At 34.3% G+C, this 103,074-nt stretch overlaps 6 protein-coding genes and 2 pseudogenes across 6 annotated transcripts; 5 read left to right on the forward strand and 3 right to left on the reverse strand.

Moving 5' to 3' along the window:
• The first annotated feature begins 7,510 nt into the window (after positions 1 to 7,510).
• LOC115987604 (protein transport protein SEC31 homolog B) lies at positions 7,511 to 23,723 on the forward strand. The gene is made up of 22 exons (XM_031111189.1): positions 7,511 to 8,198; positions 9,495 to 9,549; positions 9,662 to 9,784; positions 12,055 to 12,151; positions 12,232 to 12,268; positions 12,358 to 12,463; positions 12,589 to 12,646; positions 13,576 to 13,673; positions 13,814 to 13,933; positions 15,230 to 15,272; positions 17,210 to 17,331; positions 17,412 to 17,539; positions 17,641 to 18,193; positions 18,345 to 18,437; positions 19,162 to 19,347; positions 19,431 to 19,644; positions 20,425 to 20,534; positions 20,675 to 20,827; positions 21,232 to 21,354; positions 21,473 to 21,755; positions 22,807 to 23,045; positions 23,138 to 23,723. The coding sequence occupies exons 1-22, from the start codon at positions 7,882 to 7,884 to the stop codon at positions 23,231 to 23,233; spliced, it is 3,354 nt and encodes a 1,117-aa protein (XP_030967049.1). The 5' UTR covers positions 7,511 to 7,881; the 3' UTR covers positions 23,234 to 23,723.
• Positions 23,724 to 31,111: 7,388 nt separating this feature from the next.
• Positions 31,112 to 33,132, reverse strand: LOC115987459 (serine/threonine-protein kinase-like protein At3g51990). Its single transcript, XM_031111001.1, has one exon. The coding sequence runs from the start codon at positions 32,883 to 32,885 to the stop codon at positions 31,458 to 31,460; it is 1,428 nt and encodes a 475-aa protein (XP_030966861.1). The 5' UTR covers positions 32,886 to 33,132; the 3' UTR covers positions 31,112 to 31,457.
• A 6,147-nt stretch (positions 33,133 to 39,279) lies between these two features.
• On the forward strand, positions 39,280 to 41,901 carry LOC115983884 (succinate dehydrogenase assembly factor 1, mitochondrial-like). The gene is made up of 2 exons (XM_031106738.1): positions 39,280 to 39,485; positions 41,483 to 41,901. Exon 2 carries the CDS (start codon positions 41,520 to 41,522, stop codon positions 41,814 to 41,816), a length of 297 nt encoding a protein of 98 aa, XP_030962598.1. The 5' UTR covers positions 39,280 to 39,485; positions 41,483 to 41,519; the 3' UTR covers positions 41,817 to 41,901.
• A 1,898-nt stretch (positions 41,902 to 43,799) lies between these two features.
• On the forward strand, positions 43,800 to 45,253 carry LOC115983835 (acyl-CoA--sterol O-acyltransferase 1-like). Its single transcript, XM_031106662.1, has one exon. It carries the CDS (start codon positions 43,945 to 43,947, stop codon positions 45,130 to 45,132), a length of 1,188 nt encoding a protein of 395 aa, XP_030962522.1. The 5' UTR covers positions 43,800 to 43,944; the 3' UTR covers positions 45,133 to 45,253.
• A 1,459-nt stretch (positions 45,254 to 46,712) lies between these two features.
• On the forward strand, positions 46,713 to 47,895 carry LOC115984574 (annotated as a pseudogene).
• A 6,278-nt stretch (positions 47,896 to 54,173) lies between these two features.
• On the forward strand, positions 54,174 to 55,951 carry LOC115984575 (annotated as a pseudogene).
• A 6,366-nt stretch (positions 55,952 to 62,317) lies between these two features.
• On the reverse strand, positions 62,318 to 67,408 carry LOC115984221 (structure-specific endonuclease subunit slx1). Its single transcript, XM_031107195.1, has 3 exons — positions 67,130 to 67,408; positions 64,142 to 64,248; positions 62,318 to 62,893 (listed from the first exon to the last, which is right to left on the reverse strand). Exons 1-3 carry the CDS (start codon positions 67,339 to 67,341, stop codon positions 62,700 to 62,702), a joined length of 513 nt encoding a protein of 170 aa, XP_030963055.1. The 5' UTR covers positions 67,342 to 67,408; the 3' UTR covers positions 62,318 to 62,699.
• Positions 67,409 to 68,226: 818 nt separating this feature from the next.
• LOC115986975 (pheophytinase, chloroplastic) lies at positions 68,227 to 73,953 on the reverse strand. Its single transcript, XM_031110408.1, has 6 exons — positions 73,808 to 73,953; positions 72,322 to 73,089; positions 70,431 to 70,657; positions 69,873 to 70,064; positions 69,623 to 69,779; positions 68,227 to 68,587 (listed from the first exon to the last, which is right to left on the reverse strand). Exons 2-6 carry the CDS (start codon positions 73,072 to 73,074, stop codon positions 68,348 to 68,350), a joined length of 1,569 nt encoding a protein of 522 aa, XP_030966268.1. The 5' UTR covers positions 73,075 to 73,089; positions 73,808 to 73,953; the 3' UTR covers positions 68,227 to 68,347.
• Between the last annotated feature and the right edge of the window lie 29,121 nt (positions 73,954 to 103,074).

The raw sequence follows: 103,074 nt of genomic DNA on the forward strand, positions 1-103,074 counted from the left end.
TTGATTATTTTAACATGAGTTACTTGATTAACTTACTATTTTTATTTACTGTTTTTCTATATATAATGAGTAATGTTATTACAATTTAAATTTATTCTCTTCACCAATTTATATTAATAATTAATAAAATATATATAGTTAAAATGATATTATTTCTAGATAGTATTAATTTTGTTAAGAACTTATATAAATTAGATTCATCAATATTCTATTGACAATACTACAAATGTATTATTTATATTCCAAAATTTACAACTAATAATTTGGATATCTTACAAACTTATTAATAAACTTAGAGTATTCAATCTTAATTCAATATTTGTATATTTTATATATATATATATATATATATAATATTACATGTGCTCAAATTGAGCTCACAATCAAGAACTTGTACATATTATGTTTAAATTAGGCTCACTTAATAATTGATTTTTATCACAACATACCCTTACCGTGATAGTCATTCAACTGTCTATAGGCCCCAAGCCTTTCAAAGCAACTCAAACAATAAAGTGGCCCCTAAATGAGGGGTGTGGGTACCTAAGGCATGCTTAGGCATGCTTGGCAACGTCCTAGGCATGCTTGCAACGTCCTCGGCCGTCCTCGGCATGCCTTGCAACGTCCTCGGCATGCCTTGCAACGTCCTAGGCATGCTTGGCAACGTCCTTGGCCGACCTAGGCATGCTTGACAACGTCCTAGGTGTCCCACATCGAAGGAAAACCCCCCCCACTTTCTGCCTTATAAGCTGTGAAGCAAAGGGAGTAGTGTACCACCAAGTCTCTTGTGATCACAGAGATGCTTGGTGGTACACTACTCCCTTTGCTTCACAGCTTATAAGGCAGAAAGTGGGGGGGTTTTCCTTCGATGTGGGACGCCTAGGACGTTGTCAAGCATGCCTAGGTCGGCCAAGGACGTTGCCAAGCATGCCTAGGATGTTGCAAGGCATGCCGAGGACGGCCGAGGACGTTGCAAGCATGCCTAGGACGTTGCCAAGCATGCCTAAGCATGCCTTAGGTACCCACAATAAAAGGATCACAAGAGACTTGGTGGTACACTACTCCCTTTGCTTCACAGCTTATAAGGCAGAAAGTGGGGGGGTTTTCCTTCGATGTGGGACGCCTAGGACGTTGTCAAGCATGCCTAGGTCGGCCAAGGACGTTGTCAAGCATGCCTAGGACGTTGTTAAGCATGCCTAGGACGTTGCAAGGCATGCCGAGGACGGCCGAGGACGTTGCAAGCATGCCTAGGACGTTGCCAAGCATGCCTAAGCATGCCTTAGGTACCCACAAGGGGCATTTTAGTCATTCAACATAAACAATACTTACCCGAAAAAAAGACGAAAAAAAAAAAATACACAACACTTCGCTCTTCTGATGATTCACAAATTCCTCCTCACAGAGTCCCAATCCTCTACAACCCACTCATCTTCTTCCCCTACACTCTCCTTCAAAAACCGTACGAAAATTCCAATTTTACCACAAAGTACAACCTAGCTCAGTGAATCCAACAAAATAAAAACGTATTCAGTTACACACGGTAACACACATGAACATTACCCAAACCCTCGCAAAAAATAAAAATTAGAGAGAGAGAGAGAGAAAAAAAAAAATGAAAGAGAAAGTGATAAATGTATCCCTCTCTTATTACACACACATTTCTCACTCAGATCAAATCTTAAAAAAAATTTCACAAACCCAAAAAAAAAAAAAAAAAACCCTAAATCTCAAAACATTTTCTCTCCAATTTTCCTTCTTTCCAATCAGACCCCAAATTCTTCTTCCTACAATATTGGATTATATATATATATATATATATGTAGAGAGAGAGAGAGAGAGAGAGAGAGAGAGAGAGAGAGAGAGAGAGAGAGAGAGAGAGAGAGAGACGATTTTGTTATTAGGTAGGTAGAAAGTTAGACCCCGTGGTGAGGAGTATGATGCATTTTTTGAATTTTTTTCTATTTACACTTTTATCTCAACAAATATTGCATTTATATCAAAGCGTTATTCATTAAATTAGTTATATTAATTATTTATAATTTTGCATTAATTATTTATATTAAAAGAATTTATATGATTATTTTTATAAATTTTATATAATAAATTATTTTTATTTGTAATTTACTAAAATTAGTCTTAACCATTTAAATTTTCTATATATGTGCATTTATATGAATTATTTGTAAGTTAAAAGTTTCTACTTATTTTTATAAGATTTATATGAAAACAATTGATTTGAAATATAGTATTATTGCCCAATTTAGTTACTTTTGCAATAGTTGAAACAAAATCCAACAAAATAATAAATTAATAATAATAATAAAGCACGATAAAAAATGTAAAAATAAAAATAAATGAATGATATTTTTATTTTTATTTTATCAAAATGATATTTGCATTTTTTAGTAGGCAATGAAAGATGTGTTTATTTATATCAATCAATATATCATGCAATTTCATATATTTATAAAGTATAATCAAATCACTCACCACTCTTTTTGTCTTTATATTTTGTTTAGAAAATAGAACACTAATCATATATTGTGTTGTTCTATTAAAAAACAAAAATAAAAAGGAAGACAAAAAAACGACATACAAAATCATATAGATATATATATATATATATATATATATAATCTAATGTTACTTTCAATTTTAAATTATGTGAGCCACTACTCAGAGGGATAACTAATCACCAAGTGGTATTCTTTAAGCCATAGAACATGAGACGTTCTTTTAAGCTTGCATTTTATGAGTCATATGAAGCCAACATTAAGTGGTTCCTAGTTGTTGGTACATATTTGTAAAGACTAAGTCGTGAGTTTTGTCCAACTGATTTGTGCTAGCTCTAATTTTTGAAAAAAATTTCTCCAATTTATGAAAATAAATTTTCTTTGAAAATTTTAAAATTTTTATTTGAAATAAAAAAAAGTTAACAACCTTTTATATACATTTTTGCCCATTGTCCCCTAATTTCTTAATAGGCAATTACTAAAACCTAATAATCAACCTTAACTTCCACACCTTGTATTGTGAGAATTTGAGCTTTGCAATGGACAACAATGGTGAAAAACTATAACAAAAAAAGGTGTAGAGAGAAAAGAGAAGAAGAGAGAACTATATTGAATAATGAATCAGAAAAAATATTTTTACAAGCTCAAGAAAATACATTACACAGAACACCACTTATATAGCACAAACAAGTAGATACAATCTTGAATCTTCTAGAAGATCCTATCATAACTGAATCCTAACAGCTCTGCAACAACTTCCGGATTTTAAGGGAGGATGGTTATCATCTGGGCTCTATTATCAATCTCTGTAACAAGCTTGAGCAATTGTGGAGAACAGAGCAAGTCCTGAGAATCAGAATAGAAGAAGATCAAAACGGTATCGTTCCTGTTACTTAGAAACGGTGACATTTCTTCAACTTCACTTAAACTCAGTTTCACTCAAGTCACACAACACCGTTGGACAGAACTAGTCGTTACTCTGAAAAGCCTTGTTCCTCTACTTTTAACTTCAAACCACAATGCTCTTCAGGTCTCGAGTCCTCACTTACTTTATCATGTATTAGCTTGAATTTGTGGTTTTGTCACTTAGAGCATATCTAACACCCCTCTTTAAATTAGACCTCATTTAATGGAAATCACTCCTATCTTATGTGAGCAGAATGTTGTATGCAATACTTATACATATAATTTGAGTCTTGATTTAAACAAGCCATAGATGGTTCATTTTTAATGTGAACATATACGTCCTATGTTTTCTCTCAATGGTTATCTATTGTACCAATGTTTCCATTTTTTCGCCTATTGGTTTTCCATTTCTTTGATTCTTGTTCATGTATTAATCGTGGTGATTTAATTGCGTTAGTGTGAAAACATGGAAGAAATGGAGTAAAAATTGAAGGACCTTAACATAAAGTACAAAAAGAGGACAATGGAAGATGTAGAAAATTGGACAAAAATTGATCAACTTTTCTTCAATGACCCTAATGGGTTCATGATCGAGATATGTAATTGTGAGAATCTCAAGCTTGTTCCAACAGGTTCATTAGGCAAAATAAAGCTTCCAGTTGATAGACACAATCCACCTGTTGAAATGGAAAATGGTGATGATACAAAATAAAGCTTGCATCTGATCAGAGAGAGATAGAGGCATGTAAGTTATGAAATATTGGCTCTCTTACTTTGAAGGGAGCTGGAAAGTAATTGTGTGCCACATATTTTCCAATTATTGTGTTCAATGACATGTTTTTCAAGTTGTCTTAGTAAAAAGTTACTATATATGAGCCACCCTTCGCTACTCCACCAAGACACCAACCCAAAAAGATAAAAGGTTTGATCAACTATCCCCTAACTAGATTAAAATGTATACATGCTAATACTATATTAAAGTAAGTCGTAGTGTCTCATGCTAGGACTTCACCTTCAACATGTAAGAAGAACAATAAAAATTTGCCAAATAATAGCCATTCTCATAATTTGAATAATGAGGTTTTGATATTTGTAGTGCTAATTGAAATATGCAATTGAGGGATTCATTCAAATAGAGATACATTACTCTGTTTCTTAATGTGTTCTATACACTACCTATAAGACCTACCCCTAAAAAAAATGTGATCCCGCGATTCTACTATAAATTTTTTTTTATAGAAGAAAATGTAAATAAGTTTTGGGATGATCAAGTACAAAATGATTGGCAAGAAGAAGACATGATAATATGAGTTTTGAAAAAAAATAAATCCAAGACATTTTTTACCCAACAAAAAAAAAAGAGAAAAAATTCATAAGCAAAAATAGACTCCACAATTAATTTACGTTGAAGGATAAATGATAGAAATGTGTGGGTTCTAGTCTTGATTGTGAAATTATCTTGTCGCTGAATAAATGATATGAATTCAAATTACGCTTATATAAAATTAGAGATTTTACGTGATGCTAAAGAGTAATAATGTAAATAGCATAGATTTAAATCCTAGCACCAATACTTCATTCGAACATTAATGTGCTTTGTAGCTTTGGTGAATATGTCTAGACTTTTGTCCCTAATTTGAATTCGACTCTGGCTTATACAAGGTAGTCTATAGTTTTAAAATCGATAATGGGTATTGATAGTTTTAGTATTTATTTGAAAACAACTTATCTAGTTTTTTGTTGAATGAAAGTGTGCTAGTGTAAACTGTAACTTGAAAAAATTTGAAAAGTGAGAAAATGTGGAAAAAAAATGATGTTTTTAAAAATTGTACATAAAAACTAGAAACTAAAAATTAAAAACTAAGCTTATAAGCTGATGCTAAACCGACACTTAAAAATTGATAATGGGTTTTAAAAACCAAACTGTTCAACCATTCCCCTTATCTTATTTAAACTTTCTATCTTGTCCCTTTTGCCTCACCCCCCACTCTAAGGGTCATCAAATAGCTCATGGCCCACGACTCGACTCAGAAACCCAGCAGTCCATTGGGCTAATGGGTGGCCCAGCCTGTTGTTATTGAGGTCCATGGGTAGCCTACTAGCTCAGCGGGTTAGGCTGCGGGCTAGTGTTTATGTCCATGGGCACTCGATGGGCTAGCCTAGTAACCTAGCCTGTTGGCCCAACCTGATGCCCAGTCCAATAACTTAGAATTTATAACAAAAATATATAGGAGGTGTATGAAGGATTAATCTTGAGATATTGAAGAGGAATTTCTTAAGAGAACTCTTCCAACCATTAAGATACTTATAGTAATTGTGCTAAACTTAGTTTACTAAATATGTATTTTGGGTAAAATAGATATTTGGTCCCTATCCTATACATCATATTTCAATTTGGTCTCTAACCTTTCAGTATCGTGTCAATTTAGTCCTTATTATTATTTTTTGGATGAAAATTAATAACGTGTTTAATGGTCAAAATAAAAAATTAGCTTTCGTTGATGTGACAATATACTAAAATTTTATTTTGACTATTTAACATATCATCAATTTTCATTCAAGATATAACAACAGGGACTAAATTGACATGATACTAAAAGGTTAGAGACTAAATTGATACAATTGAAAGGTTAGGGACCAAATTGAAATATGTTATAAAAGATAGGGACTAAATATGTAGTTTATCCATATATTTTTCTAGTAATCTAGCAAATTTGAACTAACCATTTGATATATATATTTTTATTAAAGATAAAATAAAAAACTATTTGAAGCCTTAATAAAAAAAATTAAATAAGTTTCCATTAACAAAAGAAAAAATTAAATAGATTTGACTTAAAAAAAATTGTAATTAAGTATTAAATTATTTTATTCTTTCCTTTAAAAAAAATAGATTGATTATTCCCTTATAAAAAATTGGTTCTTTCTTTATAAAAATAATAAAATAATATGTTAACACAATCCCATGGGTAGCCCATTAGGTCCAACCCAGTAGCCAAGCCCATTAAAAGACAAAATAGGCATTGCTTATGGGCAGGGTCGTGGGCTAGGGTTTTATCTTTCGGCCCAACCCGACTTGGCCTGTTAATTAGTTAATAGCCCATTATGCCCCTAGGCTAAGTAAAAATGGGCCGGGCCAGCCCGACCTGACCCATTGACGACCCTTACCCCACTCTAAAATTTTCCCTTTCCCTTTCCCCTTTGTCTTTCTCCCCTCCCCCTCCCTCAACACCAAAAAAAATCCTCATTCTTAGACTACTTAATTTTACTTTTGATTATTTCAACATGAGTCACTTGATTAAATTACTATTTTTCTATATATAATGAGTGATGTTATTACAAGTTAAATTTATTCCCTTCACCAATTTATATTAATAATTAATAAAATATATATAGTTAAAATGATATTATATCTAGATAGAATTAATTTTGTTAATAACTTATATAAATTAGATCCACCAATATTATATTGACAATACTACAAAATGTATTATTTATATTCTCAAAATTTACAACCAATAATTTGGACAGCTTATAAACTTATTAATAAACTTAAGAGTATCCAATTTCAATTTAATATTTGTATATTATATATGTATACACATAAATATATAATAATATTATGTATACTCAAATCAAGCTCATAATCAAGAGCTTAAACATGCGCATAAATATTATATTTGGATGGCTTATATTTGAATATTATATTTTACAAGATAACTCTGAATTTTATCATAACAATTCAACTACCTATAAGGCCCCAAGCCTTTCAAGCAACTCAAGCAATAAAGTAGCCCCTAAATGAGGGGCATTTTAGTCATTCAACGTTAAAAGTAATATACTTACCCAAAAAACACAGAAAATTATAAAAAAAACGTACTCAACACACATGTCAACCTCTAATTCGCTTTTCTGACGATTAACAAATTCCTCTCCTAAAGTCCCAATCCTCTACAACTCACCCATCCTATTCCCCCTACACTCTCCTTCAAAAACAGTACAAAACTTCCAATTTTACCCCAAAGTACAACCCAAATCGAATCCAACAAAATAAAAACGTTTTCAGTTACAAATTGTCACACACAGGAACATTACCCAAACCCCGCAAAAAACTAAAATCACACAGAGAGAGAAAAAACGAAAGAGAAAGTGTGAAATGTATCACTCTCTTATGACACACATATTACTCTCTCAGATCAGATCCTAAAAATTTTTCACACAAACCCAAAACCAAAAAAAAAAAAAAAAAAAACCCTAAATCTCAAAACATTTTCTCTCCAATTTTCCTTCTCTCCAATCAGATCCCAAATTCTTCTCCCTATACAATTGGATCATATATATATATATATATATAGAGAGAGAGAGAGAGAGAGAGAGAGAGAGAGAGAGAGTGATATAGATAGATACGATTTTGTTGTTATATATACATATTTTGTTGTGAATTTAGGGTTTGGAGGTGGGAATGGCGAGCATAAAGGGGGTGAGTAGATCGGCGTCGGTGGCGTTGGCGCCGGACGCGCCTTACATGGCGGCGGGGACGATGGCGGGGGCGGTGGATCTGTCGTTCAGCTCGTCGGCGAGCCTTGAGTTGTTCAAGCTCGATTTCCAGTCCGACGATCACGAGATGCCGCTCGTCGGAGAGACGCCGAGCTCCGAGCGGTTCAACAGGATTACGTGGGGGAAGCCTATCGCCAGTGCGGAAAAGTTCTCGCTCGGTCTCGTTGCCGGTGGTTTGGTCGATGGGACTATTGATATCTGGAACCCTCTCGCTCTGATCCGGTAATTTTTGGTCTGGTTTGGTGAATTGAATTGAGCTGAGCTGGTTGCATTGTTTGGGCATTTGTGAAATTTTGGTTGATTGCATGAGGTGAAACGAGAGGAATTCTTTGGGTTTTGGATTTGTGGAGGGGATTTGGTTTGATATATTTTCTTTGTTCAGGTTTTGATTTGAAGCTGAATTGTTGTAATTTGTAGGCGTTGTTTGGAAATTTGTGAAATTTAGTAAATTGCATTGTATTAAATAAGAGGGAATCGAGGGGATTTGGATTTTCAGTGAATTGGAATGTGGGTTTTTATAAGTATTTATAAGTTTGATTTGATTTGACTTGACGAATGGTCGAATTGAATTGAGCTGGATGGAATTGGGTGGCATTGTTTGTAAGAAATCTGTGAGATTTAGTTAATTGCATTTGGTGAAATGAGAGGGAATCAAGGAAAGATTTGGATTTTCAGTGAATTGGAATGTGGGTTTTTAGATTTATGTTTTCATTTGATTAGATTTTGGAATTGAAGCTGCATTTGTATTTCCTTCATGTTGTCTTTTATAATTTTGATTTGATTTGGCGAGTGGTTGAATTGAATTGAGTTGGATGGAGTAGGCTGGCATTGTTTGGAAGAAATCTGTGAGATTTAGTTAATTTTGTTTGGTGAAATGAGAGGGAATTTAGTGTTGGGTACGATTGGATTGTTGGAGGGGATCTAGTTTTTGAGTGAATTGGAATTTGGGTTTTTAATTTTCTTCTTGTTGTTTAGGTTTTGCAATTGAGGTGGATTTTGTATATCGCAGGCATTGTTTTTGTTTGGATTTTGTTTCTCTATGATCACAATTTATAAGATTTGATTACCGGAACACCAGACACATGGTAGGCAATTTATAAGTCTGGCCAGCTCATGTGGGTTGTTTTTTATTTTATTTTGAATATGGCAGTTGGTTTCTGGGGATTATGATGTGTTTATAAATTGTTGTTGGGAATTCACTTTTTGTTGTGGGATTGGATAATTGGTTGGTTTGCTACCTGGGAAATTGGTTGAGAGAATGAGATTTTGGAATTTGTCATTTTTAGTATTGAAATGGATTCTGATGTAGTGAGATGAGTGTTTCTTGTGAATTTTTATTGCTATATTTGGTAGCTTTGAAAGCTGTGAGAAAGAGAGTGAAATATTGGGTTTAAGCCTTGATGGGCCCCCCTCCCCCTCCTACTTTTTTCTCTGTGACTTATTGTATGAATCTAGTAATTTTGCTGTTTTGGATTTTTTTGGCTTCTCTTTTCATTATGGTCTTGTTTTTGTTCTTAGGGCTGAAGCAAGTGAAAATGCTCTCGTTGGGCATCTTTCAAGGCATAAAGGGCCAGTGAGTTTACTACTTTTGCAATATGTTAACCTCCTCTTAGTTGTTCCTTTGCCCCTTTGATGTTTGATGATAACAAATCATTCTTTATAAAGCATTTTTTAATCAATTTCAGGTACGTGGTCTTGAATTTAACGCCATTTCACCAAACTTACTTGCATCTGGTGCTGATGATGGTGAAATCTGTATTTGGGATTTGGCCAACCCTGCAGAACCTTCTCATTTTCCACCGCTCAGGGTAGGTAGTCCTTACTTGTCACTCATGTATCTGAAGCCTTAGGTTTCTTTAATAGATGTGCTAACTCCATCTCAATTCCCCCCCTTCCCCCTTCTGATCATGCCCATGGTCTTATTTAGTTGTATTTTTTTTTTTTTTTTGGGGAGGGGGGGAATCTATATACATCGCTATAATTTGTCCTTAAACATGGCATTTGAAAAAGCTTGGAGGGGTCTATAATGTGGTTCTGCCTTTGTGTAATGTGCAGAAGCTTATTTTAATTTGTAAATTTGTGTAATAATGCATATATATTTTAAATTTTCTATAATTTATAAGTAAATTATGGCACTGTGGGCAACAGGAAGGGAAGATTCAAACTACCTACCTCCGCTTCACAAGCCGTGATTTCTGCAGATTTTGCTACCCCTTGGGGCTATATCTGATGATATCTCTAGTAGAAATATATATTTTTGATAAATTAGTAAAATTTATTGATCAAAAAGAGATGACAACCAGTATACAGGAAGTGTACTGGTAGCATACCAGAATTACACAAAAGTACAGAAATCTAAAAATTCTAGCAAACTAGAGAAGGAATGAGTAATAACCTGCTTCACCACCAGCATAGCCTGTTCAGTGTCTTCAATTGTCCTGCCATTCCTTTCCTTCCATATTATACAAAGAGGGATTGCACTCCAAAGATCTCCATTATGATGTGTAGCAAGCCACCCCTTCCAACAAGCCAATAGATCCGTCACCCTCTTAGGCCCAGTGTACCCCAAATAAAGAAAGAGCTAGCGCCCAAAGTTCTCTGTCCATAGAGCAATGCAACAGTAAATGATCAACATATTCTCTATCTTGCTTACACATACAACACCAATTTACTAGAATAAGACCTTGCCGTCATAGATTTTTAATTGTGAGAATCTTCCCTAATGCAGCTGACCAGAAAAAAAGCTACTTTGAGATGACCTTTGACCTTCCAAATACTCTTCCATGGAAAATCAACAACACCCTTACCATGCAGCACTCTATAGAACGATTTAACTTCAAAAAGTTTGCTCCATGTTGGCTTCCAACAGATTCTATCTTCTTCTTCCCTTCGAATGCATAAATATAAATAAGAGAATGGAGGCCTGTCATCATTCCTTGCTATCAGTCATGCAAAGCACTATAAAAGGAAATCTCTCATACAATCTGATCTGCCCTCCAACTCAGTAAATCTGCTACTGCAGCGTCCTTCCTTTTAGCAAGAGTATAGAGCCTGGGAATGTCTCTTTAAGAGCCCCATCCCTGCACCATTTATCATGCCAAAACCGAACATTTGTACTTCAACCTCAAAACTAATAGATCCAGAAAATTGATTCCAGCCCCTCTGAATATTTTTTTTTTTTGATAAGTAATAAGGATTTATTGATAACGAAAAGAGAGAGACACCCAAGTACACAGGAAGTATACAGGGGTGTACATATCAAATACAGAAATTACATAAATCAGGAAAATCCAAAAAAGAAGAAAAATGATGGTTTCTCCATACTGAGAACCAGTCCAGTAAGGTTTTGAAAAAAAGAAGCTTGAAATCAGGCATAGAGCGCTCATTGTCTTCAAAACACCTACTATTTCTTTCCTTCCAAATACACCACATCAAACAATGAGGGACAACTCCAAAGGCGAACTCCATGAGGTCCAACCACTAAGCACCAGCCACCCCACTCAACACAATACTTGATCACAACAACTCTTCTCCAAAGGGCATCCTTTTCTGTGGCAAAACCCCAAAGCCATATACCCAGTAAGGCTTGATTGAAAGAGTGCAAATGGAGAATGACTAGCCCCCCCGGCCGAACAGATTCGCAAATCTGATTCCAATTTACAAGATAAAACTTAAATTCATCAGACAATCCAACCCACAGAAAATATCTCTGTAACTTTTCAATTTGAGCCACTACAATAGAAGGAAGAGGAAATAATATGGAGGCAAACTAGATAAAGTACTTTTACTAGAGTTAGCCTACCTCCCTTCCACAAATAAAGCATCTTCCACCCTGCCAATCTTTGTTTTATTTTTTCAAGGACCAGTTTCCAAATTTCCTTGACTTTAAATCTGGTACACATCGGCAGTCCTATCTCAACTGGTCGGCATCACCTTGTCTTGCCCCCCTTTTGATCTCCTAGTTTCTTTTTGAACATATTTAGATGATGAAAAAGTAGAATTCAGCCCAACTCTCCACATTGTACTCTTTCTCTTATCTTGTAGTTTAGCCATAGTGTACTAAATGTGCCCAATGCAGGGTAGCGGTTCTGCTGCTCAGGGTGAAATTTCATTCTTATCTTGGAATAGCAAGGTTCAACATATATTGGCATCCACCTCATATAATGGAACAACGGGTGAGGATAAAAACGGAATTTTCAAGTTATTGGTTTTCTATTTATTATTGTTTGTAATGTATTCTATTTTTTTTTTCCAGTGGTTTGGGACCTAAAGAAGCAAAAACCAGTAATAAGGTAATTTTTTTTGCTACTAATATGAAGTCTTCTTTTTTGAACTCCTGGTATGATCTTTAAATATCTCATGTGGCCTCTGTCAATTGCAGCTTTTCAGATTCAGTTAGAAGGCGGAGCTCTGTTTTGCAGTGGAATCCTGATATTGCAACTCAGCTTGTTGTTGCATCAGATGAAGATAGTTCACCTTCTGTGAGGGTATTGACTTTGAGAAAGATGTTGCTTTACTTGAGTGCAAAATATGATTTTGAGGTTATGTAATTAGGAAAAAGAAAAAAAAAAGGTCTTCTGTTCATTAATTTATAGCAATTTTATGCAAGCAGTTATGGGATATGCGGAATATAATGACACCGGTTAAAGAGTTCACGGGGCATACTAAAGGTAATGATACTTTGTAACATGATATTCCATTTTAACTGTATTATTGTTTTTATCAGTTTATGTTTATATGATTGCTGTTTTGGGATACCATTAGCCATGCATGACTTTTTGAATTTTTTTCCCTATCCCTCTCTTGTGCTTCCATATGTCTAGAATAATTGAATTTGATTGCATGCCCAATTTGCAGTAGCTGCTTGAGGAGTATTATTTGTTGATTACTATTGTTGTCCTTCAAATAGAAAGTACTCATCATTAATTTATTTGATTGAAAGGAAATTATTTTGCCTTTTCTCATCATTTTTCCCTTATAAACTTCTCATGCTTTTCAAATTGAATATGAGTCACCTTTCCTTTATGAGGTCAGCTGTTTGGGCATGTTCTTTAGTTGTAGATTCATCCAATATTTTGTTGCCCTGTCTCCCCATTGTTTGTATAACATTGAATGAGTATGGTAGCTATTCTATATATGGTTTATTGGAAACCTATTTAGGAAATTGACTCCAATTTCATAGTGACTGAAGTTTATTCATGCCAAATTATGATCCTCATGATGCTTAAATGCGAATCCAGATGTACATAGTATTACAAATTGAATTATCTTTGAAGTTCAAATATTTTTTAATTGCTGCCTGATTATGTATATAATGGGTGTCATATTACTAGATTATAGAAGCTTTTGTTTTGTTTTGTGATTTGTTAAATGCATACAGAGATTTAGATGTGATTTGTTAAATGCATACAGAGATTTGGATTTCTATATGTTTTTCGAGTCACCAATGACTGGTGCAGTAGTATTTAATTAATGCCACATTAGTTGTCCTAGCAATGCAGTACATATACTTCCAATTTCCAATATACAATTATCAAAATTTTAGTTTTGTTGTGCATGATGTTGAATATTTTCCACCTTTCTGCATTTCTTACATCAGGTGTAATTGCGATGGCGTGGTGTCCCATTGACAGTTCTTATTTGATTACCTGTGCCAAAGATAGTCGAACTATTTGCTGGGATACCGTTTCTGGAGAGGTATGGAATTTGGCCTTCCTTATCATGTGTCTGTTATTTTTTTTGAAGATTGTCCTATTATGATTTTTCTTCTGGGTTGTTCTTCAGTATAGGATACTTTTTGCTATGGTAACACTTCTTTGTTTTTGATTTTGACTCAGATTGTTTCTGAACTGCCTACTGGTACCAACTGGAATTTTGATGTACACTGGTATCCAAAGATACCTGGGGTTATATCAGCATCTTCATTTGATGGAAAAATTGGAATTTATAACATTGAGGTATATACCAATTATATTTTTATAGATCTGTCTAAAAGGTTCTGCTTTCTTTTGAGCCTTATAACAAGTTGTAAGTTGGCAACAATTAAAATGGAAAATAATTGAGTAAAGTGATGGATCTTTTTATGCATATTATATGCCATTTTATCAATAACTGCAATTTAGCATGAGTGCTAAAGAGATGAGTGGGACAAAAGGGCGTAAGGGGATGGGTAGAGCAACACGGGAATATTGCATTCACAATTTTTGTGTCATATGGATTCCAATATTGATGAATGACAACATGAACAAAAATAGAATGGACAATGATTGCATTTGTGCGAATGTAGAGTTGGTGTTAATTGAGGATTAGATTAAGGGATGGTGTGGGAAGTGCAAAGAAATTTTATTTAAAATTTGGTCTTCTTTAATTTTGGAGTCAATTGAATATTTATTGGATAATTGCATTTTATTTTAGGTCTTAGTAGTTAATCAGTATCATTAGTAGCTTTATTTTATATCCTAGAGTCAGTGTTGTTTTGTAATTCAATAATTGAGATTTCTCAAGTCATTTAGAATTAGGTTTCCTTAGTCAATTAGAATTAGAATTAAGGTTTCCTATATTAGTTAGAATTAGGGTTTAGTAGTCTATATAAGCACAATAATATACTCCTTTGGAGAATTATTATTTTGATGATGAATAAAATGTCTCTTGAAAGAATGCTAACTCTAGCCAACCCTAGAAGCTAACTCCTAGAGGTTTTCTTTTGCTTGGTTTGACTCCAAGCAAGCCTAGGTGTTGACTTCTAGGTTATGTATCCCTTTATTTCTTGTTCTTTAATTTTGTTGTTGCATTGTTTTGGTTTGTCCTGCGTTAGGGAACTTGTCTAATATGGTTTGAAATGTGGAACAAAGTTTCTATGAAAACCTGATCTTGAAATTCAGAAAGTGCACTGCTAAATTACCCATGCTCTAGCCAACCCTAGAAGCTAACTCCTAGAGGTTTTCTTTTGCTTGGTTTGACTCCAAGCAAGCCTAGGTGTTGACTTCTAGGTTATGTATCCCTTTATTTCTTGTTCTTTAATTTTGTTGTTGCATTGTTTTGGTTTGTCCTGCGTTAGGGAACTTGTCTAATATGGTTTGAAATGTGGAACAAAGTTTCTATGAAAACCTGATCTTGAAATTCAGAAAGTGCACTGCTAAATTACCCATGCTCATGTGGGTTTTTCCAACCCTGGAAGAACAGGTTGATTCATTTGCAAAATGGCCTATGGTGGAACTTTCTTTTGTAATGGATTTCACTTAATTCTTATACAGGGTTGCAGTCGATATGGCGTTGGAGAGAATGAGTTTGGTGCAGGTAATTTTTTCTTATTAGCTCTCATAAATCATATCATCAAATTGCCTACAGTGGTTTGATATGCATACTGGCGTTTATTTTTACATGCATTGTCTTGGCCATGGTAGCTTGTTTCTTAAAAGATTTGGGGGAGAAATTAGCACTTATTGGTTTTGAAATAAGTGAGATTTGAGCTTGTCTTTTTGTTGTGTCTTGAACTAAACTATTGATTCATCTCTTGAAATGATAGGCTTTAGTTGGCAAGAAGTTAACATGATAGAGTAAATGATAGGCTTTGGTGTATTTCAAAGGATATTAAAAAGTCTTTTTTATGGGCAAGTTACATATGTACCAAATGCGTGCTGCCTGAGCTAGAGTTCATTGGTGATATAATAAAAAAGTATTTTTTGTTGACATTCATACACTGTGTGTGTATATGGAAATAAACAATCTTCTGTTTATCTGTTTATTATTTTTGGGTTGTGGGTCACTAGTAAGTCACTTCTAAAAGGAGTTGGTTGTTTTGAGGATTGGGTAATGGTGGCTAATATGGGTCTATATGATCAATCAACATACATCCTATCCTCTAAAGTGTATGGTGCAATCGACATACAACATTTGGTTTGGTCATGTTCAAGGAGAGTGATTAAGGCACTGGTAAGGAAGAGTGAGTTGATCCAAGTTGAGGGAACGAAAAAGGTGGAGGTAGACCAAAATAGCATGAGTACAAGTAATTAAAATGGACATGTCAATTAAGGAAGTAACCAAGAGTATGATTTCAGATAGAATAGAATGGAGAAGAAGAATACATGTGGTTGACCCTAACTAATCTGTTGAGGTTCCATAGCTGAGCCCAAATGTTTGAGACTAAGGTTTTGTTGTTGTAATTCTCTTCTGATTTGAAGTTAGTTGTCTGGTTTAATCCATCAATCAATGGAAAAAATTTAATCCTAAAATTTTTTAAATCAGTTGGCAGTGTTTTTCATGGTTATATAGGATGAAACACTTTCTGAACTTGTATGCTTATGACTTTGTTGCTGATCATGTCTTGGACATTTTTTTTCAAGTCTTCTTCTAAATTGATGGAACCTTTTGGGTAATTGATTCTTGTAGACACAATGCTATTCAATTGACATCCTGCAAGCTCAATTTTGATTTTGCCATTTTGAATTCACAAGCGTAACACTTTCTCTGCAGCATTGTTAATAGATTGGCCTTCGGGCTAAATGGCATCTCCACCTCTGTATATGACTGGGGGTGGCTGAGATGCTGCAGATTCCAGTCTTGCAGAGTGCAAGTTCAACAACAATGCCTTAGTCCAAAAACATGGTTGGAATGATTTGAGCCACACTTTGACAAAGATCATTGTTTTTATTATTTTGTTTCTTGAGTTTCTTGTAATAACATTATTTTTTGGGGGTTGGATCTAGTGTCCATTTGGGAACAGCTTATTTAGCTTTTTGTTGAAAGTGTGCTAAAGTGTATTTTTACCTTGAAAAAGTGAGAAAAAGTGGGGAAAAGTGAAAATAAGCGAGGTTTTAAAAAAGCTGTATATAAAAGTTAAAAGCTAAAAGCTAATACTAAAACCTGACGCCAAATTCAGCCCTATTATTCTTATTTTATATGATTATTAAATGTCAAAACGTCGTATTCATTATAGAATTTCCATTCTGTAGTTGTTTCACTGATTAACTTACATATGCAAGTCCTGAATTTCGTTGGGTAATTGCAAGCAAAATAAACAATTGTTTCTTTATAAAATGGATGAGTAGTGAGTTCATACAGGGAAGAGAAGATTGTACACTGTGAAGTAATTTAGGAATTGATGCATGCTAGTACTTATTCCTATTTCTCCTCCTTTCCCCCTCCTTTCATCCCACAATCATTTGTTGTTACTTTCTGTAATTGATTATATTTCCTGTGAAATTCAGTTTCATAGTAGTACCTTTTTTATGCAGCTCCTCTGAGAGCTCCAAAATGGTATAAACGTCCTGCTGGGGCATCTTTTGGCTTTGGTGGCAAGCTTGTAGGGTTTCGCCCTAGGCCCTCTGCTGCAGGTGTTCCAGCTGGTGCTTCAGAGGTATCTTTATTGGTCAATGTCTCTTTGTTCTCTTATTTTATGTTGTATTTGTTTGTTAATTTTTTTACCTCTTTGTCCAGGTTTATGTCCACACCTTAGTTACTGAAGACAGTTTGGTCAGTCGATCGTCTGAATTTGAAGCTGCAATTCAAAATGGGGAAAGGTCTTTGTTGAGAGTACTTTGTGAGAAAAAGTCACAAGAGACTGAGTATGTTATCTTTACTGGCGAACGAATATTTTTATCTTTTGCTATTAGAAGTTGCTCTATTACTTTCGCATCTCTTGATTCCTTTTGAGCTGTTTTAACAGATCTGAGGATGACCGAGAAACATGGAACTTCTTGAAGGTTATGTTTGAAGATGATGGGACAGCAAGGACAAAGCTGCTCTCCCACCTAGGTTTCAGTGTACCTACTAAAGAAAAAGATAGTGTCGAAGATCTTTCCCAGGAAGTAAAAGCACTTGAACTCGACGATACCGTAACTGAGAAGGTTGGATATGGGGGTGATAAAGAAGTTAACGTTTTCCCTACCGATAATGGGGAAGATTTCTTTAACAATCTTAGCCCAGCTGGAACACCTGTGTCTACCTCTCGTGGTGAAAACTTTGCTACTGGAGATACTGCCCCTGATTCAGAACAATTGCAACAAGAACCAGATGGATTTGAGGAGAGCATTGACCCAGCATTTGATGATGCTGTCCAAAGTGCTTTAATTGTTGGAGATTACAAGGGGGCAGTTGCACAGTGCATATCTGCAAATAAAATGGCTGATGCTTTAGTTATTGCTAATGTTGGTGGTGCATCCTTGTGGGAGAGCACACGGGATCAATACTTTAAGATTAGCCGATCACCATACCTAAAGGTAGTTTATTTATCTTGAATAGCCTCATTTTACTTTGATGAATGTATGAAGCTATGTAAAACGATTGGAGATAAATATTTTATATCTTATCAATTGATTATTAACAATGTATTTATAATGTCTCTTTCATACATGGGGGTTTCATTTTCAGGTTGTTTCTGCAATGGTGAACAATGATCTCTTGAGCCTTGTAAATACAAGGCCCCTGAAATTCTGGAAAGAAACACTAGCGCTTCTCTGTAGTGTAAGTTTTATTACTCCTGGCAAAGATAGAGTTCTTTTTTGTGACATTCCAGCACATTGTTTACGATTTAGATGCATGAACACTTCAATCAATTTTTTTATTGAATCCAAATAAATGGTATTTTGTTGCTGAATTTCTTTCCCTGTTTCATGTTTCTTCCATTAATATATATATATATATATATATATTTTCCCTCTTAGTTTGCTAAATGGTTTATTATGATCTTGAATGCTGTGGAATGGTTATCCGTTACCTGCATTTACATAGTATCTCTTCCTTTTCATGTTGATGTTAGCAAATGGTATACTCAACCTGTCTGATCTACCTCCTCATGCCCACAGCTGAATGTAGTTGCAGGAATTGCTAGAGATATTGTTTCTTTTATGAGGCATCTTTTTTCTAAATTATCCTTGCATTCAGACATCATTATTAGAAGTCAACAGTCTGCCTTTTGAAACTATGAATTGAATGAGTTTCTGTTTCTGGATTTATTGTGGAGGTAATGAACTCTTGACCTGATGATCTTATGTGCTATGGCCCAAGAGACAGACAAGTCAAATTAAACATATTTGTTTCTTACTTTGCAATGATGGCTATCCTGTAGTAGTTACTGTAAGAAATAGTTTCTTCTGCAATTAATTGCATTGATCATGAAGTTATTGTGTCTGCTAAATTCTTATTCCTTCTTTTTTCCCCAAAAAAAAAAAAAATCGTCATCAAACAGTTTGCACAGAGAGAGGAATGGACTATGCTCTGTGACACACTTGCTTCGAAACTCATGACCGCTGGTAACACGTTGGCTGCTACTCTTTGTTATATATGTGCGGGAAATATTGATAAAACAGTGGAAATTTGGTCAAGGAGTCTTAGAACTGAGCACGAAGGGAAATCCTATGTTGAGCTTCTTCAGGTTAATTTGGTACTTGTAGAGGTGTATTTTGACCTGTATAATCTGGCCACAATACTTATTTATTTTTTTAATCATTTTTTTAGGATTTGATGGAAAAGACTATTGTCCTTGCCTTGGCAACTGGGCAGAAGCAATTTAGTGCATCTTTGTGTAAGCTTGTTGAAAAATATGCTGAAATTTTAGCAAGTCAAGGGCTTTTAACAACAGCAATGGAGTACCTTAAACTTTTGGGCTCTGATGAATTGTCACCTGAACTTGTGATCTTAAGGGATCGAATTGCACTCGCTACAGAACCTGGTATGTGATTTTGGTAATATCTTTCGTGTAGTGTTAGAACCCTGGTGGTTGCTGGATGAAATTTGTGGTTCATTCTTTTCTCATATAATTTTGGCATGTTTTATTTTCCAGTTTTACTTTCAAAACACTATCATTCTTGCTTTTCTTATGCTGCTGTTTTTATGTAAGCAGTGGCTTCCAGTCACCTTTGTGGAACTGGAAAAAGAAAAGTGATTGGTAGGCAGCCTTATCAATCAAAAAAAGTGATTGGTAAAGAGCCTTACCCTCAATTGTTTTGGAGAGGCTAATTCCTGAACTCAAACCCAAAAAATGACATGAATGGAATAAGATGGTGAGTCAAAATTGAAATGTCTGGCCCCATGGCCTTTGCCTTAGCCAACTGGTGTGGGTTTTGACCAACTAGGAGCCCTCATGTGTGATCTTGTATCTCTCATGGAAAATTGTTTTTTAGTGTTTAATAGTTGTATTTCTGTTTCCAATCTGCCATGCATAATGATATCAAGAAATTGGTAGAATCTCATTTACATTGACATGGGATGAGCAACCATCATCTAAGAGACCTGGTTAGTTTCATTTATTATACTAGGAGATCTACTTCACTAGGTAATTAGAACAAATTAGTTTCCATCAAATCTTTTGAATATAGATGACTTTTAATAGCATAGAATTGGATGCTAAAATTGTTCTTTTGAATATGCTGATTTTAATGGGGCCAGCTCTATGATATAGCTTTTTTTTGCCTCTATATATTGTTTCAGTTGATGATTTTGTTTGTTGCAGAGAAAGAAGCCAGGGCTATGCCTCTTGAAAACTCTCAAACACAAAGTGCAGCAGTGTATGGTGCTGATCAATCCAATTATGGCTATGATACCTCTCAAACATATTATCAGGTGTTTATTGGTGACTCTCTTTTCTGTGTGATATAGTTGTCTCAGCTGCTGTTTAATTGCAAACGTTGTTGCATTTCTCCCAGTTATTCTAATGTGTATTTTTTTTTATCCTTTGAATTTCTTTAATGTGTATTGTTTAGGAAACTGCGCCGTCACAAATGCAGCCTAGTGTTCCCAGCAGTCCATATGGTGGAAATTATCAACCTCCCTCAAGTTCTCCTTATGGAGCATACGGAACTCCTGCTCCCTATCAGCCCCCAAATATATTCCTTCCATCACAGACACCTTCCCAGGTATTTTTTGTTATATGGTTCATCTAGTACTATTGGTTTTTATTTGGTGTTTAGTATATAAAATTTCTTAGCAATGCTATAGACCTGCTAAATTATGCTTATTTGTAGTTTGTATCATATTTATATGCTGCCCAACTATTACATGGACCAATTATATCCAGTCTGTCTGAACTGGTAGTAGTTCACTTATAAATCTTCTGAATCAAACTTAATCTCCCTTCCATCTGTGTTTTATAATCTATAAAGTTGTTCTGGGTTGTCATTTCTGGCATTTAACATAATGTTGGTCATGAAATTCTCACCATATTTTTTGTCTAGATTTTATTTTACAAATTTTTCCTGTCACTTGCTATAAATAATACTTTTAGACATGAGTTTTATGACCTTTTTTGTTACTCTTCTAGCCAAATTTTGCTGCACCTCCCGTTACTGCGCCTGTTGCAAGGCCCTTTATTCCCACAACTCCTGCTATGCTGAAAAATGCAGGGCAATATCAGCAGCCCACATTGGGTTCTCAGTTGTATCCTGTAAGTATATTCCCTTTTGATGCATGTGCGTGTGTGAGATTTGTAGTTTGATGTCAAAATGCAATATTGTAAGCAACTTGTGAGTGATATACCGAAAAATTCATTGTATATGTTTCAGGGAACCGCTAACCCTACTTATCAACCTGTACCATCTGGGAATGTTCCAGCTGCCCCTATTACATCACAACCAGGCTCAGTTCCTGGCCATACAATGCCACATGTTGTAGCTCCCACCCCATCCCTGAAGGGATTTATGCCAGTTAATTCAGCGGTTGTTCAAAGATCTGGTATGGGTTCAATGCAACCACACAGTCCCACTCAGGCAGCATCAGTGCAACCCACGATTACACCTGCCGCTCCACCACCTACCGTACAGACAGTTGATACTTCAAATGTACCAGGTATTTATTTTATATATTTATAAATTTTACTTGATTAATCCATTGATTCTTTGAATAATAAAATTTACCTTCACATAGCCCTGCTTATTCAAAAACTAATATAATGAAAATATAAAAAGAATAGCCGGCATTACACACTATCCTGGAGATTCTGATGGAATTAGATGTCAACTGTAGGAACTCTTAAGGTAATGAGTGGTGACAGGTAGCAGTGGCAATCTTTTTTCTGTCTCAAGGTTTTGTGTTTAAAAATTCAGACAGTCTGGATAGTAATACAAACTAGTTGTTTGTTAATTAATGGGATGCATGTCTCATCTTATCAATAGAGGTTTTTATGCATTTTTTAATTCTGCACATCTTTTGACATCTAAACAGATGTACCTGAGGGAAAAGTGGATCTTGGATCTTGATAAACCATGCATGCAAGCAGAAAAAAGGCTTTTTCATGTTCTCTATTTTTTTTGGTCCAAGCAAAATAGTGGTTTAGAAAAACAAAAGTTGGATTGGTCCTGTGTGGTCAGAATTTAATCCATTCTGGTTCAGCTTCTCCTAGTAATTTTGGAATTTTGGGTCTCGGTGTGTTGTACTGATGATTTGTTATGCTAGGTTAGCTGGGTTTTATTGATTTCATAAATTTTTTTTACAGAATAGTGTTCTCATACATGGAACCAATCTTGGAAGTAGGCCATTTTGGTTGAAATAATTGTTGGTAACCAGTTTTGACATTTTGTCTCATATCATGCAAAAAAGAAAATAGTAAGTGAATAACTAAAAAGAAGCTAAACAAGTATCTTATTACTCTTGCATGGTGTTTTGATTCTTTTGAAGCCCTTCCATGCTTCCACGCCTACTGACAATTGTTTAATATAATTTTTGGTTGAGTGGTCTATGGTTAACATCTTGAGTTAGTTTCAGCTAGGTAAATTTCTGAAAACTGAATATTTATCCTAATAAAAATTCGCTTCTGCTTTATTTGTTTTCCTCCTTCTATGCTCTTATCATTCACTTCGCTATTTAATGCTGATGTTTGTTATTGCTAAACTTGCCCCAGTGCACCAAAAATCTGTCATCGCAACATTGACAAGACTTTTCAACGAGACATCAGAAGCACTGGGAGGTTCACGTGCAAATCCAGCAAAGAAGCGTGAAATAGAAGACAATTCAAGGAAATTGGGTGCCTTGTTTGCAAAACTCAACAGTGGGGACATATCGAAAAATGCTTCCGATAAGCTTGTTCAGCTCTGCCAGGCTTTGGATGGTGGCGATTTCAGTACTGCTCTTCAAATCCAGGTACGTTTCTTTAACATTCACACACTTCATTTAGGTTGCAAAACTTGAAATATTAAATTCTATTTGTTTGCTTTTGTTTCTGCGTGGTTCAGGTACTACTTACGACTAGTGAGTGGGATGAGTGCAACTTCTGGCTAGCTACACTAAAGCGAATGATCAAGACAAGGCAGAATGTCAGAATAAATTAACGAAGGCACGGGGAATCGTTCTAAGATCTGTTTCCTGGATTGGAATTTTTTCACCTGTGTGGGTATCTTCTCGGAGAAATAATCTTTTCTTCAATGTACACAAGACTGGCTTCTATAGATTGCAGCTGCAGGAATTTGGTTCTTCACAATATATCGACTGGCTTTCAGTTAAAAGCTATTTTTGGAAGCTGTTGGTGGAGATAGTTTTCATGACATAATGGACTGTGGATGGTTGTTTTTTTTTTTTTTATTAATACTTGTAGTGTTGAGAAATAGTGTTTTTTTTTTTTCTCTTGAATTTTAAAGTTCATAGATGGTTTACTTTCCCTTTTTGGCTGTTCAAAAGTCTTAGTGAGCTGCTTTAAGCCATTTCTGTTGTCACATTACTTAAAATTTTTTTTTCCTTTTGGAACTTAGACTGTACCAGCCTTGTGATTTTATCATGAATATGAACGCAAATATTTGAATAATATAGCATGATTCGTTGAGATGAGTGGCGTTTGAATGCTATTTTTATGTTTAGTACCTGTTTTTTAATGGTTACAATGTACCGTCTAGCAAAGCCTTTTTGTTTTATATTTTAATCTACTTTGAGTTGAAGTTTTCTACTGTGGCCTGAGGCCATGAGAGATGCCTAGGAGCAGCCTCCAAGTTGGTGCTTATTTCATGGTAGGTTTGAACGTATCGAATATTGCAGACTTGTTTACCAGCATTCTCGAGTGGGAATGGGACTTACTGAGGAGTGATGTCATGTTTATTAAATTAAACACGATTAAGTAGTACGAGGTTTAGGGCAACACTTCAAGCGTCAGCTAATAACCGGTACAAAATGAAGGAGGATGGAATACATAAAAAGAGCTGTAACTAGGTGAAAATCCTTTCTAGGCAAAGATCTTCGCATTGACTTATTTCATGAAAGGCTTGTAATATGAGATCTAAGCATTACAAGAGTGAGATATATCAAACAAGCATCATGCGATGTAAAGATGGCAACATCAACTTTTGCATCTATTTCAATATAAGAGTTATTGAGCGTTGAGGTTGTTACTTGTTAGCTAGGATGAGGCCATCAAGAAGGCTCAAAGTTCAGCAGCCTTGGAAAGAGTGAGACCAAAAGAATTTTGAGGAAGCCTCCAGTCCAGAAGCCTCTACAGTTTCTAATGATCCCGCCAGCACTGACCTTAATTATCAGGACTAATTTTCGTGATAGAAGTGAAGGTGATTGCCGATACAAATCTATTATTTTGCGTTATCCTAGACAGAAAATGGTTGCTAGTTTAATGTAGAAATATGAAACTTGGTTGAGGGCCTTGTGGCTTGTTAACAAGACGTGATAGCATATAGGTGTTGGATGTGTTGTGTAAGCTATGTTGGCCAAACTTTGAGGTTGTATTGGCACAAGTCAAGCCCTCCGCATGGTGGTGCATGGACTGCTAAACATTTGCTTTGGCCGTCAATTGTGCATGGTTGGAACATTTATACAAGCACGGTTGTTACTGAGTAATTGCATTCATAGATAACCTATATGGGTGCGCTAGACATGGCAAGGCTCCAAAACACCGAGCTATTGTGTCCTAGAGCTAGTTCCAAGATTATGGCCATAACCACAAGTATAGGAGCATTTATTTTCCAAGTAACTATTCATTGACATTATTTCTTGCATGCTTACTTAAGCTGTTGGGGGCGTCAACGAGGTATGAATAAAGGGAAAACAGTCAAAACTCGAGTGTATTTTATGTTAAACATTGTAAACTCTTTGTTTGTAAGCTTCAGTGGCTGGTTTAGGTTAAGATAAGTTGTACATGAGAAAAAAGTCTTAGTGTCCTTTATACTTTGCAGGAAAGTAATAAAGGTTTACTAGTGTTTTGCTTTAATACGTGTGTTTGCTGTGTATGTAATACTCTATACGAAAATTCAGGAAAATACACTCATTCTGCAAAATCTTTTGGCTTCCTAATTTCAATTAGAATTTTGAGTGATGTAAATACAAGATTTTCAAACATATTTAAAAATATATTATATATTTTATACACTTGGAACAACATATAGATTACATCAACATCTTGCTTTGTTTCCTTTTCTTGTTTATGCTGAGGAAGGTGGGGGTTCATTTCAATCAAATTCAAATCATCACCAATAGTGTTTTTATCCAACGATAGAAATAGGTTAATAGATAGAAAATAATTATTTCCCATACCTAATTTTCATTAAGATAATATTAATAAAAACTATTTGAAGTGCATTATATTGATTTTGAGAGTGTGGCTTTTTTGGGGTCACGCTTCAGGCTATTAGTGGGAGTTAAAGTTGATGCCCAATTTCTTAATTGAGTTAAAATTATATATCTATGGCACAATAAATTATATTATTTAATTAAATTAAAAAATATGGTTGATTTGACCAAAGTTTATGTGTTTGAATTTAATTAAGGAATCTAATATAATTGTACCTAAGTTTTATCCTTTTCAATTTGTCATCATATCTTTAATTTGTATTATTTTTAGGGTCATTATGTCATTATGCTTTAGGTTATTTATAAAATATAAAGATATAAATATAAATATTTCTTTAAATAAGTATTATTCCTGCATATATAATGGATAAACATAACAATCGTTGACCATTTTTATTATTATTAAAAGCATTAACTAGTTTAGTTTATAAATAAAAACTTTTTCCACATATTTCTGGTAAGCCTTATTCCTATATTGACCCTTATCCATTCGAAGCTAATTTACTAGTTAGTTACACTTTACGGTTCCCAAACAATATTATTTAGACAATTACAAATAACCAAACAATATTCTTAAGACAATTACAAGTAACTGCTAGTAGCTTGTCTAAGTTCCCAAACAATATTGTTTAGACAATTACAAATAACCAAACAATATTCTTAAGACAATTACAAGCAACTGCTAGTAGCTTGTCTAAGTTTGTAAGTCTTAACAACCAATTGGAGGAAAATTAATCAGAACTAGCTAGTAGAGTTGTATATAAGGACTTGTAAATCTATTGTGACGCATCTATTTATTTTAATAAACGTAAATTCATTTCCCATTAAGTATGTACCAAATTGCGTTGCTATGCTAATAGGCATACCATCTCCCACTACGATATGATTAACATGTTAAGAATACTGCAACAAAAATAAGCTCTATCACTCGCATTCTTATGGAGAAATTTTAATTGAGAAAAGGAACGAAAAAATGATTTTTAATTTTTAAACTTACTTAAAACAAAATGAAATCTTCTCCCTATAAGTCGAGAAAAAAAAAAAGAAAAAAAGAAAAGAAAAAAAGAAGCTAAAATGCCTAGCCATTATCATCAAAGTTTAAAAAAAAAAAAAAATGTTTATCAACAACACAACTATGACACCATCAATTCATATTGTCTATAAACGTTCACAAATCTAGCTCTAGAGACAATGGCGAAAAAGAAGTGATTTGGAAGAGTGAGTGAGGCAGTTAGAGAGGGAAACAATGTGGAGAAAACACAATATACTTTGAGAGGCAAGGGATCGACTTGGTCAAATCTAGTTGAAATAGAAGGAGCTCGAGTATGGATGTGAGAGAGATAGAAGGAGAAGAAAAGATGACTGTGATCCTGAGAGTAGAAAATTTAGTTTTTACATTATTTCATTTCATTACGAATGAATTACTTATAAAATGCAGGAAAATGTGATAATGTTGAATGGAATTATACTTTTTTTTTTTTTTTTGGATTAGGAGGTAACACGAAAAATTTATGTTCTTTATTTTTTTAGTGAACATGAAAAATTTATGTTAATTTTCGTAATTTGAACATGAAGACAAGATAATTGATTGTCAATTTTGTCACATACATTTGTATATTACTGCTAACCAGGAGAAAAAAAATTTGTATTTTCCTTTACTTTCGAATTCTTGAAGACTTACTGCACTCATCACAACTTCCTTGGGTGTATTTCTAGAAAAGCTAAACTAGTACTAGTAGTATTTCATTTTAATACCCATTTTTAATAAACGAGCCATAAAAAGTTAAAAGTGTATCAACATATCAAAAAGATCCATTAACGTACAGACAAAATAGAACAGGCACTTGAGGGAATGAGTGACTTTGACATTTTTTCAGTCTTGGTGAAACCATCATCCTTCAGTAAAGGGAATGAGTGTCTAGGTGATGATGATCTTTCCCCTTCAAAAGTGGAACTTTTCATAATTAAGTTTGACCCAAGAAATAATGTAAGAAATTAATATTTGAAAAACATACTCCAACTCTTTGTCAAGAACTAAGAATTCCAATCCTTTGATCATAAAGTTTTATCCTATTTTCCAATTTGGTATCTAGACTTTCAAAGCTTGCATTCATATTCTTTAAGATATAAGGTGAAGTAATTTAATTTATTATTATTATTATTATTATTATGTTATATAATTAAAAAAAAAAAATCTTACTATATACATGTAATAATACAAATATTTACAATTACCTTATTTGTGTGAAATTAATCATAATAAATATAATATGTTTTTTTAAAAAAGATATGTTGGAGTTGGCTCATATTTGTTATTGGGTCACTTACATAGTAAAAAAGCTGTTGATGTGCATTATTGCTTTACAATTGATGGTGACAATACATATGGGTGAGACCTATTTAGTTGAGCAAAATTACAAGATTGCTATAGTAACTCTGTTTTCATAATTTGGAAATAAGGAAAAGATGTTCTCATTTTCAATCATTCTAACTCATTTTTTTGAATTATGAGTGATGGAAATTGAGGAAAAAAAAAAATCAAGCCAAACAACTTGAATGGATGTGGGCCTCACGAAAAGCGAGTTATGAGAAATTGAGTGATGAGTAATGAAAATCACTCTAACCAAACATGGTCTAAGTTGTGGCCTTACGGGAGTAGTGGAGTGGAGTGCAACAATCGGAATGGAACAGAGCAAAGCGCTTATATCTCATTTTCTCATGTAGTAGTTGCTTGCTTTTGTGGATGTTGATACATTGTTCTACTTCTATGTTGATTTCTCTTTCCTCTCTTCTTTAATTTTTGCATAAAGATATTATTTCACAACAAGATACATTTAAACTTGAACGTATGGCCTTTGAACACTCATTTATTCCATCTTAAAAAAAACACCACTTTAAGACATTTGAGGTTTCAGTACTTCGAAAAGAGAGGCACATGCAGTAGGAAAATGAGTGAGCTGTAAAGCCTTGATATTCGAAGAGGAATATAAGTCTTCCCCACCTACTGTTAATAGCTAAAGACACCATCTTTCTTCTAGTTTTTTGAGTTTGAAACAATTTTTGTGCCAGCTTCTCTTGACACCTTAAATTCCAATTTGTCTATAGTAAAGAGAAAACTTGGATGCTACTATAACTCTTAAGTGAATGGAGTTAACTTGGTGTCTCTGTGGTCCTTTTCTTGGATAACACAATTTTTATACCCGGAAAATGCGTTTAAAGGGCCATAATAATAGGATCATTAGTATAATATTCTATGTGTATAAATTTAATTTCAGGTCAATGATCACAGCAAATGAGCACAATTATAGAAGGGCATGTCCTTTGATGTCTTGGATTGGAAGTGAAATGTTTCACTTTATGTTTTCACTTTGCAAAGTGACATGAAGTGAACTCGTTTTGATTGTTTTGGTGTTTGAAAGACAATTCCACGTTCATCTAATAAAATAATTGCTGGAAAGACTATTTCACATCTAAAAGAGTACCAAAAAAATGAGCACTTAGAAATTTTTACATTTTTTTGACCAAAAACCAAACAAGAACATTTTGACAAGTCATTTGTGCGTTTGTGGTGATGTCTCCTACTCTTTCTTGTTCTTTTTTGTTGACTTCTTGTGAGCCATGACCTGTTTCAAGGGGTTGCGGGGGACTTAGAAACATTTCAAAAAACGGCAATTGAATGCATGCTCAAAATTGCTTGAGAATCCTGTGAGTTCCCATTTCAAATTTTTGGGTTGGTCTAAGATGATATCTGTAATTGGAAAGACTACATGTGACAATCTTATATACCTTCACAGGTTTTTTGCATTTGCAATAAATATCCCATGGGGAAATCTTGTCGAATGATAGTTGAGAAATGGAGTCAGATAAGGCTCCGAAAAATTTAAATTTTCATTTTTCTTTAATTAACTAGATGCACAACAATGCTATGATTGTACAAATGTGTGCTGAATCTTACGTTAGATATTTATTCGGTCAAACTAGGTTATATAAATGATTACGATTAACCTTAATTGTAAATAAGACTATATTGACTTGAGGAGTCCTATTGGGGTAGTGTAAATGGGCTAACATTTTTTTTTCCCGGATTGTGACAAATGATATTAGAGTTAACCTAATAACAGCATGTATCTTAAGAGCAATGCGGTATATAACGTGTGTTTTGATAAAAACATTAATTAGACTAGTACTTTTGAGATATAGTATGGCATCAAATGTGATGGGAAGCAACATTCCAATTTTTGACCCGCAGCATCAGTAACAACTTTATAGATACATAAAGATGCAAGGGACCAAAAAAGAAAAAAGAAAAAAAAGAAAAGCTAACATTAGTCCCTGGAGGCAGCAAGAAATCTGATCCATATAAGATAATAGCTTTTTCTTTTTCTTTTTCTTTTTGTTAAAAAAGAAGAAGAAGAAGAAGATATGATGAAATAATCTCTCAGTAATGATCCCAGTTAGGTGCTGATGTTAAATAAAAGAATAAATGGGTTGGCATATCGAAATGATGACAGATCTTGAGTCCAGCCTTAATATCAGAGTTACTCCCAGATGAACCTCAATGATCAGATTACAAAATTGAGTGATTGAAAATTCTTATATAATTAAGTTTGGTTTGAGAGTGCAATGATTTAGCCAACGAAGCACACCAATAAAAGACCATTGAGATTTAACAATTGAATGGTGATCGTTTAATACAAATATGGTGAATACTGTGTCAAACATTGGTTGCCAAACTCCCTAGTCAGCCATACTGAGATGATGAAAATGATATCAAGAATAAGAATTTAAAATCCAACAAAGAGTTACACTTGAATTTGAACTACCCTGCTATATGACATATGTAACAGATAACACCCAAAACAAATAAAAAGACATGGAACATTGTCATTATTATAAGGAGCGTATTTGGTAAGCTTTGTAAGAAGATGTTACATCTAAGGTACCAACATAATGTTAATTTAAGAAAATCATGCTCAAGTAAGATACAATGACAGAGCTGGAGATTGAAAGGAAAATAGCAACTCCACTGTTAAACTTTCCATTGTATGCCAATAATATTACATCTCAATTTGCTATCCAATCCATCACATTTTATGAGGCCACTAGGGATCAATCATAGAAATGTTGCTCTTAAGTCATCATTGATTTGTATTATTGTATACTTATCTTTGAGCAGATGGGTCAAAATCAACTAGATATTTTCTGAGAAGCACACCATGGATAACACATGGGTGCTCTCAGGCTTGGATTCCACCCAAAGTAATGCTCTCTATCTGTTGCTTGTGCTAAATGAACAGTGTTCAGTATCAGGATTATATAAGCACTGCTGTCATGTGCTAGACCTTGACACCTGACTGGAAGCATGCAGCGCAATTGTTTTTTCTCATGTCTATGATTAGCAAGTCAAAAAATTTAGACTTATCTTCAGGCTCCAGATTTTGGAACAAAGTAAAAGATTATCTATTCAAATTTAAAACATCTGTTGGGTACAGAGAATTGATGCAAGACTCAAGAGGCCATATTTGGCTGTTACTGTGACTCTTGAGGATTCTTGAAATATGGTAAACCAAAAAAAAAAAAAAAAAAATCATTTCGTTAAACAATTATGTTTACATGAAAAGAAGGATAAAATGCAAAATTAAAAATAACAAAGGTATCAGAACTACAGTTTGTATTAAAAGAGTACAAAAATCTGATTACTGCCCACTGATGGATCTTGATATGTATTCAGCAGCAACCCTTTTTTCATACATTTCATGAGAAAGAAGGATAAACAACCTATAAGGGGGACATCAGCAATGTACCCTTTATCCACAAATGTGAATAAAACAACACATAAACATTTGAATCAACATGGAATAGGTTGATTTTGTAAAATCCACAAATAATGAGCTACCAACAAATCTACATCAATGTAATCTGCAAACAAGAAAAGCTTACAAGACTGGGCTTTGCTCCATTGTCGAATTGCTCTGAGTGAATGTTTTGCAATTAATTAGATACACCCTCAGCTGCCTGAGAACTAAAATTCGAACGAGACATTACATCTTCTCTTGAAAATCTGTCTGAACCTTCCCCAGCTGATTGATTTTGCTTCAAATGGAGAACATCGCTTTCATTACCACAACTCCGGTGGAAATATCTTCCACTACCTAATTTAGCACTCCAATTCGCTGATTTAGAACCAGGCTCAACCTCATCACCCTCCCCATCATGACCAGCCATAAGTTCCATCAAGTTGCTCCTGAACCCCAAATCAGAATACACTCTCCGTGAATTCCTCATTGACAACCTACTAACTTTCCCATCTACAGCATCCAAATTTCCTCCTTGCACACTCTCCACTCTCGAATTCACATCTCTCACTCCCACCCCCACCGGAACCCCAACATTCTCTACCATCATACACGGATTATTAAGACCATTCCACGAGTGAAGTGGAACCAATTTACTCAACCCACTAAGCCACCCTACAACCTCCTTCATTGTCGGCCTCCTCTCCCTACATGACCTCACACACTTCCCAGCAATCACTACCAATTGCTTCCTCACAACCAAATCCTTAGGAAGTTCAATCCTTGGATCATAAACAGCAGAAAGTTTCCCTTTCTTTATAAGAGGAATTGCCCAATCCACAATTGAAGGCGGCGAATGCCCAACATCAATAGCCTTCCTTCCACTAATAATCTCCAACAACAAAATCCCAAAACTAAACACATCAGTCTTTGTGCTCAAATTATCTGGGGTCACATAGCCAGGGTCTAAATACCCCATAGTCCCAGCAGGGGGTGTAGACCTTAGTCTATAATCATCAACATGACACCTAAGTGCTAATCCAAAATCACCCAACCGAGCATTATGGTTTCTATCTATTAACACATTAGCAGACTTAATATCTCTATGAATTACAGGTGGGTTTGATGAATGCAAAATGTCAATGGCTTTAGCAGTATGCAAAGCTAATCTAATTCTTCGACCCCAACCAGGAGGTCGAGTTGTGGAATGAAGAATGTCATACAAAGTACCATTACTCATGAATTCAACCACCAAAAGCCTATTTTCAGAATCAGTGGTAAAACCAAGTAGATTTACCAGTCTTGGGCTGTGGATTTTGGACAAGATTTCAATCTCATTATCCACCTCACTGGCTGGCATATCTGGTCTGAGAGAAGGAGTTCGAGACGGTTTCTTGACAGCAACTTGGCGGCCATGAATGAGGGCCTTGTAGACATAGCCATGGCTGCCTTTTCCCAACAACTTTTGATCAGAGAAGTTGTTGGTGGCAGCTTCAAGATCACAGTAGTTAAAATGCTTGATCTTGATGGGTTTTTTGTGAGTGGTGCTGGGAAAATTTGAAGATGGGGTGTGGGAATTGGAGATGGAAATGGCTGATTCAGCTTTACAAGAAAGATAGCCCATTAAAGTTTTGGTTTTTTTAACTGGGTCTTTGAGGTTTTATGATGTCTGGTTCTAGTATGTGAATCTAAAAGGTGTTGTCTTTGGTTAACATAAGATGAAGAAGAAGAGGGAAAAGTGAAGACAGTTTTTGAGGTTTTTTGGGTTTTGGCAGTGCAGATGTTGTTGTTGGGATTGGAAAATAGACAACTGTTACATGTGTGGTTTCTGCATTTCTTTTGAGAGAGAGAGAGAGAGGGAGAGAGATTTGTAAGAAAATGAGTGGCGGATTGTTAGGGTGGTGGCTTTGGAGCCCACCAAATTGGAATCCCAATGGTGTAAAATGTAAATAATGCACTATAAAATATTGGGTTTATTTTTTGATAAGTTTATTTTTTATTATTTGATTTGATTAGAACTATAAAATATTGGTGATGCATATGCAATTATGCATGTGTTTAGAGGATAATATAACAAGAGAAGTATTAAGTTTACAAAATTTTTAGAATAATTTTATAGTTGTTATTGGTTTTAATTTGAATTTATTATTAGAAATGACTTTTTAATCTATTAATAATAATCAGTGACAACTTGCTATTTAGAATTTATTGTGTAATTATTCTATACATAACATTCCTCTAATATAATACATGTAATTGTTGGTATTTTCTAACTCCAAAGTCCCTTTTTTTGGAGTCAAAGTTTGACTTTGTTCTAATTAATGTAAAGTTTTATTTTTTAGAGTATTTTAATTTCTATATTTGATAGCGACATTAAAATGAGTTAGAAAATTATCTTTTAACTTTTTTATTTAGTTTTGTGTGAGATAAAATTATTTTTCTTATTTAGCTTCACACAAGATAAAGTTATCATTGTCTATCTCATGTCAAGCTAAATAAGGGAAATTAGGAGATAATTTTTCTTTTACCAATTTTTTTGAAACTAAAAAATACATGAAAATGTGGAAAACTATCTTTTTTTTTTTTGAGAGAGTTTCAACCTATGTCGTCCACTCCTGATAATAACTCTTTATCATCAGACCAAGACACTAATCAGTTTTTGGTGTAGGCGGAGATTGAACCCCAAATCTCTTATACAATCATTAGAGACTTTACCAGTTGAGCTAACTGGAACCCACATATGGAAAACTATCTTAATATAAGGTTTCCAAGTCTTTTTAGTTTAGTGAAATATTAGTATTATTTTTTTTATGAGTAAAATTAGAGTTTAAATCATCGCCCCTTATTATTATAACTATTGAAACATTTTAAATTATACAAATTTTTTTTTTGAGAAACTAAATTATACGTATTTATACGATATGAAAGTGTAGTATACTGGATGTATGAAACAATTTGACAATATAAGATAAGAGAAGAAGGATGTTAGTTTACAATAAATATAATTGTCATTTTATCTTCAAGAATTATTATATGTCAATGGAATTAACAACAAATAATTAATATATTGATACATTTATTTCTTACTTTCATTAGAATGCATCTCATTCTATGAGAGAACGGATGTTGAAACAAATTATGAAGGTAAAATAAAAACTCCTATTATGTATTATATTGGTACTAAGCACTAACCTTTTTTTCCCTCTCTCTCTCTCTCTAAAACCTCCAAACATGCCTTTTTATTTTTATTTTTTAAGTATACTTAACCCTAATAAGGCTAATATTATACGGTGATTTCAGGCTTTCTAGCCCTCTAAAAACCATATTCCTATTTCATTTTCAAAATAAGATTAATGTAGTTACTATAATATAATTGTTTTATTTACTTTTTTTTGGTGAAAATTGGAAATAAAGATCATTTTTTATTTATTTATGAGAATTGGAAATAAAGATCATAGTAAAAAGTTGTGTGAAGTCCTAATGATACTTACATTAGACACAATTGGAGAAAGAGAAAGAAAATGTTATTAAAGCATTGGTCAACTCTTTGGATCCTAATATCCTATGACTAATAGCTTCGTTAAGTCTTTGCATGCGTATGCTTAAGGCATATACTGTCAACACCGGCAGCTTCCGAGTCCTGTTAGGTGGTGAAGCACAAAGTCAATCGAAGGTTGAGTAAGAAACTAAAAAGTCGGTTGATATTTTGCTTTTTAATAATCTTAGATTAACATTTTTTTTTTTTTTTTTGCTGTTTGTTCAAACCGAATACGTTTTCCGACAGTGACCCGATTTTTGGAGTAACTATACTCTTTTTCCTTGAGATTTAGGGTGCGTTTGATTCGACTTCAAACCAATTTCAGAAATCAATTTCCGGAAAATTTTGCGTTTGGCTGTCACGGAAAACATTATTTTCCGGAAATTGATTTCCTGTTGACCGAAATTTGAAGCCTTGACCACGGAAATGAATTTCTGCCTTCATTTTCACTTCAATTCATTTCCGTGTCTTGCAAAACGCAGAGAGAGGGAGAGAAAAAACAGAAAACACAACACGAGAGCGAGAGAGAACGAGCGAGAGAAAGAACGACGAGCGAGAGAGAACGAGGGAGAAAGACAGAGAGAAAGAAGACGCGCAAGGGAGAAAGACAGAGAGAAAGAGAGAGAAAGAACGACTCGATCGTCGCAGCACCGGGTCTGATCGCCGCAGCGCCGCGCCGATCGCCATCTTGCCTTTGACTTCGCCTGTTGACTTCGCCGTTCGACTTCGCCCTTCGACTTCGCCCGTTGACTTCGCCGTTCGACTTCGCCCTTCGACTTCGCCTTCGCGCCGATCGCGATCGCAGTCGCAGCATCGATTCGTCGTCCCCAATCGCAAACCCAGATTCGTCGTCCCCGATCGCGATCGTCGCACCCCAAAACCAATCGTCCTCGACCCCAAAACCGATCGTCCTCCCTCTCTTCCTTCTTCTCTCTGTGATCGGATTATGATTTATAATTTTCCTGGGTTTTATTTGTGTTTTTGAATTGAGGGATGAAATATTTGTTTGGTAGGTGCGAAAATGTGTTTTCTGTGTGATTTTGATTTTTGTTGTTGTTGTGGTGGTGTGGTGGTGGTGTTTTGGTGGTTGTGGTTTTTGATTGCCGGTGTTTCCTGCCGTGGGATGAATTGTTGTGTAGGAAAATAGCATTTTCACCCATATAACCAAACACTAGAAAATATTTTTCACAATATTTTCTGAAATGCAACCAAACACTTAAAGTTATTTTCCTTTCCGAAAAATAACATTTCCGGAAAATAAGTATTTTCCGGAAAATGATTTACATGAAACAAACACAGCCTTAGAGAAAAGACACTACCACAAATTTGAAGGGAGAAAACATTTCCCCTTTAAAATTTGAAGAAAATAACATTCCACCTCTTTTGTATACATTAGTAACATAATATTCTAAATATCTATAAATTAAATTTCTCTTTATTAAAGTTTAACCATAATTAGTAAAAACATAAATGAAAAATTTAGAATAATAATGCAAACTTTATCAAGTACCAAAATACTTGTAATGGAAAATCTCTCCGCAACCTATTGAAAAACTTAAAAAAATTAAAAATTTTAATCAATAAATTTTAATTCTGAAAGAGATAATAGTTTTGAAAACTTAAGAGCTTAGTACCCAACATTTTTAACATCAATTTAATTAGCGAAGTTTCTCATGCTAGGTTTGTTAGGCTTCATGAAAAACTATTGTGTATGTTAGGATTTACAGTTGGCTTGTTTCAATGACAAAATTAGTACAAAAGCATTGAATTTGAGATTGATTAGAGTTAAATTAAGAACTTGTTGAAGAGTTTTGAGTTTAGAATTTTTATTTTTCCTTTTCGCTCAAGAGAAACCAAGCTAGCTCAAGTTTAACATTAAAATCAGAAAGAAAGTTCACTAGTATTTTGCTTTACCCTCGCTTGAGTGAAATCATTTGGTCTCTACCATTCCAAATTATGCTAGAAAACATGTCTGTGCCTAACCTAAACCTACCTATATAAGGTATCTTAAGCATGGTTTTTCAATGAGAGAGAAATGAGTAACTTTTAGGTACTTCCAGAGTACGGAAAATAGTACTCCCTCCTCTCACATTTATGGTGGAGTCCACTCATTAAATTCATCGTAGGGTCCACTATAAATATGAGAGGAGGAAATACCATTTCTCTGTACTTTAAGAGTACCTAAGAATTTTTCAGAGAGCAAGTAATTTTAGGCAATCACACTAAGTAGATCTCGAAAACATATATTCATCCTTTTGCTTTGATCCGAAAAAACAAGAATAATAAGTTACAAGTGTTTTTTAGCTGAGTTTGGATTGCACTGAAAACAACCCACGTTTATGTTTGGGGTTTTTTCCTTGGGTCCCAGCACTGTTCACAGGATCCGCAAATACGGAAAAACGCAAATTTTGCTTTAAAACTAGGTTCCATGACACTATTCATACATTTAAAAATTATTTTACTATAATATTTTCAGCAATAATTGGTATCCAAATAAATCCTTTATATACCTTGAGCCTTAAACCTTTTTTTAAGACTATAAATATTCTTTTTAGTGAGTACATGGTAGCAAATCTTTGAGAAGTCCCTTGAAATGCTATAAGTGATTCATGTGGATGAGGTTCATTCGTGGAGAAGATACTTATGTAACAAAAAGGATTACTGTAGTAGGAAATAAATATAGCGTTTGTACTTTGTAGAGGTTACATAGAGAGTTTAGTGCTACAAAGTTTTTTAAGTATATGCTTTTGTAATTATTCTTTTGTACTGAATTTTCTTGTAGGATTGGATTCTCAAAGTGGTTTTTCCATTGAAAATTTACCACATCATTATTTTTTCACTTTTATTTGCTAAAACATATGGTCACTATCAGACGCTTCCCAAGACATTATAACATACATCTACCTCTTTACACCTAAAAAAAAAAGACATCTACCTATTTGCCACACACCAAACAAAATTGGGCTAAACGTGCCCTTCAAGAAGGGGCACCACACCGCACCTGAAATATGCATCTTAACCTCCATGGATTCACACGTTGGGTCATGAAATATGATCTCTCTTTTCATACAATTATAATTGGCTCTAAGAACCACATATATGCCCACAAATATACGTCCACATTAATTGAGGTTTGGCTATAAAACATAGACCATTCAGTGAGGTTCTTTATTGGGTGCTTGTTTTGTTTGGTGTTGAATATTTGCTTTGAAGTGACCCTTTTCTTTTAAGTTATGAGAAGCACCATGGCAAGTCATGTGGGCCTTCACCTTTACTTGGCTGGTAAAGAAACTTCCTTTGTATAAAGGAGGTAACCATTGATCTACCCTAGGTTTTTCACTCTCACTTTCACTTTTATTTGCCTTTTTACACTACATAATTGAATGTAATCCTAGGCTCCTAGGCCTCCCAAACAAACTTATTTCTGTCCATTATTGTTTGGTTTCAAGTCCATTTATAAACTTGTTGTTTAGCAAAAAAGTCCATAACTTGTTGCCCATCCATCCGTGAGTGTCTTTAAATATCTTGGAAGCTTTTTCTTTTGATGTTATTGATGGATATAACCCCACCCATCTTTGAGTTTTGAATATCTTCCTTTTTAATTTGTCATTGCTTATGTAATATCTTGTTTTGTTTTCTTCTTTTGCGTTTTGGATCTTGTTTCTTCTTTTGGTTTTTGTTTTGTTAATTTCTCTGGTTCTTTCTCTCTCCATCCTTTTTGGACAGGGTGGGAGTGGGGTTTATTAGGCCTAAGGGCCATAGACTATAGTAATCAAACAAAATGTTATCCATCCAGCCTCAAATCTTCTCGAGGTTGTCCACAAGCCCAACTGTTCATCTGCTTAAAGGCAGAGGTGAGCCTTAAAAAAAAAAAAAAAAAGAATCAAGTAGTTTTAGCCTTTTTTTACTCAATGCTTTTGTAGTACATGATTTAAATGAGTTATTTTGTGTACACAACAAAATTTCATAATATTTTCACATTAAACAGAAATGTCAACATACCATAAATCAAAATAAAACAAACTTAAACCCACCACAACTCAAAATTAGGTTGTTGTGAGATCTTATTGTGCCTCTAATACTTAAACTTTGAGAATCTTGAATTAGGATGTAATATGTGATTATGTGATTTGATACACATATTACATCCTTCAGTTGTTAAAGCTCTCCAAGCTAGCTCGTGAGCAACATAATTATCATCCATTCTTATGTGAACATATCTTTAACCCATTAATTCGAAAAAACCAAATTAATTCAACTTAACTCAAAGTGTTGGGTTGGTTTTATTTATCTTTATTTTAATTACTTTGACATTTTGAAAATTATTTTAATAAATTTACAAAATTTTAATATAATTTAGGGACAATGATGTAAATTGCAATAATTTTTTATGTTTAGATAGTTGATGAAGTCTACTTCTGAAAAAAAATAAAAAGAAAAGAATAGTTCTTAAAATTTTTATCAAACATAAAACATTTAAGGCCCAATTCATCAACATAACCAGCCCATTTGGACTGGGTTGGTTTCTACATTGGAATTCTCAGCCCATAGTGGTAACCCATGCACACAGCTACCTAGTCATCAATTCTTCTACAATCCTCAGACACGTGTCCAAGTTCAATATGCTCTTTAATGGCTTCCATTACCAGCTTCTCTCTTTCTCTTGCTGAGTGTCTCATTTTACAGGTATTTCCTTCAAACTACTCACTACACTGCCATTTATATATGAACTATGAGCTTGACGATTTTGATTCCAAATATGATTTATGCGTATACTTGAAACAATATAATCCTATTTCTGTGTCTGAAAATTCCCATTACATTTGATCAGATTCATAGTTTTCATATGTGTCTGTTTCTTTTTCTTTCCCTTGATTTTAACAAACAAGTTAGCGTTAAAAATGGTATCTTTTGCATTGTAATATGACCCTTTACTACCAATCAATCAGAGTAGTAATTTTTAAAGTCATTGCCTTGCTATTGCTATTGCTTGATTGCTGGGAGTTTGTTTCAGCTACCATTTTGGCATAAACACATCAGTTTCCTAAAAAATAGAACAAATTAGCTTCTGGGTCTGATTTAAAATGCTGTGTAGATATATATGTAGGTGTATATGCATGTATGAATGAGTGTTTGTAGGTGTTTCTGTATGTGGGTATGTCAAGCGCACCGTGTGTTTGAGGAAAGTCCTCTATGGATATTGTGTGATTGGAAGACACAAGATGATGGCTGATGTGACCCCAATACTTTTTTATGGATCTTCCATTATTTGTCTTTCATGTGTTTCAGTGATCCTAAGTTTGCATGGTATTTTTTGTCATTGACAATAGGATGTTTGAAAGCTTAGTGCTCACATTGTTTGTCTGGCACACTGAGGTTATAGACTTATAGGTTTACAATAAGTCTAGATAATAAATTTCACAATTGCTGAGGTGACAGCCTGGTAAGTTTTGATTGGTTTACGATAAAAGTGACACTAGTGGTTATTCATGTGAAATGATATTGCACTAAACATTATCTGCCACCTCAGATGTTGTAAAAGAAATTTGAAATTTTTTTATGTCGGTAGCACTGTTGATAGATTTATTGTCTAATTTTAGATAGGATGTATTCTGTGCTTGCATTTTAGCACAGTACATGTTGCCTGTGTTTTTTCATTGATGCCCCTGTACATACAACTATCCATATTAAGTGCAATATAAAAAGTCCAGAAGTAATTTTATTTATTTATACATGTTGTCCCTTATAATTTCCTCAATGGTCTCCACCTCCCATTAAGTTGATGCATGGTTGTTTCCAGGGGAACATGTTGGGAGTCTAGTGCATTGTTTCTTGAAGATGCTCTTAGGTCTTTCTTTCTTTTTTTATTGTCTCTGAACCTCAGAATTTGGTAGATGCACAAACTACTAGCCAAAACATGTGCAATCCCCTTCCATCATTTCTGTACCCATGCATGAAAAAGTGGTTGTCTCAAGTTAAGAAAAAAGTTTCCAGTTTCTTTTTTCTACCCCAATTCATATACAAATGAGATGCGATCAAGGTTTAATTATTTTGCCTTGATTGATGCATCTTTAGCCATGAACCTATGGGTTTTGAGTCTTTGTAAAAATCTTTGACTTGCGTATAAATTCTTAACAAGATTTCCAGAAGTCTTTCTGTTTTTCCTTCATTTGTTCCAAATTTTATTTTGGTTAGCAATTCTTTTAAACTGTATTTTTACTGGATTCCTCATTATTAGGATGTCTTAAGTGCATGAAGAGAAATTATTTCTGAAAGTCATAATATCCGAGTACTACATGTAGAACAATTTTGTGTCTATCTTCTTTTATGTGATTGGAAATGCGACTTGATACTTTGCATTACCTACATTAGCAATTTCTATTTGAATTTGTGACCATACTCATAAGTTACTCTTTTGTTTTTAACTCTTGCATGTGCATATACTGATATGATAACCACTTTGTATAGTTTTTTCTTCTCCTATCATATTCGTCTCCTTTCTTATAATCATTTTGAAAGTGAGAAGTAAGATGTCTCTTCACTTTGCTTACAAACATGCTTCTGTTTCTTGTGTTCCTCAAAATATAGTTTTGGTTGTTTTTGTTTTAAGTTTTACGAATAAATACTGTTTTATGTTGCCCGTGAGTATAGAAAGTTCATAAATTCCTTTTCTTGCTGTTCAGAAAGCATATCCAATTGCAAACTTAACGAGAAGATGCTATGGGAGCCTCTAGCAGTCCAAAGCTTTCTGGAATGCAGAAGCAAGTACTTAGTCTATATAGAGGGTTTTTGAGGGCAGCTCGTTCCAAATCTGCTGAAGATCGACATAAGATTGAATCAATTGTGTCAGGTGAGTTCCGCCGTAATTCCAAGCAGGTAGATCGGAAAAATTTCCTCTACATTGAGTACTTACTTCGCCGTGGTCAGAAACAGCTAGATCAACTCAAGAGCCCTGATACTGTTGGGTTGTCATCATTAAATGTCAGTGTGTCCGAAACCATAGATCCTAAGCCTTGAACTAAGACATTTATTCAAGTATTGTTCTGTTTTGAAGCTGAAATTTGTTTTGTTCATTAGTTAAATGGTTATCTGATAAAAGAAATATGATATCCATATCCTGCTCCCAAATTCTTACTAGTAGTAAATTAAGATATGATACACTGCTTTGACATTTGGGTCAGGATCTCTCTTTCAAATAATTATAATTAGTACTGGGAATCACTTCCCCACATCCACATAAATTGTCATTTGGCCATAAAACATAAACCATGCATTAAGAGATTCTTTTATGGGTGTATCTTGTTTGGGGAAAATTATTAGATAGTCCGGGGGCAATGCTCCCTCCTCTCACTTGAGGGATGGCTCCACATGTAAGTCCCACCATGGGCCCACTCATGTGAGAGGAGGGAGTAATGCTCTCGGAGTATGTAAGTATTACCTCTAGTTTGGTGTTTAACTGTTTATTAGTGCTTTGAAATGACCCAAAGTCTTGAGTTATGAGAGCAGAATGTGGGCCTTTATTCGGATGGCAAAGAAACTTCCTTTGTATAAAGGAGGTACCATCAATTTACTCTAGATTTTTAACTCACTTTTATACTACAAAATAGAAGGGAATCCTAGGCTCCGCCTCCTAGCCCTCCCCAAAACCTTATTCATGTCCCTTATTTTTTGGATTCAAATCCACAACTTGTTGCCCATTCATCCATGCGTGAGCTTTGAATATGTTCATTTTTAACAAATCATTGCTTATGTAACAATTTCCCTTTGTTTACCCCCTCTACCTTTTTTTTTTTTTGGTATTTGTTTTCCAGACTCAAATCCTCCCAAGGGTTGAGGCTGTCCACCAGCCCAACAGTTCGTGGGCCTTGAGGAATGCTTACTAAATCTTTTTGCTATTACAGTTTCTGTCCAATTTTGCTATCATTACCTTGGGAAGATCATATATACTCCTAATTCTTCCTGAGAATAGGTTATTACTGTGGTTAATTATTAGGTAATACATTACCTACTACCCTTTTGGCACACAGACATGTCATATGGTCGATTTTTTTCTTCACCATTGCCCTTGTTTTGAGGGAATTTATGTGTCATATAGGCCTTACCCAACTATTGTAGACAAGAATTAACTCTATTCCACCATTAGAGTAAGCTTGAAAGGGTCAAGTTATCCTTGTGTTAAACATCAACACATAACGCATACATGAACACCTTGATTCTTTTCAGGAGTTTAATTCCCATAACCAAATACATTCAACAATGGAAAGAAGGATTTGAATCTAGTTCTCTTAAAAAAGGAGAAGAGCTAATACGTCGACATACAAAAGTTCTTAATTTATTTGGCTCTCATATACTTTCAGTGCACCATGCGCAGATATGATGTTTAAAGTGCACAGATTTATATAGTCCATTACATAAAGCTGATGTAATTTAAAATGCACAGTTTAATGTAGCCCTTTACGTGAAACTGGTGCAACGCATTTGGTAATACTCGTGGCAGCAACTTCGTGCGAAGTTGCTGCCACAGGTGTTACCAAAAAAACCGAAGTTGCTGCCACTAGTCATTACTTTTTAAAGGTCAAAAAAGCCTAACAAACCTGAGTTAAAATATGTTTTTTCGGGCTGAAGAAAAGAACTATCAAAACTGTTATTTTATTATTCCACCAATTAAAAGCACTTTGTGGTTATCATTTTGCACGGTCAATCTTTGTCGGCCCAATATTTTAAAAAAATGTTTCGTTAACAGCGATTTTTAACTTTTAACTTTTTTTTTTTTTTCTTTTTTACAATTTCTTTTGTTCTTTTTTTAGCTTTATGTCATATTTTTTGGTGTTCTTTTTTAGCTTTATGTCATATTTTTTTGGTGTGAAATCAACTTCATATAAAGAAAAAATATTAAAATATTTAAAATGATTAGTTTTATATATTTTCATTTATTTAAGCATGCTCGTTAACATTTGTCTTTAAAAAAAAAAAAAAAAGAAAAGAAAAGAAAAGGAAAGGAAAGAGAGCGACTTTGTCTTTCGCGGCCTTTATTTATGTACATCAAACACTTTTTCTGAGCTCTTGGTCCTGGATCTCATTCATTTCTTCACCACAAACACTGCAGATATCAAGAACAAGAAAGAGAGAGAGATCCAAGAGAGCAATGGAAGGTGAGATATACAATTTCATAAAGGTATGGCTCTCAGTCTTCGTATGTCTTTCTTATTGCTATACAATTAATAAGAAAGTCTCCAAAGGTCTTTCAAGACTCCTCTGTGTTCTCCCAATTGTTTGCCTCTTTCTCTTCCTTCCTCTTGACCTCCATTCCATTCATCTTGGAGGCACAACTGCCTTTTTCATAGCTTGGCTTGCCAATTTCAAGCTCTTACTCTTTGCTTTTGGTAAAGGCCCTTTGTGTTCTGACCCATCAATCTCTCTTGGACGCTTTGTTGCTCTTGCTTGCCTTCCCATCAAGATCCAACAAAACACACCCTCAAAACCCCAAAACACCTCAAGTAAGGTAAACCCTTTTCCACTAGAGTCACAAAATGGCCATAGTAAAGAAAACCCACCTCAAAAACCAATAGAGAAACTCAAAAATCCACCAATGGCACATCTAAATGGCCAAAACAAAGAAAACCCAACTTCCAAAAAGACCCAAGAAAGTCATATCTCCCTTCCTAATTATGCAGTAAAGGGTGTTCTTTTGGCCATTTTGGTATGTTTATATGACTATAGTGACCATATGCACCCAAAAGTCCTATTGATCCTCTATTGCTTTCACATATACCTTCTCCTGGAGTTCATCTTAGCCATTGTAGCAACCCTAGCTCGAGTCCTACTAGGAATGGAGCTCGAACCACAGTTCAACGAGCCATACCTCTCCACTTCACTACAAGACTTCTGGGGTAAAAGATGGAACCTCATGGTCACCAACATGCTACGCATCACCGTATACAATCCCACCCGACATGCTCTTGTGACACGTGGCATCAACAAAAAGTGGGCCCCACTCATTGCTGTCTTTGCCACATTTGTTGTTTCGGGGTTCATGCACGAGCTTATTTTCTACTACTTGGGGCGCATGAGTCCCACATGGGAGGTCACTTGGTTCTTCCTTTTACACGGTTTGTGTTTGGTAGTTGAGCTTGTCTTGAAGACGGAGGTTTTTACCGGTGGGTGGCGGTTGCCACGGCTGATTTCGGGGCCTTTGGCAATTGGATTTGTGTTCATTACCTCGTTTTGGCTGTTTTTTCCTCCGTTCCTCCGGTTTAAGGCTGATGTTCGAGCTTTCGAAGAGTATGCAGTATTAGGCGGGTTTTTGAAGAATGTTACTCGTACATCAATTTAGGGTATGCTTGGAACGAAAGGAAAAAGAGAAGATATTAAAGAGTTTTATGTATCTAATACATGTGATATACCTCTTATTTAAGGTATATTTGGAATACAAAAAGTGGTAACAATGATTTTTACTTGGCTTGACATAAATATCTACTACATAGCATGTGAATTACATATGGTTGCGCTATATATATATTGTGACAGTGATGTTATATATATTGAATTTTCAAGCTTAGGAAGGTAAGGTTGGGTTTAAGCTATGTAGAGTGGTATCATAATTATTTTGTCCTACGTTTGAAAGTAGGAAAATGTTGTTGATACTTAACTCCTTGTTATGGTCATTTTGTACTCACGAGTCATGAGTGATAGTTGTATTTTCTTCTCAAAGAAAAAGTTTGTGGACGGTATATTTCGGAAAATGTTAGTTAGAATGGTATAATTTATTTTGACTAGAATATAATAATAGTAGGTGGCGTCCTCTGATATAGAAATTGATAAAACCGGTGGTGTTACTAATTAATCATTTACACCTTATTTTTTTATGACAAACCGATACAATTAAAAGCATGCAGGAATATTTTTGTGTCTTTTTTTATACCTTTTCTTGTCAATCTAGGGAAGGTCTAATATTTATAAGTTCCAACTGGCCAGCTTTAATTTATTGTAATAAAATTTCTCTTATTATATGAAAAATATGTCACTCAGGTATCAATAATAAGATTTGTAAGTTAGTTACTAGTTATTTCCGATGGGAATTGGGAAATGTGAGCAGTGGTGATAAATACAAAGAAAAAAGTTAACTGATGTCTTAAGATATTAGTTTAGGCAATATTTTCAGGAAAATTTTATGAGAAAAGAAAAAATAATTAATTTTTTTAAACAATTTTTCATAAAAGTGCATGTTAATTGGTCTATTAATAAATATCATAAAGTATCCTTTAGCGAGATCCAAATAAAAATTGGGAAATGCTAACGAAAGGAAAAAAAGAATGTTTTGACAATTTTTTTTTCATTTCTCATAAAAGTGGTGTCAAAACTTTCTTAAAATGAATTGTTAACCAATGCCCTAAGAGTACGTACTCATTAGCATGACCCATAAAAATTAGTAAAGTGGAAAAATTATTCAACATCTCATCTCCCCTAAAACCTAAAAGTTGTTCAAAAACTCAAAATCAAATACCAAAACTTTTTTTTTTTAATTTTTTTTTTCTACTATAAAAAAGTTTGTCTCTACTCTCTAGTAATTCTTTTCATTTTCTAATCCTGAAGGTTGTCAAAGTCAAGTATCGAGACTTGTCTCTCTTGTTTAACCAATACTCTCCTTTGTGATCCGTTTGGATTGAGGGGGAGGGAGAGGGAATAGAGTAGAGTAGAGTAGATTTAGTACAAAATTAGTTTATTTTTAGCTAACTTTACTCTACTCCCTTCCACTTCCGTTCCTTCCCCCTCCATCCAAACATGCCATTAATTTCTTGGTCTTATTGAATGATACAGATCATTCACTTCTTGAAAACAAAAATAGTTTGTGTGATTGTTTCTAAGTTTACTTGAGACAAGCTGTTCATTGAAAACCAAGCGCCATTGTAGTTAATGTTGAATACTGAAGGTGAACCAATTCCATCACTACAATTGGTCCAGTCTTCTTTCCACAGGTTTTAGGTGTCTATGTTATATGCTTACGATATTGCTTCCACAATTAAATCCCAATTAAAAATCCAATAAATCCTTTTTTGGCCTCGGAGATCGCGGTTGAAGTTGATAGATATCCTGTGAAACATCTATATGCAACTATGCCTCCTCTCTTCTAGTGTATTTAAAAAAAAAAAGTCTCTAACGTGGATTCATCAATTACACAACATGTGATGACAATAAGTAATATCACGTGTACCGTCAAGCTTTAATAGAGCTATCATTGTGATCACAATACATTCGTTGAAAAACCACTACTTGAACTGCTCAACTCTTACCGAGCATCATGTGAAGTAATACACTCCTACTACATAGAAAACCCAACATCCAAAAAAACTCAAGAAGGGCATATCTCCCTTCTTAATTATGCAGTAAAGGGTCTTCTTTGGCCATTTTGGCACTTTTATATGACTATAGTGACCATATGTAACCAAAAGTCCTATTGATTCTCTATTGCTTTCACATATACTTTATCCTCGAGTTCATCCTAGCCATTGTGGCAACCTTGGCTCAAGTCCTACTAGGAATGGAGCTTGAGCCACAATTCAATGAGCCATACCTCTCCACTACACTACAAGACACTTGGGGTAGAAGATGGAACCTCATGGTCACCAATATGCTCCGTATCACTGTATACAATTCCACCCAACATGCCCTTGTGACACATGGCATCAACAAAAAGTGGGCCCCACTCATTGTTGTCTTTGCCACGTTTGTTGTGTCAGGGTTTATGCATGAGCTTATTTTCTACCTCTTGGGAAGCGTGAGTCCCACGTGGGAGTTCACTTGGTTCTTCCTCTTACATGGTTTGTGTTTGGTTGTTGAGGTTGTCTTGAAGACGGTGGTTTTTACTGGCGGGTGGCGGTTGCCATGACTGATTTCGGGGCCTTTGGCAATTGAATTTGAGTTCATTACCTCATTTTGGCTGTTTTTCCCACTATTCCTCCAGTTTAAGGCTGATGTTCGGGCTTTTGAAGAGTATGTAGTATTAGGTGAGTTTTTGAAGAATGCTACTAAGCGCATTTTTTTAGGATATGTTTGGAATGAAATGAGAAAAGAATTATGTAATGTACCTCTTATTTAAGGTATATTTGGAATACAAGAAGTAGGACAAATGATTTTTATTTAGCTTGACATAGATATCTACTACATCTGTACCTCTTAAGCATAATATGATGTTTATATATTGTAAAAGAGATGTTACGTATATTGAATTTATCAATTTAGCATATACTACCTTTTTTGGAAGTGAAGAGGGACCAAAATATATTATATTTTCAAACATAGGGGTTAAAGAATAGGGTTAAGCTATTTAGAGGGGTGTCATATTTTGACCTACATTTGATAGTAGGAAAAATGTTGTTGCTACACAACTTCTCGTTATGGTCATTTTGTACTCATAAGTCACGAGTGATAATTGTATTTTCTTCTCAAAGAAAAAGTCTGTGGACTGTATATTTCGGAAAATGTAAGTTAGAATGGTGAAATCTATAATAATAGTAGGTGACGTCTTTTGATAGAAAATGATAAAACCTGTGGTGGTAGAATTACTAATTAATCATTTATACCTTCTCTTGATGACAAAACGATACAATTAAAAGCAGGAATATTTCTGGGTTTTTTTTTCTTAATATACCTTTTCTTGTCAATCTAAGGAAGGTCAATTATAAGTTACAAGTACAACTGGCCAGCTTTAATTTATATTTATTGTAATAAAATTTCTTTTATTATATGAAAATATGTCACTCAGGCATTTAGAAAAAAAAAAAAAAAAAGTCACTCAGGTATCAATAATATGATTTTTAAGTCAATTACTAAGGTTATTTCCAATGAGAATTGGGAAATGTGAGCAGCCAAAGTTAACAAAAATCTAAAAGCTATTTGTTTTGGAAATAATTTTAAAAACTTTTTTTTAAGGGAAAAATAATTTAAAAATTATTATAGAAAAAGAAAAAAAAAATTAATTTTTTTAATAACTTCCATAAAAGTGGATATTAAATGGTCTATTAGCAAATGTTTTAAGGGGACTAGTCTCAAATAAAAATTAGTAAAGTGGGAAAATTCTTAACATCTCATCTTATCTCGCATTTTCTTTTTTGAGAAAATTTCAACCGTTCGTTCTTGATGATAGCTCTATATCATCAAATCAAGACATCAATTGGTCTTTAGTGTAGGCAGGAATTAAATGTTAAATCTCTTATTTAACCATTAGAGATTTTACCAGTTAAATGTTGGTCAAAAACTCAAAATCGAGTACCTAGTGCCTAGACTTTTTTTTTTCCTCAGCTAAGAAAGTTTGTCTAGCAAATCTTTTCATTTTCTGACCCTGAAGGCTCTCGTGTTTAAGCAGTACCCTTTTTTTATAATTTCTTGGTCTCATTGAATGATACAGATCATTGACTTCTTGAAAACAAATATATTTTGTGTTATTGTTTCTAAGTTTACTTGAGACAAGTCGTTTATTGAAAGAGTACCAGGGGCCACACGTTGTGTAGTTATGTTGAATACTGAAGGTGAATGGGCGAATCAGATCATTCATAAGTTTTAAGGGTCAAAACTGGTTTGGGTCCAGTGCACTAAATCTAACATAACGATGATATGCGTCTATTTTGAAGGTGACAGGTTCGGTGCATTAAACCATCACAATGGTGATGTCATGACGGGTCTATCTCTCTCTCTCTATATATTTTAAATGCTTACAAAATTGCTTATTTTACAATTAGATCCCAAAAAAATCCATTAAATCTTCTTTGGCCCCCACGAATCTCCTGTGAATCACATCTGTATCCAGCTTCTCTTTTGGTTGGCAGCATGTTCGAGATGCATGAATTATATATGAATTTTAAATCTTTCTGATAATAATCAACGTTATGAGCCACTTTCAGATTACCATTCTATTTAGCATGCTGCTTCATCTACGTGCAATCAACGACACCGGCTAATTTTTTTCTTTAAAATAACTAATATATATTATTGAGGAAAACTTTACTCAGATGAGTTGTAAGTTGCAGAGTTACCAAAGTATACTTTACAACAATCCTCACCAAATTCTTGTAGACCATTGATCCTATATATCCGCCATAACTAATTAAATTACTAGATAATCCAAGAGCTTTTCATCTTGATGGGGTAAGCAGTTTTCCTCTTTATAATATATTTTACTTCATAATAAAATTTTGAGTAAAATACATTTTAAATTCCCATGGTCAAAGGTGGTTTCAAATTAAATCTAAAACTTTTATAGACGTTCTATATAAAACCATAGACTTTAGAAAACGTTCAATTCAAATTATGAATCCATTATGCATGATGTCATCAATGGAAAATACTAAAAACAAAACAATATTTTGTGGCTTGAATTAAAACAATATTGTGTTGACAACTTGACATAGCCATAACATTATTTTGTTTAAGCATTTTTCATTCATGGCATCACAGATAAATGAGTTAATATTTTGAACTTTGAATTGAACATTTTTTATAGTCTAGACTTTAATTTGAAATTTCTGAAAAAGCTAAATTTAATTTCCTCTTGTAAACTATGGGATTCAATTAATATAATTTACCCTAAAATTTTGACCCCCTTATCAGAAGTAGCATGTAGATGGTGAATCTGGATAGTCTGCAACCATGTTGGATTGTTTTATATATATTTTTTATCAAACACTTTATTCAGCTGTCTATTTTCATTTCAAGTTGTTAGAGGGCATATGACCATAAACAGAAAGATTAGCTCTTTAATCAGTCAGCATGGAAAAGACAACAATTAAAAACCAACTTGATAAGAATCTGTTAAACTGTTTGACTAAAGCTTATAAGGATCAACTTTTAGTTTATATATACATTTTTTTAAAAGGTTACTTAAAAACTTTCAATAAGCTGTTCGAAACGGAGAAAAATTTTTCTAGGGGAACTTTTTTTTTAGGAAAACTAATAAGTCCTTTGGTTTTGGAATTTTTTTTTTTTAGAGAGTTTCAACCTTTAATGTCTGTTCCTAATGATAGCTTTTTATCGTTAGACCAAGACATCAATCGGCTTTTGGTGTAGGTGAGGATTATCTCTTATTCAACTATCAGAAACTTTATTAGTTAAGTTAACTGAAATTTAGTTTCAGTTTTCATGATATGTCATGACATAACTGCTGTTTTGGAATTTGGTTTCAGTTTTGACAAAAATGGAGCTAGCAAGATACACGCTATGAACTCAGAAACTAACATTCAATGTTTTGACTAAAATTGAGCAGCTGAGAATATGGGAAAACAACTTGATAGGAGGTATCTCAACATTATTTTCACATTTATGTAATAAGAGTATGACATATGAATAAAATACTTTTTAGAGTCAGTTCAAGTTCAAGCACTAGCACTTTGAAAAAATCTCCTTAGGTTAGTGATTTATCCTGCTATGGGTCTACCTGTCGCAAACAGTGATCAGTGAATTAAAAGATTTGAGGAAACATGGTGAGAAACCCAAAAAAGAAAAAGAAAAAAAAAAAAAAGAAAAGGTAAAACTTCTCAATTTTACATCTAGTTCAAAGTTTATACTTTATATGAGGTATGTATGACAGATGACCATTGGACCATTCATTTTTTGTTGTTTCTGCACTACAATACAAAAAGTACTTTGCTCCTTTCTCTCATTATTGAGTAAAAGGTATATGGTGCATTTTAGTGGTTCACAACTAGACATGGCCAGTCCCTATTTCAATACAAAGAGCATCAAATAAACATACAATTATTTAGTGCCACAGGTTGTCAACAATGTGTAAGTGTGACCTCAAATTTTACAACATAATTAGACGAATAAATATAATTTTTTTTTAAGAGAGTTTCAACCTATGGTGTTCGCTTTTTATCATCAGACCAAGATATCAATCAGTTTTTAGTGTAGGTGGAGATTTAACCTTAGATCTCTTATTCAATGATCAGAGACTTTATCAATTAAACTAATTGAAATCCACATAATTATTATTTTTCAAATGTTCAAGCATAGACTTTTAAAAACCTGGAGTGGGCTTCCAGCCCAGACCAGTTACAAAAAAGAGCCCACTGGCCGAAAGCATGCACGAGCAACCACATTACAAGCTCTCAGACACAAAAGAATAGGAAACATCAAGAAAGTCCCCACTACAATTTCTTATATATCATCTATATAAATATATATATATATATATATATTTATTTATATATTTTTTTGATATAAAATAGAATTTCTACTCTAACTTAATTTAAGGGTATATGTGTGTGAAACTCCCTCCTGGAAACTTGAACCCTAACCCTTGTTGAGTGACTATCGGACCAAGAGTGCGCGGTGGTTCATCTATAATATTATGAGATAGATATAGAATTAGTACTGCATTAAAACATTCCCATCAGTTTATTCAAAAATTTCAGTCTATTTTAGCGTAAAAGCTTATTTTTTTTATTTATATTTTACGTAATCACTTGTAAAAAACATCTATGTCAAATTTAGCTCTTATATAAATTTAAATAATTTTAACTTAACTGATGTTAGTGTTTTTTGGATATGAATGTGCTAAATTTAGCTCTTATACATATATTGACTGATGTGAGTACTCTAATGCCATGAATTACAAGGTTGAGAAATTGTAAGGCAAATTGCATGAATTTCAAATGGGAAATGTAAAAAGACATTTCAAATGACTCATGTATCAATCATATAATTGACTAAACAAAAATGGCTATCTGAACTGGGCGTTGAATTTGGACTTATTTATTTATTTTAAAATTTGGTAAGAAAGGGTTGTTGAGTGTAGTAGGCGAGACGACAACGTTCTGGGGTGGGCCTATTCAATGCTTTTATTTGTAGACCACATTGTCTGCGTTTATGTATTTGTACTATTAAATTATTAATTAGTTAGTTTTTTTTGAATATATAAATAATATTAAAAGATGTGTTTTGGTCATTTACAATTATTCGCAAAAAAAAAAAAAAAAAAAACGAAAATGCCTTGTTTTTGGATCACTACTAATGCAATATTTCTGAAGTGGACTAAAGAGACTACAGAAGGGACGAATTGAATGACTTTAAAAGTTAAATAATTGAATTGAATGAAGGTAAAGTTAAAGGATAAATTGAATTTTAGACAAAGTTAAATGGTTCAATTTATAAATTACCTTATTTAAAATGTCTATATTTGTGTAGACCATTACATGAAGCTGACGCAACTCTTTTGGGTCTAAGTTTTATTTGTAAGTTTTCTCAAAAAAAAAAAAAAAAAAAAAAATTATTTGTAAGATGCTCTGTGCTCCTGAAGTTGTTATCGCATGAACCATGACTTCTTTTATTAAGGTAAAAAAAGGAAGGGAAAAAAAGAGAAAATTATTAGTTTACATTTTACTGATTACATAAGACTTACATTGCAGACTAAACAAATGTGTACAACATTGTACACATTTGCATTAACAATGTACAACGTTGTATAATATTCAAGTAAATTTGTAAAATTTTCATGAATAGTAAATGTAAACCAATAATTGTCAAAAAAAGAAAAGAAAAAAAAGGGCAAAGACTAACATCTCCCTAAGTTGATAACAGGAGCTGATTAGAGGTCTGCCTTTATCTCAATATCAGACAAAGTTGAATGATGTAACTTGGCCTAGTGACACTGGCCTGGCCTTTGGGCTATGGCAATTATGGCTCTAAAGGAATATTTTTGGTCTTTAGACAAGAATTTAGTTTGCTTTTACCCATCTTATACACAAAACCTTACACAGATAAACAAAGTGGAAGAATTTGACTGATGCCCATCTTTTGTGTATAACTATTTTGTTTGTGATCTAATGAAAATAGAAACCCTTAGGTAATGTCCTACGTATTGCTAATCTTGTATGAATGCTCTCTCTTAAATATTAATAATACCCCTTTTCAAAAGGGAAAAAAAGAATTTCAATAAACTATGTTTTGCTAATCTTGTATGATCTCGTAAATGTTAATAATAACAAGTTTTCTCCCTTTATTTTATGCTCATTGTTTTACACGTTCAATTTTTATTAATTGGCCCACCACCGCATATTCTTGGTGCGATGGTTACTTTACAAGTATAAGTGCTTGTGGAAAGCTTCACGTACATATACACTTAGATTAGGTTAGAGTAGAATTTCTATCTTGTATATAAAAAAAAAATTAATTGGCTCAAAACATATATATATATATATATATATTTTTTTTTTTTTTAAATTTTTTAAAAGAGAGAGCATCCTTTCCTTTCAATAAGCCGCCTTCATTTATGTACATCAAACATTTTTTTGTGTAGCTCTTGGTCTTGGATCTCATATTCATTTCTTCACCACAAACATTACAAAGATCGAGAACAAGTAGAAAAAGAGATACAAGAGAACAATGGAAGGTGAGATAAACAATTTCATAAAGGTATTGCTTTCAATCTTGGTAAGTCTTTGTTATTGCTATGCAATTAGTACGATTGTCTCCAAAGGTCTTTCAAAACTCCTTTGTGTTCTTCCAATCGTTTGCCTCTTTATCTTTCTTCCTCTTGACCTCCATTCCAATCATCTTAGAAGCACAACTGCTTTTTTCATTGTTTGGCTTGCTAATTTCAAGCTCTTACTCTTTGCTCTTGGTAGAGGCCCCTTGTGTTTTGACCCATCAATCTCTCTTGGACGCTTTGTTGCTCTTGCTTGCCTTCCCATCAAGATCCAACAAAACACACCCCCAAAAAAGATAAACCCTTCTCCATTAAAGTCTCATCTAAATGGCCATTGTACGGCACCTAGCGTCCAAGTTCATTTGGGCCTTGGGCCATGAATTAATGATATGAGCCGGGGGTCCAATCTTTTCACCAACAAAAGCCCCGTCCTAAGTCCATAGTAACTACTAGTCTAAACTGGGTGTTGTCCGGACACTTGGAAAGCGGACTGCGGATGCCCCGCTTGCATGTTGCCCGGGAAATCATTTTCGGGCTCTATACACATGCCCGGTCACATCGCCATTTGAGTGCTCGGCAGAACGCTAGGAAAATCCGCTGCCGAACATATTTGCTACAGTGGGAACCGTTCCCAAAGTCACTCGTACCTAAAAATCCACTTAAGTTTATCGACATTGGACCTCTCTTTGCACTAAGGAAAAAGATAATGATGATTACCCCATTAACAAGGGCTATAAATAGGAGAAACGAATGAATGGTAAGGGGATACAATTTTGGGGAGAGAAAGAAGAGAGAAAGAGAGGGTTTGAGAAGAAGAAAACGTAGAGACAACCCAAGGTAGGATACCTAGACACACCAGACAAATAAATTGTGAGCCCAAATGGCGGTTTGGCCTAGCAAGCCCATCTTTGGAGCGTATAGCCATAATAAAGAAAACCCACCTCCAAAACCAATTGAGAAACCCAAAAATCCATCAATGTCACATCTAAATGGCCAAAACAAAGAAAACCCTACTTCTAAAAAGACCCAAGAAAGGCATATCTCCCCTCTTATTTATGCCATAAAGGGTATCTTTTTTTTTTTTTCCATTTTGGCAAGTTTATATGACTATAGTGACTATATGCATCCAAAAGTCCTAATGCTTCTTTATTGCCTTCACACATACTTTCTCCTTGAGTTCATCCTAGCCATTGCCTCAACCCTAGCTCGAGCCCTACTAGGAACAGAGCTTGAACCACAGTTCAATGAGCCATACCTCACCACTTCACTACAAGACTTCTGGGGTGGGAGATGGAACCTCGTGGTCACCAATATCCTATGCCTTAGTGTATACAATCTCACCCGCCACATGATGACATGTGTCATCGGCCACAGGTGGGCTTAACTCATTGTTGTCTTTGCCACATTTGTGGTGTCGGGGCTTATGCATGAGCTTATGTTCTATTACATGGGGCTTGTCAAACCTTCATGGGAGGTCACATGGTTCTTCCTCTTACATGGTTTGTGTTTGGTCATTGAGGTTGTCATGAAGGAGGTGGTTTTGGCCGGTAGGTTTTGGTTGCCTTAGCTGATTTCGGGTCCTTTGACATTTGGATTTGTGATCATTACCTCATTTTGGCTATTTTTTCCACCATTCTTCTGGTTTAAGGTTGATGAAAAGGCTTTTGAAGAGTATGCTACATTAGGCGATTTTCTTAAGAATGTTATTCTTACATTTATTAGGGTACATACGTAACACAAAATATGGTACAATGAATTTTTATTTGCCTCGACATAGATATCTACTACATACATTGGGCACATAAAATATGTTTATGATAAGAGTAATGTTGGCAATAGGTGATGTGTCAATAATCATGAAAAGAAATTCAAATATTCATTTATTATCTTGTTGAAGTGACGCCATTGACATTTAATTATATATTAGTTTGTAATTTATTGTTGTTATAAAACTTATAATACCTTAACATTTTCCTTTGATAATATTAACATGTGTGTTATACATAGTTCTGTTGCCTATATCTTGTATTGCGAGAGTCATGATATAGTGGAACAAACAAAGGAAAAATGTGATATTAGTGGTGTACAGTACACCAGCTAAGGCATGGGAGAATGTTGATGTGGCTGGATCTGGACTTTACACATGGAGTGGTTGTGAGCAGAGGAAGAGGAAACGTTGGCTACAAAATCTTATCCTTGGCCCGTGCTAAAGGCGTGATTGCCTTGGGAAGGAAGTAAGATATGCATCTAACATGGTACTCAAACACTCACAAAAGGGAGATAGTAACTTTCTAAGGTCAGTAGCTATAGGAACACCCCTTATTAGCTGAGTGCATGTTGAACCACTTCAGAGACATGTATATCACTTACAGTACTTCTGATGTCCTTCTCATTGTTCAAGAGTTGTTCCCCATGCAATGGCAGAGTCACCCACCCGCATGCCACAATGTCATGTTGGCATATTCTCTCTCCTCCAGTCACCAAATAGTACCCCAACTATGGAAAGGTCCAAAAATTGGAAAATGATGACTTGACACCTAGCTTTGTACTCAGTCATATTCCTCAGATTATAAGAGGAACATGCAGCTGGACTTTTGATGGTAAGAACCCAAGTAGATCTTTTGAGAAGAGAGTAGAAAGTTGATAAGATAGGAAGGTAGAGATAAGATAGGAAGATAGAAAATAAGGTCTCTCTTTTAAGGAAGAACACCATTATTGTACAAGAGTTACCTCTTCTTTTCATATAATACAAAGCTTAAACCGTGGTTTTTCATCCATTTCTTAGGATTTTCCATGTACATCTTGTGTCAACTTTACCATTCTTGCAATCACTTTCTCCTTCTCTAGCCTTTGTGATGTCAAAGCTTGTACCTTTGTCACTCATAAAATTTTTCATTTAGATGTACTGTTAGATAACTTATTTTATCTCTTATATAAGCTTAAATCTAACTTGCACGTACAAGTAGTGGACCTAGATTAGAACTAGTAAGAATCTGCTATATTAGTAGTTTGTAAAATTATTGTAAAATAGTTTGTGTATGTAGCATTACTTCTTGTTTTACTCTTTGTGCTTCGTTTGATATATAGAAGGAAATTTTGCTCCTTGTTATGGTCATTTTTACTCATTCATGAGTGACATTTGTATTTGTTTCTCAATGAAAAATTTTGTGGATTGTGTGTGTGTGTATATATATATTCAAATTACAATTTCAAATTAGAGTTCCAATTTTGCGTCATGTATTCTAAATTATTTATTTTTAAAGAGTTTTATTTCTTAATTTTAGAATCAAATGTGGGATCACTTCATAAATATTCATCCAAGTGAGTTATTAAGTACAAAAACTAAAAAGTCTAGAATAAATGAATTGTAAAAAAAAAAGGTGCATCACTATAATAAAAAAAAAAATGGACAATTTACATTTTATACCTAATAATATCCTTACAAATTTTTTTAAAGAGTTAACAAAATAGAAAAATGACAATAAATAGTATTTAAATTATATAGATAAGAATTATATAATGCATCTTATTGTATATCTTTAAGTGTATCCATGCATATGCATGGGGTTACAAGTTAGTATATAATAATAATAGTATTAGTAGGTGAACTTTCACCTTTGATAGAAAATGATTAAATCGGCAGTGGTAGAATTTGTTATCAATACCTTTTCTTCTTGATGATAAAATGTACAAATTAATGCCAAAAAAAAAAAAAAAAAAATCAGGTTTCTATATATTTATTATTATTATTATTATTTTATTTAAAATTTTTAATACCTGTTTGTTGTCAATCTAAGGAAGGCAAATTACAAGTCACAACTGGCCAGCTTTAATTTATTGTATTAAAATTTATTTTATTATGTAAAAATATAGTTCTGGCTGGGTAGGTTATTTTTATTTTTATTTTATCTTTTTTGATGATAGGATTTTGACCTTTTTTTTTTCCCACCAAGTTTGTCAACTTTTCTGAAAATGATACAAAGAAAGATATCTTTGTTTACCATACAAAAGAATCTTTTTTTTTTTTATTTTTTATTTATTTTAAATGATGAAAATAGGATTTTGACTTAGTAGATAGTTATGTGGTGTGTTGTTGTCACAAAAAACTTATAACAAAAAAGTGTTGTTATCACAAATAATTACCCTTATGCTAAGAAATGTTTTTTAGTGCTGCATAATACTAGGCCTATGTCCGTAAATTATAAGGAGGAGAAATTTAAAGGCAAATTGCATGACTTCCAATGGGAAATGTTTAATATATATATAAAGAAAGAAGAATTTTAAATTATCAATAATATGATTTGTAAGATAATTACTTAGATTATTTCAAGGAAACGTGAGCAGCGGTGGTAAATAAAAAATTGGTAAAGTGGAAAAATTCTTCAACATCTATATTTTAATATCTTGGTCTTATTTCGGAAAATTCCTCTTTTAATTTCTCGGTCTTATTGAATGATACAAATCATTCACTTGTTGAAAACAAAAATATTTTGTATGATTGTTTCTAAGTTTGCTTGAGACAAGTAGTTTATTGAAAACAAAAATATTATGCAGTTATGTTGAATACTGAAGGAGAACCAATTCAATCACTACAACTGGTTCGGTCTTTTTCACAGGTTTAAGTCGTCAAATTTGGTTTGCGTCAAGTTCACAAGACCCGCTATGATGAAAATATGCGTCTTCTTTGAAGGTGACGGGTTAGGTGTATTATACCCGTCCATCACGGTGATGATATTATGATGGGTTTGTGTTTTTTGAGCAAGATTTAAGTACAATATTTAGGTACTATTCTTTAGGTTCTCATTTTAAGATTCTGTTATGTAGATTTTTTTTCATGGGATGAGAGTGTATTTTTTAGTTAAGTAGTCACATGGTTAAATTTTAAGAAGAAAACCTAAGGAACAACACCTAAGGTACTGTACTTAATTAAGTTTTGTCCATGTTTTTTTTTTTTATATGCTTACGAAATTGCTTCTCCTAAAATTAGGTCCCATAAAAAATTAAAAATCCATTAAATCTTTTTTGGACCCACAAATCACGTAGAAGGTCACGGATATCCTGTGAAACATTGTAATGTATGCTTCCACTCTTTTAGTTGGCAGCATGTTAGAGATGCCTGAATTATATATGAATTATAAATGTTTTTAATAAATAATCAACATTATGACCCACTTTCAGATTACCATCCTAATTAGCAAGCTGCTTCATCTACATGCAATTAACAACAATGGCAAATTGTTTTCAGAATGACAAAATCTAAACATATAATGTTTTCCTCTTTTATATTTTCTTTTATTTCATAATAAAATGTTGAGTAAAACACATTTTAAATTCTCATAGTGTGTTTCAAATTAAATCTAAAACTTTCATAGACGTTTTTACATTAAATCATTGACTTTAGAAAACGTTTTACATTTTTCATTCATGGCATCACTGTCAACTTTGAATTGAAACATTTTTATAAGGTAGACTTTATTTATATATATATATTTATAAAGAGATGGATTCAAGTTACAATAGCTAATTGTTTTCAGAAAGAGTTACACCTGAAGTAACTCTAAAGAGTTACACATTTATAAATCATTGGATTTAAGTAGATCCAACGGTTAAAAAAAGATCCTCATTATTACAAATATTTTTATTAGAATTTCATTAATTATCCTCATTTATTACATTCTAAACCTATCTCTAAACCCAACAAACCTATCTCTACTCTTTGGTTGCCTTTACTTTACCAAATCCCTATGTTACAGGAAAATCCTGCATAGCCGTGTGTAATTCCAGCACCATTTTGACTAAAACTACCAAAAAAGTATGATACAACTTTGGTGGCATTCCCATCAAAAAATATAACATAGCTTTGATATATAACTTAATCTATATATGCTTGTGGTCTATACATTCCAGAAGTTCACCATTATGGGTAATAATGTTTTAAATTCTTGTATAGTTTATTTTCATTTGAAAAAAGCATAGAGGCATCACTGCCATCTTGCCAAACGACGCAACGATTGGGACTAGCATTTTTGGGTTTGTTGTTGTTGCTGTTGCTAAAAGATATGCAAAGGTCGACAGGGCATAAACAAATACAAGATCATCTCCTTTATTGTCATTGGCGACGGCATACTTATGGTTTGTTTCGATGGAAGGAGAAAGCAGGGGGAGTGGAGGGAAGTAGAGTAGAGTAGTTTTTTTTGAAAGGAGTAGAGTAAATTAGTTAAAAATAAACTAATTTTGTACTAAATCTAAAAATAAGTTAATTTTGTGTTTAGCAAAGATGGCTAGAAGGGATCGAAAAAGGTTGGAATTTTGAGTGAAATCAAACAAGGTATATACTAGCTTAGTCATCAGTATGGAACATTCTAACAGTTTAATTAGAACAAAAATTGATTACTTCTTAGCTAAAGTATAGCTAGACGTGCTAAAATCTCATACGTGTCCTTATCCAATTCCATGCAATAGCGAACCAATAATGAGATTAAAAAATTAAAAGGTCACTTTTAATCTTAATCCTTGAATTAAAAATTGTTTTAATTTTTAAAAATTTTACGTTTTTTTTTATCCTCAGTGATTGCACTCTCTCTCTCTCTCTTAACAAATAATAAATAAAAAAACCTTATAAAAAAATAAACTTAATAAATCAAAGCAACTTAGATGGACACCATTGTAAGCTCATCAGACCAATCACTCAAAAGAGTCATATCAGTGTTACTTACAGCAACATCTTACCTCTTAGAAATAAAATTTTAATTGAATAAAATTTGTCATGAGGGTTTTAGAAATATTTAGTCTCAACAATCGTTCTCTAAAACAATTATGACTTTGGCCATCTACTTCTAAAATTTTCAATACCTCAAGACAAAATACTGTTAAGAAATCAATGGTGATGGCCTAAAAGTACATAGTGCAAGAAGAAAGATGTGAGAAAGGATGAGAGGAAAAAGATGATGATGTGGAAGACAGTGGAGAGTTATTGCTGTAGGGCTTTTTTTTTTTTTTTTTTTTTAATAAGAAGTGTTAATGCCTAAATTACTAATTTCTAAGGAGTAATAATGACATTAATATGAGTGTTTTTTGATCCTTAGATCTAATAGTAATCAATGGTCAAAAAAATGTGTAACTCTTGTGAAGTTATACCAGGTGTAACCTGAACCCATCTCTTTTATAAATATGATAAAATTTCAACTTATAGCATCCGCTTCATAATGATTGCTTTGTCATTAGGTCAAGACACTAATTGGTTTTTGATGTAGACGGGTTCAAATCCAAAATCTCTTGTTTGATGACAAAGATTTTACCAATTAAACCAACTGTCACCCACTTTTATAGTTTAGACTTTAATTTGAAATGTCTGAAAATGCTAAATTCAATTTCTGCTAGTAGGATTTAAGTAATAGATTTAGCCTAAAATTTTGACCCCCCATATTAGAAGTAGCATGCAGATGGCGAATCTGGATACACTCTGCTACCATGTTGGACTTTTTTATTAAACACTTAATTCAACTGCCCATTTTCATTTCAAGTTGTTAGAGGGCACGACCATAACAGAAAGATTAGATTAGCTCTAAGAGGAATTAGTCAGTCAGCATGGGAAAGACAACAATTAAGAACCAACTTGATAAGAATCTGTCAATACTAAATCTGAAGAATTCTTCTAAGGGATTTATTTTTTAGGAAAACTGAAGGTGCTACTAATAAAATCAAATCATACAGAAAGGATTGCAATTTTGGCTATGAAGCTCCAAACCAAACTGTCATGAAATAAGCCAGTTGGAGAGAAACATTTTCTATGCAATATAGGGTCCTTTGACTTTGGAATTTGGTTTCAGATTTGACTATATGTCATGTCATAATTGCAGTTTTTGATTGGTTTCAGTTTTGACAATATGTCATGTCATAACTGCAGTTCAAAACTTGCATTCTATGTTTTGACAAAAATGAAGCCAGCAAGATACACGCTATGAGCTCAGAAACTAACATTCGAGAAAACCACGAGAGGTGGCATCTCAACATTACTTTCACGTTTATGTAAATGCTAAGTCAATGGGTGTGGATTTCAAATATATGTAAGAAGGGTGTGACATATGTATAAAATACTTTCTAGACATAATAACCACTAAAACATGTCAATTTTACATCTAGTTCAAAGTTTATATGAGGTATGTATGACAGATGACCATTGGACCATTCATTTTTTTTTTTGTTTCTGCAATACAATACAATACAAGAAGTACTTTGCTCTTTTCTCTCATTATTGAGTACAAGGGAGATGGTACATTTTAGTGATTCACAACTAGACATGATCATTCACTCATTCTCCCTATTTCAATACAAATAGCATCAAATATACATACAATGATTTTGTGCCACATGCTGTCAATCATGTATGAGTATGACCTCAAATTTTACTAGATTTTTTTATAGCTTAATATATTAATTTAAATTTATTATAAAAAATTAATTTAAAAAATGACATTTACTTGTCAATGAGGATTCAATTGCCAGTCAATTTCTAGGTGACCACAATCGAGCAAACCTTTAACTCTATCTAGAGCTGCTTGCCTTTTTTGCAATAATAGAAGTGAGGTCTCATCTAAGTGTTTTGGCATGTCGTCATTTGCCTTTTTATGTGGCAATTTCTTCGAAACTTTTTTCCATTTTGATTCAAACTCACAAGCTACAAAAACAATTGAGAAAAAGGAGAATCAGATGCAACAACCCCAAACAATATTTTATCATTGATCAAATATGTAGCAATATTTCAATTCAAGGTGCAGTATGATAAGCTAGAAAGGATACAAATTTTATTGGCAGGGTTTATATACAAATATGATAGCTCCAATCGGTTTATCATAAAATTATACACAAATATGATAGTAACACAGAAAGAGGATTATATGTCCATTAAACAAGACTAAAGTATGACTAAATGAAGATATTTGACCCAAAATAATAATAATAATAATAATGGACATCATAACAACTAAATGACAAAAATCATTATTCAGTCACGCGAAATTGATAAAGGGCCTGTGAATTCTAGCAAAGGTTATGGAAACAATTGTCTGACAAATCAGAGCAGGTTAATTAGCTATACACAATATGCCAAACTAAACTTTAAAGCTTCTTAGCAGAAACTGTCAACAAGTGTCCGTAATTTCGTTGTGGAAATACGGCTGCCCCCTAATGTAACAATACTGTAAAGAAGTGAGAGACTGCAATTTTTGTGCTCAGTGAAGAATTTATTGTCATTAAGAACATAAATTACAGAATTGTCTAGTCAAGTTGAAAACACTATCAAATTTCACGACAATTCAATTAGAGTGACTCAGAAAACAGATTGCAATTCATGAAGAAAGCCAATACTTGATACAAAAGAACAGGTGATATATGTAAGGGTAGAGATCATCTACAGTTAGTCACTTTGCAGTTTTTGCAATTAGCAAAATCATTAAGACATGTGAAAGTAATTACATAGCATTTACCTACTATAATCGGCTTTCTGCGTCTTTCATCAAATGACTATGATCCAAGCATCATTTCAATGTAATTTCCAAAAAATAAACCCAAAGAAAAAAAATCAAATTTTTTTAAGCAGCACATTTCAAAAGTAAACCAGAAACGAGCAACAAAAGATAGGTATATTCTAGAATTACATATGAAAGTTTTTATGTCAACATAGTTTCCAAACTCGTAGAATTGCATATTATTTGAGCTGATGATAATAAGCATTCCATGAAAAATGCAGCTATTAAGAAGCAATACTAGGACCAAAAGAAATTGAAAACTTTTCAATATTCTTGTAAAATTTTTACAAATATGATACAAAATAAGCTCATAGGATGTTATCCATATTCTATAGTAAAAGTTAAGAGAAAATAAAAGAAAAGCACATGGTATTCAAATCTCAAAAATTAGAACATACCTTCACTTTGGTCCTTAAAACCTTGGATAATGCATGCACATACCCATGGCCTTCCTGCACGAGATGCTTTTGCACCACCTTTAAGTTCACCATTATGTTGTTTCAGTCTACACAGAAAGTTCCAATTTGTCAAAATGAATATTAATTAGACTTGTCTAATTACGAAGAATACTGTTCCTTGTACTCTAGCTTCAATGAAAAAAAGGAAGAGCCCACAGGGCAAAAATTTATATTTAAGACTAAAGAATACACTGAAAAATATGTTAATATCATTACTGAAATCCAGTAGAACCATCAATACAAGCTAGACTAGGCCTTCAACCAGTTAAAAGCAGGCAAACTTTGCAGGTACCTAGTGTGATTGAAAAGTATAACTTTTGCAGTTTGGGTGCGTGTGAGTGCTTAATGCACAACATCTATAACCAATCATTTTCACTTACCACCCCCACCCTCACCAACCCCCCCCCCCCCCCCCTCCTTCTTTTTCCCTTTTTCTTTTCCAAATTCTTTTGTTCTTCATTTTTTGCCTTAACATTATAGAAAGTGCCAAAGGGAATACCACTTGCATTTGCAGGAGGTATACAAAGTCATGATTGTTGGAAAGCTGGCAAGCTCCAACTCTTGCAGGAAAAAAAAAATCCTATAAATCAAGTAAAGCAGCAGTAATGGGTACAGCCATCCCACAAGGGAGGCACAAGAAGTCTTTGAGGAAGGTGATACCAATTGGTGTAGGGGCCACTCAATCCCTCCAAAACTCGTTTCCGTCCAAATATTTCTCATCAAACACAAAGGCTCATTTCTTTCCAAGTTAACCTTCTTCTTTTGCCACCAAAACAACCATGCCAACTCTACAATGAAATACCCAATTGAAACCAATCAAAGTAAAAGACCAGAATCCTCTGCACAGCATACTGTGAAAAAGAAGAAGATGATCCTCTAATTCCCAATACCTTTTGCACATATAGCACCAATCAATTGAATAAACTTATCTTCTGGAAGGATTTTCCAAAGGCTTGCTGTACAAACAAAGAAGCGACTCTTGCGGGCATGAGCACAATGGATCTCCAACCACAAAAATTTCCTATTTCACTGTTCTATAACAATTCAAACTTCTGCTACTAGTGTACTTGTCAATCCAACTTATTCTCACAATCCCCCACACCTTGTCTCTAAACTTTGCCATCCCTTCATCAATTGTAAAACTAACACCTATTTTCTCAATATAAACTAGCTTTTCAGGAACCTTTTGCTAATGTTTTGCAAACATGCTTATCAATGGAGTCACCAAATCACCCAATGAGAAAAGAGAATAAATATTTCTATAAATAATTTTTGGGACAAATCTTGTAGAAATCTCAGATGCTTCCTATTACAATTTTCTGGCACATTTTTGAATGATTCTAACAAGTTATTTCCAATATACCCAGACCCAGTAGAATGTTAAATGCTTAAACTAATAACAAACAGAAAAAAGTATCCTTCTTTTACTTCTCCTCTTCAAAAAACACATTACTTTACCCCATCTATCCTATTTTTCTTTTAAACTCAGATTATCAAGATTTTCTCCTCAACTCACTCACCTACTCCAAGTCTCCAAATTCTGGTGCCAAATAATTCAAGATGTGTTGTGCCAAACCAACATATTTAACCACAAAATATAATTGAATTCAGGATTTAGATAATTCAGTCACCAATTACAGGTGACAAAATTATGCAAGATCTCAGATGAAGAATAACCAAATAACCTAATGGGGATATAAAAAAATGCTAATTGCCTAAGTTAATTCAATTTAACACAGCAGTAACCTATTATACCACATTAGAGAACCATAAAAAGAAGAACAACTAAACAAAACATATTTAGATGCTCTTTTATCCAATCAAATATATAAAAATCAACCCATTTCTGCAAAAGGACTGAGCAAATTAAGATTAACCCAGACAAGAACTCTCACCAGATTTATCAAGTAACCCATTATACCATATTAGAGAGAGCTATAACATGAAATATAAAACTGAAAACATTTAAAACCCATTTGCAAAAAAGGACTAAACAAATTATAATTTGCCCAGATAAGAACTTTCAACTGATTTACCATATACCCTGTTTTGCCATATTGGCAAGCCTACCGAGAATTACAAAACTGAACACAATTGCATACTCTTCAATCCAATCAGACATATTCCAAACAATCCATTTGAGCATAAGAACCAGTAAATTAAAATTGGCCCAGTCAACAGATTTACCAAATACCCCATTACACCATATTGGCAAACCATACCGAGAATTACAAAACTAAACACAATTGCATACTCTTCTATCCAATCAAACATATACAATCCATTTGAGCATAAAAACCAGTAAATTAAAATTGGCCCAGTCAACAGATTTACCAAATACCCCATTACACCATATTGGCAAGCCATACCGAGAATTTCAAAACTAAACACATTTGCATGTTCTTATATCCAATCAAACCAAAAAAAAAAAAAAAACCATTTAAGCATAAGAACTAAACAAATTAAGATTGACCCAGATAAGAACTTCCAACAGATTTACCAAATAGCCCATTATGCCATATTGGCAAGCCACGCCAAGAATTACAAAACTAAACACATTTGCATGCTCTTATATCCAATCAAACATATATATTGGGGAAATAAACCCCATTTGAGCATAAGAGCTAAACATACTAAGATTGACCCAGATAAGAACTTCCAACAGATTTATCAAATACCCCATTATGCCATATTGGCAAGCCGCATCAAGAATTACAAAACTAAACAAAGTTACATGCTCTTATATCCAATCAAACATATATATTGGGGAAAAAAAAATGAACCCCATTTGAGCATAAGAACTAAACAAACTAAGATCGACCCAGATAACAAATTTCAACATATTTATCAAATAACCCATCAAAATGAACAAAAATTTCATTTTTTTTTTCTTTTTTCTATTGAACAAACATGAATCAGTGAATGTACCGGCGAGAAAAATCGGTGGTGACGCCAACGTAGGTTTTGATGGGGGTGTTGGTCGAGAGAATGAGATAAACCGACCATGATCTTGAGCACAATCTAACTTGTGATGTTTTTTGAGTTGTTGATGATGATGATGATGGGCACGATTTTGAAGGATTAGGGTTAGTGTTAGGGATTTTGACAGAGCGAAATGTCTTGGATAGCAGCCTTACCATATTGGGAAAATTTGTTTTCCTTGGAAAGTTTGTAAGTTTTTGAATTTCCCTTTTATATATTTGCGTCCAGAGAGTCGTTAGGTAATTAGTTAACAATTTCAGCGGGTACAATTTTGGCAGGTTTGTTTTTGGCCACGGCAAAATCTAGGCTTAGCTGTACTTTTTTTTATTTTATTTTATTTTAAAGCAAGTGATTTTATTGGCTAGTATGTAAAATTAATATTATTTTTTTTAATTAAATTTAATAATGTTATTATTACCATTCTTTTTATATTTTAATAATTGAAAAAATAATTTGAATTATAATAGTTTTCATTAAAAAGTGAAAACACTAAAAGTATAGCTATAAAACTTATGAACGTTTTTATTGAAAATGTTAAAAGTTGAGTTAAAATGTTAAAAGTTGAGTTATAAAACTCTTAACATAATATGTTTCTTTGATCAATGTTACTGCAGAGTATGTTGGTGATAGCAGTACTAGTAGTATAAATTACAATCAAACGAGTGTGTCAAGATTGCTAAGGTGGTGATTGGCGAGCAAAGATTTGTTTAGCTAACTTATTTTTAGCTTTACTTGGCTTGTATAATTTTTTAAAACTCTACTTATTTTTATAAGTACAATTATATTTTTATCCATCTTATTTAATAAGCAAAATAAACCAAAGAAAATAGGCTAACTCAAACGCATAAATGTATAATCTTAATATTCTAGTAATACAATGATAATGGTTGGCTTCATTTTAACTCCTTCCTATGCTGCTAGCCTGCTACATCAGTTTTTAAAGTTATTTCTCTACATCAATGTTTTAACCAAAAATCAGCCATCTTTAGGGCTTTAGTGCTTTAGGCTTTTGTGGATAGTTGTTTTTGATGGAAAAACAAGTATTGAAGTAGAAAGAATATGGATATACATTAATTGATTCCTTTAATACACCGGTATATGACAAACATGGTACACTTTCAGATATACATTATGCTCAAAACAAAGACAAAGTTGGTGCCAGTATCAAGATTTGAGATCTGTATTCCCAAATTGAGATTTGATGTAAGAGCTTATACTGTTCCAAAGTGAGAACTTGGATCCAAAGAAACGCACACTCAATGATTTTCTTGATCCATCTCTCACAAATTCCAACTCCCTGGCAATGCTGTAGTCAATACTTTCACCATCATCAAGAAGGGGTAATGCAATTGAACCCTGTGTCTCCAGGTTTTTGATCCACCCACGTAGTAAATAATTCACAACCTGTGTGACAAAAACAGTTAATGGTCTGGTCTAAGTACTAGAATAGAAAAGGAAATAAAGGTAACCAAGGTAAATTATTTATGGCCTTCGCAACAAATGAATCGCAACTAAACCTTCCAAACAAGTGAATAAAAGTTGATTGAAAACACCAATTTAATGAATTTTTATCCTGTAAGATCCTTCTTTCCACATGTAATAAGTGGCATCATTGTGTCATATCCGAAACATAAAACAACTTCTACTTTCTTTTTTCTTTTTCCCCTTTGGAAGTCACAGCTATGGCATCAAATTATGGCATCTAGCAAAACCAACTGGAGAAATGAGACTGGACAAGCATTATCTTCAGAATTTCTTTATGTTTGTGGATAATCATTCCAAGGAAGGAAAAGAAAAAAAATAATGATTGAGGACCACAGGAAGCCCAAGCATGTTGGTCCACTGAGGGACATCGTGATGCAAGAAGGCCCTAGCTCATTGAGACCCTATAAATTGGGCGCATTGGCACTCCTTTTTTTTTTTTTTTTGTTAAACTGCATTGGCACTCCTTGTTCTACATTCTTCATACAAACTAGAGTGTCAAATGTGGGGTATATTAAGTGCAATAAAATATCATGTTCAACATTAATCAAGATAAGATACATGCTGATTTGTAGGAAAAAAAAAATTCCCCTGGTTTTACGGGTAGCGTAGAGAATCATAATGTGGAGTGCTGTACTAATGTGATTGTACTACACCGAAATATCTTATTTCAATCTTTTCAGGATTAGGATTTGATTTGATTTGAAGATAACGTATAATTTCATAGAATGTAATTAATTCAAAATTGATTTTTTTAAGTTTTTGTAGCTTTTATATGAACCATGCTTTAGGTTTATTAAAAGGAAAAAAAAAAAAAATCAAGTCTATTACTCAATTAAAAATTCTGTTTTAGTTTTTATTTGTCTTTACCACAATTTTGATTTCTGCAATGTAAGTATTTTTCTTTACAAACATTATCTAAGAACACCCTAAACTAGTGAGTGCCAAACTACATACCTCAGGAACTTCATCATGAGGGCAGTGACCAGCTGGGCTGATCTCATAATATGGAGCTTCAGGGACCTGCCGTTTCACCTGAAGTCCCCAAACAGGTGTCACCCAGGGGTCTTCTTTTCCGTACATGAGACAGATTGGTACATTGTTCATTTTACACCTACAAATGGAAATGAACTGGAAACGATTTGGACCAAGAAAAAGAAAGAAGACACAAGAAATATTTGTAGCAGTTTGAGCATAGGTAACCCACCTCGATAAAGCATCCCCAAAAGATAATTGCCCCCGAGGAGCAAACATAATTGAGGCAAATGATGCAGCGGCAGCTGGATGCTGTGTTGTCTCAAGTATACGAGAAAATACTTTGTCAACCTTTGTGGTATGATCGGCATAAACTTGCCTGAGTATCTCTGCAATACTTCTAGGATCACTTATTTTCTGCCAACTGAAATCACATATTGAAATTTGAAAATACTGTTACTCTATAGACATTGGAAATGGATAAGAGTAACTGAAGCAATTTTTCCTCCTACAACATAAGTAAAGGACCTAACCATGTTAACAATGTATTAACAGTTCAAGCTCAAATGATTTAAAACAAAAATTATAAGTTTCTGCTCTCCAAGCCTAAACTTCAACTTTTGTGAAGAAATTTTATTAAATAATAACATTCCCATGTATGGATGGTTACTGATATTATATGTGGTGCACTGGTGCTCATAGGTTTAAGACATGACAAGCTGACTTGAAAATACAGAAGCATATATCCGAAAATGGACACCATGTGATGTAAAAGACCAGTTAAACTTACACAAATTCTATGAGCTTTCTCACACGGGAAGGCAGAGGAAATGTTCCAGACCATGGAAATATTTTTGCTAGTCTAGGAGATGTTATTGGGTTAGGCAGAAATCCCCAGAAAGGAGTTGCATTAAGCAATGTAACACCTTTCACCAAATGAGGGTTGGATGCTGCAAAGTATAGAGCCACGTATCCTCCTAGGGAGTTCCCAACGATATAGACTGGTTCACCAATGACCTGAAAGAAAAATGATTGATTTATCTCCCTGTTTATAGACTAACTTGAACATATCATTAGTCTGAAATCCAGGAGATCAATTTGATTAAGATTAAATATCCTGAAGCTACTTTAGCTGAAATAACAACAAAGATTCACTCTCAACCATGATTCTTTTATGGTTATCAAAGGATGATTGTCATGGAATTTTGGTGATAGATAGATGGTGAAGGATGTCATTGTCTTCCTGCTGCCCACAAAAACAATATAGAGACTAAAGTATTACTGAGAAAAATAATTAATTAAATGTTGTACCTTTGCATGTCATGCTAACTGTTACTGAGATTCAGCCAAAGGAAAAACCTAACAACAGAGGAGGATAATTCCTCTTTTGCATTAATTAGTAGTCATTCACTCAACTTCAAAAATGGGTAGCTCTTACACTTGAGAGCAGTCCTGACATACTGACATCCTTACTCTTTTTGCTAGCCACTTCATTATCCAAGATAAAATATAGTATATAGTATGAAATTGAGACATACTATTGCTTATGATGGTGTGTATAGATAACAAATCAAAGTATACCGATGATTTCTTATTAACTAACATCGGATCCCCATGCCACATAATACTAGAAAAAAAAAAAAAGGGAGGGATAAAAGATTATAGTTCACAAGAAGTATGGCTACCATCAGTATAATCCATTGTTTCTAAAGTCCATGAAACCACAAAATGAACCATGCCAATTCACTATGTGACAGAAGTAAACGAGTGGCATTCATGATTAAAAAATGCTGACAGTGGTGGCAATGGTAGAGGCAGTGGAGGGATTTCAGTGTCAATGAATACAATGGAAATGGTGGCCGTGGTTGATGTGGTTGACTGAAGCAGATAAAGTCTTAGTAGAGCAATGGTGTAGCAGATGGGGTGGTAGTGCCATAACAGTGGTAGCTGCAGGTTGTAGCATTACCGATGGTGGCAGATGTGATGCTGGAATTAATGGCAGAACCACCAGCCAAAAGGTTGGAGTGCTTGTAGTGATAAGTGTTGTACTGGAAATAGTAAAGTTAGTGAATGTGTTTGCAAGCACCCACAATACTAATATTGGAGGTGTGATGATAGATGTTGTGGGTTGAGCAATAGTGTTGGACCTGGTAACAAATATACTTCCATGGGAGTAACACTTCCAGTTGGCTTCAATATGTTTGTTTTTGGGGTAGCAAAGAAAAGGTTAAATATCCATTCCCATAATGATTTAAAGCTAACATCCAAGTTTGCAAAAAATTTAGTAGGTGTCATTCACCAAATCTTCACTACAGATGGAACAGTGTTTTGTTAAGATTGTCTAGAACCACAATACTTTTTGCAAAAATATAACTATACAAACTTAATCCATGCTTGGTGCCAAAGTGGTATATTAGGATGTGAGGTGCATGATTTTAAATGCAGTGTGAACTTCCCTGATCAAAGTGAAAATATGAAAATAGCCTAAACAGTATGCACAAAAAAAAAGGGTTCACATCTAATACATGCCAATCTAATACATATAATACATGCCAATCTTATGTGCAGATGCAATTATACATACTAGATGTGAGTTTTAACTTTAAAGAAATATGCCAATATAATAGCTATGCTACCATTACAGAAAGTAAATAGAGGAAAATTGCAGAGCTATTGGCTACCTCTTCTATGAAATAGCGAACTTGATCCTGCCATAAATCAATAGAGTAAACAAGCTCGCTTGCCCACGGTTCAGTTTCATCTCCAAAGCCCCAAGCAGAATCTTTCCTCTCCAATGTATCTCTTTCACTAGAACCAGGAGTGGGATTTTCAGATGGCAATGACATGCCTTGCCCAAGAAAATCAATTGCCCAAACTCTAAAATCACGTCCTAAATCCTTCAGTTGTTTCTCGTAATGAAAAGAACCAACACCAAAACCAGGAAGAAAGAGCACTGGTGGGGAAGTCACATTTTCACACCCTGATTTCTCATAATGTACATTGAACTTGGGCTTCCATTCCCAAAAGCAACTACTGACTGCAGCACTAGATTCACCATTAGATTCATCTGGCATGCCTGGAATTACAACCTTAGTTTCTGACTCTCCCGGTTTTGAAATATCTCTTGCATCCTCTTTACCATCAATCACATAACCATCATAGCTTCCACTCGAGACCTTTAAATCAACATTTCTAAAGCCCCCAAGGGTACTTGATGACCTAAAATGGCCCTGGTGACTGTGTTGCTTTAAGAGAGACTGATCTATATTGTACAATCTAAAGGACCCACATCTGGAATTTAGTTTAGTGCACCTAAATTTATGTTTTCTAAAAGTAAGCTTTGACTGATGCAAATCTGAACTCTTCACAATCAATTCCAACCTTAAATTTACTACATGAGAGCAAGGCGCACCACTGTATGAGAGAATATCCATACCCAGAAACTGTGCCTGAGATAAAGCAAATGATTTTTCAACAATCCAACTTTACTCATTTTCAAAATGCAAAAATCTAAAGTTTCAAAATTGGAAAGGAAACATTATAAACAGATAGTATTATTAAAAACTATTCTTAGTCCTGGGAATAACTTGCACCAAACTACAGCTTATAAACTGATTTAACAAAAAAACTCACATAAAATTTTCTTAAAACTATTTCGTACTTAATTTTACTACACTCCAAAATTTCTAAAGCCAGAAAATTCTAATGGCCCTGAATTGGAGCTCTCTTTAAGCAAATAGATACTAAACTCAGAAAGAAAAGCAATATCCAATCTTAATCCAATCTTGCATGTTCTCTTAGTTTTCCAAACATTTAATAAATCAACGCTAGTAAGCCTAAAAGAGTATTACTGGTTCAGTAAAGTGGCAACCCATTACTTCCGGAAACCCATACAATGAAATCACACTACATAAAATATTGACACCCTTTTTTCCATCACTTTCTTGCAAATCAAACAAAGCTTAAAGCAAGGAAGAAAATTCATAAACAGAACTAAGCAAATTCAATTTCTAAGCCATGCTGGACTTATTTATATCTAAAAATCAAAGTTTGCATTAAAAAATCACAAACAGAAACTCTTGTTAACAAATAAAACAGACCCATCAGAAAGAAAAAAGAAAAAATTTAAAGTTTTAGCAAATAAAGGTTGAAAGTTTCTGTTTTTACCTTTAGTTTTCTGGGAGAAGTGGCATTAAAATTTGATACTTTAGTTTAGAGTGGAATTCAGAGCTTTACAGGTATTTAGGAGATTCTGAGAAGATCTAGAGAGAGGAGAGAGAAATTCAGTTGCTTAAAAGTAACAACTTCCTTTTATTGCCAGGAAAAATCCCAACTTTCTAATATTGTTTTTGATTTTTCTCTCTCCCTTTTTATTATTTTTTTATTTTATTATTTTTTTTGTGAATTTTAATTATAAAAAAATGATCCTCAAAAACTAAAATAAATTAATAAATCCAGGCTTGCTGTGAAGTGCTTGTACCTTGCTATGTTTTGCTTTTACTTGAAATTATTAAAGCAATTTTCTTTTTTCCTTTGGTACCCATTGGTAGGTTGGGGTGGGGCTCTAGGATAAGTCATGTCCCTGATTTTTTGTTTTTAAATGAAAACTACAAATTTGGAATTTTCCTTTTTTGATAAATGATCACATAATTCCAAATAATAAAACACAAAGAAATATTTCTTTTTTTTTTTAAAGGAAAAAAAAAAAATTTCTGTGTGCAAAAAAGAGACAATTATTAGAATCTACTATCCACTTACCTTGTTTTTTGCTTGATTCCTAGAATAACTAGCAAGCATTTATACGTGTTTGAGATTCTTTTTCATTTCTAATGAAATTATACTTGGATTTGAGGATTATTTTGGCAAAAAGAAAATTTGGATATTTCATACAGCTATAAACATATATATTTTTTTGAAATAAGATAGAATTCTATTTTAACATAATCTAAATGTATATGTGCATGAAATTTCCTCTTAAAAACTTAAACCCCGACCTTTGTCCCCACACTTTACAAGTATAAGTGAGCATCGTACCAAGAGTGTGCGGTGATTTTTTTTGAGAAAAGCTATAAACATAATTAAGAGGAGTAAAAATAATAAGTGCAAGCAACTCCTTTCATGCAATTATTTCAAATTTAAATATTATTAGTATCATATAATATCAATATAATTTTTTTAAAAATTAATATCTTGATTTATGTAAACAAACTTCCAATTTACATTTTGATTAATACTAAATTGATTTGTAACTGAATGTAAGAACTTATAGTTTGAGGCTAACTTAGTTCAAATTTACATTTTGATTCACACTAAGGGTGTGTTTGGATATCACTTATTTGCTAAAAACTGAAAACACTGTAACAAAATAATTTTTAAATGTGTGAATAGTGTTGTGGGACCCAAATTTATATTGAAATTTGTGTTTGGATGACTTTTGTAGGTCTGTAAAAAGTGCCATGGGACTCACATTTTTTTAGCAAAACGCACAAACGCCAACCATAAACGCTATCCAAACGCGCACTAAATTGATCTGTAATCAAATGTAAGAACTTATAGTTTGAGCCTAATTTAGTTATATAGAGAAAACTCTTCCTTCTAACCATATAAAAAATTACATAAGGCTCGAGATATATATATATATATATATATTTATATAGTATAACCTATACTTATATAACAATCTAAAATAAATAAATAAATAAATAATTTTTTTTAGAAAGTTATTGATATTTGTCTATAAATGAAAAAGGCATACCTCTCTCTTTCTAAAAAAAAGAAAAAAAAAAGAAAAAGAAAAAGAAAAGAAGGAAGAAGAAGAAGAAGTCCCGCAACATATCACATATCACCATTAAACCTCTCATAAATACATTTTCTCTCTATCTCTAAAAGTATCTCTTGTCATCAAATCATTATCAAACTACTATTTTTCTCTCTAATTACCCTTATTTGCATGGGTCACATTTAAACAATTTTATTTCGTATTTTGCATATTATGTTTAATATACAGTTGATGTGAAAAATCTATTAGGCTGCATTGAGAATGTGGATCATTTTGGAACTCTAAGAGAATGAATGTTTCGGGGAGAGATCTAAAAGCCCTCCAACGTGTTTTTGGAGCTTTGGGTCATGAGAGGAGAGGGCCTTTTGGCTTCTCACCACAGAAGGAGAAGGACTTGTAATGATAAAGACTAACCCTATTACTGGTCTAGTACTCTAACCTATCTAAGAGAGTTGTGGAAGCTAAGGAGAGATTGGAGAACATCCAAAGGGTAGTCCACCAAGACCCGTTGAATGAGATTTTATGCTATTAATTTGATTTTAAGTGAATTTGTCTTCATTTGTATAGGTTAAGATTATTAGGTGATGTTAATGCTAAATTTTATTATTAGCAATAAACAAAATATAACAAAAATTTTTTTAGTTAAAATCTCACAAATAGGTTAAAGTCCTAACCTTAAGTCTAAAGTTGATTCTTATATAGAGCTAGGTTTCAACACCATTCACTTGTAAGGCTATCCTTCAAATGGGAACCTATCTTACAGGAATTAGAAGTAGAGTAGTAGTGTTGCTTACTATAGATATTTGAATGAAAGGAAACTGCTTGTTGATAAAGAGAAAGGGAGGACAAGTTGCCTTCTATATGTGTTGATCCATTAAATGAAGTTAAGGATATAGTAATGCCCTTTTTATTTTTCTTGGTCAAGATTTGTTTTTCTTCTTTTGTTTTGTATTTTTGTGCCCTCCCTTTTTAAGGAAAGAGGAAAGTTGAAGTAAAAAAAATAAGAGTTTCATCTAGCACTCTATACAAAATTAACAAACGGTCATTTTTAAACATCCATCACGTTCGTGTCACGTACGTGCCATGTCTGATAAATAATGATCAATGAATGCATTCCAAACCCCAAAGGAAAGCAAAGGAAATGTTAGTAATTTCTTCTATCTATTTTAGGTACTCATCTCCGCTAGTGGGTTGCCTAGCTAAGAGGACATAAATAAGATACGGCCACCTAAACCAAACCAAACTCGTGCCCCACTCGTAAAGGTTAAGTTTATTAGGTAATGTTATTGTTAAATTTTTATATTAACAATGAATAAAATATAACAAAAAATTAAGTTAAAATCTCACATATAAGCTATACAAAAATAATGTTTAAAGCTATCATCTTAAGTCTAAAGTTGTATCAATCCAACCATGGTTGTAAATTTCTCTTGGTCAAGTTTTGTTTTGCGTTTTCTCCCTTCCCTTTATACAAAAAAAGAAATTCAAGGAAAGAAATATGAAAGTAAAAGATAGGAACAAAACTTTCATCTAGTGCTTTTATACATTAGACGAGATACAAGATAAACACATGTTCAATTTTAAACACGTGTCATATTTGTGTCACATCCAATGTAAGGAAGCACCAAATGCAATCCAAATCTCAAAAGAAAATAATGAAAAAGTTAGAAGTTTATTTTATCAATTTCAGATATTTGTCCTCACTAGAGAGCTACCTAACGAAGATGAAGTAAAACGAAAAACAAAGTAGTGCCACCTAAACTAAACTCTTCCATCCTTGTGAATTATAAGGTTATTCAAGGAATTATAAGGTTATTAGGTAATCTTATATTGTTGAATTTCATATTGACGATAGATATAATATAACAAAAAATTAAAGTTATAATCTCATCAAAATAAAAAATATATTGTTAAAAGTTATCTTCTTAAATTTAAAATTATATCATGCCATAGTTGTAAATATATTGAAAACAAGTCTCAAATGAATTTTTTATATATTAAAAGAGTTATAGTAGTGCCTTTTACTTTTTCTTGGCCAAGTTTTGTTACAGTATTTGTTTTTAATAAATTTTTATAAACAAACAAACACATGCACATAAGAAAAAAAAAAGAATGGGGTTTTACTTTTAACACAAAATACACCACAAACTCTACTAAAAAAATCATGGTCTTTTAAAAAAAAAAAAAAAATCTTTTTAAAAGTTTAAAAAAAAAAATGTTAGGTTCTAAAAGTTTATAACAATTGGTAAATCGTGAACACAAACTTGTCTAGATATAGATCCTAGAGTCTATAGGTATTATTAGACAATGCTCAAGGTGATACAGGTCAAGATTCAAGAATATACAAGTTGTAGAAAGAAGTGTTTAGAATTTGCTTGGTTCGACCGATTGAAAAACAGGCTTGACTGATCAAAACACGTATCTGCAGAATTTTAAGTTCGGCCCAACAACAGTTCAAGCCCAAAAAGGATTAGGGTTTCAGATTTACTTCTCCTAATATATAAAGGAAACCCTAATCACGTTTTTAATAAGGATTTTCAGAGAGATTAGAGTGCATCTTGTGCCTCTTTTATAGATCTAGGGTTTTGTATTCAAAAACTCTCTAAAGTCTTCTATCGATGTTATTTCTTGAAGAATCTCTAAATCCAGTGTTATTCCTTGGAGAATCTCTAGATCTAGTGTTGTAGAAGTTTCTGCATCAAGATTAACAATAATTGATTCAAGGGTGGTCTTGGAGTCACAAATAGGAGAGTTTGTGTTTTTTATCACAAGTGTGGGTGCTTGTGTTGTAAAATCCAAAGAAAGAAGTAGTTTGTGGACTTAGAACTATCATGGGGTCGTGATAGTAAGTTCTACATGTGGTAGTAATAAGATGTTAGTGGTCTAAGTCTTATTGTAAACTTCAATTCTTTCTAGTGGATTTGGTTTTTACCTTGAGAATAGCTAGGTTAAATCATTTCCTGGTTTTTACCGGTTTGGTTTTTCTGGGTGATCATATATATTATCATTATATTATTTATTTTTTGCTGTTTTACATGATATGACTTTATTGTTTTAACCTAGATCTGAATAATAAACCTAAATATTCATTTGGTTAATTAATTAAGTCAAATATTCTAGTTTATAGGGATCTTAAACTTAACCAAAAAAAAAAAAAAAAATTCAGAAGGGAATGAAAAGGAAAGCAAAGAAAAGTTGAATATTTATCATTGTCCATTTCATGCACTAGTCCCCACAAAACCGACGGACATAAAAGGATGATTCCCTACAACGACAATCAATTATTCTCTCTACAATTAGACACCATCCTCCAATCAGAAAGAGCAAAGAGTATCGTGTGGTGACGTGGCATGGCCTAACTGTCAGTGCCACCACGTACCTAGCTGATTGTACGTAGTGGAAACCAGACTCATTCCATTGCAGAGAAGTGAAACCCAGAACTCAAAACTGAGCTATCAGAGTTGAGATGGTTTAAGTTGACACGTTTTGTGTGTGTTTGAGACGTGGAAGTTGAAACTTGAAAGTAGCTATGTATGTGCTGTTCTTTTCTGTTCAGTTTGGCTTTGTCAAAATGTCGGTACAATCTTTCTTTCTTTCTGATAGGTATTGTTTGTCTTGGTCCTCATTTGAGAGACTTTATTTTCATTGATTTATTGGGCATAATTAAAAAAAAAAAGGATAAAAGTATAATTATATTTTTGATTAATTTAGATGATTAATCAAGTTCACCTCAAAAAGGAGTAAGTATGTCGAGAAAAATTTGGTCGAGCCTGTGATATCGTCTTTAGCACCATTGCATTATCTCCTTCTAGAATCACCTCCGTAAATCCAGCGTCTACAGTAAATTCGAGAGCTTTGTGGCAAGCCATCACTTCCACCTCTTCACTATCCCCCACAGCACCACCTTTTGCTGAAATGATCATATAATTCCAAATAATAAAACACAAAGAAGTCTTTCTTTTTTTAAAAGGGAAAAAAGAAATTTTCTTTGTGTGCAAACAAGAGACAATTATTAGAATCCACTATCCACTTACCTTTTATTTTGCTTGATTCTTACTAGCAAGCATTTATACATGTTATTATTTTTCATACTAATAATACTTTTTTAATGAAATTATACTTGGATTAATTGAGGATTATTTTGACAAAAGAAAATTGGATATTTCTCACTGCTATAAATATTTTTAAGTGAAGTAAAAATAATAACTGCAAACAACTCCTTTCATGCAATTATATCAAATTTAAATATTGATAATATCATATATATCAATATAAATTTCAAAAAATAAATATCTTGATTTATGTAAACAAACTTCAAACTTACATTTTGATTCATACTAAATTGTTTGTAACTGAATGTAAGAGCTTATATTTTGAGTCTAACTTAGTTCAAATTTACATTTTGATCCACACTAAATTGATTTGTACACTTAATTGTAGAAAGGGAAGCCTCTTTCATTTAACCATTTAAGAAATTACATAAGGCTCGATATATAGAGTACCACTGTACTTATGTAACAATCTAAAATAAATAAATAATTTTTTTTATTTTTTTATTTTTAAGAAAGTGATTGATATTTAGCTATAAATAAAAGATATGCATATCCCTCCTTCTCTCACAAAAAAGTAGCCCATTGAACTGATTGCCGTTAATCCTCTTATGCTTACATTTTTTTCTCTATCTCTAAAAGTATCTCTTGTCATCGAATTATTATCAAACTACACTTTTTCTTTCTTACTCTTATTTTGCACGGGTTCACATTTAAACAATTGTTTTTTAGTAAATCCGGATAGCATTAACGAACATAATTTTATTTCGTATTTTGCATATTATGTTTAATATACAATTGATGTGAAAAATCTATTAGGCTGCATTAAGAATGTAGATCAATTTGGAATTTAAGAGAATGAATGTTTTGGGGAGAGATATAAAAGCTCTCCAACGTGTTTTTGGAGCCTTTGGCCGTGAGAGGAGAGGGTCTTTTGGCTTCTCTCCACAGAAGGAGAAGGACTTGTAATGATAAAGACTAACCCTATTACTGTTCTAGTACTCTAACATATATAAGAGAGTCGTGGAAGCTAAGGAGAGATTGGAGAACATCCAAAGGGTAGTCCACCAAGACCCGTTGAATGAGATTTTATGCTATTAATTTGATTTTAAGTGAATTTGTCTTCATTTGTAAAGGTTAAGTTTAGTAGGTGATGTTAATGCTAAATTTTATTATTAGCAATAAACAAAATATAACAAAATTTTTTTTAGTTAAAATCTCAACAATAAGCAAGAAAAAAAAAATCTAGCTTAAAGTTCTAACCTTAAGTCTAAAGTTGATTCTTATATAGAGCTAGGTTTCAACACCATTCACTTGTAACTTATAAGGCTATCCCTCAAATGGGAACCTATCTTACAGGAATTCGTAGTAGAGTAGTAGTGTTGCTTGCTATAGATATTTGAATGAAAGGAAACTGCTTGCTGAGAAAGAGAAAGGGAGGACATGTTGCTTTCTATATGTGTTGATCCATTAAATGAAAGTAAGGATATAGTAATGCCCTTTTTATTTTTCTTGGTCAAGATTTGTTTTTCTTCTTTTGTTTTGTGTTTTTGTGCCCTCCCTTTTTAAGGAAAGAGGAAAGTTGAAGTGAAAAATAAGGGTTCCATCTAGTGCTCGAGACTAACATATGGTCATTTTAAACATGTGTCACGTTCATGTCATGTATGTGTCATGTATGATACATAATGGTCAATGGATGCATTCCAAACCCCAAAGGAAAGCAAAGGAAATGTTAGTAGTTTCTTCTATCTATTTTAGGTACTCATCTCCGCTAGTGGGTTGCCTAGCTAAGAGGACATAAAAGGTAAAACAAGATACAGCCACCTAAACCAAACCAAACTCGTGCCCCACTCGTAAAGGTTAAGTTTATTAGGTAATGTTATTGTTAAATTTTTATATTAACAATGAATAAAATATAACAAAAAATGAAGTTAAAATCTCACGTATAGCGTGTGTTTGGCTCCAGCTTAAAAGGGCCAATTTATTTTACTATTCAGCTTATGTTTGTTACTAGCTATGCATGGGTTCCATGGCACTTTTTGGTACTATTTATGGGTCTCACTGTATTATTTCAACTAACTTTTACCTTTATTTACAATACTTTTAGCAAAAAGTTTTCAATTTCAGCAAAATAAGCGGATCCCAAATAGGCCCATAAGCTAGAAAAATAATGATTAAAGCTATCATCTTAAGTCTAAAGTTGTATCAATCAGACCATGGTTGTAAATTTCTTGCCTTCTTGATTTGTTTTGTTTTGCGTTTTCTCCCTTCCCTTTATACATTAAAGGAAATTCAAGGAAAGAAATATGAAAGTAAAAGATAGGAACAAAATTTTCATCTAGTGCTTTTTTACATTAGATGAGATACAAGATAAACACATGGTCAATTTTAAACACGTGTCATATTTGTGTCACATCTAATGTAAGGAAGCACCAAATGCAATCCAAATCTCAAAAGAAAATAAGGAAGAAGTTAAAAGTTTATTTTATCAATTTCAGATATTTGTCCTCACTAGGGGACTACCTAATGAGAGGAAGAAAAATGAAAAACAAAGTAATGCCACCTAAACTAAACTCTTCTATGCTTGTGAATTATAAGGTTATTCAAGGAATTGTAAGGTTATTAGGTAATCTTATTGTTGAATTTCATATTGACAATAGATATAATATAACAAAATATAAAAGTTAAAATCTCACCCTAAAAAAAATATTGTTTAAAGTTATCTTCTTAAATTTAAATTTATATCATGCCATAGTAGTAAATATATTGAAAACAAGTCTCAAATGATTTTTTTTATATATTAAAAGTGTTATAGTAGTGCTTTTTAATTTTTCTTGGCCAAGTTTTGTTACAATATTTGTTTTTAATAAATTTTTATAAACAAACATACACATGCACATAAGAAAAAAAAAAGAATGGGGTTTTACTTTTAACACAAAATATACCATAAACTCTACTAAAAAATTCATGGTCTTCTTTTTTTTCTTTTTTCTGTTTAAATATTTTCAAAAGTTAAAAAAAAAAATGTTAAGTTCTAAAAATTTAGAAAAATTGACAAATCGTGAACACAACTTGTCTAGATATAGATCCTAGAGTCTATAGGTATTATTAGACAATGCTCAAGGTGATACAAGTCAAGATTCAAGAATATACAAGCTGCAGAAAGGAGAGTTCAAAATTTGCCCTGGTTCGACCAATCGAAAGACAGGCTCGACCAATCGAAACACGTATTTGTAGAATTTTAAGTTTGGCTTAATAACAGTTCAAGCCTAAAAAGGATTAGGGTTTCAGATTTACTTCTCCTAGTATATAAAGAAAACCCTAAGCACGTTTTTAATAAAGCTTTTCAGATAGATTAGAGTGCATCTTGTGCCTCTTTTGTAGATCTAGGGTTTTGTATCCAAAAGCTCTCTAAAGTCTTCTACCGGTGTTATTCCTTGAAAAATCTCAAGATCTGATGTTGTAGAAGTTGCTGCATCAAGATCAACAATAGTTGAAGATCTAAACCTTCAAGGGTGGTCTTGAAGTCACAAACAGAAGAGTTTGTGTTTGTGTTTTTATTTATTTATTTATTTAAATTTTATTATTATTTTTTTTAATCACAAATGTGGGTGCTTGTGTTGCAAAGGCTAAAGAAAGAAGTAGTCCGTAGACCCGGAGTTATCATGGGTTCATGGTAGTAAGTTCTACATGTGGTAGTAATAGGATGTTAGTAGTCTAAATCTTATTGTAAACTTCAATTCTTTCTAGTGGATTTGTTTTTTACCTTAAGGATAGTTAGTTTGAATTCTCCTTAGGTTTTTTATCAGTATGGTTTTCTAGGTGATCATATCATTGTGTTATTTATTTTCTGCTGCTTTACATGTGTAGGGGCCTTTTCTGTGTATGGTGTATTGGGCTTGGGCTGCCTCCTGCGGTAATAGGCTGGGCTGCCTCCTGCGGTGATGGGCCCGAATATTTCTGAGTAAGGGAGTTGGGGCCGGTCCAATTGTAACTCAACTTGGGCCGGTTTGTGCATAAACTTATGCCTTGTCTGCCAGGAGTAAACTTACGGTAAGCAGAACTGTTGCAGACGAGTTACGGCAGGCAGATATAATAATAATAATAAAAACAGAATATTCTTGTCTATTTAAACAAATGACTATATAATCCCTACTTATAAAACATGATTACAGTCATGATAATGTCAATTGCAGAGAAAGTGAAGAAAATAATACGAGCTAAACAAATGGGCATAAATCAAGTTTTAAGCTTAGTCTGCCAAAGCAAAGCCAAAGAGGGGAGAACGCCTCTTCTCAATGCAAATAATCTCCCAGGAAAAAGATCCTGCCGTGAGGATTAATGGCTTTGAGGGAGTCGGACCTGAATGGTTATTGCCCAAAAAAAAGAAAGAGTCCTTGTTTACGGTTTGGAAGAAGGCAAGATTTGAAGGGAGAGAGAGGGAAATCGATCTATTGGTGCATGCCTATTGAATTAACTCTCTTTTTTCTTTAGTTTCCTTTCTTTTCTTCTCTGTTTTCTTTCTTATCTTTTTTTCTTTTCTTCTTACTCTATTTTTCTTTTCCTCAGTAAAATTGCTTTGTTTTTCGATTCCCTTTTTCAGGGCACGACAAGGCTCTTTTATAGTGCCTGCCGTGACCAATCTTTTACCATTTTGCCCCTTAACCGCCTCTGTTTGGTCTTGGCGTACTTGCCGACCACCAAGTCTGTGCGACATTCACCCTTGCCAGACAGAGGCAGGTTTGTTTCGTTCCTCTGTCTACCGTAACACTTCTTTCCTGCCACGGTATAAATACTTTCTCTCTCTACTTTCAAGGCATGCACCCAACGGTTCCCCCTCAAACTTGCCTCTTTTGGGTGGTCTATCATCCCAGCAAGACGTACCTCCTAAAAGGGCTTGAGCAGGAGGCGCAAAATAGATCTTTTCCCCTCTCCCCACCACCAAACCATACCCCCCTTTCTTACCTCTGGCCCATGGCTCCACCATGTCCTATATTGGCTGGGTACAGGCTAGTGGTGCTTGGGCCTTGCACGTGCTTCTTTTTCAGATATGTCCAAGAGTCTGCCTGTTGCTCATGCGTCTGCCGTGATCTGGAGACTCTTCGTTTGTGTTTTCTGACCTTTCATGTGGGCCTTTCTTTGGTTTTCCGCTCCATTCAGGAGTTGGGCTTTGTATGATGATGGGCCTTACATTTCTTTGGCCCACTCTTGATTTTCTTTATTTCCTGCAACGTTGAACTGTTATTCCTGCCGTAATAACTTAATCCTACTATAGCTCTTTTGGGCCAGCCGTTCATCCCTCTTCTCAGTGGCCTGTTATGGGCACTATTTTGCTTTTATTCATGGACTCCTATGTCCCTTTGGGTTTTCCTTTAGGCATCCATGACCCGATTGCTTTCTTTGGGCTTCCTCGGCCCGTTTGCTAATTCCACACTCCCATGGGCTTTTTACTAACTTCATTGGGTTTCCCCGGCCCAATAACCTTATTCTTATCTTTGGGGTTCATAGGCCCGGCCCAATAACCTTATTCTTATCTTTGGGGTTCATAGGCCTGTCATAAACTCATTACTTTCTTAGTTTGCATTGCCTTGGGCCTGCGGTGACCCTTTCTCACTTTTCTACCTCATACTCTGTCCATGTGATGCTATTTCTTTCTTTCCTGACTTCTTTGAGCCTGTTTGCCTCTTCAAGATCCATTTATTTATTTGTTGGGCCTGTGATCCATTATTCCTGCCGCTTGGGCCTAATGGATTTTTTGCTATTTATCTTGTCAATTCTTTGTAGCCCTCACTATTGAGTTTTTCTATCTGCCTGGGTTTCCATAAATGGCCCTTAACAACATGATATGACTTTATTGTTTTAACTTAGATTTGAATAATAAATCTAAGTATTCACTTGGTTAATTAGTTAGATTAAACAATCTAGTTTACAGGGGTCTAAAACTTAAAAAAAAAAAAAAAAAAAAAAAAAAAATAATTTCAGAAGGGAGTAAAAAGGAAAGCAAAGAAAAGGTGAATATTTATTGTTGTCCATTTCATGCACTAGTCCCCACAAAACCGACGGACATAAAAAGGATGATTCCCTACAACGACAATCAATTATTCTCTCTACAATTAGACACCATCCTCCAATCAGAAAGAGCAAAGAGTATCGTGTGGTGACGTCTGACGTGGCATGGCCTAATTGTTAGTGTTACCACGTACCTAGCTGATTGTACGTAGTGGAAACCAGACTCATTCCATTGCAGAGAAGTGAAACCCAGAACTCAAAACTGAGCTATCAGAGTCGAGATGGTTTAAGTTAACACGTTTGGTGTATGTGTTTAAGACTTGGAAGTTGAAACTTGAAAGTAGCTATATATGTGCTGTTCTTTTCTGTTCAGTTTGGCTTTGTCACAATGTCGGCACAATCTTTCTTTCTTTCTGATAGGTATTGTTTGTCTTGGTCCTCATTTGAGAGATTTTGTTTTCATTGATTTATTGGGCATAATAAAATAAATAAATAGGACAAAAGTATAATTATACTTTTGATTAATTTAGATGATTAATCAAGTTCACCTTAAAAAGGAGTAAGTATGTCGAATAGTAAAGAAACAAAAATTATTAATTTTTCTTTTAAATTTATGGAGGTGACTTTTGATTTTCAACCAAAAAAAGAGATGAGGATCAAAGATGATAACCAAAAAAATATGAACTTTAGTTTATTTGTTTTAATCTTTAAACATAAACATATTTTTTTAAACATAAAAAAAAAAATGGTTTGTGGGTTGGTTAGTTTAGATGACTAAAATTTGTTCAATCTTTAGGTTTAAACTAGCATTAAAACTCTTTTTAAAACAAATATATTGTTTTTATTTAGTTCAATTTTAACACCAACATAAATCCCTTTACATATATATACAAGGACGAACCCTTTAAGTTCGTATTTAACTTACCAAAAGAATCTTAATGACTTCAATTGATTTAAACTACGTATTTGAATATCTTTACCTTGACACGATACAAGTATGACCCAATATCATAAATTGTCCCTCCTAATTAATTATTTTTTAAATCTCTTTTAATTTTATGTTTGAATAACATATCTAAATATTCTTTGAGAGAGTTTCAACTTTTAGCATCTGATCCTAATGATAACTCTTTATCATCAAATCAAGAAACCAATCGGTTTTTGGTGTAGGCGGGGATTGAATCCTAGATCTCTTATTCAACTATCAGTAACTTTACCAATTGAACTAATTGGAACTCAAATCTCTATTAAGTATTACTGTTTACTAAAAAAAATATGAATGTTTATTTCATATTGGTTGTGTGTCTAGTGTCCGCTGTTTATAATTCCAGTCTACAACTACAAAAGTTAGATCCTTTTATAGTTGTACTCTGGTTATGTATTGTATTATAAATCCGGTTTAAAACACTAGTATTACTATTTTCATGTGTGTTCTAATAAGTATTATTGTTTATTCAAAAAAAAAAAAATCTAAAATTTATAATATCCAACCACTTGATTTTCGTTGTTCTAAAGAGATTTATTTATTTTGTTTTTGTAAAATAAGAATCATGTAAAAACTTTCTACTTTGCTAGGGAAAATAGCATCAAGCATAAATACCGTTCCGTGGACCAAGGAAAACTCCATGAAAATTGAGAAGAAGTAATGACCTTGGAAAGCCAATGTTAGTCTCTGAACTTCAATATCGTAAAGAACTGAAAGTCCATAGATAGATTAATTTCCACTCGTCCGTGGTTAGGACCTTTGAAAGTCCACACGTAGTTTGCACTAAACTATGATCATCAGAACCGATTTCCATAATACTTTCTTAGCATAAGCACTTGAGCAAACTTCTGAAACCATCTCCATGATTCTTGGTAGAATTTGAGAAAATTTAATTCATAATTCGTTCAAAAAATGGTATCGGTAATAAGAATAATAATTCGTTGTTATTTTGACCTGCACTCAATTTTGATCCGACCCAACCTAATCAAACCCAAACTTGACCCGATGTGATCCATTTGCCAAGCCTCTATATTATATTACTATATATGGTAAATAAATAAAAATGCTAATTACATTACTTGTTGACTTGACGTGTGATTTTCAAATGCAAATATTTTCAATATTGGATTTACAACTAATATTGTGTAGTTATTTTTTTTTTTCCTTAAGTTCAATATAAATTTTATTCATAATTATATATATATATATATATATATATTTTTTGTTTATCTAGCTTGTTATATTTTATTATTATAACTATATATTTAATCATTTTTACATGTGATCTTACTTTATTTTATGTATAACCAGTGTATTAGTTTATTTTTATTTTGTTGTGGAATTACTGGATCAAAAAACTATATATTAGATTTAAGGATTTATGTATTATTCAAATTTTTATTTTTGAGTATTTTCTTTATTCTCTAACTTGTATGGAAAGAAATACAAAACAATGTTAAAAATATGTTCGGTAGTGTTTTTTTATACGTGATAAAATACGAATCATATTGAGTTGACTTGACCATCAAAAACAGGGAAATGATAATAGGAATAATATCTCATTTTAGTTCGGCACCCAAATATGCTAGACCTAATCTGATTTTTTTGTCAAATGTAAATAGTTTTTTTTTTTTTTTTTTTTTTTTTTTTTTTTTTTTTACCAAGAATACTAAATAAGTTCTTATGACGTTTGTAATCTTGTTGTAGGAAAATTAGAGAGATTTTCATGATGTAAAATTACTTATGTTTGGTTTGTTTTTATGTAAAATGTTTTCAGAAATTTTTTTTTTAGATAAAAACAATTACTTATTTATTATTTAGAATGGTCTCACATGTTCATGTGTACATGTATACATATGTGTGTCACTTATAAAATTTGTCCTCTGAGCTCAAGTCAAATCATGACTTAGCTAATGGTTGTAGGAGAAGAGCAGGGGTGGGTAAGTGGGTTAATATTGATGGGTGTCACAAGTCTCATGTTGTTCTCGATTAATTGAAGATAGTAGATAGTTACATGTGGTGCTTTACCGTTCGTGGAAATAGTCTAATAGATAAAACTAAATAGTAAATAGCAGTGTTTGTTTATTTTATTTTATTTATTTGAAAAATAAAACCTAAAATTCATATGATGACAAGAATTTGAATATTATATATATAAAGAATGATTGATAAAAAAAAAAAAAAAAGATTTTTTTTGAGATTGTTACAAAATATTGCTAACTCTATAGCTCAAACACTTTCTCTTTAAACTTCCAAGTACTTTGTAAATGGAGAGATGTCAATTAAATTACAAGGTTCTTCGCATTAAAAAAAAAGGAGATCCTAAAAAAGAAGATTGATCAAAATTTAAATTTGTTATTTTTAGGTACAAAATTTCCTTATGCCCTTTTCACCCAAATTATATAGCCTTATACTCCTATTCCCAAACTAATTAGGGAAATGCCCCTCTTTTGAAACTCAACTTTCTCAAAATCAAGTTAAGCTTTATGGTGACGTTTTTAAGGACCTATAGTGACATTTTTAAGGACCTATGTGACGTTTTGTAACTCGAGCTCCATAAAATCGAGTTATAGGCAATAAAATTGCTATAACTTGATTTCATGGAGATCAAGTTACAAAACGTCACTATAGGTCCTTAAAACGTCACTATAACATAGTTTTTAATAGCATAGTTAAGTCTTAGCATTAGGAGTAACATAGCAATTAGATCAACTGTTGTATCAAAAGATGGATCGAGATTTGTCACTGAGATTGTATTGCTCGAATTGAACTAATACAAGTAAGTTTTAAAAAATTATTGTGTGAATCTCCCTACTTGTTACTTTGTTAAATTATTGTATCTTAACCTCCTTAATTGAGGTTATTTTATTTATTTATTATTTTGATGATAATTAGATAGTTGCAATAAAATATGAAAGATTTAAATTGTGAATGTCTTAAAAACATTAAGAGGTGCCAATATGAGTTATAAGACTCTTAACTTAATTGAGACAATTTTAAACCATAAATAAACTTATAAATTTTTTGTAAACATAGCCCGGACCATAATTACTAAACTTCAAAACGTATTGGGTACTCCAGTAATTAATTGACATGGTCTCCTATGTATTTTTCAAGTTTCAAGTTTCAAATTTCAACGAACTTTCTTTTCTTAGAAGATTTCAAGTTTCAAATTTCAACGAACTTTATTTTCTTAGAAGCTTTCAAGTTTCAACTATTGTGTGGAAAATGAGTATTTATTCCTAATTTACGAACTATGTAGCAAAATGCTCTTATTTTGAAACTATTTAGCAGAATGTTTCTGTTTTTGAAACTCGATTTTAACAAAATCGAGTTACAGGTGAAACTTTTTTTTTTGGGTAAAAAGGGAATTGTATTAAACTAAACAGCAATTACAGAGCGCTTATAAACCATCCCAGCAGAGTCCAGACTAAGTAAAAAGGCAACATCTACTGGGGGGTCTAAGAAAACAACAAAATCCTGTGAGAGTAAGGACCCCCTCCTAGCAAGCATGTTGCCACATTTATTTGCCTTGTGATAACAATGTTGAATTTGAACTAAAGGAATTTCTTTCAGACCTGACTTACAGTCCCTCACTAAGGCATCAATGCTATTTTGATTACAATCTTCCTTTTGCATTAATTCCACAATAAGCTGAGCATCAAGCTCAAGAATCACAGTAGGGAGTTTAAGGGAAATGCATAACCTGATATCATCTCTAAGTGCCCAAAGCTCTGCTGCAACACTAGTTGTGTGCCCAATAGCCCTCGCGTAACCTCTAATCCATTCCCCTTTGTTGTTTTGAATTAGACCTCCATCACTAGCTCTTCCGGGATTTCCAAGCGACGAACCATTTGAATTAAGCTTGAACCAATTCAAAGGAGGCTTGAGCCAGGACACTCTAATGATTCGGCGGGTAGCAATCAGCTTGCCATTTATTCTGAAATAAGAAAATTCATTTGCTTTAGTTGAAATTTCATGCTTAAGATTCTGCTGAATTCTATCATTCCAAAATAAAATTCCATTTCGATGGGTCCATAAGGTCCAAATTCCAAATGCAAAAATTATGCCCCAAGTTATATCCGAAGAAGCCAAAGCTTTGGTAGAACAACAATTAAGCCGAAGCCAGTCTGTGAACTGCAAACCAAAGAAGGAAACAACAGGTAGAGGCGAAGATAAAGCAGTCCAAAGATTTCAGGCAACTTGGAAATCTCTTAGGACATGAAGGATTGTTTTTGTACCTGAGTTACAAAGTCGACAAACAGTAAGGACATCCATTCCCCTAGCAGCAAGAACTGAGCTAATATGGATGCTTTTGTGGTAGCATTGCCATAAAAAGCATTTGATTTTGGGGATGGATGACACCCTCCAAATCCATTCTCCATCAAAACTATTATTACAAGCACCTTCTGCCTCCATTCTAGCTAGCCTATATGCTTCCTTCAATTCAAAATTTCCACTTGGAGAAGAAGACCACGTAACGTGGTTAGAAATTTGGGCAGAAAAGGATACATGGGTGGCTTTCATTTCCAACATCAACCTCTCAAGAAACACAAAGGAGCAGTTCAGCCAATTCCAACCCGAGAAGCTAACCACATCCTTCAACATCATACCCTCCTCCCCCCTGTTGAGAGGCCTTGCAATCAAGCTCTGGAGAGGCCCTCGGTCCAGCCACTTATCAAACCAAAGAGATAATTGGCTATTCTTGCCAAAAATCCATTTCGTACCTTCTAGGAACACTATTTCACCTTTGCGGATGGTAGCCCAGATAGAGGAGCAAGATCCTCTAATATTGCTCGGATTAGCTACTCTCCTTTGAGAACGATATTTCTGAGTAAGAACTCTAGCCCATAATAATGAAGATTCTGTTTGAAGGTTCCAGTTTAACTTGGCTAGGCTTGCAATATTTTTTTCCCTTGCTGCTTGTATACCCAGTCCGCCCTCTCTCTTTGGCTTAGTTATCTTTTTCCAACTAACCAAATAAATTTTCTTCTTGCTTTTAGAATAACCCCACAAGAAGTTGCGGCTTAATCTATCAATGCTATTTAAAATCTTAATCGAAAGTGCTGCACATTGCATTGCATAATTTGAAATAGTGGTGGTTAGTACTTGAGTAAGAACAAGTCTTCCAGCAAATGAAAGAAAATTTGATTTCCACCCTGCAAACTTGCTCTGAACCCGCTTAATAATATATCCAAAGTCTTGAGTCCTTGCCGAGTGTTTAATTGGAATTCCCAAGTACTTTCCAAGAGAAGGGGTTGAGTGAAATCCCAAAATATCACACATCTCAGCCCTCTCCTCCACTGATACATTAAGGGAGAAATAAACCTCAGACTTGTCTTGACTTACCTTCTGACTGGAGATACTACAAAAGGGATCAAGCACCTCCCTGACAGCCACACAATTTTTCCGATCTGCTTTTGCAAACAATACTAGTCGTCGGTGAAGAACAAGTGGGAAAAGGTTGGCCCACCTCAAGAAGCGTTAATAGGATCCCAACAACTTGAACTGCATTTCTTTGAAATAAAGGCTCCCAATACTTCCATACACAAGATAAATAGATACAGGGAGATAGGATCTCCTTGCCTAATTCCTCTGGATGGAAGGAAAGGATCTAAGGCTCCCTCATTAAAGAGAATGGAAATAGATGAGGAGGGTACACAGCTCATAATCAGCTTAATCAGGTGGCTTGGGAATCGAAAGAGAGAGAGGCTATCTCTGATAAAACTCCACTCAAGCCGGTCATAAGCTTTCTCCAAATCTTAATTGCCATATACTCATTCCTCCCTTTTTTTTTTTTGACATAGAGTGGATAATATCTTGCACAATAATGGTATTATCGATACCTTTTCGGCATGCAACAAAAGCAGTTTGATAAGGAGATACCAAACCAAGCAGCAAAGGTCTAAGTCTTCCAACAACATCGGCCAATAATGATTGAAGGACTCTGGATTTTTATATTTGGGAATTAGTGTGATACGAGTGTGGTTAAGGTACTTCAGAATCATACCTAAAGAGAATATGCCTTTTACTTCTTCTCTCAAAGAATCACCCACCAAAAGCCAAAATCGCTGGAAAAATCCCGCATGAAGACCATCAGGGCCTGGAGCTTTAAAAGCCTTAAGGGACCATAGGCTGGTTTTAATATCCTCATTAGAGATTGGGAGGCTCAAATTTGCTATCTCTTCCTCATTTAAGTAATTGTGCCAGCAAGGGGGATTCCATTTTGATAGGATGGAGTAGGTATGGCTAGAAGAGAAAAGCTCGGCGTACCCATTCCTAATGAATTCAGCAATTTCTCTATCTCCTTGAATCCAGTTGCCTACCCGATCCTTCAAATAGGAGATGAGGTTTCTCCTTCGACGAACAAGAGATGACGTATGATAAAATCTAGTATTTCTATCCCCTTCAACCAGCCATGTAATTCAGGATTTCATAGCCTAAAACTCTTCTTTAATTTTGGAGATGTCATGAAATTCCGATCTTAGCTGCCTTTCTAATTCCACCAGAAAGCTGTTTGGGCAAGTGGAAAGGGCAATTTGAATACCCCGGAGTCTAGCAAGCAGTCTCTTCTTACGTTGGAAGAGATTTCCAAATATATTTTTATTCCAGATTTTTGCCTTATCCGCAAAATTGGCAACTGCACTAGATAAACCAATCGGGTTGAACTAAGCTTCTCTGACGATACTTAGGAGTGTAGGATGGGATAGCCACATAGGTTGGAATCTAAAAGGCCGAGGCAGTTTAACATCATGATTCTTGTCCAAGCATAGTAAAACGGGCAATGATCGGAATGAGCCCTTTCAAAGTGTTGGACTGATGCATCAGGGTAGAGGAAATTCCATTCCGCATTAATAAACACTCGGTCAATCCTTTCTTGGATCAAATTATTTAAAGGGTGTTGGTTGGACCAGGTGAACCAGGCTCCATAATAACCAACATCAATCATCCGGCAAGTATCTAAACACTCCTGGAAGATAAGGGCCATGTTGATGTTGACAGAGCGACCCCCAAATTTATCCTCACCCATCAAAACCTCATTGAAGTCCCCTGCAATCACCTCAGGAAGAGAATGTAGACTCGACACTACAATAAGATTTTCCCAGAGGAGGCATCTCTTTGCAAACCTTGGGCTGGCATAAAAGGCAAATAATAACCAAGTGGAATTAGAGCAGACTGAGGTAACCATCGCATGTATTTCTTGTTCTGTTGAGGCAAACTCAATGACCTCCACTCGAGATGAGTCCCAAAGCACCCATAATCCACCAGTCAAGCCAACAGTGTTGGCAAATATTGCCCCATCAAACGGAAGCTTACTAACAATTCTTTTCGCCCTTTCACCACAAGTCTTAGTTTCAGTTAAAATTAAAATTGTAGGAGAATGGATACGAACTAAATCAGACACATTATTGCAAAAATTGGGGTTAAGAGACCCCCTACAATTCCATATAATTAAATAAATAGAAACAAGGAAAATGAGAGAGCATAAATTAGGAGGATAAAGGCATATCACCTCCTTATTCCAATTGCATATCATCCCCTGGATTTACAATCACCATCTGATTACAATCACCATCTGATTGCCATCACATGGGTCATCTTGACAAACACAATCAACTTCATCAACATGTTCCATCATCTCTTGATGGAGAGAAGGATAAATTCTTTTCAGTATGCATTTAGCAATACTTTCCGAGGCTACCTTAATAGCTGATTATGGGCCTTTGTCTAGGGATAGCTGACTTGAGTTCTCCATTGAAGGAGCTGTTGGTGGGTCTGGGTCTAAGTTAGTCTCCATACCCACCTTCTCCACCTCTTCCCTCATTTGCACTTCCAGCTCTTGCAAGCTACTCATATCTTGATTCTCATTGGCTGAAGTGTGGTTAACAAGCTTTGTTGAGGAAAACATGGAGCCCCCAGCTCTAAATTCTCTGACTTCAGCCAAAGTAAAGTCTATAGGTTCTAGAGAATTCAGCTTAATGCTCTTCTCAGATGTGGAGCCAAAAGGATTGACCACCACTTGTTTCCAAATGGGTGAAATTTTCCTGCTTTTTCCTTTCATAGTCATAGGTTCTCGGGCCTTAACTTTCGACTTTAAGCCTGGACTGAAGGCCTTTTCCGCAACTGATGGTATCACATGCTTGTGGTTGACTAAGGGAGTGGGCTCACTCGACATTAGCAATATCAAGTTCTATGTATATTTTGCCACTTAATTTTTTAAAAAAAATTTAAGTGAAACTCGACATTCCTAATATCGAGTTCTACTTAAAAATTTACATATAACTTAATTTTGAGGATATCGAGTTTTACACAAAACTCAATTTTGTTAAAATCGAATTTAAAAAATAGGGACATTTTACTAAATAGTTTCAAAACAGGGGTATTTTGCTGTATAATTTGTAAATTAGGGGCAAATGTCCATTTTTCCCTACTTACTACTGCTACATTTTTCATTCTCCCATTAATTATCCCTTTGAAAGTTAGAGTTTTCTATACGTCATAACAGGTGGTAAAGGTTTAACTTTATTATAAAATTATATATATTTTAATGAATTTTCAATGTAAACTTTTTTTTTTGGAGAAAGATTTTCAATTTAAACTTGTATGCTAAAATTATATTAGATTTTTTATATGGTAAATAAAAATGCTAATGACTGCTGCTAAATAAAAATGCTAATGACATTATTTATTGACTTGACGTGTAATTCTTAAATGCAAATGTTTTCAATATTGGATATACTACTAAAATTGTGTAGTTATTTTTTTTTTTCATAAGTTCAGTATAAATTTTATTCATAATTAATTAAATACTATTTTGTTTATCTAGCTTGTTATATTTAATTATTAAAACTATATATTTAATCATTTTTATATGTGATCTAACTTTATTTTTTTTAATGTATAATCGGTGTACGTGTTTATTTTTATTTTGTTGTGGAATTACTGGATTAGGAAACTATATATTAGATTTAAGGATTAATGTATTATTCAAAATTTTATTTTTGAGTGTTTTCTTTGTTCTCTAATTTTTATGGAAAGAAATATAAAAAATGTTAAAAAATATGTTTAGAAATGTTTTTTATACGTGATAAAGTACAAGTCATATTGAGATGACTTGACCATAAAAAACAGGTAAATGGTAATAGGAATAATATCTCATTTTAGTTCGGCACCCAAATCCGCTAGACCTGATCAGATTTGTTTTTTAGATGTAATTAGTTTTTTATACCAAGAATACTACATTAGTTTTTATGAGGTTTTTTAATCTTGTTATAGGAAAACTAGAGAGATTTTCATGATGTAAAATTACTTATGTTTCATTGTAAAATGTTTTCGGCAAAAAATATTTTTAGATGAAAACAATTGCTCATTTATTATTTAGAATGGTCTCATGTGCTCATGTATACATATATGTGTCACTTATAAAATATGCCCCCTAAAGGGCCTAAACTCAAGTCAAATCATGACTTTGCCAATGGTCGTAGGAGAGGAGCAAGGGTGGGTAAGTGGGTTGATGGGTGTCACAAGGTGCATGTTGTTCTCGATTAATCGAAAATAATAGACAGTTACATGTGGTCCTTTACCATTCGTGGAAATAGTCTAATAGATAAGACTAATTATATGTTAAGGATATGTTAGGATACAGATGACAATCAGCGCGTTTTGAGTTTGTGTTTCTTTCTTTATTTATTTTTTTTTTTACTTTTCTATCAGTATACTGTTCACACCAGCAAAATAAGTGGTGGACAGTGCACAATAGTGGGTCCCGTGCACTATTTACGAGACTCACAAACCTTACTTTTCAGTAACTTTTTCATTAAAAATGAGTCTCATGACACTATTCATACATTTAAAAATTATTTTACTACAATGTTTTTAGTTTTCAGCAAAATAAACTATATCCAAATGGATCCTTAGTGTGCATTTGGGAAACGTGCTTCCCACGTCTTGCATTTGTTTGTTTGTTTGTTTTTTTTTTAGCACCTCTTGCACTGTTCATGGGACATGAACAGTGCATTTAGGCATGTGAACAGTGCAACGCGCGTGAATTGTAACTTTTTTATTATTTTTTTATTATTTTCAGTTTTTAACAAAATAAGCGGTATACAAACGGATACTAAATAGTAAATAACAGTATTTGTTTATTTTATTTTATTTATTTGAAAAATGAAACCTAAAATTCATATGATGGTAGGAATTTGAAGATTATATATATGTAGGAATATTAGGTCTAGTAAAATGTATTGGGCTGGGGGCCCAGTCCAAGGACACCTCATAAGCCTGAGGATGGAAAGACATGAGATAGAGGTCAGCACTGATAAATAAAGGAAGGGATTTAGGCATTATGTTTTAGGGAAGTGGTTCGAGGATGACTGCCTCCTTGGCTAAGTAAAGCAGAGGTCAGAAGGTATGGTCTGACATCAAAAGCAACGTTCCAGACAATTCCACTGATGATGATAAGTATCAAGAACAAACAAGATATAGAGAAGTTATGAAATATCTGAAGGGAAAGCTGCTATCACCGCATTAAAGGCTCTGCAACAAACTCTTTGGTTGCATTAATGAGGAAGTGATATTTGAACAATAACTTTCAGCCTTACAGCTACTACCCAAAAACTTCAAGAATGTGTTGATGGGATAAGGATCAACACCCACAATCTGATCTGCACGTGGAAGGTGGAGATGAAAGGGGAAGACAGTATAAAATGGAAGGGAAATCCTGAGAGAAAGGGATTGAGAAATTAAGAGAAAAACACTATAGCAATTAAGAATTGAACTTGTAACCAAATTTGAGAGAAATATATAAGAACTGATTTCCTCGGATTGTGCCGAGGACGATTTTTCTTTAAATTGAACTAGTCTATCTTCATTTTTTTGTCATCTGAATCCACTTTATTCGTTTTCTGATTCATTAAGCCTAGTTTTCCAACCCACCCTCTACAAATTCAGTGTATTGGGCTTTTTGGGCCTAATCCATCCACTATTTGGTCTAGGGACTCAAATCTAGTCCTTACAATTGGCACCGTCTGTGGGGAATTGTGGTGTTGTAGTGAGTCTAACGTTCAACTATGGTAGGTTCAAGTCCACATCAGGTAGAATCTATGGGGTACCAACGTGAAGATCATTTTGTCAACCTTGAGCGAAGAAGGGACTGAGAAGGGAGTGTGCATACTACCTTTAATAATAGGAGCCAGTTTCGGGGTGGGAGCCACCTCTCTTATGAGGAAAATGCCAAGAACAGGCAGTTGGAGATTGATCATTTAAAGAGGAAGTTACGCCACAAACGGCGAAGGCGAACTCCCTCTAATTCTGACTTCTCTTCTGACAATGAAGAGGATGGCAGCTATAGACGCAAATCATGGACTCCTTCTAGTGAGTCTTTCTAGTATGATGAGGATTACCTTCATGAGCGCAGAAAAATGAGCTCATCTTCCAAAGGCTTGGGAAATGATGTGATGAGCAGAGCACTCAACCAAATTTTCAGATCACCTTTCATTCACAGAATTGAGGGAGGGAGACTTCCTCAGCAGTTCACTCAGCCCACGTTCAGCATGTATAATGATTGAACAGACCCTGTGGAGCATGTAAGCCACTTTAATCAAAGAATGGTTATGTATTCCAAGAATGAGACTTTGATGTGCAAGGTATTCCCATCTAGTTTGGGGTCTGTGGCAATGAAGTGGTTTGATAGTTTGGGAGTGAATTCCATTGATTCCTTTAAGGAACTCACTTAGGCCTTTGGATCTCGCTTTATTACGTGCAGTAGGGTTTCTCGGCTTTTAGACTCCCTGTTGTCCATGTTCATGCGAGAAGGGGAGACATTGAAAATGTACTCGGACAGATACTAGGAGATGTTCAATGAGATCGATGGGAAACCTGCTAGCAGTGTGCGTCAGCTCATAGACCAAATTGATAAGTATATGCGGGTCGAGGAGGACCAATAGCAAGGCAAAGGGAAGGGTAAGGTTATCCCCCTAGGAGATGAGGGATTTCAAGTCGGATTGCTACAACAATAACAGACCCCGGAGGGATTTTGTTGGGCAATTTGGGTCTACAGCTCCTCAGGTGGTTAACACGGTATTCCAAGAACCAGTGCATCAAGTCTTGGAGAAGATCAAGAACGAGCCATACTTCAAATGACCAAACAAGATGAGAGAAGATCCCATGAGGCGCAACTAAAGTCTTCATTGCCAATACCACCAGGAACGAGGGCATACCACCGAGGACTGTAGAACTCTATGGAACCATCTAGAGCAACTGGTTAGAGATGGAAGGTTACAACAATTGTTGTATCAGCCTAATGGGTAAGGAAACCAAGCAGGGTCAAGGGCTCAGGGGAATGCTTTTTTAAGGCTCCCTTTGAGTACAATTAATGTCATCTTTGCTGCTCCTAGGAGAACTGGCTCGCAGCCTTCCAGGGTGATGTCTGTAGCTTGACTACCTACCAAGGAATCAAAACTTGAGCCAAAGAGGGCCAGAGTGGAGAGCTGGCCAGCGATCAATTTCTCTGAGGAGGACAAGGTGGGAACTATATAGCCGCATGATGATGCCCTGGTGGTCACCCTTAGGATATGGGGGATATGATGTTAAGAGGGTAATGGTGGATTAAGGTAGTGGAGTAGAGATTATGTACCCTAATTTATATAACGGGTTGGGCTTGAAACCTGAGGATTTGGCAGCTTATGATTTGTCTCTGGTAAGGTTTGACAGGAAAGTTGTTATTCCTAAGGGCTAGATTCGACTACTTGTACAAGCAGGATCAGAGGTAGTGGAGGTGAATTTCATTGTAGTAGATACCTATTCTCCCTACACGGCTATTATGGCAAGACCTTGACTTCATGCCCTGGGGGCCGTTTCCTCTACTCTGCATTTGAAGGTAAAATATCTGTCCAGGGACCAGATTGAAGAGCTTGTTGGGAGTCAATTCATGGCTAGGCAGTGCTTGGTGGCTGTTATTTTGCATCAGCTTGAGGCTGAGTCCTCGGCCTCTGCTGAGGGGGGGTTCATAGCAATCAAAGACTTCGGTGTTATTGTCAATGGGCCAGCTGAGGAGGTAAAATGTGAGGATCTAGAGAAAATTGTTGTAGATGATGATTTGGAGAAATTTTTTTTTAGGTCAGAGCTTAACTGACTCCTCAAGAGAAGGAAGAGCTGATAGAGTTTCTCAGGAGGAACATTAATGTGTTCGCGTGGAGTGTTTACGAAGCTCCGGGGGTGGATCCGAGCTTTATTTTCCATTATTCGAATATCAATCCATCTGTCACCCCCAAAAAGTAACCACCTCGACGTTCATCTAAGGATCATTCTGATGTTGTCAAAGACGAGGTGATTAAGTTTAAGTAGGCTGGGGCTATTAAGGAGGTTTTTTACCTTGAGTGGTTGGCCAATATTGTAGTGGTGAAGAAGAAAAAAGGGAAGTGGCGAGTGTGTGTTGATTTCACAGATTTAAATAAGGTTTGTCCAAAAGACCTTTTCCTTATACCTTAGATAGACCAACTAGTAGATGCAACTGTAGGCCATTCTCAAATGAGCTTTTTAGATGCCTTTTAGGGGTACCATCAAATACCACTAGCCTTGGTTGATTAAGAAAAGATAGCTTTTGTCACTTTTATTGGAAATTACCATTACAAGGTGATACCTTTTGGTTTGAAAAATGTAGGGTCCATCTATCAGAGGATGATAATTAGGATGTTTGAGCCACAATTGGGCAAGAATATTAAGGTCTATATAGATTTGGTGGTGAAAATTAAGGTGGTGTCTGAGCATTTGGGAGACCTCGGGATATTTTTGAAATACTAAGGAAACACAAGCTGCGCCTTAAAGCTTCCAAGTGCTCTTTTGGGATGGGATCAGGCAGGTTCCTGGACTATATGGTCACTCGTCGGGGAATTGAGATCGACCCTGATCAGGTTAAGGCAATTAACAGTCTGCAACCACCTCGGAATCTTAAAGAGATCCAGAAGCTAACAGGAATAACTGCTATCTTGAATCAGTTCATCTCTTGGTTAGCAAATAGATGCAGACCCTTCTTCCAGCTGTTGAATAAATGGAAGTGATTTGAGTGGACCGAGGAGTGTGCCTTGGCCTTTCAACAGCTTAAGGAATACCTTTCTCGGCCACTTGTCATGTCCAGGCCTGAGATGGACGAGGTATTATTTGCTTACATTACTGTGGTTTCTCATGCTGTAAACTTAGTGTTGGTGTGGGTTGATAGTGGTGTGTAGAGGTCAATTTATTATGTAAGCAAGTCACTACATGAGGCTGAGGTCCGTTACCTATCACTGGAGAAGGCCATTTTGGCAGTGGTGCACACTACGTGCAAACTCCCCCACTACTTCCAATCACACACAGTTGTTGTCCTAAAGCTTCCACGTGATCTTTTGGCGTGGAATCAGGCCAGTTCCTGGACTATATGGTCACTCATCGGGAATTGAGATTGACCCTGATCAGGTTAAGGCAATTAACAGTCTGCAACCACCTCAGAATCCTAAAGTAGTCCAGAAGCTAAAAGGAATAACTGCTGTCTTGAACTGGTTCATCTCTTGGTTAGCAGATAGATGCAGACCTTTCTTCCAGCTGTTGAATAAATGGAAGTGATTTGAGTGGACCGAGGAGTGTGCCTTGGCCTTTCAACAGCTTAAGGAATACCTTTCTCGGCCACTTGTCATGTCCAGGCCTGAGATGGACGAGGTATTATTTGCTTACATTACTGTGGTTTCTCATGCTGTAAGCTTAGTGCTGGTGTGGGTTGATAGTGGTGTGTAGAGGTCAATTTATTATGTGAGCAAGTCACTACATGAGGCCGAGGTTCGTTACCTATCACTGGAGAAGGCCATTTTGGCAGTGGTGCACATTACGCGCAAACTCCCCCACTACTTCCAATCACACACAGTTGTTGTCCTAACCCAACTTCCGTTTAGATCTCTACTTCGGAGTGCTGATTACATAGGGAGAATTGCCAAGTTGGGTACGATCCTAGGAGCTTTTGACATCAAGTACATGCCTCGCACCTTTGTCAAGGGTCAGGTCCTTACAGATTAGGTGGCCAAGTTCGTTGAATCCCTATTGGAAGAAGTGGTAAAGAAGCAGGGCATGGATGGAAAATCAATTGGCTTGATCTCCATGCAAGAGCCTTTATCCTAGAGGGTATATGTTGATGGTGTAGCAAATCAAAGGGGATCTGGAGTGGGACTAGTTCTAGTGTCTCTTGAGAAGATTACTATTGAGAAATCCTTAAGACTGGGCTTTTCAGTCACAAACAACGAGACTGAGTATGAGGCTTTATTGATGGGGATGGTTATGGTTCAAAAAATGGGCGGAAAGGAAGTAGAGATATTCTCAGATTCAAGATTGGTCATAGTCCAGGTGAAGGGGGAATTAGAAGCTAGGGATGTGAGAATGCAAGAATATTTGAATCAGGTTAGGCACTTGCAATCAGGGTTTGAATCTTTCAGCTTGTTACATATCCCGGAGGAGCGAAAACACACATGCAGACTCTCTGACCACTCTTGCAATCTCCTTGGCACAGGGCTTACCTCGGGTCATCCTTGTTGAAGATTTGTGCAAGCCTACTTAGATGGAGGGAGGGATGGTCCATATCCATTAGATTAGGGTAGGGCTCAGCTGGATGGACCCTATAGTGCTATTCCTTAAAGAGGATATCTTGCCCAAGGAGAAAGTAGAATTTGACAATGTGTGAAGAAAGGCTCCTCAGTTTTGGCTATTTGAGGACCAAAAATTGTACAAACGCTCTTTTTCTGGGCCTACATACTATGCATACACCCAAAAGTATCAGAGCTACTCTTAGAGGAGCTACATGAAGGGATTTGTGGAAGCCACATAAGAGGCAGATCTTTGTCTCACAGAGCCCTCACTCAAAGATATTGGTGGCCAAATATGCAGAAGGAAGAACAGGAGTATGTGAAGAAGTGTGACCAATGCCAAAGATTTTCCCCAAACATTCACCAACCAGGGGGAGTCCTCAATCCTCTGTCCAGTCCTTGGCCATTTGCTCAATGGGGCTTGGACATCGTAGGCTCTTTCCCTAAGGCAGCAGGGAATAAGAGATATTTGCTAGTTGGCATAGATTACTTCACCAAGTGGGTTGAAGCTGAATCATTGGCAAATATCAGGGACATGGATGCTAAGAGATTTGTTTGGAAGAATATTGTCACTTGGTTCGGGATCCCTCATACCCTCATCTCGGATAATGGCCTTTAGTTTGATAGCAAGGCCTTCAGGAGATACTGTTGTGACTTGGGGATTACAAATAGATATTCCACCCTAGCTTATCCACAAAGGAATGGACAAGCCGAGGTTGTCAATAAGATCATAGTAAACGGACTCAAGAAGAGGTTGGATGATGCAAAGGGAAAATGGGTGGAAAAGTTGTCCCACGTCCTTTGGACATATCGGACCACACCTCGTAGGTCAACAGGGGAGACACCCTTTTTAATGACTTATGGTGCCGAGACTGTTATTCCTTTGGAGATTGGATTCCCAACGCTGAAAATGAGTTCTTTCACTTCGAACAACAATGATGGGCTGTTAAGGAAGAGCTTAGACTTAATTGAAGAGCGAAGAGAAAATGCCATGGTCTAAATGGCCTATT

The sequence above is a fragment of the Quercus lobata genome, chromosome 4, assembly GCF_001633185.2.
Source record: "Quercus lobata isolate SW786 chromosome 4, ValleyOak3.0 Primary Assembly, whole genome shotgun sequence".
Lineage (NCBI taxonomy): Eukaryota > Viridiplantae > Streptophyta > Magnoliopsida > Fagales > Fagaceae > Quercus > Quercus lobata.

Bases quoted from the DNA above. Each gene is read 5' to 3' on its own strand.
- LOC115987604 (XM_031111189.1), top strand. From the start codon at position 7,882: ATGGCGAGCATAAAGGGGGTGAGTAGATCGGCGTCGGTGGCGTTGGCG. The intron at 8,199-9,494 runs GTAATTTTTGGT...TTTTGTTCTTAG, and splicing joins AACCCTCTCGCTCTGATCCG to GGCTGAAGCAAGTGAAAATG. The intron at 9,550-9,661 runs GTGAGTTTACTA...AATCAATTTCAG, and splicing joins TTTCAAGGCATAAAGGGCCA to GTACGTGGTCTTGAATTTAA.
- LOC115987459 (XM_031111001.1), bottom strand. From the start codon at position 32,885: ATGGGCTATCTTTCTTGTAAAGCTGAATCAGCCATTTCCATCTCCAAT.
- LOC115983884 (XM_031106738.1), top strand. From the start codon at position 41,520: ATGGGAGCCTCTAGCAGTCCAAAGCTTTCTGGAATGCAGAAGCAAGTA.
- LOC115983835 (XM_031106662.1), top strand. From the start codon at position 43,945: ATGGAAGGTGAGATATACAATTTCATAAAGGTATGGCTCTCAGTCTTC.
- LOC115984221 (XM_031107195.1), bottom strand. From the start codon at position 67,341: ATGGTAAGGCTGCTATCCAAGACATTTCGCTCTGTCAAAATCCCTAAC. The intron at 64,249-67,129 runs GTACATTCACTG...CTTTCTGTGTAG, and splicing joins ACCACCGATTTTTCTCGCCG to ACTGAAACAACATAATGGTG. The intron at 62,894-64,141 runs GTATGTTCTAAT...TTGTTTTTGTAG, and splicing joins TTTTAAGGACCAAAGTGAAG to CTTGTGAGTTTGAATCAAAA.
- LOC115986975 (XM_031110408.1), bottom strand. From the start codon at position 73,074: ATGGATATTCTCTCATACAGTGGTGCGCCTTGCTCTCATGTAGTAAAT. The intron at 70,065-70,430 runs GTAAGTTTAACT...ATGTGATTTCAG, and splicing joins AGAAAGCTCATAGAATTTGT to TTGGCAGAAAATAAGTGATC. The intron at 69,780-69,872 runs GTGGGTTACCTA...TTCCATTTGTAG, and splicing joins TTTGGGGATGCTTTATCGAG to GTGTAAAATGAACAATGTAC.